Below are 144,179 nucleotides of genomic sequence, written 5' to 3'. Positions count from 1 at the left end.
GGCACCAAAGCCATTTCTGCTCAGAATCCCCCACACACACTAACCCATCTCTTAGTATCAACAAAATGTCTCTGCAGCTTGTAAGTTCTGAGAAGACTAAGAGAACATGAGTTCCCCCAAGCGGCGTATGGTTATTCACCCTCTAATACACAGACATCGATTTCCTTCACCCTTGTTGGCACACTTGCTTTAAAAGGATGCTGAACTTTGTTGCATGGACAAATACAGTATTATTTCTGAATTCATATGTGGACTGGCTGGACCAGACTCCCCTGAATCTCTTTCCCATTTTATACTCAGTATTTTTTTGATAGCTGGCACCTTAACAATAAGAAATACTATGGGTCAAAACACAATATGGGCCAGGAGCGGTGTCTCACGCCTGTAATCCCAGCACGTTGGGAGGCCGAGGTGGGCGGATCACGAGGTCAGGAGATCGAGACTATCCTGGCTAACACGGTGAAACCCTATCTCTACTAAAAATATAAAAAATTAGCCGGGCGTGGTGGTGGGCATCTGTAGTCCCAGCTACTTGGGAGGCTGAGGCAGGAGAATGGCGTGAACCCAGGAGGCGGAGCTTGTAGTAAGCCAAGATCGCACCACTGCACTCCAGCCTGGGCGACAGAGTGAGACTCCATTTCAAAAAAACAAAACAAAACAAAAAAACATAATATGATAACCTCTCATGCATCTGTAAACATGTTAACTTTCCCCCAGTAAGGGACCCCAAACCTCCTTAACTATTTTTGGGTGATGTTCATTCCTTTTCTAGTTGAGCTACACTGCCCTTTTGATATCCTGTAACTTAAATACTGAAATATAAGGTTAAATATTAACACTTTTTTTTTTTTTTGATGAGAGGTGGGTGAGGGATGGTGTCTTGCTCTGTCACCCAGGCTGGAGTGCAGTGGCGAAATCATAGCTCACTGAAGCTTTGACTTCCCAGGCTCAAGTGATCCTTCTGCATCGACCTCCATGAAAAAATCAGGAAGAAATCCCCATAACTGTAACAGACCTAGTTCCTGCAACTGGTCACATGGTCATAACTGATATTTACACCCGCCTTCTTCCCCGCCTCATTGCACATTGGTTGTGGCTCCTTCCCTGAGCCTAGATCTTCATTCCTAACCCACTGACAGTGGCCTTTTTAAATGAAGGGCATAGAATATGAGAAGGTTACAACAGGATCAGCTTGCTGTGAAAGCTGCTCCCTGCTTGAGCCCTACAACCCAAAAGACAGGATGCAGCTTGAAGTATCTGTGGCTGAGAGATGCTGTTTGGAGCTGCTGGTAGGGGTGGATCAGCATGGAACCTCAGGATTTGGGAGCAAAGCTGTGTCCTCCTCTGCAGAACACTACATATTCACCTTTTGAGAAGCCGGTTTGGGTTTGCTACAGGACCTAAGGGGAGACTGAATGCTTTACTCCAAGCTGCCAAGTTACCATGTGACCTGAGCCATCCATCATGAACCGGGCTTTGTGCTCACTTGCTCTTCAGAAATTGTGAAATATCAGAGCATGTGTCAACCTGCAAGGTCCCAGGCAATGTTGTCACATGGATTTCTGCAAAAGTTAGCAGACCTGAGTTACGGTCCTAACCAGTGCTGCCAGCTAGCTGGGTGACTTGAGTGCTAGCTTCCTCATCCGTAAAGTAAGGGCACTCGCATGCATGGAGAAAGGATCCAGCAGACCTGGCGTAGGGTGTCATGCCATCAACTGGAGTCTATTGGGCAGTAAATCTGCTCAGTAGGGGTGTCTCCAAAAAGATTTCACCATCAGATCAGTTTGCTAAGCCTGTTTATGCCTGTTGCTTTCTTGTGTGACTTCTCAGTGTTTCTAATATTCTAATGTGTATGTTGGTGGGGGTATTGAAAGGGAGTACCTGTGGGAAGAGTATGTGTATTGTTCCCCAAACTTATTATAAATATATATATATATATTATGTATAATATAAATGTAAAAATGTATAAAACCCCTTTTTATTACAGATACTTATTCATATCACCTGGAGGCAGGTTTTCATGGAATACAGATTAGGAAATTCTCATCAAGTACTCCATTAACATAATAAGCAGTGGTTAAAATTGGTAAGTTTAATGTCTGGGTTTATACATGAAATGTTTACAGAAAATAGATTTACGTTAAAAAGAGCCCAAGATGAAATTACATGTGTGTATTGATGATAGCTATGAAAAACGGTGTCTCATTATATCGAGGAGGAGAGAAAAATAACAGACGGGTAGTGTTTGAGAACTGTGTGATTGTTTTTCTATTTATTGAATCAATCAGTTTAATCGATTAAGTTATCAGAGGAAGTGTTAGACGGGATGGGTTTTCAGACTATGCCCCTGGTGGCCACGAACAAGGCCATGGTTAAGGAGAGAGTGACCAGGATTCTGAGGATCTACCCTCTGCTTTAACAAAGCAATTTGGCTTTTATCTGAAAGTGGAGACACAGGTTGAGGGGTCGGGAAGTCTGAGTTCAAATCCCATCTCCCACAGTCACTGGCACTACGACCTTGGGCCATTTCTCTGACCTCCTGTATCTTCCTCTGTAAAATGGAAGAAGAAAAGCTCTCTTGTAAGACTGTGGTCCAGATGAAATGCGATAATCCAGGTAAAGTACGAAGCACAATACCAGGCACAGAGTCATGTATTTAATAATAATACGTGAACTATTAACATTCTTCTAGGCTGGGCATGGTGACTCATGCCTGTAACCCCAGCACTTTGGGAGGATGAGGTGGGAGGACCACTTGAAGCCAGGAGTTCAAGACCAGCCTAGGCAATAAATCATGACCCTGTCTCTATAAAAATTAAAATATATATATATATGTGTGTGGTGGCACACACCTGCCTATAGAGGCTGAGGTGGGAGGATCTCTTGAGCCCAGGAGTTTGAGGCTGCTGTGAGCTCTGATGTTGCCACTGCACCCTGGCCTGGGTGGGTGACAGAGACAGAGACTCTGTCTCTTAAAAAAAAGAAGAAAATGTTTTTTTAAGTGTGTGAACAAGGCGTTTCACAGCTAAAAGGGCTTGAGAAACATAGGACTTGAACATGTGTGTGTGTGTTTCTTGAAAGGTCTTTTTCATCTCTAAGAGTATGAGATCCTGCTGTATGACAGACACATCCTGAGACAGACAATTCCCCCATCCCTACTGCCTCACTGTCACTTCTGGTCCGTTCCCCAAATGCAAAACAAACAAACAAAATCTCTTTGTTACATGGTAGTTCCCTGCTCCTTTTGCTAATTTTGGTTCTTCTTCTAAATATGAGAACCAGCAGAAAAGTCATAGAGGCTTGCAGTGTATCTTCATACAGAGACACACTTAACTCTTGATAAACAGACAAGGAGTAGCCGGACACGGTGGCTCACACCTGTAATCCCAGAACGTTGGGAGGCTAAGGAGGGAGGATCATGAAGTCAGGAGTTCGAGACCAGCTGACCAACATGGTGAAATCCTGTCTCTACTAAAAATACAAAAATCAGCTGGGCGTGGTGGTGGGTGCCTGTAATTCCAGCTACTCAGGGGGCTGAAGCAGGAAAATCACTTGAACCTGGGGAGGCAGAGGTTGCAGTGAGCCAAGATTGTGCCACTGCACTCCAGCCTGAGCGACAGAGCAAGACTCCATCTCAAAACAAACAAACAAAAAAACCAACAGAGCAGGGGAAAAGGCTAACTGGCTTGTGCTTTCAAAGCAAACGCTGAAATGTACATTTACTGTAAAGGGTCTTCATACTAGTAACCGATTAAAAATGGAGGCCACGTTTTTTTTTTTTTTTTAAATAGGAACATACTTCTTCCTTTGCCAAATAGTTGGGTTCATAACATGAACCAAATTTTTAGTGCTGGCTGGGCGTGGTGGCTCATGTCTGTAATCCAGCACTTTGAGAAGCTGAGGTGGGAGGACTGCTTGAGCCCAGGAGTTCAAGACAGCCTGGGCAATGACTGCTATTTTTGTAGTGAGTCTTCATTTCTACAGAAATAAAAATAAAATACTTAGCCAGGTATGGTGGCACAGGTCTGTTGTCCCAGCTATTTGGGAGGCTGAGATGGGAAGATTGCTTGAGTCTGGGAAGTTGTACTCCAGCCTGGGTAACAGAGTGAGATCCTGTCTCAAAAATTTTTTTTGTCTTTAGTGTTGAACAAATTGTATGTGAATCAACTGATGTGAACAAGGAATGCTTGCTGCTTGTCATGTGGGCAATTCTCCACCCCTCTCCACAACCCCAGTTTTTTTTTGTTTTTTTTTTTAGACAGAGTTTCGCTCCTTATTACCCAGGCTGGAGTGCAGTGGCATGATCTCGGCTCGCTGCAACCTCCACCTCCCAGGTTCAAACAATTCTTCTGTCTCAGCCTCCCAAGTAGCTGGGATTACAGGCACCTGCCACCACACCCGGCTAATTTTTGTATTTTTAGTAGAGACAGGGTTGGCCAGGCTGCTCTCAAACTCCTGACCTCAGGTGATTCGCCTGCCTCGGCCTCCCAAAGTGGTGAGATTAAAGCCACCGTGCCCGGCCAACCCCAGCTCTTTTCTCTGCAAACCCTGTGTAAACCATGCTGTGCACCCTGGGAGGCTGATCTCTAGGGACTGGTTTCTGGTTGGCCAATGGTAGGCACCAGTAGGAGGTTGAAGCTTGGAAAGAGATGGGTCTGGATATTTCTTCCTCCTGTGTCTTCCATGACTCGGCCTGGATTGGGCAGTGGCTGCAACCCTCTGTGGCTTCAGCCTCTGTGGGGTGGATCCTCTGCATAGAACTAACTCTTAACCAGATTCTGGTTACATCTTCTGGCCTGGGGGCCTGGGGGTAGTGATGGCTTCTCCACTTACTAGTCCCTGGGTGCCTGGGCATCCCTGGCTGCTTCCTTTAGTCCTGTCCACACTTCTGTAAATAGTTACTTATTAAAGTCTCTTTAAAAAGCCTAGCTGATGGCCAGGCGAGGTGTCTCTCACCTATACTCCCAGCACTTTGGGAGGCTGAGGCAAGCCAATTACTTGAGGTCAGGAGTTGGAGACCAGCCTGGGCAACATGGCAAAACCCTGTCTCTACTAAAAATACAAAAATTAGCTGGGCATGGTAGCACATGCCTGTAATCCCAGCTACTCGGGAGGCTGGGGCAGGAGAATCGCTTGAATCCGGGAGGCGGAGGTTGCAGTGAGCCGAGTTTGCACCACTGCACCTCCAGCCTGGGTAACAGAGCGAGACTCTGTCTCAAAAAAAAAAAAAAAAAGTCCTAGCTGATGATACTAACTATATGGCATTCTAGAAAAGGCAAAAAGATAGAGACAGTAAAATGATCAGTGACTGCCAGGGGTTTGAGGGAAGGAGGAATGAATAGGTGGAGCACAGGGGATTTTTAGGGCAGTGAAATGATTCTGTATGACATTATATTGGTGGATACATGGCATCATATATCTGTCAAAACCAATAGAATGTATAACACAAAGAGTTTCCCCTAATATAAACTATGGACTTTGATTGAAAATGATGTATTAATGTTGGTTCATTGATTGTAGCAAAGGTACTACTCTGCTTGATGGTGGTGGAGGCCATGTGTAGGGGGCAGGGGATATATGGGAACTCTCTGTACCTTCCACTCAATTTTGCTGTGCACCTCAAAATGCTCTAAAAAACAGTCTTTTTTTAAAAAGTTAGTTTTTAAAAAATCCCAGCTGAGTGTGCTTTTTCCGTGATTGATGTACACCTGTTGGACGCATGCTGAGCAACAATGGCATCATAATGATGATAAAGGAGAAGACATGAATCTAGCTAGCATAATCAAGACAAGATACAGAAGACAATGGGTCTAGCTAGTAAAAACAAGATCATCAATATCAACATCATATTACTGTGTCAAATAGTTTAGATTTGGCTGTGAGCTACAGAGACCCAAAATAAAGGTAGCTTAAACAGCAGCAGAGTGTTTCATGCTCACGTAAAATCCTCTATACTTGCCGGGCATGGTGGCTAACACCTATAATCTCAGCACTTTGGGAGGCTGAGGCGGGTGGATCACTTGAGGTCAGGAGTTCGAGACCAGCCTGGCCAACACGGTGAAACCCTGTCTCTGCTGAAAATACAAAAACATTAGCTGGGCATGCTGGCGTGTGCCTGTAATCCCAGATACTTGGGAGGCTGCGACAGGAGAATCGCTTGAGCCCGGGAGGCAGAGATTGCAGTGAGCAGAGATCACACCATTGCACTCCAGCCTGGGTGACAGAGTAAGACTCTGTCTCAAAAACAAAAACAAAACAAACCCTCTTTACTTTCATCTATAAAGTGGAGATGATTATTGCACTACCTTATCTGGTCATCGTGAGGATTAAATGAGCTAATGAATGAAAACTTAGTACAGTGCCTAGTATATTATGAATTTAACTTTTATTGCTGTTGTCATTATCATCCTTTCTCCTTACCTCCCACATTCACCTTGCACCACTCACTTTTTTGATTCTCTTATGCAGAAAAATAAGTGTTTAGAAAAAAGTGTTTAGTGATATGCTAATCCAGCTTTTGATTTATTAAAATGTTTATGGATCAGCTTCTTGGTAGCTGGTTTTGGAGGATGGAATCACTGGGCAACCAGTGAGAGATTAGTGGTGAGAAGCAGGTGGTAAAGCAGCAATTTAGGATTTAGATCAGTGAAGTGTCTCCCATGGGTGAACACTAAGATAGCTGCTTTGCAGGATCTAGCATTTCCTTAAGATTATTTTACAATATCTATTGTCTATTTTAAATGAAGAGAGCATTTAGCTTCTGCCAAGCTTAAACATGCCTACATCTTTAGTGGTGGTGATCATGCATCCAAAAGATGGCTGGAGCCTGGGGCGACCCATTGCTCTTGGTAAGTGCCAACCTGAAGGGTTGACATTGCTGAGATCTTTTCAGGACAGGATTCTATGGAATGAGTGACAGCACGTCAGTTGTCAGCAAGCACCAGCCGCTTCCCCAGTTCCACAGCACAACCTAAACCACCTCTGGGGAGCAGAAACAATGAAGTGACTGAGCTTAAGCCTGAAATGACTGAGAAAATCTAGAACAAAATGTTATTTTCTGCCAGGTGCAGTGGCTCACTGGAAGGCCAAGGTGAGTAGATCACTTGAGATTAGGAGTTCAAGACCAGCCTGGCCAACATGGTGAAACCCATCACTACTAAAAATACAAAAATTAGCCGGACGTGGTGGTGGCTGCCTATAATCCCAGCTACTTGGGAGACTGAGGCAGAAGAATTGTTTTTTCTGCCTCAGGGAGAAGGAGGTTGCAGGGAGGTGGAGGTTGCAGTGAGCCAAGATCGTGCCACTGCACTACAGCCTGGGCAACAGAGAGACTCTGTCTCAAAAAGAAAAAAAAAAATTATTTTCTGCCACACAGCGAACAAGGGCTCAATCAGAGATTAAGTTGACCTATGGAAAAAATAAAGAAAGGCTCGGTTATGGTCAAGGTGCCGTGGCTTATGCCTGTGATCCCAGCATTTTGGGAAACTGAGGCGGGAGGATCCTTTGAGCCCAGGAGTCAGAGACCAGCATGGGCAGCATAGAAGGCCCTGTCTCAAAAATAAATAAATAAATAAGTAAATAAATAAATAAATAAATTAATTAATTAATTAAAAATAAAAAGAAGAAAGCCCCACTTGAGGCTTGTGGACTACTGTGGCTGTGAGGATTTATACTCACCATGGAGTTAGGGTTTTTAGGAATAATCATAATATGAGCTGAAACTTGCTCAACTCTGCTGTGTGCCAAGCACTACGCTAAGTGCCTTCCATAAGGGATTCCATCTAATCCTCACTACAATCCTGGCAGGCAAGCACCATGACTCACATTTTACAGAGCAGGGAAATGAGGCTTACAGAAACAAAGCAATGCCCAAGTTCATGTAGGTATTGGATGAGGAGCTGGTTTCGCCTCCAAGATCTCCTTAGCCATACTTTCTCTTAAGTCTATCACTTTGAACGTATTTTGCCTTCTATGGTAGTTAATTTTAACATGCTGTACTTTTAACGACTTTATCATATTCATGAGAGCAGAAGCATGTGCAACTTATCTTTTAAAAATGTTTACTGAGGTCTAATTTAATACCATAAACATAAATATCAAATATAATGTAATCACCCAAATCAAGTATTTAGAACATTCTAGCACCAAAGAATTTTCCCCTGAGTTCCATCCCAGTCAAAATAGTGCCAAGAGGCCAGGCATGGTGGTTCATGCCTGTAATCCCAACATTTTGGGAGGCCAAGGTGGATACACTGCTTGAGATCAGGAGTTTGAGACCAGCCTGTTGGCAACATGGTGAAACTAACCCTATTTCTACCAAAAAATACAAAAATTAGCTTGACGTGGTGGCGTGTGACTGTGGTCCCAACTACTGGAGAAGCTGAGGTGGGAGAACTGCTTGAGCCCAGGAAGTCGAAGTTGCAGTGAGCTGCGATTGTGCCACTGCACTCCCACCTGGGTGACACAGTGAGACCCTGTCTCAGAAATAAAATAAAATAAGACTGAGAGCGGTGGCTCACGCCTATAATCCCAGCACTTTGGGAGGCCAAGGCAGACAGAACACAAGGTCAGGAGTTCAAGACCAGCCTGACCAACATGGTGAAATCCCCATCTCTACTAAAAATATAAAAATCAACCAGGCGTGGTGGCATGCGCCTGTAATCCCAGCTACTCAGGAGGCTGGGGCAGGAGAATCGCTTGAACCCAGGAGGCGGAGGTTGCAGAAAGCTGAGATCGCACCACTGCACTCCAGCCTGGGCAACAGAGTGAGACTATGTTTCAAAAATAAACGAATAAATAAATAAAATTAAAAAAGGAAAAAACAGTGTGTTGTACATGCATATGTGAGTAGAGATGTATGTGCAGGTATGTGTAGATGAAAATCTATACAGCAGTTTATAATAGCGCTCATCACTGTGCTTCAGAACTCTGTTTAATTGACTTCCCACCCAACAATGAGGCCCTTAGGAGCACAGCTGTTGTCTTATTCACTTGGTGTTTGTGTATATATATGTATAGTATGTATATGTATGTATGTGTGTATATATCTGTGTGTGTATATATATACTTGGTAGGAAATGTCTCATTGATGACTCAGAGCTTACAAAATATATACATACACCTATACAAAAAACACTTCTGCCCCCTCCCCCATGAGTGGCTCCCCAGGGAATAGGGGAGAGGGACATCAGGACAGTGCCTATTTTCTCAAAGATACTTCCTTCCTCTCCCCACATGTTCCCTGCTTCTAGTTCTAATTTGGGGGTCTCAGTGGCAGGCTCCTTGGAGAAGAAAGGAGTCCTCCCCAAGCTTCCACCCCATCTTGCATTGGGCTGCAGGTGTGGAGGGGCTCACTGAATTCTTCGGGACACACTCACCCCCAACCGCATTTCCCCATCCATCATCCATGCTGGAACCGCAAGTGCAGAAGTGGGTGGGGTGGGCCCAGCTGGTCTGGGACTGGCTCAGTGTGATGGTTACATTCCCTGGAGGACCCCCCAGGGCTAATGTCGCAGAGTGCTGGCCTGGACTCCTCCAGCCCCCATCCCCATTTTGTTTAAAAAGGAAAGAAAGGAAGAAAGAAAGTGGGGGAGGCCAGTGGGGAGGGGATAGACATGGGGGAGAAACAAAGGTGGCCAGCTGGAGAGGGGAGCTCCTGGGCTCTCCCTGGCTGCCCCAGCATGGGGCTGAGCCTCAGCTGGATTCAGGGTCTGAGGAGTTCCCTGAAGAGTAAGAGCTGGAGCTGCTGCCCATGGACTCATCTTCATCCTCATCATACTCCTCATTCTCATCCCCTTCCTTGCTGCTTGACTCAGAGGAGTTCCTGCCATCCTCAGAGGAGTCCCCATTCTCATAGCCAGGCGTGGTGGCATGTGCCTGTAGTCCAGGCTACTCGGGAGGCTGAGGTGGGAGGATCACTTGAGCCTGGGAGTTGAGGCTGCAGTGAGCCATGATCGCACCACTGCATTCCAGCCTGGGCGACAGACAGAAACCCTGTCTCAAAACAAAAAAAAAACCACATATACACAAAACACCTTCTCATGAGTGTACCACAGTTGCTGGTTGCGGGGAGGGGTGAGCTTCTTGGGGATGTCTGACTTCCTGACATTCTTGATCAAGTTGGAATGATCCTTCCTGAAATGGGCCACGTTTCACATGTTTTCCCCACCCTTGTCCTCATGGCCCTCATCCTCTTTATCATCCTCCTAGGACTCTGACTTGGACTGCAGGATCATTTGTCTGGACTCAGAGGAGTTCGAGTCCGCAGCTTGGTCACGCTCTTACATTTATCGGAGATGTGCTTTTTCTAGGCTGTGTGGTCCTGGGGACAGAGACCCTTAACCCAGGTGTCCAGGTGCACCTTGTACACTTTTGCTGCTCATTGACCAGCTTTTTGTAGTGCTCCTTCTGGCTCCGGGAGAGGGCTGCCAATTTCCATCCACCGTGCGCTCCATCTGTGGCAGGTGTTTCAGCTTCCTGGAAGAATTTCTGGTTCCGGTTCACGAGGCTTCTTGCTTCCTCCCTGGAATTTCATCATCTTGGAAGAGTCTGTAGCAGCTAGAAGTGTCCGCATCTCACTCAGCTCTCTCATCGCTTTTGGTCTTTGGCTGCCTTCTCAATTCATATCAGGTTCTCCTCCTTGTGATTCCAGGTCACCTCCATGAAAGCCGCTTTCGAGGCCTTCACCCGGTCGTTCTTGAAGCAGGCCAGGTAGTTGCTGATGATGCTCTGTTGCCAGATCTCCTGTGCTCTCTTGGGTGACTCAGGCGGCTTGCTGAGTTCCTGGCACTCCCTGCCCGGCTTGCTCTCTGGCCTTGTACTTGCCCTTCTCAGACAAGTCACTCCACCTTCGGGCCGGCATGCAGGCCAGCTTGCTCTCCAAGAACCCAGGCTGCTCCTCCTGCAGCTGCTGCCGCTTTTCCTGGGGGCAGATGAACATGGCCCACTGGGGGACAGAGACCCTTAACCCAGGGGTCCAGGTGCACCTTATATGCTTTTGCTGCTCATTGGCCAGCTTTTGTAGTGCTTCTTCTGACTCTGGGAGATGACTGCCAATTTCCATCCACCGAGAAGCCACGTGGGCTTCTCAGAGGCTTCCTTACCCTCTTCCTGGTCTGGCTTCTTGGAGCCCGGGCGGGCGGCTTCTTCTTGTTGATGTTCAGCACGCTCTCCTCCCACCGGACCTGCTGCTGCTCCTCCTGGGGCAGGCTCCTGAGAAAACGCAGCAGCTCCACCTCATAATCTTTTGTTTTCTGGTTGCACTTAGGCTTCCTTCTCCTTCTGGGAGAGCAGCTTCCACTGCTGGCCCCACAGCATATGGCGCGCTCCGTGCTGAGCAGGTCCTTCAAGTTGGCCATGAGCTCCACAGTACAGTGAGTAGCTGTTCTGCGGTGGTTTGGTGGGTCGCCCATCAAATTTGTCCTTGAGCTGGTGTTCAGCCTTGGTGAGGGTGGACTTGATGGGGCCCTCCTCAGAGATGTTTGGCTCAGGGCGCTCCTGGATATAGGTCTGCATGATCTCCTTGTACTATTTCCACTGCTCCTGGAGCCTCATGAATCCATTTCAGTCTTTTTTTTTTTGTCTGAGAGCTGAGAGCACTACTTCCCCAGAAAGTCCTTCACCTCCTTGTAGGGGCATCTGGCCACACTTTAAGATACACCTTCTTGGCCAGGCACAGTGGCTCATGCCTGTAAGCTCAGCACTTTAAGAGGCCAAGGTGGGTGGATTGCTTAAGCCCAGGATTCAAGACCAGCCTGAGCAACATAGTGAAATCCTGTCTCTACACAAAATGTTTAAAAATAGGCTGGGCATGGTGGTGTGTGCCTGTAGTCCCAGCTACTAGGGAGGCTGAGGTGGGAGGACCGCTTGAGCCTGAGAGGTTGAGGCTGCAGTGAGCCGTGATAGCCTCTCGAGTAGCTGGGACTACAGGCACCTACCACCATGCCTGGCTGATTTTTTTTTTTTTTTTTTTTTTTAGTAGAGTTGGGGGTTTCACCATGTTGGCCAGGCTGGGTGACAGAATGAGACCTTGTCTTAGAACAAAACCCAAAAACACACATACACTAAACTCTTTCTTCTGATGGGTGTACCACAGCTGCTGGGTCGGGGAGTTGAGCTTCTTGGGGATGTCTGGCTTCTTGGCATTATCGATTAAGTTGGGATGATCCTTCCTGAAATGGGCCAGGTTTCACTCAAACTCTGGTTCTGTCTTGGAAAGTCCTCCATGTATTTCATTTTCATCTTCTTGGGAAACTCCTTTTATTTCTTGGACAGAATCTTGGTGAAGTCCAGGTTACGTATCTCAGGGTGGAGTTTTGCACACTTGGCCTGCGTCTCCATAAGGAAGTGGAAATAAGAGATCAGAGACTTCTTTGGGAAGTCTGGGTGTTGTTTGAGTTTTTTGAGTTTAACCTTTTTAAGGATTTTTAACATGTTTCTGGCCTTGAGGATCAATTCTGTCAAAGTGCACAACTTCCTCACCTTGTTATAAATTTTCACTCATTTAGGCCAGGCACAGAGGCTCACGCTTGTAATCCCAGTACTTTGGAAGGCCAAGGTGGGAGGATGCTTAAGTCTGGGAGTTTGAGACCAGCCTGGCCAACACCCATTTCTCACTCCATCTCTACAAAAAAAATTTGTTTTAATTAGCCCTGTGTGATGACTCACACCTGTGGGTCCAGCTACTCCAGAAACTGAGGCAGGAAGATTGCATGAGCCCAGGAGTTTGAGGCTGCAATCAGCTATGATCTTATCAGTGTACTCCAGCCTGGGTGACAGAATGAGATCCTGTCTAGAAAACAAAACAAAGCCAAAAAGAAGAAGAAGGAGAAGAAGAAGAAAAAAGAAATCTCTACCTATTGAACTTGTCATGTCTCCAGAAATCTTTAAATGCTACTTTGTCCCCATATGTGATTAGGTGGTTTTGAACTTGTAACTGTTACTGGTTGGAAGGCTATTCTTCATGCATTCCAGCAAAGTCAGCATGTCTTCCTGGGACCGGTGGTCTTGGCCTTTGAAGGTGGCCATTTCCGGGTCAGTGGGGGATGGGCTCTCTGTTCATCCTCCAGTTGTCCAGCCACCTCCTTGGTTGTGCTGGCGGCAACCCAGGGTCAAAGTCACTTTGCCCTTTAGAAGACATACCAGTCCCTGCTCAGGCAGGCTGAGAGTTGAGGGGCTTTCTATCCCTCGCCACCTCCCAACGGGGAGGGAGGGACGCAGGTCCGCACAGGTCCGTCTCAGAGAGACCCAGCCAAGACCCTATTAGACTTAATGGATCTGTGGGTATGACAGTGTGCCCCTCCTCTTTTTCCTAACTCTTACCCCAGCTCCTGCAGTCCAGCTCAACAGCATGCACCCTCCCCTTCCCACACGAAAACTGCTCCCAACTCCTGCTGTATAATACTCAGTGAATGTTTGTAGAGTGAATGAATAAATCACTCATCGTTTTTACGTGTTTATTGCTTTTTTTTGAGACAAAATCTCCCTCTGTCACCCAGGCTGAAGTGCAGTGGCACCATCTTGGCTTGCTGCAACCTCCGCCTCCTGGGTTCAAGCAATTCTCCTGACTTAGCCTCTTGAGTAGCTGGGACTACAGGCACTTACCACCATGCCTGGCTGATTATTTTTTTTTAATTATTATTATTTTTTTTAGTAGAGATGGGGGTTTCACCATGTTGGCCAGGCTGGTCTCGAACTCCTGACCTCAAGTGACCCGCCCACCTCAGCCTCCCATAGTGCTGGGATTACAGGCATGAGCCACCAGGCCTGACCTATTGTCTATTTTTTATCTTTTGTGAAATGTTACTTCTGCCCTTTTAAAATTGGATTAGTTGTCTTTATTATTGAATTACTTGTATATCCTAGATATAAGTCCTTAGTCACGAGTATGTTTTGCAAATATTTTCTCCCAGTCTGTAGCTTGCCTGTGAATTTTCTTTTCTTTTGTTTCTTTTTTTTTTTTTTGAGACAGAGTCTCTCTCTGTTGCCCAGGTTGGAGTACAATGGCCCAGTCTTGGCTCACAGCAACCTCCACCTCCTGAGTTCAAGCGATTCTTGTGCCTCAGCCTCACCAGTAGCTGGAACCACAGGCATGTGCCACCACGCCTGGCTAACTTTTGTATTTTTTGTAGAGACAGGATTTCACCGTGTTGGCTAGGCTGGTCTTGAACTCCTGGCCTCAAGTGATCCACTTGCCTTGGCCTCCCAGAGTGCTGGGATTATAGGCGAAAGCCACCGTGCCCGGCCACCTGTGTATTTTCTTAATTGTCTTTTGATGAGCAGAAGTTTTTAATTTAAACAAATTTCAATGTATCAAATCTTTCTTTTGTGATTTTGCCTTCTGAACCTTAGAAACTCTTGCTTACCCTTGAGTCCTGAAGATATTCTTCCATATTTGCCTCCAAAAACTTTATGATTTTACCTTTTATTTACTAAAGGCATTGTTAGAGGTATACTGACAAATATTTTTATATTTATTTATCATTCACTTTTTAGGTTTTTTTGAGACAGAGTCTCGCTCTATTACTCAAGCTGGAGTGCTGTGGTGTGATCACAGCTCACTGTACAAAAAAATTTTTTTAAAGACATGTAAAATAAAAGAAATTGTTTATCTATCAATGAATCTGCTCTGTTCATCAGTGTGGATTATTGAGGGAAACTTTTATGAATGACTCAGTTTTGCTCACCTCCTATTATACCGAATCAAAGCTGATAAGGAAACTGGAAAGGTAAGATCATTTGAATTAAATTTTTTTTTTAAAATTTCATTTCCTTTTTATATATGTTTTAAGGCTAGTCAAGTGGAGCAATGGGAATGGAGAAGGAACAAAGATAGCTGTAACTGGTTGTGATTGATTAGTTGTAAACACCATTGCACTCAGATCAGCCTTGAATTTATTTGGACCAGTGGTCTCCAAGCTATCAGTAAAAAATGTTGAGTGCATGCTCCTCATATATGCATATTCATTTCTTTAGAAATTATATATGGACTACTTCACTCATTGTGAATATGGAATTTATTTTCTTTGCTTTTTTTTGTTTGCTTGTTTTTTGAGATAGGGTTTCTATTGCCCAGGCTGGAGTGCAGTGGCACGATCACAGCTCCCTGCAGCCTTGAACTTCTGGGTTCAGGTGATTCCCCCATCTCAGCCTCCCGAGTAGCTGGGGCTATAGGCACAGGCTGCCATGCCTGGCTAATTTTTGTATTTTTTGCAGAGATAGGACTTCGCCACATTGCCCAGGCTGGTCTCAAACTCCTGGGCTCAAGTGATCCTCCCACCTCAGCCTCCCAAAGCACTGGGATTACCAGGCTTGAGACACCACGCCTGACCTGGAATTTGTTTTTTAAATGCAATTTTAAAAGAATAAAATAAAGATAAAAATATTTAAAACTTATTTTAATTTATTGTTAAGGCTACACCAGTTATTTCTTCTTCTCTGTAGCTCGTGTGGAATTCATCCTTTGAGTAAGAGAAGAATCAGCTTTGTGATTCTCTTGTTGTCATCTTGTGCTTACATTCCCGGTTTATCTTCAATCAGCAGCTTTGCTGTGGGAATCTTCAGAGGTTCATTTTTCTTTACATGAAAATTGGTTTTATTAAAATTGAAGGATAGAATCTGTAAATCCACATACATGGGAACACAGTAAAGTATGACCAAAGCAGATATCCTAGCTGGGTTACCCCCACCCAAAGTGCAGGCCAGTGTAAGGTCCTCTTTGCAGATAGTTCATTTGGGAATACGGTCACAAGGAATAAAAATGCAGGTCAGGGGAGTGAAACACAGGATGGAAAACCCATACAAGAACCTGTTCCCAAGTTGCCCCTCCATGACTCCAGCTAAGGGTGATTAGTGCTCTATCTCACTGGGATATTTTGGGGAGCCTCACAGAGTTCATTTCAGAAATATGTGTCTGTAGGACAAAAAAGAAGCATTTATCCATCAGCTCCTGTGTCCCATTGGTCAAGAATGGCTTCATGGGCATAAACACTCCTGCTCTTCTTGTTTACTCAAAGGGGATTCCCAAGTCCCAGAGCAGAAGAGTGAGATGTACAGTGAGGCCCATATTAGTGCCAGCATGATACTGGTCCCACAGCAGTGGCTGGAGCTGACTCCCTACACTTAGTGGGCCAAGAAAATTTTGAAGAGGTGCTCAAGAAGTGTCCGACACAGCAGATGAACAACAGCAGCCACAACAACAACAAAAAGTGTGCATTTTCCAATCCTTAAGCATTGTGGAACTCTCTCTGAGTACCTCCTCTACCACACATGCTATATGGTCATTTGGGTACTGAGCAAGGGGAAAGCTTTATTTATTATTTTCCATGTTTTTCTTTTTTAAACTTCTTTTTACTAAATATAAATAAAAGTTATAATGACGTATTACCTTATTCCAGTGGAAATCATTCCATATCCATTGGGGGTTTAGACTACCAAGAAAAATATAATAGAGGAAGTAAGTTGCTTCTGTTGAAAAAAAAATTTAAGAAGTGCAATCCAAAGCCAAAAACATGAAGATTTTCTAGTGCTTGTTAATAATGTTTTAAAGCCCAATATTCGGAATGGTTTATGTCTTTGCATTACCTTGTTAGTATGGATGATGGGGTATTGGCAGAATAGAATCTAAACATTTATCATATACAGGAAATAATAGCTGCTATTCAAAAGTGTTTGTAAAAGGCAAAACAATCTAGATCTTGTAAGTTTGGGCATCAAGCCAGACCATCAGAGGGCAATTTTCTTGGATTGCTTTGGTCCCTGAAGGAGCCCTTTTATTAGATTATGATTTGGCATGATCCTCATGGCTTGCATTGAAGGAACCCGTAAGAAAGAGCTGAAGCTAACTCGCTGTTGCATTTTCTTTAGGGATGTTTTTGGAGCTATATACATGACATTAGCCAATACCCCTTGACTTTCTCCTGAGGACTGGTACACTGATATATAATTAGTTAAAATATACTTTAATCTTATATTCAATGGGCAAAGTTACTTTTTTTTTTTTTTGAGATGGAGTCTCGTTCTGTCACCCAGGCTGGAGTGCAGTGGCATGATCATGGCTCACTACAAACTCCACCTCCCGGGTTCCAGTGATTCTCCTGCCTCAGCCTCCTGAGTAGCTGGGATTACAGGCACCCACCACCATGCCTGGCTAATTTTTGTATTTTTAGTAGAGACAGGGTTTCACCATGTTGGTCATGCTGGCCTTGAACTCATAACCTCATGATTCGCCCGCCTCGGCCTCCCAAAGAACTGGGATTACAGACATGAGCCACTGCACCTGGCCAGTTATTCTTGAAAATAATTGTGTTTTCGATTTTCCTTTGTCCACTAGGAAGTTTAGTGTTTAGCTCGCCACCTACTTTTAATAAATGTGGAACACTGAAGAGCATGCATTTTAGTGTACTAATACTTTATTGGCTTTATCTTATTATTGGATCCTTATTTTCCTACTCCATTATATTTTTAAGTAAGAAAAAATCTGATGAAATTGTATGCATTCTTTAAAAGCAGCCTCAATTCTGTTTTGTAGTTAAACTAGGCATAATTTAAAAAATAAAAATACCATTTAGATGTCCTGAAATCCATATGAATAACACAAATCTAAGTGGTTGTGACATATTTTAAAAACTTAAAATCACTGGAAAATCTAGAGCCTACTAACATTTACATACAGTGATATTTTCTCTTTACTCTCAAACTTTTTTTTACATGTTGGAGCCAATTAAATAGCATTCCTTGATTCCCTTCCTAGTTCAAAACAATTGATCAATAAGATATGGGAGACAAACAAATGGAGATGAAAATGTCATCTCTGTCACTGATAAAAGGGACTGGAAACATGATTTCAGAACTGTGATCCAAAAGGCTTGGTAACACTCCACTGCCATTAATAGATTTTCCCACCAGGGTCTGGTATAGATGGATTTCAGGTCTTCCTAACAGAGCAGAGCCTACCTGGGCAGCTGATCACCCAGCAAAGAGCAGGCCCTAGTTCACCCTCTCTTTGGGTTTCCAGATTCTGAAGAACACATCCCAGTAGGGGCTGAGCTGCGCTGCTCACTTCTTCTCCCAAAGACACCAATTAGAGAAGTTACTCCTTTCCTAGGGTTGGGAGGAAAAGGATCTGAGGCAGGAATGACAGCCGAGTGGGGTGTTTAACGGTTGCTGTTAGTATGGTGGGCAGGACAGGTCTTGGTTGGACTGTTGTATGCATTGTAAACTCTTCAGCATCTCTGAATGGTGGGTCTGTCACCGAACCAAAATTGCCTCCACGTATTTCCAAATGTACCTCAGTGCCCTCACAGGGTTGAGAAACTTGCTTTAAGGAAGTTTCCTCATAGGAACAGGAAGTCTATGTCATATATGGGAAATGAGGGGGAAGGGGGTGACAGAGATGAAAGTTCCTTGCTAACAGTAATGTCTTTATTATTAACTTTCTGTGGGCTTTACATTTTTAAACAAATTCCTTAGAATGAGAGTGATGTAGCCGGGCACGGTGGCTTACGCCTATAATCCCTGTACTTTGGGAGGCCGAGGTGGATGGATCACTTGAGGCCAGGTGGTCGAGATTGGTCTGGCCAACATAGGGAAACCTCATTTCTCCAAAAAATAAAAAAATAATAATAATTAGCTGGACATAGTGGCACATGCCTGTAGTCCCAGCTACTCAGGAGGCTGAGGCATGAGAAGTACTCTAACCCAGGAGGGGGAGGTTGCTGTGAGCCGAGATTGTGCCACTGCACTCTAGCTTGGGTAACAAAGTCAAGTCTGTCTCAAAAAAAAAAAAAAAAAAAAAAAAGAGTCATGCAAGGTGGCCTCATTCTGGTCCTGCCTTGCATGCCCAACAAGAAAGGTCAGGGTGGCATGTAAGGAAGACAGTCAGCCACCAGATTCGCTTCAGTGGCTTCTAACGATTAGGATAGGTATTCCTTTACATGTGATCTCAGGGACTATCACATGGGAGCTGCAGTCATTTGAACCCTGACAAAGTTCGCAACAGCTAAAGCAGAGGAAAAGGGCACGCATAGAAAATGTCAAGGGGACGCTTGAAGGGCAGGGGGTGAGGGTGCCTCTAGACAAAAAATAAAGATAATATCTGCCCCATGTGTTCACAATTTTAGCCATACAGAAGGACTAAAAGGTTAACATTTCCAATTGCCATTTTCACTCTGAATCCGTCACTCCTAGAGATCAAACAATCACTAGGAGGCAATGGGACCGCACGACTGGGGAAATGTACCATGCTACCTCTAATTATATCTTTGAGATAACTTTGAGGTATCACCAATCTTAAAAGGAATCTCTGGCCATGTTTGCTGTGGATGACTTAAGGAAAACAGAGTAATAGAGTGAAATATAACAACCAAAGTTATGTTTTATAATTGACTTAGGGCTTTGGAGAGGGCAACACATCTGTCATTACTTTGCAAACACAAAGTGACTTACAAATAGAGCTGAAATCCCTGCTAATAATCACCTGCTGTTTATTTCCCTCTGACCATCTGCATTAGATCCACCTGTTGAAGGGAGCTCTTGTTTAAAACCTGTGTCCCACTGGATACCTAACTAACTAGAATCTCTAGGGGTGAATCCCTGAAACTTTCCATTCTAATAGTTCCCTCAGGTGACCTGTGTGCACATTGAAGATTGAGAGCCACTGTAATACAGGTAACTTTCTTCAAAGGGTGTACTGTGTGTGTATAGGACGTAGGTATACCCTGTGCCTGAAGGACTTTAGAACAGCCATTCTTAGAAGGGGTGGAGTCTACACCATTACCTAGAAAGCCAGAGTGGGATCAGGCTTTTATATCCAAGAACTTAAAGGACATGCTGGCAAGTGCTGTCAATTCCATCAGGGGACAGATTCCTACTGAGCCCACACAGGGGCAGTCCCTTTAAGGAGGGATTGGCCTCATGGGAGGATGTCTGTAGAGATGTCTGTGAAGGCTGGGTTCAAAGATTATAGAGTGGGCTGGGTGCAGTGGCTCATGCCTATAATCCCAGCACTTTGGGAAACTGAGGCAGGAAGATCACTTGGGCCAGGAGTTCAAGACCAGCCTGAGTGACATAGCAAGATTTTTGTCTCTAACAAAATTAAAAATTGGCTGGGCGCGGTGGTTAATCCCAGCACTTTGGGAGGCTGAGGCGGGCAGATCATGAGGTCAGGAGTTTGAGACCAGCCTGGCCAACATAGTGAAACCCTGTCTCTACTAAAAATACAAAAATTAGTTGGGTGTGGTGGCATGTGTCTGTAGTCCCAGCTACTCTGGAGGCTAAGGCAGGAGAATCGCTTGAACCCGGGAGGTGGAGGTTGCAGTGAGCTGAGACCATGCCATTGCACTCCAGCCTAGGTGACAGAGTGAGACTCCATTTCAAAAAAAAAAAAAGAAAAAAAAATTAAAAATTAAAAAATGAACCCAGTGTGGTAGCGCCTGTTTGTAGTCCTAGCTACTCAGGAGGCTGAGACAGGGGAGGATGGCTTAAGCCCAGGAATTTGAGGCTGCAGGGAGGTATGATTATGCACCTGCACTCCAGCCTGGGTGGCAGAGTGAGACCCTGTCTTTAAAAAAAGATGGTGGAGTATAGCGAAGAGCTCCTTGGGTCCAGCTTGCCATGAAAGGAAAGGAACAGACATGATCCCCCTTTCTTCCAAGGGCCTACCGTCTAGAGCAGGGAATTGGGCAAGCAAGCGCCCACTCCCACAGCCAGCAGCCCCACTTCATGGGCAAGCCGTGGCAGGGCTAGTATTTACCCATACACAAAGGTGTGGCTATATGGGTAGTCAACATACTTAAATACTTTTGTAATGATTGGTCAATAACCATTGCCTCAATCCTTCCTTTCCTAAGTGGCCCCTCTATCCTGGCTACTCACTTATTTCCCTCCTCCCTATATCCTATGATCCAGTGATGAAAGGTTAATGCCAGGCACAGTGGAGGTACCAGGACCCCACACCAGCACTATGGCTGGCTTGTCTTCTGATTGGTTGGCGCCTGTGCTATACTGATGGTTAAATAGTTTGGATCACACCTGTAGGAAGTGGGTGACTAATTTCTGGCAATGACACTGAGTAGAAGTTTGGAACATTAGAGCCCTAGTAAACCCTGGACCGGGGGACCAGCACCCTTCCTAGGGGAAGCCTAGCAGACATCCTTCCTGGATTCTGAGGTCCCCTCAGGATTCCTGACATACCAAGGTAGGGAGACTCTCCTGAGAGACAAACAACAGACTCCCTTCCAATCCTAAAATGTGGGGCTGTGAGCTGGTTCTAATTCAATTTCAAAAACAAAGACATAAAATTTCTACTAACCCAGGGATCATGAGGCAATTCATACTGGTTAAATCAGCATAAGGAATTATTATTTTTATTAAATTACTATGTATGCCGCAGAAAGGTTGTGTTGCTGAAAACAGGTCATCAGGAGCTGTTGTTTTCCTGGCCATTTGAAGTTCAGACTGCTAGGGTAGAAACTAAGGGTTTTTAAAATTTTTTTTTTTCTATTTTGTTCTCTGATATCACAAGTGTCTACAACACTATCTGGCACATAGTAGGCGCTCAATAAATGTTAGTTAAACAAAACTACAATTTCAAAGGATTCCAAGTTTGTTGTTTAATTTTAGCAGAGGCTAGAAGACATTAACAGGATATATTGAATTTGGCCAGGTGTGGTGGCTCAGACCTGTAAGCTCAACACTTTGGGAGACTGAGGTGGTGGATTGCTTGAGCTCAGGAGTTTGAGACCAGCCTGGGGAACATGGCAAAACTCCTTCTCTACAAAAAAAAAAATTAGCTGGGTGTGGTGGCACACACCTATAGTCCCAGTCGCAAGAGGATGGCTTGAGCCCAGGAGGCAGAAATTGCACTGAGGCAAGATGGCACCACTGTACTCCACCATGGGCAACAGAGCAAGACCTTGTCTCAAAAAAAAAAAAAAAAAAAAAAAATCAAGTTCATTTTCTACTTAGAAGCATCCAGAATCCCTGCCTCTTGTAATGACGGAAACCTCTGTCGGAACTTAAAAATTAGTGGTTTCAATTACCCGGGTGTAGTGACGCATGCCTATAATCCCAGCTACTCTGGAGGCTGAGGCAGAAGAATCGCTTGAACCCAGAAGGTGCAGGTTGCAGTGAGCCAAGATTGTACTATTGCACTCCAGCCGGGGCAACAAGAGTGAAACTCCGTCTCAAAAACAAACAAACAAACAAACAAACAAAAAAACTGTGGTTTCAATTTGCAACCTCTGCTATTGGAACGAACTGCAATTTACTAATTTATTAGGCAGTAGTACTCTAGAGATTTAACATATTATTCCAGGTTGGCAACTGAGCTCTGTGAGACAGCTTCTCATTAAAGGCTCACTAAGATGATGGGCTCTGAGCACACCTCATCTACAGCCAGGGAATGATCTCAAGAGATACAGACGGGGCAAAGGCCTTCAGACTTGATCTCCTGTTGTCAGATTTCTTCTCAGGATTTCACTTGTTTTTGCATTTTCTGTTTGCTTTTCTGAGCCTCTTTAGACAGTTCCTTAAACATCCATTCACAGCTGTCTATTTTTTCTCTTTTCTCTTTGAGCCCACAGTAACCAAACTCTCAAAGTAAAACATCCAGAGAGAGCTGACAGGTGGTTTGAAACCAGTGGATTTTAGTTGCATTAGGACAACCACATTAAATTAAAACGAACAAAAAGCATCTCTTTCAATGGTAATTCACCTGCACCTTAACTAGTAAATGCTAATTGTAATGTTAATAGTTGTAATTTCTTGAGCACCTACTATGTGCCAGCCTGGAACTTTACATACATAGATTAACTTTCATGTTGATAATAACAGGGAAACTACAGGGAGACTGAAATTTATAGAGATCATCTTGCTCAGTGGAATGAAACACAATCATAAATTGTTACATAAAGGTGTCTACATTATATTCAGTGCAAAATGGCAAGTTTCACAACAGTACATTATAGATAACTTCATTTTAGAAAATCGCATTAATTCAAAGTATAGATAAACACATACAGATGTACTCACATAATATATTTTTGTAAATGTATGAGAAAAATGTATAAAAGGCAATATCACCTCAGGAAGTTACCCACTTGCTCTAAGACTTGGGTTTTACATCTGTAGAGCAAGAGTATTAAAAGTATCCACCACAGGCCGGGAGTGGTGGCTCACACCTGTAATCCCAGCACTTTGGGAGGTCGAGGTGGGCAGATCACGATGTCAGGAGTTTGAGACCAGCCTGTCCAATACAGTGAAACTCCATCTTTGCTTTAAAAATGCAAAAATTTAGCTAGGTGTGTTGGTGTGCACCTATAGTCCCAGCTACTCAGGAGACTGAGGCAGGAGAATCGCTTGAACTCAGGATGTGGAGGTTGCAGTAAGCCAAGATCGTGCCACTGCACTCCAGCCTGGGTGACAGAGTGAAGCTCCATCTCGGGGGAAAAAAAAAGCATCTACCACAAAGAAAGGATAAAAGCATAGTGCCTGATACAAAAATGAGTACTTGATCCATTTTTTTGCTATTATTGTCATTTTTATGAAGAGCAATTCATTAAACTGTCAACAGTGATTACCTCTAGGGAGTGATGCTAGAGGTAAGGGAGGGGATGACAATTGGTATTGTCTGCATTATACGCATCTGGGCTCTTCCATGCATTTACAACAATCAGACACCACTTCCATTACATGTCATAAAAGGCGTTTTATTTAAAAATACCTCTTGAGGCCAGGGGCAGTGATTCACACCTGTAATCCCAGCACTTTAGGAGGCTGAGGTGGGAAGATTGCTTGAATCCAGGAGTTCAAGACCAGCCGGGGGAATATAGCAAGATCCTGTCTGTATTTACAAATAAAAATAAAAATACCTTTTGAGGCTGGGCATAGTGGCTCATGCATGTAATTCTAGTACTTTGGGAGGCTGAGGCAGGAGGATTGCTCGAGCCCAGTAGTTCACGACCAGCCTGGGCAACATAGTAAGACCCTGTCTCTACTAAAAATTTAAAAAGTAAAAATAAAAACCCTCTCATGAGAGGCCGAGGTGAGTGGTCAGGAGTTCAAGACCAGCCTGACCAACATAGTGAAACCCCATGTCTACTAAAAATACAAAATTAGCCAAGGATGGTGGTGCATGACTGTAATCCCAGCAACTTGGGAGGCTGAGGCAGGAGAATCGCTTGAACCCAGGAGGCTGAGGTTGCAGTGAGCCAAGATGGCGCCACTGCACTCCAGCCTGGGCAACAAGAGCGAGAGGGAAACTCCATCTCAACAAAACAAAACACCCTCTCCTATCAAAATTTATTTCCCCAAATGCCTTTATTTTCTCCCATAAGCAACCATTAAAATAAAATGAACGCGTTAAAAAAAAAAAAAAAATCTGTAAGATCTATTCCAGTGCCTGTATTCCATAGCTTATTTTTGGCTCCAGAGCAGCGTGAAGAACCCGATGTTATCAACAGCGTTTTATTTGGACGCTCTGAATCCGTTTTCCCCTAGCACATCGGCAGAGCAGACCGCCTGCCTCGGCCTTGTCAACGCCAAGGGTATTTTGGATGACTGTGTCTATCCTGAAAGCTTCCAGTCTGGCTTTGAACTTGACTTGGCAACCGATGAAAACCTCCGCGAACATCCCCAGACAACCCCGCTGCGCGTCAGAGCGCTGCTCCGGCGTCCTCCTGCCAGCAGAAGCCCCTGCAGTGCGCCCCGCGGCCACCAGCTGGAACCAAAAGGCGGCGCGCAGGCGCGAAGCCCACGGGGAGCCCGGGCTGGGGCGCGCGTCAGCTCCGCCCGACCTACCACCTTCCCTAGGCAGCGAGGGATGGGGGTGAGGGGAGTCACAGGCGTGCCCTCCGAAGCTGGGCTGGAGTTCACTTACAGCTCGCTTTTCTAGGCCTCTTTATTCTATTATCAAAGATTGCTCTAGGGGTTTCATAAAATCAAACTGAAGGTTGTCAAAGGAGAGGAGTCCAAATGTTGAGAAGACTGGAAACCAGCCATTCCTCCATTCATTGGGAGACATTTACAGACCTCCTGCCAGGGGTCAGTCTCGGGACACTGGGAATGCCGCCTTGAGTAAGACAATCCCTACCTTCAGAGGGCCTCTAGAGGGTTCTAGTTAATAATGATACATTAAGGCAGGGTTGGAATGGAAGCATTTTGTTCTGCTTTTGGCTGAAACACAGAGACAGATGTCACATGTCAGCAAGATGTGTGAGATCCTCATGCAGGGCTTGCAAAAGGGTTGGTTTTGAGATGCTGAGCCCTTCGCCCCCACTGAGGGTATGAAAAGGGTTGAAAGAGGAACATTACAGGAAAAGACAATATTTGGAAGGAGTTGATGATGAGTTGATCCTTTCCCCACCTTCCCCCCAGCAGTGAGGAGGGTGGGGGATGGGGAGGGGGGGTGCCAGTCTGTCATCTTAAACCCAGAAAAAGGGGCTATAAAGGAATCACTCACAGGGGCTGGGGACACAGTGGACTCCTGTCTGAGTAATCTAAAAGTTGCACGCCGAACACAGTGACTGCAATCCCAGCACTTAGAGAGACTGAGGCTGGAGAATCGCTTGAGGCCAGGAGTTGGAGACCAGCCTGCACAATACAGTGAGGCCTTGTCTCTACAAAAAAATTTTTAAAAGTAAAATTAGCCAGGCGTGGTGGTGCAGCCTGTAGTTCTAGCTACTCTAGAGGCTGAGGCAGGAGGGATTGCTCAAGTCCAAGAGCTCAATCACTGTAGCTGTACAGTGAGCTACAATCATGCCACTGAGTTAAACTGTCTCTAAAAAAATAAAAAGACAAAATAAAATGTGTGGTACCAGGGCTGGCTAACTGTTCCGACTAAGGAACAAGGAGACATTGCTATATCGGGGTCATCCTGTCCCCATGGTTTGTGGGGACAAAAGTTCCTGTTCCCAGGGATCCATATGTGGATGGCCTGCCAAAGAGAACTGAGGTGGAGCTGCCTTAGATCTTGTCCATGGAGACCTTCTGGTGGGGTGAGGAGAAGTCAGCAGAAATAAGATAAACTAGATACTCTGGGTTCTAAAGGAAATTCTCAAGCCACCAGCTGGAATAGAGAGATACTTGCCTGAATTCAGTGAATAACAGGTGAGATCTTTCCAATGCCCCACGAAAGAAAGAGCCAGCCATAAACATCTGCCAAGCCCAGCAAGCACCAGCATCTATCATGGCAGCGTTGGTCAACTCAACACTTTCCTGGCCCCCCTAACTACTCCCTAGCCTACGCCCCACTTCCTACCTCCACTAGATCTGATGCTTCATGGGCAGGGTGACCATATGCCCCAGTTTGCCCAGGACACTTTTTTTTTTTGAGATGGAGTCTCGCTCTGTCACCCAAGCTGGAGTGCAGTGATGTGATCTTGGCTCACTGCAACCTCCGCTTCCTGGGTCCAAGGGATTCTCCTGCCTCAGCCTCCCAAGTAGCTGGAAATACAGGCATGCGCCACCATAGCCGGCTAATTTTTTTTTTTTTGTATTTTTGTAGAGACAGAGTTTCACCATGTTGGCCAGAGTGGTCTTGAACTCCTGACCTCAAGTGATCCACCTGCCTCGGCCTCCCAAACTGCTGGGATTACTGGCGTAAGCCACCATACCCAGCCTGCCCAGGACACTTCTGATTTACGTCTGCAGTCCTGAGGTAATTAATAGCACCCCCTTTCAATCTCAAGAGAGTCCCGTTCTGGATGATAAATTACATGTTCATCCTCCACATGGAAGGCTAGGAGTAGCTGGTTAGGCAGGTGTAATGGGTTGAATCGTATCCCCACAAAATGATATGTTGAAATCCTAATATCTAGTACCCCAGATTGTAACCTTATTTGAAATAAGGTCTTTATAGGGTCTTTATAGAGTCTTAGCAAATGACAAGGAAGTCATTAGGGTGCACCCTAACCTAATATGATGTCGGAAAGGAGAAATTCAGACACAGAGACATGCACACAGGGAGGATTTCAGGTGAAGATGAAGACGGAGATTGGGTGATGCATGTACAAACCAAGAAACACCAAAGACTGCCAGCAAACTCCACAAGCTAAGGAAGAGGCGTGGAACAGATGCTTTCTCGCAGCCCTCAGAAGAAAACAAGGGTGCTGCCCTCCTGATCTTGGATGTCAAGCCTCTGCAATGGGGAGACAATACATTTCTGTTGCTTAAGCTGCCCAGATTGTGGTGCATTGTGACAGCAGCCCTAGCGAATGAATCCATCAGGAAACAGAAGCAGCCGAGCTTGCACTTTGTCCCTTCCCAAATGTCCAATCTGCAGCTGGCTCCAGCTGCGGGCTAAGGGAAGTATTTTACCTGAAATGCAATTTTTGGTTTTTTAAATGTCTTTTTAAAAATGATTTCAACTTTTATTTTAGATTCAAGGGGGTACATGTGCAGGTTTGTTACATGGCTACGTGCGTGATGCTGAGATTTGGGTTACAATTGATTCCATCACCCAAATGGTGAGCATAGCACTCAATAGTTAGGTTTTCAGCCCTTGCCTTCCTCCCTCCCGCTCTGGTAGTCCCCAGTGTCTATTGTTCCCATATTTATGTCCATGAGTACCCAGTTTAGCTCCCACTTATAAGTGAGAACACGTGGTGTTTGGTTTTCTGTTCCTGCACTAATTTGGTTAGGATAATGGCCTCCAGCTGCATCCATGTTGCTGCAAAGGATATGATGTGTCCTTTTTTATGGCTGCATTTTAATTTCTTTTTTTTTTAGATGAAGTTTCGCTCTTGTCACCCATGCTGGAGTGCAGTGGCACAATCTTGGCTCACTGCAACCTCCCCCTCCTGGGTTCAAGCGATTCTTCTGCCTCAGGCTCCCGAGTAGCTGGGACTACAGGCCCCTGCTGGCATGCCTGGATTTTTGTATTTTTAGTAGAGACCAGTTTTCACCATGTTGGCCAGGCTGGTCTCAAACTCCTGACCTCAGTTGATCCGCCCACCTCAGCCTCCCAAAGCGCTGGGATTACAGGCGTGACCTACCGCGTCCGGCCTGCATTTTAATTTCAGAAGACAAGACCATTTGTTACTGAACCTGAAATGTGTGTAGTGATTTAAAGTGACAGCAGGATGTTTTGGTACCTAAGAGTGACCAGGTGGACATCTGTTAGGAGTCAGTAGTTCTACACACACCCAGCATCCAGTGAGACAAGCCACCACACTGAAGGAGGGGATATCGGCAGAGTAATGGTGGACAGGCTCGGGCTGGGGCTACTGCCTCTGGCACTGCTCCTACACACAAAGATTCATTCAAATCATACAACTGTTAAAACATCTTCAAATAACTCCTCCCGGAATACATCAGTGGCCACAAATCCAGCTAATGCCACCACCAAGGTGGTTGGCAGTGCCTTGGAGTCAGCAGCCAGTTTCCTCCTAGTCTTGCTTTATCTCGCCCACCTCTAATGTTAGGAGATTCAGGCCAAGAAACATCTGTATGTCCCATCTTCTAAATCCATTTTAAATGGCATCTAGAAGTCTAACATGACAAAGAAAAAACAAGTTTTCGTCGAATCTACTAATCCCACACCTTATTGTATTGACATAAAAACTGTTGAGAGACCAGGAGTGGTGACTCACACCTGTAATCCTAACACTTTGGGAGGCCAAGGCGGGCAGATCACCTGAGGTCAGGAGTTTAAGACCAGCCTGGCCAACATGGCGAAACCCTGTCTCTACTTAAAATACAAAAATTAGCAGGACACGGTGGCGCATGCCTGTAATCCCAGCTACTTGGGAGGCTGAGGCAGGAGAATCACTTGAACCCAGGGGGTGGAGGTTGCAGTGAGCCGAGATGGTATCACTGCATTCCAGCCTGGGCAACAGAGTGAGACTCCATCTCAAAACAACAACAACAACAAAAACAACAACAACAAAAACCATAAATTTGATTGGCTTGAAGAATGTGTGAAGGGTTTGACAAGATGATGAATGCCAATAATATATCTGCTGGAGTTTTATGTACAAGATGTAGACAGGCAACATCCAAAAGTAGTTAAGACATGATTTCCTTGTATGTGGCTTAACAAATATGGACACTAAAACTCTGCCTAAAAAATAAGAATTGAGGCAAGGCGCAGTGGCTTATGCCTGTAATCCCAGCACCTTGGGAGGCCGAGGCAGGTGGATCACTTGAGGTCAACAGTTCAAGAACAGCCTGACCAACATGGTGAAACCCCGTCCTTACTAAAAAAAATACAAAATTAGGCCGGGCGCGGTGGCTCAAGCCTGTAATCCCAGCACTTTGGGAGGCCGAGACGGGCGGATCACGAGGTCAGGAGATCGAGACCATCCTGGCTAACACGGTGAAACCCCATCTCTACTAAAAATACAAGAAAATTAGCCGGGCGAGGTGGTGGGCGCCTGTAGTCCCAGCTACTCAGGAGGCTGAGGCAGGAGAATGGCATGAACCCGGGGGGGGGGGGGGGCGGAGCTTGCAGTGAGCCGAGATCGCGCCACTGCACTCCAGCCTGGGGCACAGAGCGAGACTCCGTCTCAAACAAAAAAAAACAAAAAAACAAAAAAAAAAACAAAATTAGCCGGGCGTGGTGGCATGTGCCTGTAATCTCAGCTACTCGGCAGGCTAAGGTAGGAGAATCACTTGAACCTAGGAGGCGGAGGTTGCAGTGAGCTGGGATCGCTCCATTGCACTCCAGCCTGGGCAACAAGAGAGAAACTCTGCCTCAAAAAGAAAGAAAAAATAGAAAGAAAGAATTGAGGCCAGGCATGGTGGCTCATGCCTGTAATCCCAGCACTTTGGGAGGCCGAGGTGGGCAGATCACTTGAGGCCAGGAGTTGGAGACCGGCCTGACCAACATAGTGAAATCCCCTCTCTACTAAAAACACAAAAATTAGCTGGGTGTGGTGGTGAATGTCTGTAATCCCAGCTACTGAGGAGGCTGAGGCAGGAGAATTGTTTGAACCTGGGAGGTGGAGGTTGCAGTGAGCTGAGATCATGCCACTCCACTCCATCCTGGGTGACAGAGACTCTGTTTCAAAAAAAAAAAAAAAAAAAAAAAAGAAAGGTGTTGATTTTGTCTTATCTGGAGATAAAGGATGGGATGTGGAATAGAGATTCAATTTCCATTTGGTTCATGAAACCTATAATGCCATAAAACAGGTAAAATGAAAAGCTTCCACGATTTTGTTTATATGTACATCAGAAGGAACTTCCAGGTATTACTGCAAGTCCTCAATGTATTGTTTTCACAGTACTCATTTAATGCTTTTATACCTAGATATTTTACGTTTTTAAGCGATCACTGTTCTCTTGGGAACTAAACACTTTTTTTCTCCAAGGTTTTGGATTTAGCATTGCATGTGACCTTTTATGTAGTAATTGATATGTGCCAGGGCAGTGATGGATTATCAATAGCATTTACCCCCAAGTTCAAGCATCGTGAGTAACTCTTGCTTATCCTCATAAAGTTAAATGGTAGGCATTTCCCATCATCTATTTTCGTTCAACAAGAGCACCCAATTCATTTAGCTAAACTGCATTCAAGGAGTAGAATTTTGTTGACCTCAAATAATTTCAAAATGCTGCTTTGTATTTCTGCATATGTTGAATACATTTTATAATTTTAAAAAATCATCTGTTTTGGCCAGGTGCAGTGGCTCATGCCTGTAATTCCAGCACTTCAGAGGCCAAGGTAGGTGGATCATCTGAGGTCAGGAGTTTGAGACCAGCCTGGCCAACATGGCGATACCCCATCTCTACTAAAAATAAAATAAAATAAAATAAAATGAAATAAAATAAAAACCAGGCATGGTGACGTGCACGTGTAATCCCAGCTACTCGGGAGGCTGAGGCAGAAGAATCACTTGAACTGGGGAGGCGGAGGTTGCGGTGAGCCGAGATAGCGCCATCACACTCCAGCCTGGGTGACAAGAACAAAACTCAATCTCAAAAAAAAAAAAAAAAAAATCTGTTTTGAAGATAAAATAACCAATCTTGACATTAAAGAGGCAAAAATGAAAGCCAGGTGTGGTGGCTCACGCCTGTAATTTCAGCACTTTGGGAGGCTGAGGCAGGCGGATCACTTGAGGTTAAGAGTTGGAGACCAGTCTGGCCAACATAGCAAAACCCCGTATCTACTAAAAATACAAAAATTAACTGGGCATGGTGGCGCATGCCTGTAATCCCAGCTACTCGGGAGGCTGAGGGAGGAGAATCACTTGAGCCTGGGAGGCCGAGGTTGCAGTGAGCTGAGATGGTGCCACTGCACTCCAGCCTGGGTGACAGAACAAGATTCCGTCTCAAAAAAAAAAAAAAAAAAAGAAAGAAAGAAAGAAAGAAAGAGAAAGAAAGAAGGCAAAAATGAAAAATGTGAAGGAGCCAAAACTGTAAATCAAGTATTTGGGAGGTGAAAACTAGAAGCTGTCTTGCATTAAATTCACAAAAAATTTAATATTCACTCTGTAAATATCTTTTAAAAATGGATCAGAACAGCCACATTTAAAACATATTTTTTTGTTATCAGGCAATATTTTTACAAAGAACCTGGTCCTAAGCCTAAAAGTGAGCTTGATTCTTCAGTAAATATTTTACAATTGCCTCTATACACAGAAATTTCTTAAAAAATAGACACTTCTGAAGTCTTGAGTGCATGGTCATACACAGAAGCTTAGACGTTGTGGTAACAAATATGGCCATGGTAGTATTGATAACCAATGTCATTTTTTCCCATCTCTAGAACCTACATGGAGACAAGATCGAACAGATCTGAAGCTACTGTGTATGTGAATGAATACTCCTTTTGCTTCCTACCAGAATGCTGCCAACCTAACAGAGAGGGGCTCTCCAAAGGAAAAAGGCATTTGGGAATAGAGCATCGGGATGGAAATATACATGCCAAAGTGAACTGTGTGTGTATTTAGAGAAGTAAAGGAAGAAAAGGGTTTTTAAAGGAAAGAAATGAAGAGGATTACATAATTGTTTTGAAAGAACCATCCTTGGCTACAAAGATCAATAACAAGGGTGATGCCAGTCTGAGGCTGGACAGGTAGTTACTGGGCAGATGTCCTTGCGGGAGTATTTTTTGTGTCAGGTTGACATGGCCTTTGTGTGAGGTTGTAGTTTTTGTAGAGTCTCTTTTATTATCAGGCATATAAGAATAAGAACCCTCTCTTCATGGTCTTTACTGGCTCTTTTTGTCAGTGTTTTCTTAACATTGCTCTGTCACCCAGGCTAGAGTGAAGTGGTGCAATCTCGGCTCACTGCAAGCTCCACCTCCCCGGTTCAACTGATTCTCCTGCTTCAGCCTCCTGAGTAGCTGAGACTACAGGCACCTGCCACCAAACCTGGCCAATTTTTGTATTTTTAGTAGAGACGAAGTTTCACTATACCAGGCTGGTCTCGAACTCCTGACCTCGTGATCCACCCACCTCGGCCTCCCAAAGTGCTAGGATTACAGGTGTGAGCCAGCATGCCTGGCCTTAATTTTTGTATTTTTAGTAGAGATGGGGTTTCACCATGTTGGCCAGGCTGGTCTTGAACTCCTGACCTCAAGCTATCCCCCTGCCTCAGCCTCCCAATGTTCTGGGATTACTGGCATGAGCCACTGTGCCCAGCCTCCAGATCTACTTTTTATCACCACTATGCTAGCAGTACTGAACCCTGTCAGTGATAACACATTCCTCTCTGCCGGGGATGCTGCTCCCACCACTCCCTACCTCTTTGGTACACCATTGCCACAGAGAGGGTTTAAAGGACATTGCAGGGGAAAATATAAAAAGATAAAAAAAAATTATTGTCTAATCTAGCAGTTTTCAACTGGTGGTTATTTTGCCCCACCCCACCATCCCCTCTCCCCCTCCTGGAGGTATCTAGCAATGTCTGGATATATTTTTATTTGTCCCATCTAGGAGTAGGATGGGGTGCTACCAGCACCTAGTGGATACAAGTCAGGGATATTGCTCAGCATCCTGCAGTGCACAGGATGGCTCCCAGCAACACACAATTGTCCGGCTCCAAATGCCAATAGTGCCAGGTCGAGAAAACCTGACCTTGATATTTTAATCACAGGACGCACACGAGGCACTCCTTAACTTTGGGTGAGAAGGGCCCAGGGTGGATTCCTAGGTCCTGTTGTTGTAGACTGTAAACTCTCAGAAGGAGCGGATTACATAGGTCGTTTTCTGGGTAGCACGCCTGTCAAGGGAACACAGAAAGGAAGCTTATGCATTAGGCATTAGAATCTCAGATGCGAGGGGAAAGAACGGCATCATTTAAACAGCCCCTTCTATGGGCAGAGCACTGTGCTGGGAGATTTTGTTATGTTGCTGCATTTGACTCTCCTGGTAACCCCGAGAGGTAGATATTGGTATTCCCGTTTTAGGCTCAGGGAGGTGAAGCAATATATCAAAGGTCAGAAGTGGGAGAATTGAGATGCAAACGCACACCTGCTTGATGTCAAAATGCATGCATGCTTTTACCCATCAAACTACACCACTGACAGTGGATGCAGCGGCTCATACCTGTAATCCCAGTAGTCTGGGAGGGTGAGGTGGGAGGATTGCTTGAGCCCAGGAGTTCGAGACAAGCCTGGGCAACATAGTGAGACCGTCCGTCTCTACAAAAAATAAACAAATCAGCATGTATGTACTAATTTTCGTATGTATGTATTAGTAGACATGGTGGCTCTCGCCTGTAGTCCCAGCTACTTGGGAGGCTGAGGTGGGAGATCTCTTGAACCTGGGAGGTGGAGGTTGCAGACAGCCAAGATCACACCACTGCACTCCAGCTTGGGTGACAAAGCGAGACCCTGTCTCAAAACAAACAAGCAAGCAAGCAAACAAACAAACCCTACACAACTGACCAATAATCAGATCCACCAAGCAACCATGAAGCTGCCCACTTGAAAAAAAAGTTTCTATCCTGTACTTCTGTGTTCCCTTTTTCTATCGTTCTCTGTATTTTCTTTCACTTTCCTAACTTTGTTTCTTTCATAGATAGACTTGTTTGTGTTTTGATTACTTAGATCTCTTTTAGACAGGATCCTTACCAGTGCACTTGACAGGAATGCAGATCCAACTAACTAGAGAGAGATTGATGGTATCATTTTTTTTTTTTTTGAGATGGAGTATCCCTCTGTCATCCAGACTGGAGTGCAGTTCCCCAATCTCGGCTCACTGCAAACTCTGCCCCCCGCAGGGTTCAGGCGATTCTCCTGCTCCGCCTCCCGAGTAGCTGGGATTATAGGCATGCGCCAACATGCTCGACTGATTTTTGTGTTTTCCGTGGAGACGGGGTTTCACCGTGTTGGCCAGGCTGATTTTGAACTCCTGTCCTCAAGCGATCCACCCACCTTGCCCTCCCAAAGTGCTGGGATTACAGGTGTGAGCCACTGCGCCCAGCCAATGGAGTCATTGAAATGAAAAATTCAGAACAGCTTCAGGTCCACATCAGTCAGGGCACTCCACCAAAATAACACAGAAACCTTTCTCCTCTGCTCAATAGTCACGTAGGTGTTTCTAGTTACAATGATGACCCTTGTCTTAGTGTTTATGCCACTTGATGTTCCTTTGTTTCCTATAAATATTCAAAACCATAGACTATCAAAATTGAAAGAGCATTATCTCAGAGATGTGTGGGTGCAGCCAGGCACAGTGGTTCACCCTATAATCCCAGTACTTTGAGAAACTGAGGCGGGAGGATCATTTGAGCCCAGGAGTTTAAGACCAGCCTGGGCAACATAGTGAGATCTTATCTCTACAAAAAAGGAGCCGGGTGTCATGGCACACGCCTGCAGTCCCAGCTGCTCAGGAAGCTGAGGTGGGAGGAATGCTTGAGCCTGGGAAGTCAAGGCTGCAGTGAGCTGTGGTCGTGCCACTGCACTCCAGCCTGGGTGACACAGCAAGACCCTGTCTGATTTTGAACTCCTGCCCTCAAGCGATTCACCCACCTCGTCATTAAAAAAATTAAATTAAATTAAAAATAACAGATGAGTAGGTGGAACACAGGGAATTTTTAGATGAAATGGTTCTTCATGACACTGTAATTGTTGATACATAACGTTATACATTTGTCCGAACCCATAGAATATACAATGCTGAGGCTGAACCCCATTGTAAACTATAGACTTTAGTTAATAATAAGGTAGAAATATTGGTTCCTCAGTTAAGACAAAGGTAAGTTGGGAAGCTGTGGGGGTGAGAGGAAGAGTACATTGGAACCATCTGTACTATCTGCTCAATTTTCTGTAAATCTGAAACTTCTCTAAAAAATATAAAGGCTATTTTATTTTATTTTATTTTTTTGAGACAGAGTCTTACTCTGTTGCCCAGGCTGGAGTGCAGTGGCACAATCTTGGCTCACTGCAACTTCTGCCTCCCAGATTCAAGGGATTCTCCTGCCTCAGCCTCCTGAGTAGCTGGGATTACAGGCACGTGCCACCACGCCCCGCTAATTTTTTGTGTTTTTAGTAGAGACAGGGTTTCACCATGTTAGCCAAGATGGTCTCAATCTCCTGACCTCGTGATCCGCCCACCTCGGCCTCCCAAAGTGCTGGGATTATAGGCGTGAGCCACCGCACCCAGCTAAGTCATAATCTTCTTAAGGACAGTAACCATTTCTACTTAAATTACTAAAATCATTTTAAATGAGTGAGCCAGCATGAGGAACCTGAAATCTCATCTCTCAGGCATTTGTTTGATTACCTTTGCATTTGTCTAAGGTGATCATTATTTTGACTCCAAAGAATGAAATGAGTGTGACACATTGCATAGATCCCATGGACCTGATTATCAACTAGTAGCATCTGAAAGTGACAGCACCTGCGCCTTATCCACAGGACATTTCTGCATTGGGCCAAGTCAATTAAAGAGCCAGAGTTTTTCATTAGCCATGGATGTCACTACAGGTGCTCCCCAAAATTTGCAGAATGTCAGTTCCATCTTTTTAAAGGAAGAGTTTTGGCCTTCAGGAAAAGGGAAGCAAGACTCAATTAGGACATTCTCTTTAGAAGGAACATCTTTCTCTCTTTCTTTCTTTCCTTCTTTCTTTTCTTTTCCTTTCCTCTTTAGAAGGAACATCTTTCTCTCTTTCTTTCCTTCTTTCTTCTCCTCTCCTCTCCTCTCCTGTCTTTTCTTTTCTTTTCTTTTCTTTTCTTTTATTTCTATTTTGAGACAGAGTCTCACTCAGTCACCCAGGCTGGAGTGCAGTGGTGCGATCTCAGCTCACTGCAACCTCCACCTCCCGGGTTCAAGTGATTCTCATGCCTCGGCCTCCCAAAGTGCTGGGATTACAGGCATGAGCCACCAGGCTCCACCTCTTCATTATTTAAAAATTGAGCTAGTCACCCCCATTTTAAGAATAACCAATCATAGGAGAATTCCCTAGGTGGAAAACAGATACTTAGTGCAAAGTAGGGTGGTGCGAAGAGTCCTGTGCAGGAAAGAAGAAAACCATGCTGCTGGAAGAAAAGCCATGTCTTGAATTAAAGAGTTCTTAGGTTGGGTGCAATGATTCACGCCTGTAATCTCAGCATTTTCGGAGACTGAGGTGGGCGGATCACCTGAAGTCAGGAATTCAAGACCAGCCTGGCCAACATGGTGAAACCCTGTCTCTACTAAAAAAACAAAACTTGGCCAGGCATGGTGGCACGTGCTTGTAATCTCAGCTACTCAAGAGGCTGAGGCAGGAGAATCATTTGAGCTCACGATGCAGAATTTGCAGTGAGCCAAGATCGCACCACTGCACTCCAGCCTGGGCGACAGGGCAAGACTTTGTCTCAAAAAAATTCTTGGCTTTGAAAACTAAATGGCTGTGTGACTTTCAGCAAGTCACTTCCTTTCTCTGGGCTTCAGTTTATTTATGAACTGAAGGGTTTGGATAAGATAAAATTTAAGAACCTTTTATCCCTAAAACTTTCCAATTGCATAGCAACCTGACTGAAATGAGATAAGAGGAAGGGATTCCTGCATGATAGAGATGAGAATTCTCTATTATAACCTTTACAGGCTGTGCATGGTGGCTCATGCCTGTAATTCTAGCACTTTGGGAGGCTTAGGTAGGTGGATTACCTGAGTTCAGGAGTTCGAGGTCAGCCTGTCTACATGTTGAAACTCCATTTCTACCAAAAATACAAAAATTAGCTTGGTGTTGTGGCATGTACATATAATCCCAGCTATTCAGGGGCTAAAGCAGGAAAATCGCTTGAACCCAGAAGGTAGAGGCTGCAGTGAGCCGAGATTGCGCCACTGTACTTCAGCCTGGGTGACAGAGAAAGACTCTGTCTCAAAAAAGAAAAATAAAAGATAAATAGCCTTTATAGATCAGGCATGGTGGTTCATGCCTGTAATACTAGCACTTTGGGAGGCTGAGGTGTGCGGATCACCTGGAGGTCAGGAGTTCAAGATCAGCTTGGGCAACATGGTGAAACCCCGTCTCTACAAAAAACACAACAATTAGCCAGGCATGGTGGTGCACGCCTACAATCCCAGCTACTTGGGAGGCTGAGGCAGGAGAATTGCTTGAACGTGGGAGGTGGAGGTTGCAGCGAGCCAAGATCATGCCACTGCACTCCAGCCTGGGTAACAGAGTGAGTCTCTGTCGCAAAATCAATCAATAAATAAATGAAGATTATGACTTAAACTCACATCTCTAACTGTAATATATCCCTTCTCTGTCCTCAGCTCTTCGATAAATAAAACTAGAATGGTCTTGAGGGATTCATTTAGGTGTGATGCCATAAAATTCTACCTTTCTTACACAACAGCCACAAAGCAAATACATGAGTCAATCTTATCTCTCGCCCTTGTCCTTCCCCATCCACATTCCCAGGGCTCTGGGATTCCTGACCTTATAAAGGATGCATGAATGGGTCCATGTGTCTCAGCACGTGATCCTCAGTTCCCATTCCTGTAACTGAAATCTAGGCAAAGTTCAAAGGGAATAGCCACCCACATGACTTTGTACACTACTCCAGTGACTTCAGCAGAAAATACTTCCTCAGTTAAAACATCTGATAAGGGTGGTAACCTTACCCGTATTTTACAGATGAGAAACTAAGCCCCTGAATTGTTGATCATATATCCTAACTCACTATGTTCCAGAAATAATGACTAGTATTTAGAGAATGTTAATACTGTGCTAGGCTGGTTTTTTGTTTGTTTGTTTGTTTGTTTTTTTAGATGGAGTCTTGGCTGGGCGCGGTGGCTCACGCCTGTAATCCCAGCACTTTGGGAGGCTGAGGAGGGTGGATTATTTGAGGTCAGGAGTTCGAGACCAGCCTGGTCAACATGGCGAAACCCTGTCTCTACTAAAAACATAAAAATTAGCCGGACATGCGGATGAGTACCAGTAATCCCAGCTACTCGGGAGGCTGAGGCAGGAGAATCGCTTGAACCCGGGAGGTTGAGGTTGCAATGAGCCAACATTGCACCACTGCACTCCAGCCTGGACAATAGAGTGAGATTCACCCTCAAAAAAAAAAAAAAAAAAAAAAGATGGCGTCTCACTTGGTCATCCAGGCTGTAGTGCAGTGTTGCAATGTTGGCTCACTACAACCTCAACCTCCCAGGTTCAAGTGATTCTCCTGCCTTAATCTCCCAAGGTAGCTAGGACTACAGGCATGTGCCACCATGCCCGGCTACTAATTTTTGTATTTTTAGTAGAGATGAGGTTTCACCATGTTGGCCAGGCTGGTCTTGAACTCCTGACCTAAAGTGATCCACCTACCTGGGCCTCCAAAAGTGCTGAGATTACAGGCATGAGTCACCAAGCCCGGCCCGTGCTAGGCTACGTTCTAAGAGCTTGATGTGAACTCATTTGTTTACTCTTCACAATAATCCTATGAGGCAGATAACAATGTTTTCTCCTTTATAGTAAATGGAGGCACAAAGAGGTTAAGCAACTTGCACAGTTCATACAGCTGCTAGGTAGAAAAACTGGTATAAAGCTGGGCGTGGTGGCTCATGACTGTAATCCCAGCACTTCGGGAGGCTGAGGCAGGCAGATTACTTGAGGCCAGTAGTTCAAGGCCAGCCTGGCCAACATAGCAAAACCCGGTCTCTACTAAAAATACAAAAAATTAACCAGATATGGTGGTACGTGCCTGTAGTCCCAGCTACTTTGGAGGCTGAGGCATGAGAATTGCTTGAACCAGGGAGGCAGAGGTTGTAGTGAGCTTTGATTATGCTACTGAACTATAGTTGGGAGACAAGAGCAAGACTCTGTCTCCAAAAAAAAAGAAGAAGAAAGAAAGAAAGAAAAGAAAAGCTGGTATAAAAATCAGTCATTTTAACTATGTAGACCATATATATTCAGGATAACTCTATCACCCTGCTTTTTTTTTGCTTTATTTAATGTAATTTTTAAAAAACTGCTGGCATGGCTGGAATTACAATTTTAGTTTATATACTTGTCATTCTAACAGTATGTTAGGTATTATCAGTGATGGGGTGGTAAACGTCTAACAATCAACTCTCTAGGGGACAGGAAATACTGATTTGAAGTGTTTGCCAGTTTCTGTGGTGTAAATATTTCCACTATGGCCAATTTCAAGCTACCAGTGTGACATCAGTGAACACAAAGTTGAGATGTTCAGTAGCTCTCCATTACATGACGTTTCCATTATACAGATGCACTACCCATAAATGCTACAGGAACATAGATAATAGCAAGCTACAGCAAAATAACTAGGAAATGACGAGTTTTTAGTATTTATTGCCTGTATAAACTTATTTATTTTAGAGACTGGTCTCCCTATGTTGCCCAGGCTGGTCTTGAACCCCTGGCTCAAGCAATCCTCCCACCTTGGCCTCCCAAAGTGCTGAGATTACAGGTGTGAGCCACTGCTCCTGGCTGCCTTTATTTTTATTTTTTATTTTATTTTATTTTATTTATTTATTTATTTATTTATTATTTTTTTGAGACAAAGTCTCACTCTGTCACTCAGGCTGGAATGCAGTGGCACAATCTCAGCCCACTGCAACCTTCGCCTCCCGGGGTCAAGCAATTCTCCTGCCTCAGCCTCCTGAGAAGCTGAGATTACAGGCGCCCAGCACCACACCCTGCCAATTTTTGTGTTTTTAGTAGAGACGGGGTTTCACCATGTTGGTCAGACTGGTCTCCAACTCCTGACCTCAGGTGATCTGCCCGCCTCGGCCTCCCAAAGTGCTGGGATTACAAGTGAGAGCCAGTGTGCCCAGCCTATTTTTATTTATTATTATTATTATTATTTTTTGAGACAGAGTTTTGTTCTTGTCGCCCAAGCTGGAGTGCAATGGCAGTGGTCTTGGCTCACTGCAACCTCCACCTCCCGGGTTCAAGTGATTCTCCTGCCTCAGCCTCCTGAGTAGCTGGAATTACATGCACTGGCCCCCATGCCCAGCTAATTTTTGTACTTTTAGTAGAGATGGGGTTTCGCCATGTTGTCCAGGCTAATCTTGAACTCCTGACCTCAGGTGATCCGCCCGCCTCCACCTTCCAAAGTGCTGGGAATACAGGTGTGAGCCACCGTGCCTGGCTTGCCTTTATTTTTAATAAAATGTATTTAACTGTATGTTGAGTGAGTAAAGGGAGCTATTGAGTAATGCTTACATGTTCTCATTTTTGTAAATAAGAGAAACTCTCCCTGGGCACAGTGGTAGGTCCCAGTAACTTGGGAGGCTTAGGTAGGATAATCCCTTGAGTCCAGGAGTTTTAGTGCAGTTTAGGCAATATAGCCTAATATAGATCCCGTCTTTAAAAAAAGTCATAAATAAATAAGGGCCAGGCGCGGTGGCTCACGCCTATAATCCCAGCACTTTGGGAGGCCAAGGTGGGCAGGTCACGAGGTCAGGAGTTCAAGACGAGCCTGGCCAACATGGTGAAACTCCGTCTCTACTAAAAATACAAAAATTAGCTGGGCGTGGTGGTGGGTGCCTGTAATCCCGGGTACTCAGGAGGCTGAGGCATAAGAATTGCTTGAACCCTGGAGGCAGGAGTTACAGTGAGCTGAGATCATGTCACTGCACTCCAGCCTGGGTGACAGAGTGAGACTTTGTCTAAAAAAAAAAAAAAAAAATCATAAAGAAATAGAAGCCTGGGCAACATAGCAAGACCCTCTCCTTACACAAAATTAAGAAATTAGCTGGGTATGGTAGTGCACACCTGTGGTCCCAGCTACTCAGGAGGCTGAGAGGGGAGGATGACACGGGCCCAGGAGGTCAAGGCTGCAGTGAGCCGTGATGATGCCTCTGAACTCCAGCACAGGGTGACAAAGGAAGACCCTGTCACAAAAAAAAAAAAAAAAAAGAAGAAAAAAAACCCCCCAAAACCTCTTTACTCTTTTGTATTTGTTTGCTAGGGCTGCTGTAATGAAGGACCACTAATTGGGTGCCTTAAAACCACAGAAACTTATTGTCTCACAGTTCTGCGGGTTAGCAGTCTAAAATCACAGTGCCCCAGAGCCATGCTCTTTCTGAAGCTCTGGGGGAAAATCCTTCCTCTCCTCTTCTGGCTTCTGGTGGTTTGCTGGCAATCCTCAGTGTTCTCTGACTTGCAGCTCTAACAACTCAATCTCTGCCTTGGTCGTCCATGGTATTCTCTCTCATGTGTCGGTATTTCTTCTCCTCTTCTTAAAAGGATGCCAATCATAGTGGATGGAGGAAGCACCCTATTTTAGTATGAGATGATCTCATCTTAATTAATTACATCTATAGTGACCCTGTTTCAAACAAGGTCACATGCTGAAATACTGGGAGTTAGGATTTCAATATCTCCCCTCCTCTTCCCACCCCTCCCCTCCCCTCCTTCCTTCCTCCCTCCTCCCTCCCTCCCTCCCTCCTTCCTTCCTCTCTCCCTCCCTCCCACCCGCCCTTGCCCTCGCCCTCTCTCTCCTGACCTCTGGTGATCCACTTGTCTTGGCCTCCCAAAGTGCTGGGATCATAGGCATGAGCCACCACGTGCCCGTCTTTCCCTTCTCCCTCCCCCTCCTCCTCACCCTCCCTTTCCTCTTCCCTTTCCCCTTCCCTTCCCTTTCTATTTTTTAATTAGAGACAGGGTCTCACTTTGCTGCTCTGGCTGGTCTTGAAGTCTTGAGTGCAAGCAATCTCCCACCTCAGTCTCCCAAATCCTGCGAGGATTACAGGCATGAGCCACCACATCCGGCCTTCAATATGTCTTTTTTTCAGGAGGGAGGGGACACAATTCAACCCCTAAAACCCCCTTACAGTCAGTTTGCCACAGTTGTGCCATCGTGAGTTGCTGTTGCTTCTTTTTTCTTTCTAAATAATCAATAGACACATAAAAACGAACTAAAAATATCAGTTGGATCACTCTCCTGGCTTCCCATCACACTGAGAGTAAAATCCAAGGTAGGACTACCATGCCAACTTTCAATCTGCTCCCTTCCTCCTTCTCCATCCACATCTGTTCCAACACCCCGCTTCACTAATCTGTGCCAGCCACGCCGACTGTCTTTCTCTGCCCAGAGCATTCTGCACTCCTCCCAAACTGGATCTTTGCTGTTCCTTCTGCCTGGAATGTGCTTCCACCAGATGTCTGCCCGGATCTCTTTCTCACTTCCTCTAAGTCTTTCCACCCAGGGCCACCTGATCCGAAGTAGAACAGTCCTGTCCTGTTCCTTCTCTTGTTCGGCTTCCTTTACTACATGCTATTATGTCTCAGATTTATTTGTTTATTTTATTTTTTTGAGACAGGGCCTTACTTTGTTACCCAGGCTGGAGCACAGTCATGGCTCACTGAAGCCTCTGATTCCTCGGCTCAGGTGATCCTCCTGCCTCAGCTTCCCAAGAAGCTGGGACTACAGGCATGCGCACCACACCTGGCTAAGTTTTTCAGTTTTTTTGTAGAGACAGGGTCTCATTATCTTGTCCAAGCTGGTCTTGAACTCCTGGGTTCAGGTGATCTCCCTGCCTCAGCCTCCCAAAGGGCTGGGATTATAGGAGTGAGCCGCCAGGCCTCATTTCTTAATTTGTTTATTATAGTATATGTCTCCCCCACTGGATTGTAGGCTCCATGAGGGAAGGAATTTTTTTTTCATTTTAAAGTCTTAAATATATGTTAAAGTAAATTATATTGTGGCCAGGCATGGTGGCTCATGCCTGTAATCCCAGCACTTTGGGAGGCCAAGGCAGGCTGATCACTTGAGGCCAGGAGTTCGAGACCAGCCTGGCCAACATGGTGAAACCCCATCTCTACTAAAAATACAAAAATTAGCTGGGTGTGGCGGCATGTGCCTATACTTCCAGCTACTCAGTGGACTGAGGGAGGAGAATCGCTTGAACCTGGGAGGCAGAGGTTGCAGTGAGCTGAGATCGCACCACTGCACTCCAGCCTGGGCGACAGAGCAAGATTCTATCTCGAAAAAACAAAAAGTAAATTATATTTTGAACAGACAACCTATTTACATGTTTGAAAAGTCAAAGTTTGCCTCTAGGGGCATGTTATAGAATAACTAAAATAGGCCAGGCACAGTGGCTCACACCTGTATTCCCAGCCCTTTGGGAGGCCCAGGTGGGCGGATCACTTGAGGTCAGGAGTTGGAGACCAGACTGGCCAACATGGTGAAACCCCGTCTCTACTAAAAATACAAAAAAATTAGCCAGACGTGATGGCATACGCCTGTAATCCCAGCTACTTGGGAGGCTGAGGCAAGAGAATTGCTTGAACCCGGGAGGTGGAAGTTGCAGTGAGCTGAGATTGTGCCACTGCACTCCAATCTGGGCAACAGAATGAGACTCTGTTTCCAAAAACAAATAAAAATAAAATAAAATAGGACAAATAAATAAATAAAAGAAAAAGAGAAAAATCAAAGTGGTATAAAAGTTATCTGGACAAGTCTCATTTCCATTTCTGCCACCAGACATCCAGTTTTTCCTACCCCCACAGGAAATCATTTTTATTAGTTTCCCAGTATGTCTTTATGCAGATACCATACACATATGCTTATATATGTATAATCATATGCGTTATTATTTTCTCATCTTACATTCCAAATATCATTATGTACACAGTCTGAACCCTGACTTTTTTTGTTTTTTTTTTTTGAGAGTCTATTTTTTTTTTGGAGAAGGAGTGTCGCTCTGTCACCCAGGCTGGAGTGCAGTGGCGAAATCTCAGCTTGCTACAAGCTCCGCCTCTCGGGTTCATGATATTCTCCTGCCTCAGCCTCCCGAGTAGCTGGGACTACAGGCTCCCGACACCACGCCCAGCTAATTTTTTGTATGTTTAGTAGAGATGGGTTTTCACCGTGTTAGTCAGGATGGTCTCGATCTCCTGACCTTGTGATCCACCAGCCTCGGCCTCCCAAAGTGCTGGGATTACAGGCATGAGCCACTGCGCCTGGCCTTGAGACAGTCTTAATCTGTCACCCAGGCTGGAATGCAGTGGTGCGACCTCAGCCCATTGCAACATCTGCCTCCTGAGTTCAAGGGATTCTCCTGCCTCAGCCTCATGAATAGCTGGGATTATAGGCATGCACCACCACGCTTGGCTAATTTTTGTAATTTTAGTACAGATGGGGTTTTGCCATGTTGGCCGGGGTGGTCTCAAATTCCCAGCCTCAAGTGATCTGCCCTCCCAAAGTGCTGGGACTACAGGTGTGAGCCACTGTGCCCAGCCATGAACCTTGATTTTTTTGTCTCTTGAAAATATTTCCTGATCATCATTCCTTATCAGTTTACAGATAACTTTCTTCTTCTTATATATATATATATATTTTTACAGCTGCATAGTATTCCTTTCTGGGGACACATCCTGGTTAATCAGTTCCCTATTGATAGACACTCATTGCTTCCCATTGTAAACTAAAAATAAAATCCTGGGCTGGGCCCGGTGGGTCACGCCTGTAATCCCAGTACTTTGGGAGGCTAAGGTGGGTGGATCATGAGGTCAAAAGATTGATACCATCCTGGCCAACATGGTGAAACCCCATCTCTACTAAAAATACAAAAATTAGCCTGGCTTGGTGGCGTGCCTGTAGTCCCAGCTACTCGGGAGGCTGAGGGAGGAGAATTGCTTGAACCCGGGAGCCTGAGGTTGCAGTGAGCTGAGATTGCGCCACTGCACTCCAGCCTGGCAACAGAGGGAGACTCATCTCAAAAGAAAAAAAAAAAAAAAAATTCCTGGGCTGGGTGTGGGCATGGTGGCTCAAGCCTGTAATCCCAACACTTTGAGAGACTGAAGCAGGAGGATCACTTGAGCCTAAGAATTCAAGGCTGCAATGAGCTATGATCTGCCATTGCACTCCAACCTGGGCAACTGTGCTTAACTCTGTCTCGAAATCAAATAAACAAAAAAACTGAGCTCCCTCAAGTGACTACACAGACCCTTCCTGGACAAAGAGATCCTAGGAAAATCTTAGAAACTGAGTTCCTTCCCTCGACAAGATGGGAAGTCAGTCACACCTGGTTATACCTCCTCCTTTATGTGGTTTAGAAACAACAAATGACCAACATTAACGTTAAAATAGAGATCATAAGACTGACAGAACGGACTCTGTGACAATTAGATAGCAAATTATAAACAGGACCTAAGGCCATACTAGGCAAGGGTTAAATGACTAACTGCAAGGTTTTTCTTTTTCTCTACCAGCTAAACCAGCACTGGCCTGGAAATAAACACAATTAAAGCAGTTACAACTCTCTTCCAGATGCAGGCTAATTGATCTGTTCCACAAGCCTAACTGTGGCTTTGATTAGACAAGAGACTGACTTCTGTAACTTTCTCCTGTTAAGAGACAGCTTACTATGCATCCATGCATTGGTTCTGGCTGGCTTTTTGTTTTTTTTTGTTTTGTTTTTTTGAGATGGAGTCTTGCTCTGTCACCTAGGATGGCTGGGGCATGATCTCGGTCACTGCAACCTCCGCCTCCCGGATTCAAGCGATTCTCCTGCCTCAGTCTCCGGCATAGCTGGGATTACAGGCGCATGCCACCATGTCTGGCTAATTTTTGTATTTTTAGTAGAGACGGGGTTTCACCATGTTGGTCAGGCTGGTCTTGAACTTCTGACCTGAGGTGACCTGCCCGCCTTGGCCTCCCAATGCGTTGGGATTACAGGCATGAGCCGCTGCACCTGGCCTGGGCTAATTTTTTGTATCTTTAGTAGAGACGGGGTTTCACCATGTTGGCCAGGCTGGTCTCAAATTCCTGACCTCGTGATCCACCTGCCTCAGCCTCCCAAAGTGTTGGGATTACAGGCTGTGAGCCACCACGCCCAGCTCAGTTCTGGCTGGTTTTACAGAGGCCAAGCAGTTGAATGCCTTTCTGGTCCCTGATTCACTTTCTGTTTGGAGGGCCTGATTATAATACATTTACTTTATTTATTTATTAATTTTTTTTTTTGAGACAGGGTCTCACTCTATCACCCAGGCTGAAGTGCAGTGGCATGATCTCGGCTCACTGCAACCTTGCCTTCTGGGTTCACACAATTCTCCCACCTCAGCTTCCCAAGCAGCTGAGACTACAGGTGCACACCACCACGTTCGGCTAATTTTGTATTTTTAGTAGAGATGGGGCTTCACCATGTTGGTCAGGCTGGTCTCAAACTCCTGACCTCAGGTGATCTGCCCGCCTTGGCCTCCCAAAGTGCTGGGATTACAGGCATGAGCCACCACACCCTGCCTGATTATAATACATTTAAATATTAAGTCGCCACCCTTAAATGAACAAGGTCATATGAACCATACAGATTTGTTCACTATGTGTGTGTCAAGACCACCACCTTCATACATATTAATAGCTCCTTCCATAAGTGAAATATGTTTACTTGGCCAACCCTTCAATATAAATTCTTGTTGCACCCTTCCCTCTCTCAAAGTGCTTACTTTTTTTTTTTTTTTTAGCCTGAGGCTGCACTTCCTGCCTACAGGTTATAATCCCCTTCTTAAGAAATAAAGCTCTCCTTTCTAAATTTATAAACTCTGTGATTTTTAAGTTAACACTATTTTTGCTACTACCAGAAATGTAGGACAGGAAGTTTTATTCCACGCTAACTCTTCCAGAGTCTTGAAGTCTTCCTGCAGAGTAGATTGCTGATGAACGATTATAGAAAAAAAATGAATGAATGAATTAACGAATGAATAAGTGGATGAATGACGAAAGAACCAACAGTGAATGAATGGAGAGAAAGCCTCAAGGGGGCCCGCGGGTACGCTGTGCTGCGGGGCATGCCCACCAGGTGGCGCTGCAAGCGGCGGGGGGGCCTGGTCAGACGGGCCGCGCCGCTCTTGCCGTGGGTGCAGACGGCGGCGCCGGGACGGGCGTGGGGGGTAGGGCGAGTCATATGACCCGCTTAGCTTCCTGGCTCTGGCCGCTGCTGCCCGCCGGTGTGCGCCCGTGTCGCGCCGGGGCACCGAGGAGCCGTTGGGGGGTCTGGGCGGAGGCCCGCTAGTGTGGAAGTCGTCGACGCCGCTGCTCGTCCGTCCTCCCGTCCGTCCTCGATCCCGGCCGCCATCATGCTGGCGCTCATCTCCCGCCTGCTGGACTGGTTCCGTTCGCTCTTCTGGAAGGAGGAGATGGAGCTGACGCTCGTGGGGCTGCAGTACTCGGGCAAGACCACCTTCGTCAATGTCATCGCGGTGAGTGCCCGCCCACTCTCTCGCCCGGGGCTCCGCAGCCCGGAGTCCGGCCCGGCGCCTCTAGAAGGCCTGAGTCTAGAAGGCCCTCGGCGCGATGGGACTGATGGCGGGGGGGCGTGCGAAGCTGGGCCTGTCACCTCCCGAGGGCCAGAATTTGGAATTTCCCGCGTGTTGGCGGCGCGGGGAGTAGCACTGAGATCGGCAGCGGAAGGGTTAAGTCTATGTAGACATTTTCCAAGGGCTGTGTCCTCAACGCCGCGGGGGCTCGGAAAGAGTTAAATTGGGCTTGTCACATTTTTTTAAAGCACTTGGGGATTGGGGTTTCCATTGGGTTTGCCCAGTAGGGGCAGCCAAAGAGTTAAGTCCAGTCTGTCACTTTCCCAAAGGGTGGGATTTGGCAAATCCGTCAGCCCTATGAGAAAGCGTAAGCATTAAGATCCTCTCTTAAGTTGCCACTTTGGACCAATAGCCCCATTGTGAAAGCAGGAGACCAGTGTGGGCGCCTTCCTGAATTTTGTGGGCAGCTCGCCCCATCTAATTCAGTTACTTGTTTTCACCCGTCACCCAGGCGCGGAGGTCAAGCTGATTGCTGAGCTCCAGCTAGCCCACAATACATAGTATTTATGAAGCTAAAAGTTAATTGTTTTAAAAGAGTAGATAAGATGGATCTGCAGTCAGCATAAAGTTAACTACCCTGCGAAAAAGGGGTTGGTCTTTCAATGGTGTTTTTCACTTGAAGAGAAAAGAAGGTACTGGGCAGGTACACAGCTTAGCAGGCGCAGGGAATGGGTGGAAGGAAAATTGCACGGAGGACTTACATAGAATGTGGTGTTTGTTCATCAATGATTGAGTAGAAAGATGATTATTTCGTTTTGCTTGTTTGGTGGGTTGGGAAAGAAATAGGAGCGAAAAATTTCTCCTTGATCTTTATTTAGAGCCCAAGAGTTGCTGTGACTCAGTTTTAGCTGGTAGTGGCTTGTACACGCCAGGGAAGTTTTAGAACTGTTCTGAAGAGAGATGGCAGCAGTTCTTCCACCTTTTCAATGACTGTTGAAATCCTGAAGACTAGCTGTCCGACTGGTTAGGTTACACAAGAATAATTCAAACACAGCTTTCATGTTTGAGAAAATAGGTAACTTGTGATTCTTAGTCCTTGCGGTAATAAAGCAACAGGAGTGAGTAAGTCTTGGAGAAAAAGAGATTAGCAGAAACCCCAACGTCCTTTGAAGAATGGTGTGTATAAGGAAGCTTTACCTGCTTGTTGTTCGGCTCCTTTTCTAATATTATTATTATTACTTTTTTTTTTTTTTTGAGACGGAGTTTCGCATTGTCCCCCAGGCTGGAGTGCAGTGGCGAGATCTCAGCTCACTGCAACCTCCACCTCCCACGTTCAAGCGATTTTCCTGCCTCCACCTCCTGAGTAGCTGGGATTACAGACGTCCTCCACCACGGCCGGCTAATTACTTTTAGTAGAGACGGGTTTTGCTGTGTTGCTCAGACTGGTCTCAAACTCCTGACCTCATGTGATCCGCCCGACTTGGACTCTTAAATTGCTGGGATTACAGGCGTGAGCCACTGTGCCTGGCCGCCTATTGTAATATTATGATTTTTTGAGCTTCCGCAGGAATAGAAGGGTGGAATGTGTATCTAATACCACTATTTTTTTTTTTTTCTGATAGGGACAAGATCTTCCTATGTTGCCCAGGCCAGCCTTGAGCTCCTGGGCTCAATTGAGCCTCCTGCCTTGGCCTCCTAAAGTGCTGGGATTACAGGCATGAGCCACTGTTCCTGGCCTAATACCACTAAAATTAATGAGGAAAAATGAACTTCAGGTTACATATTTATATTAGAATTTTTTTCTTTTCTTTTTTTTTTTTTTGAAGACAGGATCTTCGCCCAGACTGGAGTGCAGTGGTGCAGTCGTAGCTCACTGCAGCCTCCAGCTCCTGGGCTCATGTGATCCTCCCTGCCTCAGCCTCCCAAGTAGCTGGGACTACAGGCACGTGCCACTACCGTGGCTGGCTATTTATTTATTTATTTATTTTTTAATTTTTTTTTATAGAGATGGGCTCTTGCTATGTTGCCAGGGCTGGTCTTGAACTCCTGGCCTCAAGCAGTCTTCCTGCCTTGGCCTTCCAGCGTACTGGGATTATAGGCTTGAAGCATCACATCCTGCTAGAACTTTTATATAATGTGGAAAAGATGAGGCGTAAGTTTGAGTGAAGTTGAGCTCAGTTAACTAAATTTTCTCATGTCCCCTTGAGCTGAGAATTGGAGTCATCTTGTAAATCTTGTTCTTTTGACAACACTGAATTAATGTATCATGTAGATAGGTGTATTAATACAGCCAGTTGTATTTGTTGCAGTTAGGTCGTTATGCATGGGAAGTCTGAAAAGTTGAGCAAATCTTTGAGAAACTTCTTGCTGATTTTCATGCTTCTGTTTTCAGTAGACAGTGTAGCTTAATGAGCATGACCTTTGAAGTCAGACAACCCTGGATTTGAAATCTGGCTCTGCCACTTAGTAGCCTTATATCCTCTTTGAGTCCTTACTTTCCCATCTATGAAATGGAGGTAATGATATATTTCTTACAGAGTTACTCTAGGGATTAAATGACATGAAAAATGTTAAGTAGCTAGCACTCATGTTGGCCCACAGAAGGGGATAGGTAAATGGTAACTGTTGTTGTTATTTGTAATTGGGTGTACCCATTGAATGCAGGAACAATGGCTTGAAAAATACTGAGAAGGGACTCAGGTAGTATCATTTTCTACTTTGAATCACTATCTATACAGATGTGGGCTGCAGTAGTGGATTTATGGATTGTGGAAAGTGATCGCATCATGTGTTCCCCCGCCCCCCCATTAGATTATTATGCTTAACAACAACAAAACTAATGCAAAGCTGTTGAAGTCAAAGTGAACCAGTGGCTCCACTATTATCTCTTTTAATATGGAGTCCTGCTCTGTTGCCCAGGCTGGAGTGCAGTGGCGTGATCTTGGCTGACTGCAGCCTCTGCCTCCTGGGTTCAGGCTATTCTTGTGCCTCAGCCTACCGAGTAGCTGGGACTACAGGTGACTGCCACCACACCCAGCTAATTTTTGTATTTTTAGTAGAGATGGGGTTTCACCATGTTGGGCAGGCTGTTCTTGAACTCCTGGTCTCAAGTAATGTGCCTGCCTTGGTCTCCCAAAGTGCTGGGATTACAGGTGTGAGCCACTGTGCCTGGCCCACTGTTATCATTAGACTATCCTTTTAAAAACTGTAATGGTGTGAGTAGCTTCAGTTAAGAAAAAGAAAGTCACAAAGATAAGGTGATGGATGTGTTAATTAGCCTGATTTAGTCATTCCACATGGTAAACATGTATCAGAACATCTTGTATTCCATAAATGTATACAGTTATGATTTGTCAATTAAAAGTAATACTAATTTAGAAAAGAAAAAAAAAGTCTGAGCTGTAATTCACTGATGCTTTTAAGATGCTGAAAAGAGGACCTCAGTAAATTTCATACTTTTTAACCTCAAGGCTCTAACCTAACCCCTGATTCTTATGGAGTATATTGAGGATGTAGTGATTAAAATCCAAGTTAGTGATTAAAGATGATTTTACAGATTTTTAGGTAGAAACAATGTGTCCAAAATAGTAAGCTTAGCCTTTTAAGAAATCAGCTGCATTTTTTGTATTGTATATAAAATGTTTGCTTTATAGAATCAGAAATACAGATGTATTGAGTACTACATGTCACTCTAGAAAGTTGACCATTTATTCATTCAAATTTAAGAAGCAACTTCTCAGGTATGAAAAGCTTCAGCTGAAGCCAGTTTTCTTTTTGTAAAAATCAACATTTTGTAAACAAATTAAAAGGTCACTACATGTGCCTTAAACATTAAGGAAGATTTAATAGATGTCATTTAACTTACTCAAAAGGTTCATGAAGCTGAATTACTACTATATGTAGGGTTTGGTTTAAGTCTAAAAGATAATGCTGTTTAGTTACAGAATGCTCAGACTTAAAATGCTTTTCCGTAGGATTTTAAAACTGAAATGATACCTCATTTAATCCAATTTTATGTAGAGACACTTGATATATGTAGTATTCTCTTTTGTTTTGGACGTTATAAAAAAGTAACACCCTAGTTTTTAATTTTCTGATTAGTGTCAGGGAATGAAGTATTTTCCATTGCTAACTGTTCTGGCAGTTATTGCACAATAAGTCATGTGCCTACATGTGTAATGTATGTTGAGTAATCGTTATTTTTAACTGGGGCTCTTAGACATGTTATAGTTATTAAAAAAATAGGATTTACCAAAATAATACGGGATAAATCTTATGGACATTACGTATTTTTTAAATGGAAGTATAAAAATTTGTTTACACGTTTGCGCGTTGTTGATATCTGAGGTTAATCCAAGGAAAAGTTTATTACTGCTGAGAATTAGGAAAAGAAGATATTTGGGAAGACTGTGGAAATATGAACCTAGAATCATTTTTAAAAGAGTTTGTAGAAACCCTAATTAAGTAGTCTAATTTAACCTTCAGTTTTTAGATGTGGCTAGCAGATCCAGTGAGGTTAAGTGGAATTCCTAAGGCAACAAAGCTAATTAGTAGCAGAGATAGAATTAGAATCTGGGACCAGTGTACTTTCTACTTTTCCAACCTCTTTAGATCCAGCTGAGGTTAGAACCATAGAACTGTGAATTGGGAGATCTTAATCCATTAAACATCTTTTTTGTATTTAATTTAAAAAATCAGCTGCACTTTTTGTATTGTATATAAAATGTTTGCTTTATAGAATCAGAAATACAGACGTAATGAGCACTATGTGTCACTGTAGAAAGTAGAGAGTTTTAAATCCAGGCATCTTAAGCATATTGACTAACATTTGAGGACTGTATATTTATCTATGAACATGAATTAGGAGAAGGAATGATAATCTGTGGAAAGTAAGAGTGGAATATTATGTTTGGATATTTAAATAACTGGCTCGCAGACATTGTTGAGTTGTTGAAGTACCTTTAATATCTTTAAAAAGCAGAGGGCCGGGCGCAGTGACTCATGCCTGTAATCCCAGCACTTTAGGAGGCCAAGACGGGCAGATCATGAGGTCAGGAGTTTGAGACCCGCCCGACCAACATGGTGAAACCCTGTCTCTACTAAAAATGCAAAAATTAGCTTGGCATTACTCAGGAGGCTGAGGCAAGAGAATCGCTTGAACCTGGGAGGCGGAGGTTGCGTTGAGCCGAATTTGGGCAACTGCACTCCAACCTGGGCCACAGAGTGAAAATCTGTCTCAAAAAAAGAAAAACCAAAAGCAGAAATGATTTTGTATTTGATTGTATTGCTTATTATTTAATTTCTTGGGAGGTAAGAATGGCAAAAACCATTTTTAAAGAAAATGGGCTGTGGTTCAAGTCTAGATGTTTTACACATCTGAAACTTACTGGAGAAGCTAGTCTTCTAATAAGGTGGTTTTCAAATATAGATTCCAAGTTGTGGAAAATGAGGCATGTTACAAAGGAACATCTCTACCTTCCATAAAGTACTCTACCCTTCATCCCCTCTCCAGTTATTTGTTTTTCCTTGCAGACCAAGAATCTTGAAAGCCAAATGTTCTCATTAAGAAGCTGTTAGAGTGCAATGATGCATTCTAAATGACTGTCTTAGATATTTCATAAGTTAATGGATTTTTTAAGTTTTTCAAAGATATAGTAAGTAGATGGTTACTGAACATGGATACAAAATACAATGAACCTATACAAAAGTTACTCAAATATTATTTAAAAATTTTTTTCTGAAAATTTTGTGTTACCAAAACAATACAGGCTCATTAGTGGAGATAAGAAAAGAATAGTATAAAGTAGAAGAAGCCACTTATTTCTACCATCCAAGATTAACTACTATAAACATTAAAAGCATTTCGTTTTTATATTTTTAATATGTCTATCCAGATGTCTTTTAAAAAGTTCTGAGATAATATTACTTATAATGCTTTATATTCTGGTTTAATTGTTACAGTGTATGCATTTTTCTATCTAAAACATTTTTCATGTCTTCATAGTTTATTCCATTGTGGTATGTCTTGTGGATATACCCTATTTGGTAATTCCCTCATTGGACATTTGAGCGATTTCCTATGTTTTCCTGTTGTACTCAATTTGATCTGCATTTCCTGAGGATGCATTCCAGAGTTGGTGTTTTTGGGTCAAAAATGCATATTATGTCATATGGCCAAATTGCTTTCCAGAAAGCGTGTACTCCCACTGAGAAGGTCGAAACAGTTTTTTTTTTTTTTTTTTTTAAGACAGAGTCTCGCTCTTGCTGCCCAGGCTGGAGTGCAGTGACACGGTCTTGGCACGCTGCAACCTCCACCTCCTGGGTTCAAGCGATTCTCCTGCCTCAGCTTCCCGAGTAGTTGGGATTACAGGCTTTTGCCACCTCACCCGGCTAATTCTGAACAGATTTCATGTATAAAGTTGGACTTTGGTTAAGCACTTTGTCCTCTGGTATTTTTTAGGACATACATAGTTTTGTTGATGAAGTAAAGCAGTATTTAAAAATTATCCTATTAGATACTGCTCTGTTTGTGTTTAATGCATTTTAAGAAGTTGCTTTTTATATTTCAGCAACTGCCAAGACTGATAACTATAGAGAACATAATTCTTTCTGAGACAAGTTCTTCCTCTGTTGCCCATGCTGGAGTGTAGTGGCATGATCATGGCTTATTGCAGCCTCCACCTGCTGGGCTCTGGCTCAAGAGATCCTCCCACCTTAGCCTCCCAAGTAGTAGGGACCACAGGCGTATGTCACTATGCCTGGCTAATTTTTTTAAAAAAGATTTTTGCTGCTGGGTGTGGTGACTCACGCCTGTAATCTCAGCATTTAGGGAGTTAGAGGCAGGAGGATTGCTTGAGGCCAGGAGTTTAAGACCAGCCTGGGCAACATAGTGAGGCCACATTTTCCACGTTGTCTCTCTCTCTCTCTTTTTTTTTTTTTTTTTCCAGGCGGAGTCTTGCTCTGTCGCCCAGGCTGTAGTATAGTGGCATGATCTTGGCTCACTGTGACCTCTGCCTCCTGGGTTCAAGTGATTCTCCTGCCTCAGCCTCCCAAGTAGCTGGGACTACAGGCACGTGCCACCACACCCAGCTAGTTTTTGTATTTTTAGTAGAGACAGGGTTTCACCATGTTGGCAAGGCTGGCCTTGAACTCCTGACTTCAGGTGATCTGCCTGCCTGAGCCTCCCAAAGTATTTTTATTATTATTATTATTATTATTATTATTATTATTTTTTGAGACAGAGTCTGCTCTGTCACCCAGGCTGGAGTGCAGTGGTGCAATCTTGGCTCACTGCAGCCTCCACCTCCCAGGTTCAAGCAATTCTCCTGCCTCAGCCTCCCAAGTAGCTGGGACTACAGACGCCTGCCAACACGCCCAGCTAATTTTTTGTATTTTTAGTGGAGACGGGGTTTCACCGTGTTAGCCAGGATGGTCTCGATCTCCTGACCTCGTGAGCCACCTGCCTCGGCCTCGCAAAGTGCTGGGATTACAGGCGTGAGCCACCGCACCTGGCCCTATTTTTTTTTTTTTTAGTAGAGACTGGATCTTACTATGTTGCCCAGGCTGGTCCCGGAACTCCTGAGCTCAAGAGATTCTCCTGCCTCAGCCTCCCAAAGTGCTGAGATTACAGGCAGGAGCCACCATGCTTGCCCCTGACCATAGTTCTTTTTTGTTGACCTTCCCAGGGAAGCCATGTATATATAAATATAGCTTATCCCCTTTAGTTATCATGCTACTGTTTTAAAAGTATTGGTAAATTGCATATTCCATAACCCTGATATGTTTCAATATAATCCTTACCTAATCTTGGACCTATTATAGTGGGATGCTGCTTGCTTGTGTTTTTTTTTTTTTTTTTGGGGGGGGGGGGCAGGTGAGGGGATGGAATCTTGCTCTGTTGCCCAGGCTGAAGGGCAGTGGTGTGATCTCAGCTGACTGTAACTTCTGCCTTCTGGGTTCAGGTGATTCTCCTGCCTCAGCCTCTCCCCAGTAGCTGGGATTACAGGCGTGCGCCACCACGCCTGGCTAATTTTTTGTATTTTTAATAGAGATGGGGTTTCGCTATGTTGGCCGGGCGAGTCTCAAACTTCTGACCTCAAGTGATCTGCCTGCCTCAGCCCAGGCATGAGCCACCATACCCAGCCTATGAACCTATATTCTTTCTTCAGTATGCAAAATGTAGCATAGTGTTAAGAATGAGGTTGCTTAAAATCTAGATTAGATACGTTGCCTGCCTTTTCTTCACTCTTTTTTTTTTCTTCTTTTTTTTTTTTGAGACGGAGTCTCTCACTCTGTCATCCACACTGGGAATGCAGTGGCACGGGGGTTCAAGTGATTCTCCTGCCTCAGCCTCCCGAGTAGCTAGGACTACAGGTACCCGCCACTACACCCAGCTAATTTTTGTATTTTTAGTAGAGACGAGGTTTCACCATGTGGGCCAGGCTGGTCTCAAACTCCTGTGATCCGCCCGCCTCAGCCTCCCAAAGTGCTGGGATTACAGGTGTGAGCCTCCGTGCCTGGCCACTGTTTTCTTGAAAGCTCATTTTGTCCAGAGAATGTTTTAATGCCAATACATGGGCTTCATCATTTGTAAATAGTTCTTATCAGAGGAAAATCTAGGAAAAGAAAGGAAACCTACATTTCTCACCTTCATAATTTAGGTATTTTGTTTCTAGCTTTGGGCTTTCTTATTTCTATCTTATTTCAAAGAAAAAAATTTAAAAATTTTTTTTTTTTTTTTTTTTTTTTTGAGACAGAGTCTCACTCTGTCACCCAGGCTGGAGTGCAATGGCGCAAACTCGGCTCACTACAACCTCTGCCTCCCAAGTTCAAGCGATTCTTCTGCCTCAGCCTCCTGAGTAGCTGGGACTACAGGCACGTGCCACCATGCCTAGATAATTTTTGTATTTTTAGTACAGATGCGGGGGGTTTCACCATGTTGGCCACACTGGTCTTGAACCCCTGACCTCAGGTGATCCACCCACCTCGGCCTCCCAAAGTGCAGGGATTACAGGCATGAGCCACTGCACCCGGCCCCTCTCATTATTTTTAACCATCAGAAATTATCTTGTTCTCTTGTTTCTAATATTCTTTGCCCCTTTTCACAGAGGCAAGGCTTTATCATATTTTACAATGCTGTACGCCAGTGCTAAGAACAGTCCCTGCCACATGACAAGCTCTTTAAATACTGAATAAATGAATGAATGAATAATAATAGCGAAGTGTATCTACTCTATGCATGCTTAAACTGTGTGCAAGGCATTGTGATAGATAACTTATAAATGTACTAGACAAGGTCATTTATGGTAGGGTTTGTGCCATGTATAGGATAGGAATATTAAGTGCCTTAAGATTGATACAAAATGCTTTTGGAATTCTCCCCTGACCCCACCCCATTAAGACATTGGAGGAGTTTTCTTTAGTAAGGCTGTTTGCTAAGTTTTGATTGGACAGTGGCAGGAGTGGCTTTTGAGCTGGGTTGTTAGGAGTAGAGGAATTTCATTTATTCAACAGATATGTCAAGCAGTGTTTTGGGCAGCATGAATATAATGGGGAGCAAAGCAGACAGTGTTCTTGCCCTTTTGGAATTTCCGGTATCATGTAGGGAAAAAAAGACATTCAAGCAGGAACAGTGGGAAAAGCAAAGGCACAGCTGAGGGAAATAAATTTTTTTTGTTGGATTAGGCATAACCTTAGTGAAGGAAAAAGAAACAAAGACTGGAAAAGTAGATTCAGTCAGCTCCCACAGGGCCTTGACTGAGTATGACATTAGGCATGGAGAGCCACTGAAAGTTTTTATTCAGAGGAATGAGATAAGACCTGTGTTTCCAAAGGATTAATTTAGCAGCAATAGAGACCATCCACAAGGAAATTGGTTACAAGGTTATTACAGAGGTCTGGTTGAGAGACATTGAGGGAGGCAGCTGGGGAGGAGGGGAAAGGCACACATTATTATGGAAGTAGGATGAGTACAAATTAGCAATTAAGTCAGATGTACAGGACAAAGGGGAATTTGCAAAGACCCTTTTAAGGATTTGATAGAATGGTGGGGAATATGGTTGTGCCATCAGCAAACAGCACTTATAGGGTGGAGAAGAAAGAATGGGTTTAGAAGAAAAAGGGATTATTTGAGTATAAATTGTATTATAGGCTGGGCATGGTGGCTCATGTCAGTAACCCCAGCACTTTGGGAGGCTAAGAAGGGTGTGGATCGTTTGAGCCCAGGAATTCAAGGCCCGCTTGGGCAACATAGTGAAACTCTGATCTCTACAAAAAATAAAAAAATAAAAAAAATTAGCTGGATGTGCTGCTGCGTGCCTGTGGTCCTAGCTACTGGGGAGGCTGAGATAGTAAGGGGATGGCTTGAGTCCAGGAGGCTGCAGTGAGCCATGATAGTGCCACTGCATTCCAGCCTGGGTGACAGAGTGAGACCAGGTCTCCCCTGAGCTGCATACCACCCCCCACCCCCTGGAAAAAAAAGTATTGCATAATTATGATATAAAGGGATTGCTGGTTGGAAATGACAGGCTATGAATGCTATATTTAAGTTCAGTAGTACAAAAACTGAGAATTAATATTTCATCCTACTTCTAATTTTGTCTTCAGGAGTAGTAAGAGATATAGGAAGTAGTTGAGATCCATTCCTAGTTTCTCTTCAAAAAAGTGAGTTGTGGGATCTTTTATTTCTACTGATTGCTGTCACTTACCCGTACCCTGCTGATTACTCATTTTGCCCATGTTTCGGACACAAGGACTAGGCAGAATGTTCTCCACTCCTCAGAATTGCTGTTGGGCTATCTTGATTTATTTGTGGTACTTATGTACATTAATCTGTGGCCAGAATGCAGGCTGTCCAGAAGAGGTCTTTAATAGCTGGGATGAACGCTGTATATTCAGCATGGCTCAGATTCATTTGCAGGCTGGGAAACCTTTGCTATCTAATTCAAAGAGTAATTTTTCTATTTCTGGAAAGTGCCTGGCTTAGGTTTGTAAAGTGACTTTCCACTGAAGAGAAAATTTTCTAGGTGTAATTTGTGTGCTTTAAACCCAAAGGATATTTGATTTCTTGAGATTTAAGTTGGGATTTTTCTTTGGTGCCAGGTAAACATGTAGATAGTGTTAGAGTATCATTTTTCTTCTACTCAGATTACATTACTGATCGTTTTACTGTGTGGTTGAAAAGACAAAGTGTGATCCTTGGCCCTCATAGCCCAGTTAGGTTCTTTGATACCTGCTTAGAGACTCAGAGCAGTCTAATAATGGATTTATAGCACTCACAGATAGCAGTTCATTTGGAACATTACCATAAAACAAGTTAGGAAATGGCTGTTCCACCTTCACTATGTCATTCTTTCTGTTGAAATGGAGTCTCGCTCTGTCTCCCAGGCAAGAGTGCAGTGGCGCGATCTCAGCTCACTGCAGCCTCCGCTTCTGTCTCCCAGGTTCATGTGATCTCGTGCCTTCACCTCCCAGAGTAGCTGGGACTGCTGGCACGCACCACCACGCCTGACTAACCTTTGTATTTTTGGTAGAGACGGGGTTTTGCTATGTTGGCCAGCTGGTCTCTAACTCTTGACCTCAGGTGATCTGCCCACCTCAGCCTCCCAAAGTGTTGGGATTACAGCCATGAGCCACCGCGCCTGGCCTACTATGTTGTTCTTTAGGCTAGTTAACATAGAGTTAGTTCCTAGACATCCTATTTTATGTAATCATCGTTTCCTCCCATTTCCAATACAAAGAGCATTCAGTAAAAATTATTTCATTTAATTAATGAAACACACCTGATCTTTTTTTTTTTTTTTTTTTTTTTTGAGACAGTCTCACTCTGTTGCCCAGACTGGAGTGCAGTGCTGCAGTCTTGGCTCACTGCAGCCTCTGCCTTCTGGGTTCAAGTAATTCTTTGCCTCAGCCTCCCTAAGTGCTGAGATTGCAGGCATGAGCCACTGTGCCTGGCTCACTTAATTATTACTATTATTATTATTTTTTTCGAGACGAGGTTTCACTGTATCACCCAGGCCGGAGTGCAGTGGTGCAGTCTCAGCTCACTGCAGCCTCCACCTCCCAGATTCAAACGATTCTCCTGCCTCAGCCTCCCAAGTAGCTGAAATTACAGGTGCACGCCACCAAGCTCAGCTAATTTTTGTATTTTTAGTAGAGATGGAGTTTCACCATATTGTCCAGGCTGGTCTCAAACTCCTGACCTTGTGATCCGCCCACTTTGGCCTCCCAAAGTGCTAGGATTACAGGCGTGAGCCACTGCGCCCGGCCTATTATTATTATTTTGAGACAGGGTCTTGCTTTGTTGCCCAGGCTGGAGTGCAGTGGCGCGATCTTGGCTCACTGCATCCTCTGCCTCCCAGGTTCAGGCGATTCTCCTGTCTCAGCCTCTGGATTAGCTGGGATTACAGGCACATGCTGCCCTGCGTGGCTAATTTTTTTGTAGTTTAGTAGAGACAGGGTTTCACCGTGTTGCCCAGGCTTGTCTCGAACTCCTGAGCTCAGGCAATTCACCCGCCTTGGCCTTCCAAAGTGCTGGGATTACAGGCATGAGCCATCACATCTGGCCTATTATTATTATTATTATATATATATTTTTGAGATGGGGTCTTGTTCTGTTGCACAGACTGGAGTGCAGTGGCATGATCTTGGCTCACTGGGACCTCTGCCTCCTGGGTTCAAGTGAACTTGATTATTTTATACAATGTTTTCACTTAAGGCATTATATTATTCTTTTGACCCCCTTGTTTTAAGTAGACATTTATTGATTTATATAAGATAAAGATTAAGTGACACAGTTAATTGTCATTTGGGTCTGAAATTCATTTCCAATTCAGCCTGAAGTGTCCTATTCCATAAAATAGATGAGTTATGAGGAATCTGGGTTCCATTTTTACAAATCCTTTAGGATCTTGCTTTGACTCCTGATAAATCTAATTCTTCCGCCTCCTGTAACTGAAATTAGTTTGGAAATTGGGCATGACCTTGTGGTGTTCCATGTGCATTTTTTTTTTTTTGCTTTCTTTGGCTCTTTGTGCCAGATGTTTTAAGTCTGCTGTACTGGCTGTTTAGTACTACCCTATGTTTTCTTTCCTAGGAACATTTATAAATTGTAGTATTTATTCTGGCAGGGTTTGGAAAGAGGATTTAAATTAGCTAGTGAAAATTACAGCAGAATGGCTGTGGGCAGAAGGATAGAGGAAGTAGGCCTTTGAAGTAAATATTAGACTGTGGTAATGATGGAGAACGAGATGCCCAAGATACCAATTGATTTTCTTTGCCTATGATACCTGTCCGTTGCTACTCCTTTCCCCCTAGATGGCACTGTCTTACTCATCGTTCAGGTCCCAGGTCCGTATAACTTTGCCCTAACTCTTCTCACAGCACTTGATCACAATTATATTTATTTGTGCAAATTATCTGTTCATTGGTCTCTACCTTCAGACTACAGCCTCCCTTTCAGTATTTATGGCCTTTAAATGAAGCAGTGTGCCTACTACTCTGTCATTGTTGACTTAAATAGAGTAAAGCAGTATAGGGTAATGTTTAAGTATGTGAGATCAGGCAGGCCTAAATTTAAATTCTGGATATGCCAGAATTCTATGACCTCCTCAAAGCTTCAGTTTCCTCATTGGTGATTTGGGCATGAGAATAGTTGCCCCATGAGCTCATGGTGAGGTAAGACAGTCAGCACAGTGACTGGCATAGAATGAGTACTCCTTAGGTGGTAGGTTGATGTGATGTTCTGGGGTTAGGGCAGGATCGTGCTCTACTGGATGCTAGATGAAGTGGAACCCCCTCACCTTTCAGGTGAGCACTGAGTAGGAATTCAATTTCAGAAGGTAATGAAAGGTTCCTGAGTTTCAGAGAAGAAGTGTACTGGGCACAAGGGACCAGTTTTTAATTCTCTCTCTTTTTTTTTTTTTTTTTTTTGAGATAGACTCTCACTCTGTCACCCAGACTGGAGTGCAGTGGTGCGATCTTGGCGCACTGCAACCTCTACTTCTTGGGTTCAAGCAATTCTCCTGCCTCAGCTTCCCAACTAGCCGGGACTACAGGCATGCACCACCAGACCTGGATAATTTTTATATTTTTAGTAGAGACAGGGTTTCACCATGTCGGTCAGGCTGGTCTCCAACTCCTGATCTCAAATGATCCACCCGCCTTGGCCTCTCACAAAGTGCTGGAATTACAGGCGTGAGCCACCATGCCCAGCCCTTTTTTTAATTTTTAAAAACTTTTTATTTTTTGTGGTGACAGGATGTCACTATGTTGCCTAGGCTGGTTCAAACTCCTGGCCTCAAGTGATCCTCCCACCTCAACCTCCCAAAGTGCTGGGATTACAGGCATGAACCACTGTGCCTAGCCTGGTTTCTGATTCTGATTCTTCTTCACTTTAAATCTCCTTTCTTTGCTTATTATTGTGATTTTTTAATGGTTTCTGATTCTTGAAGGTTTTGTGTCATTCTGAGAGAGAAACTAAAATGACAGTTTGTTGTTGTTGTTGTTGTTGTTTTTGCCATAACCCATCCTAGATGTGCTAGGATGTTAGGGGCACTTGGTGAAAAATTTGCTGGTTTATTTGGGTTTTTCTTCTGCTGATAAGTTTGGTTGTAGTTAATAGTTTTGGCTTGGTGGAAGAGATAGTGATTGCTCTAAGTTTTTTTTTTTTTTTTTTTTTTTTTTTTTTTTTTACTGGAGTAGAAGACTAGCAGAGCATCTATTTACAACCTCTCAATTTATCATGGAGTTTGTATTTTGTTGTTCAGCAGTCTAACATTGGCTTCAAGCTTAATGACTCTCATTCGTTTGCCAGCAAATAACTGCCAAATGCCTGAGGCATTACACTAAAGTGGAAAATCACTTTTAGGGCTTTTAAGTTTAAACTTAGGTTCAAATTCCAGTTTTGCCACTATTTAGCTGTGTGTATGTGACCTTGTGACCTTGACGTCAAGTTTTCTTTTCTGTAATACGAGGGCAGAGTAAAATGAGTAATGTTGAGCCATTATCATTATTATTTTTAAATAGTGTAAGCCAGTTACATATAGCCTAGCTAATAATAAGGATGTATTGTTGATGCAGTCATCACATGTGATTGAAAAACATTCTTGTCACTCCAGCTTCTTACTGCGCTTACTGCACCTGCCAAACTCCCCACCCTGATGATAGTAAGTGGAATTTTAGGCAGCTGCTGAATAAATAATGATTTTACTATCTAGAAGGCACTGCAGTTTGGAACCTGAGAAGTGCGCAGTGACTCAGTATTTTATGACTGTCCATCATTTTAAGAGTTGAGTTTCACCGTGAAACAATGTCAAAAGCACTGACTGGGCTAATGGAATGGCTTTACAGTGCTTACTGTTTCTTCAGTAATACCCAGAGAGAGCTGCAGTGTGGAAGAGCCATTGAAGGAATGTATTCAGCCCATGGCATTCTCGGCAGCCACACCACTGTACTGCCAGGATCACCTGAGAAGGGTGGAAGCAGAGATGTCTCTACTGATATATAAGCAAACAGCTAAAAGATTCCATACACTGTGGTTTAAAATGATTTTAAGGTATTATTAATAATATTTTAAAAAGTAAAGTGTTACTGAATTTTTTACAGTGGAGGGGAACACAAGACAATCCATATGATACTATTAGTTCGGGAGGTGAAGTTGCAAAATTGTGAGGCGGAATGTTAGAAGTAGGCACTAAAGGACTAAGAAGGTAAAATCTTGGCTTTAATGTATCCAATGACAGGTGCCATGGTTTGCTTCCTCTAGAGTCTAACAGGCAAAACAGTGTTTGTAAACATTTTCTTGCCTCTGCTATGCTTTGGCTAGCAGTCTTTAAAGATAGTCTTTAAAGGGAGGATTACCTATTTATCTTATGATATACCTGTGGAATAGAATTTTAGGGGCTTCATTTATCTTCCAGGTAGAAAAGAGCTGATAAGGGGTTATGGAGATGTTGTCACCTGGCATTATACGCTATAATCCTTGGTCACATTTATAAGTTTTTTTACTCTTAATACAAAGGATCTGATTGTCATTAGGAGCCTTGCAGACAAGTGTTTCTGGGTAACTTCTCAGTAACATCTTTGACATTTGTTTAGTTGCAGACCTAAATGGCCACTGATGGACGCTGCAGTTTCAGTAAGCAGTGAAGTTTATTTCCCTGGAAGTAGAATGATGCAGACCCAGAATATTGTAGAGTGGTTGTCATCAGCTGTATTTCTTCATGGCTGAGAAGAACTCCTGTGTAATTTCCCTTAGAGAAATGGAGCTGAACGGGAAGCAGAAGCAGTTAATGGATGATATTGGATCTGGGAATTCTAAATGATTCAGTTCAATTCCTGCAGGGTGTGCTGTCTGAAAGAAATTAGGGTGGTATGCAGTGCAAGGCTTGCAGGGCTCCTGGGTCTTTCTGTTATATTCTTTCAGAGCTAGCAATGGTCAGGATAGCTTCTCACTACACAGGATGTGATTCGTTTTTGTTCCTCACTTTGGGGAGCATGTGTGGCAGTGTTTAAAAATAATGCTCTCCTGTTGGTTCATAGGGAACAAAGCCTTGTGATATGGTTTGGCTGTGTCCTCACCCAAATCTCATCTTGAATTATAGCTCCCATAATTCCCACATGTTGTGGGAGGGGCCCGGTGGGAGAGAACTGAATCATGGGGATGATTTTCCCCATACTGTTTTTGAGGTAGTGAATAAGTCTCACAAGATCTGATGGTTTCGTGGTAAGGGGAAACCCCTTTCGCTTGGCTCTCATTTCTCTCTGGCCCGTCACCATTAAGAAGCCCCTTTACTCTTTCTTCATCTTGTGCCATGATTGTGAGGCCTCCCCAGCCCTGTGGAACTGTGAGTCAATTAAACCTCTTTCTTTTATAAAGTACCAGTCTCGGGTATGTCTTTATTAGCAGCATGAGAATAGACTAATATACCTTCTTGGTTTTTTTTTTTTTTTTGGAAAAATTTCAACACATTAGTCTTTAATTCTCTAGTGAATGTTGGAGCAGGTTTCCAGATTGCTTAAAACTGAACTAGGGGTACAGTCCATAGGGAAAATATGCCCTGAGGGACCGTATGTGTGCAGCCGTATGTGTGGAGCTGTGATTTGTTGTAATCTGAAAATTCTAGGCTATAATAATGGTTCCTGGGGCTCAAAGAAACCATGACAGGTTACCACCAATAACATTCTGGTGGGATGTTGGTTCATGCCTGTGAGAAACACACATTTACCCATCCAAACCCAAAGACTGGACTCGGAGACATGAAGAACAGCGGAAGCGAGACTTTTAATGACGGTCTTGCAAGATCTGGTGTTTGATAGGCGGTCATACCGGGGACAGTTACAACATTTAATTTATTTCCTAGCATGCAAGTCCCTCCCCCTGTTCCTCACTAGTTGAGTACTGTGGGGTTACAGTCTTCCTGGACATTGCCTAAAGTTTTATTATCCCCCTTATAAGGTTATACCCTGGTCCCTTTACCCACTTCAGTTTCGATTTCCCAATAATGAAACTTTCTCCTGTTTTAGGGGCTGACCCCTCCCCTACATTCTGTTCGCTTATCATAACCTTCTAGGTGCATGAGCTGTGCGGTTTGTTACATCTACAGGCTGACTTACAGTACTTAGATTTATTATGCCTTGAAAATGGACCACTTAAAATGTTTTCTCACAAATTTCCTTCTTTTCCTTCCTTTTCTATTTACTTCCTTTGGTCTCATTTTCATTTAAACCGTTTTGGTCCTCAAATTGCTTTAGAAGTCGTTTACTTTCTTCCTTATATGAGAGTGAGTTTATTTTGGTTTCTAATAGTAGCAGGTTATTTTGCTGGTAACTTATTGGCATTTGTTTATTAATAGCTGTTTTAATTAATCTCTGTGCTAGTCCCCTCACACACAAGATAATACTACATCCCACTGCTAAGACTCCTGCTACAATTATGCGAGATGTAAGGATTGAAGCCACCATGCCTTTCCGTTTTCCAAACCAACCTTTTAGCCAACCCGTAAATGGGTTATTCATTCCAGCATTTTCTGCCTGTTCGTTGGCTAGAGTTGTCAGTCCTTGTAAAGCTTTTGTGATGGTCCCATCTGGGGCAGTATTGTTGGGAATGAAAGTATAACGTTTCCCACCCAGCATAACACATACACCCCCTTTTTCTGGTATTATGTCCAGGGCAAGCCTGTTTATCCAGGCCATTCGGCTGGTGGCGTCTAACTGGCTAGCCACCCCTTTGAGGGCATCCTGAGTATAATTGATGAATCTCTATTGATTATAATAGATGTAGTTAATTCAGTTCACATTGTTATTAATAGCTGACCACAGAAGAGTGCTAACTGAAACCCAGCAACTATTTGGTTTTGGGCCTTAAATTTATTTAGCACCCCCCTAGTGACTCCTATTGAGTCAACACATATATTGGGATTAAAAGAGTTTGTCATATCTCTCTGCTGTCAGTGGCCATGTGTGTTTTCGGGTATCTTATGGAATGCCAGGGAGAAGGGAATGGCCACTTGGACTACAGCACAAGTCCCAGTCCAGTTGGATGGTAACAAGTTGCGGAGGTTCCTTTTCCCACAATACCACCAGAGGTTAGCCTGGGGTATATGGAGAGCTGAGTGATTGCCATTGCCTGACTTACCAGTGATGTTTAGGATGTGGGTACAAATTGAGAGTTTTCCCATGGGCTTATTGAACTCTGCCCCCTATCTAGAGAGGCAAGAGGAGTGGTTCATATTCCCTGGAGAGAATGAGGGGATTGCTTTGGGATCTGACCTCTGCAATGTGGGACAGAGCAGTGACAGACTCTTACAAACCTTATTTTCCCATGCATCTTTGTCCTGGTATAGAGCCAGCATGTAATCCATTTCTTCAGGATCGGTATCTCATCCTAGGGGAAATGGAACCACCCATGCCTGAGGTCCTCCCGCAGCACACGCATAGCAGTCACTCTTGTTGAGGGCTTGTACCGAAAATTTGATACGTCTGACGCAGGCATTTACATCCCTGTACCCTGTCTCAATTTCTAAAGTTTGCCTTAAATCCTTTACTTCAATTTATTTTTACCCTTTTAGGGTTATTATTTGGCAGACTAAAGTGTTTATTAGGGTCTGGAGTTGGGGTAGTTCTAGGCAAATGGGACATTGAGTTTTTGATTAGTTTGAGAACAAATCACCCTACGGGGTCTTTCCCTGTGATGTCTGCCCCTAACGTATATACCTGAGATGCTACTTTTGGTTCTTGGCCTAGAACGGCTGGATTGCTAATGGTGATGAGTATAGGATTGCATTCTAAATTTTGGCAGTCATTTGGCAAGGAGCCATTGGACAGATGTAGTTTATTCTTTAAGTGTCTTCAGCTTGGAGTTACCCACCCCGTGTTTACTGTCCAACCCTGAATTGTGTGGTTCACCATACATCATCCCAGCTGGGGCGTGGTAATGCCCTACTGTAATCTGTATCTGGTTCAGGGCAAAGATATTTATTCACCTGCGAGAGAGATCTCTGATTTTCAAAATTCCCACAAGGTGAGACCTGGCAGCCATCAAATCTTATAATCTGGGGTGCTACCATCTTGGTTACATAGATTACAAACCTGATTGGGTAGGGAGGAATCCCCTGCCAGTTTCCATTTTGACCTTCTGCTCTTTGTGTAGTAGACCATCTCAGCTATATTAATTTCCAGAAATGGGGCCAGCCTATGTTTTCTTTTTAGATTTTTCTCAGAGTTAACTTTAAGGGTTCCTCCGGTGACCTGTGCACTTTCCACTGGTCTTTTCCCTCCCTTCCGAGGTCTCTTTTACCAGTCCTTTGACTTGAGTTCAGTGGGTCCACCCCTGTTCAGCTGTTCGCATGGCCATCTCAGTGGTTAGGAGCACTTCTTCATAGGGACCTTCTCAGCTTGGGTGGAACTTGTCTTCTTTCCAAGTCTTAATCAGCACCATGTCACCAGGGTGGAAGTGGTGAACTGTGAACTCAAGAGGCAGAGTTTGAGTCAGAAGTCCTTTTAACCTAAGGGATGACAGGGTAGAGGATATGACCAGTATGTAATTTCTTAAGAATTGATCCTTGGTTTCCAAAGTAGGAAGATCTGTAGCTCTGCCCAAATATGGGAGCCCATACAATAACTTATAGGGGGACAATCCCAAGTCTTTTATTGGGGCTGTCCTAATTCTGAGGAGTGCTGTTGGGAGACATTTCGTTCAAGGCATTTTGGTTTCTAATATTAGTTTGGTGATAATGCTTTTTGAGAGTTTGATTCATTCTTTCTACCTTTCCAGAGGAAGGGGGATACCAAGGAGTGTGATAATCCCATCTAATTTGTAAACCTTCCATAATTCCCCTTAACACCCTTGAGGTAAAGTGGCTCCCATTGTCTGAATTAATATTTTCCACTAGGCCAAATCTAGGTACATTCTGTTCTAATTTTATTGTGACTACATTCCCGGCAGTGGCTGTTGGGAGTGGAAAGACTTCCAGGACCTAGCCAGAAAGGTGATCTATGATCACCAGTAAATACTTTTAGTTTTCCTACTTTGGGCATTTCTGTGAAATTTACTTGAATGCTTTTAAATGGTCTTAGTCTGGGAGGTCTTCCTCCTGTGGCCTGTTTACTAATCACCTTTTTGTGTATCCTTTGACAAGTTACACAGCTTCCATGTACTTGTTTAGGGAAAGTATAACTCCCTATACACTCATCATTCTTATGTATTGTATTAAACAGAGCCTGGGGTTCCCAATGACTCCCTTTGTGTAATATAGACGTTAGTTCTCTCATCAGGGGTTTACTAATTTCTCTCCCATCAGGAAGTACCCATTTCCCATTTTCAGTTTGTGTGACCCCTATCCTAATTCTTCCTTCTCCTCTCTGGTAAACTGGGGCCTTAATACTACCTTAGGGATGTCTGGGATCAGGCTAAATAGTCTAATTTCTTCCTCCAGGGAGGCTTGCATAGCAGCTTTATCTGCAAGCCTGTTTCCTACGGCTTCTATGGTGTTACCTTTCTGATGACCATTTATGTGAACTGTGGCAACCTCTGCTGGAAGCCGGAGGCTTTCTAAAACCTGTTTGACCAGTTCCCCATGTGCCAGTTCTTTCCCCCTACTATTTATTAGGCCCTGCACTGTCCAGATTTTTCCAAAAGTGTGTACCACCTCATAGGCATATTTAGAATTAGTAAATATAGTACTTTCTTGGCCTTCAAGGAGCTTTAGAGCCTGGTTAAAAGCATATAATTCACAGGTTTGGGCCAACCAACCATTAGGTAATCTACCTTTCTCAGATAAGGAGTGTTTATTTCTATCAGTGACAGCATAACCATTATGTCTCTTGCCATCTATCACTCGGGAAGACCCATCCACAAACAGCCTTATCCCATCATGTTGTGGAGCTTCGCTAAGGGCAGGTTTAGCTTTGGTTTGATACTCAGTGATACCTAAGCAGTTATGATCTGATGACTCTTTGTTCTCCTCTCCTTTGTACAAGAAACTGGCTGGATTCAGGCAAGTATTTGTTGTTATGACCAAATCTTTTTTTTCTAGTAGTATGACTTCATATTTTAGAATCTGAGAATCCAGTAGCCATCTTTTTGATTTAATATATTCCTGACCTGGCTTACTATTAGGGCCCCACCAAAGGATAGCTTTCGACTCTCCTCAACCAGCAGGGCTGTGGCAGCTACTGCTTGCATACATTTGGGCCACCCCCAAGAGAGACAGGATCAAGAAGCTTGGAGACAAAAGCAACATGTTGCCTCTTCCCTCCCCAGGTTTGAGTGAGCACCGCTAGGGGCATGCCCTGGTCTACTGTTACAAACAGATGGAGTGATTTCTCTAAAGATGGGAGGACTAGGGCCAGGGCTGTAGTGAGGGCCTGCTTTAGCTCTTTCACTGCCTGAATTTCTTCTGGGGACCATTGCAAGGAATCAGGTTCCTCCTCTAGTAGTTTCAGATACAGAATCTTTGTCTTTTGAGCCTATGAGTTAATCCATAACCTACAGTAGCCAGTTAAACCTAAAAATTTTCAGAGTTCTCTCTGTCTTAGGAAAAGGTAGACCCTCTATTCCTGATATTCTCTCTGGGTTTATTCTGCTCTTTCCTTCACTAATCAGGTGTCCTAAATATTTAATTTCTTTTTCTACAGAATGCAATTTGTTTTTAGAGACTTGTAATCCCCTGTCTCCTAGGAAATTATTATAGTGATTTCTGATACCTTGGCCCTCCTCTCCCCAGAAATTAAAAGATCATGAACATATTGTAACAACTGGGTTCCCCTGAAAGGTTGGAATTCCTCCAGGACTTTTTCTAAGACTTGACCAAATAAGTTTGGGGCTTCCTTGAAGCCTTCTTGCAGCACAGTACAGTGGTATTGTTGTTTTCTCCCAGTTACAGGGTTTTCCTGTTCAAAGGCAAAGAGGTCCCTACTCCTAAAGTCTAGGGGACATGCCCAGAATGCATCTTTTACATCCACCACACTGAACCACTTATGTTCATAGGACGTCTTACGAAGGACGGTGTAGTTACCACAGGGTGGCAGGTCTGGACAATTTGATTTATAGTCCGTAGATTTTGCACCAATCTGTACGACCCATGAGGCTTTTTGATTGGGAGAATTGGAGTATTGTATGGTGACATGCAGGATTCTAATAGTCCATCTTTAATTAATCCCTCTATTACTGGTTGGAGCCTTTTTCCCTCTTCAGCAGAAATGGGATATTGTTTTCTGCAAACTACTTCTCCTGGTTGTTTTAGTTTAATCTGTAAGGGTGTGATTTTTAACCCTCCCCTGTTGCCTTTTTCTAACTGACACATGGGGATTATTTTGTCTTTCTTCCTCCTCTGTTAGGAGGCCCATTATTACTTTTATTTGTCCTGCCTGTATTCCTAATTCTAAACCCAATCTCACAATCAGGTCTCCACCCAGGAGATTAGTTCCTGCTTTGGGAACATATAAGAGTGACCCCTGAATTTGTTCTGGTCCCAATCTAATTAACATTTTCTTGAATGCTGGAACCTGAGATCTCTCCCCTTTAATCCCTGATACTGTCAATTTTTCGTTAGTTCTGTACCCCTTGGTTGGTGAATTATGGAGGGGTAGGCCGCCCTAGTATCAACCAAAAATGTGCCTTCTTTTTCCTCAGGTCCCACCTTCAAATTTATCAAGGGTTCCTAGTGGGACCTACTCAGAAGGAACCCCTGACCCCACTAGTTTTCATTAATGGTCATAAGGGGGATTTTTTTTTTTTTTTTTTTAAATTTATACTTTAAGTTCTAGGGTACATGTGCACAACGTGCAGGTTTGTTACATAGGTATATATGTGCCATGTTGGTGTCAGCATTAACTCATCATTTACATTAGGTATATCTCCTAATGCTATGCCTCCCCCAACCCCATGACAGGCCCCGATGTTCCCCACCCTGTGCCCAGGTGCTCTCATTGTTCAGTTCCCACCTATGAGTGGGAACACGTGGTGTTTAGTTTTCTGTCCTTGCGATAGTTTGCTCAAAATGATGGTTTCCAGCTTCATCCACGTCCCTACAAAGGACATGAACTCATCATTTTTTATGGCTGCATAGTATTCCATGGTGTATATATGCCACATTTCCTTAATCCAGTCTATCATTGATGGACATTTGGATTGGTGCCAAGTCTTTGCTGTTGTGGTTTTTTTTTTTCTATTCATTCTCTCTTAAAATGCCCTGGCTTTCCACATTTGTACATCCACTCATAGTCTTAGGAATTTTTTCCTGCATTTCCCTTCTTTCTCTGTATCAGAACGTATCATTCCCTTCTCTCCTTCGAGGGAGATTTTGATTTAACGTTTTTCTGACTGCCTCTTCCACAGTGGAAACCATGATTTTTGCTTTTTGTTTCTGCTTCTTTTCCTCTCTCCTTACAGAGACCTTCTGAGCTTCCCTGAATAATTCCTTAATCGGTTTTTTATTCTATCCATCAATCTTGTCTAATTTTTTTGTAATGTCAGGCCAGCTCTATGTTACAAAGTTAACCTTCAAAAGGCCTTGCCCTACCGGGTTCTCCAGATCTAATTTTCTCACGTGATTTTTGAGCCTCTGCAGGAATGCGGAGGGAGTTTTCTCTTTTTCTTGTTGAATCTCGAGTGCCTTTGAGACATTTTGTGTCCTAGGAGTGGACTCTCTGATCCCTTTAATTATTCTCTGAGGTCCTGCATTTGGGCTTGGTCCCTGGGATTATTATTATCCCATTTGGGATCCACATTTGGAAATTTTTGTTCAGCTGGCAAGACTTTTTGCCCAGGAGGATGTTGCCTCTCCCAGATGGTCATGGCTGCTCTCCTAATCATTCCCCTTTTTTCTCCTGTGAATAGGCTATTCATGATAGACATCATTTCAGCCCAGGTATAAAAGCTGGGTCCTACAAATTGGTCCAGCTGGTCTACTAAACTGAGGGGATCTTGTTGGAGTGATTTCATTTCCTTCTTGAAATTCCTAACTTCAGTACTTGTAAGAGGAGCATTTACAAAGCCAATCTCTCCCAGTCCCATGGGAACTTCCCTAAGAGGGAACATTGCTAGATTCCTGCTGTGTGGAAGGGATAGGGAAGTTCTCAGTATCCCTCTGACACTGTTCTAATTATTTTCTTAAATTTGGATAAGCAGCACTATTCACAATAGCAAAGACTTGGAATCAACCCAAATGTCCATCAGTGACAGATTGGATTAAGAAAATGTGGCACATATACACCATGGAATACTATGCAGCCATAAAAAAGGATGAGTTTGCGTCCTTTGTAGGGACATGGATGCAGCTGGAAACCATCATTCTTAGCAAACTATCACAAGAACAGAAAACCAAACACCGCATGTTCTCACTCATAGGTGGGAACTGAACAATGAGATCACTTGGACTCAGGAAGGGGAACATCACACACCGGGGCCTATCATGGGGAGGGGGGAGGGGGGAGGGATTGCATTGGGAGTTATACCTGATGTAAATGACGAGTTGATGGGTGCAGCAGACCAACATGGCACAAGTATACATATGTAACAAACCTGCATGTTATGCACATGTACCCTACAACTTAAAGTATAATAATAATAAATAAATTAAAAAAAAAAAAAAATTTGGATAAGGATTTAAAGGAGGAGTTGGTTTGGCTCTCCTGTGGTCTCCAGGTCTGTCTTCCGCTAACCCTCCTGCTGTCCCTTGATCTTGCTGTCCACTATTTTGTGAGATGTATGGAGGGGGTGTGCATGATAGGGGGTCCCAGGGCCTTTCACTGGGTGAGGGCTTTTTATTAGGTTCTTTTTCTTCTTCTTTGAGGGGGAACATGGGGGCTAATTTTTTGACCCATGTGTCATGGGAGGAACCCAGTGGGAGGTGATTAAATTATGGGGCGGATCTTTCCCACGCTGTTCTCCTGATAGTATCTGATGGTTTTAAAAATGGGAGTTTCTCCACACAAGCTCTCTCTTTGCCTGCTCCCATCCATGTATGATGTGACTTGCTCCTGCTTGCCTTCCACCATGATTGTGAGGCTTCCCCAGCCACGTGGAACTGTTAAGTCCATTAAACCTCTTTCTTTTGTAAATTACCCAGTCTCGGATATGTTTTTATCAGCAGTGCGAAAATGTACTAATACGTACACCTACATAAATTGAAAACTACACCAATGTGGAATTTTACCTTTTCTTTGAAAAAAATTTTTTTTCCTTTCAGCCATCAAACATTTTGAAGTATTTAAGGGGAGAAGAGTTTATTATATTTACCCAGGTATTTACCATTTCTTTTGATTTCTCTTCATTTTTAAAGTCCCAGCTTTCCCTCTGGTAGTTTCTCTTATGCTTGGAGAGCTTCCTTTAACATTTCTTTTGGAGCACATCTGCTGGCTACAGATTCTTCTAGTTTTCCTTCATCTGAGAATGTCTTTATGACCTTAATTCCTAAATAATATTTTTGCTGAATATAGAATTTCAGACTGGTAGTCTTTTTTTTTTCCTCCAGCACTTCAGAAGAGGCTTTGATTGTTTCTGATGGGAAAGTTGTAGTCATTTAAATTGTTATTCTCTAATGTCATGCATCATTTTTCTTTGGCTGCTTTCAAGATATTTTCTTGTCTTTGGTTACAGCAGTTTAATTGTGATATATCTGGATATGGATTTCTTTCTGCTTACTCTGCTTAGTGTTTGTTGTTCTTCTTGACTGTAATTTTGTCTTTGGAAATTTTGGAAAATTTCAGTCATTTTTTTCAAGTATTTATTCCTGAGTTACTCTGTCTCTTATTCCAGGACTTTGACATGATTGTTAGTCCTTTTTATATTGTCCCACAGATCCTGTTCATTTCACAGTTTTGTTCATTTTTTTTTTTTATTTTATTTTATTGTGGTAAAATACCTTTTTTTTTTTTTTGAGACACGGTCTCACTGTATTGCCCGGGCTGGAGTGCAGTGGTGCGATCTTGGCTCAATGCAACCTCTGCCTTCCAGGTTCAAGTGATTCTTGTGCCTCAGCCTCCCGAGTAGCTGGGACTATAGGCAGCCGCTACCATGCCCAGCTAATTTTTGTGTTTTTTTGGTAGAGATGGGGTTTCACTATGTTGGCCAGGTTGTGTCTTCAACATTTTTAAGTGTTCAGTGATGTTAAGTACCTTCATATTGAATGCAACTATTACTGCTATCCGTTTCCAGGAACTCTTTTTATCTTGTAGAACTGAAACTCTGTACCCATTAAACAGTAACTCCTCACTCACCCCAACACCACCCTAGCAACCACTATTCTACATTCTGTCTGTGATTAGTCTTGCTGTTTTGCCCAGGCTGCAGTGGCACAGTCTTGGCTCTCTGCCTCCCGGGTTCATGCGATTCTCCTGTCCCAGCCTTCTGAGTAGCTGAGATTACAGGGACATGCCACCATGCCCAGTGGATTTGTGTGTGTGTGTGTGTGTGTGTGTGTGTGTTTAAGTAGACACGTGTTTTCACCATGTTGGCCAGGCTGGTCTCAAACTCCCGACCTCAAGTGATCCACCCACTTCAGCCTCCCAAAGTGCTGGGATTACAAGGCATGGGCTACTGCACTTAGCCCAAGTTACTATCCTTGCATTTCAACTTGCAGAATTCCCTTTATCGTATCTTACAGATTAGGTCTGGTAGTAATTTCCTCAGCTTTTATCTGGGAATATCTTAATTTTTCTCCAACTTTTGAAGGACATTTTAGCTGAAAATAGGATTCTTGGTTAACAGTTTTGGTTTTTTCATTTAGCACTTTGAATATATTAGCTCATTGCCTTCTGAATTCTGAAGTTTCTGATAAGAAATCTGCTACTATTCTTGATTATTTATATTTGATGAGTTGCCTCTGTCTTGCTGCTTTCAAGATTATATCTGTCTTTATCTTTTAATAGCTTGTTTATAATTTGTCTTGGTGTAGATCTCTTCAAGTTCATCCTACTTGGAGTTTGATGAGCTTCTTGGATGTTTATGTTCATGTCTTTCACCAAATTTGGGAAGTTTTGGATCATTATTTCTTCAAATTATGTCTCTGCCTCCTATTATCTGTCGTCTTTTAGGATTTCCACAGTATACATGTTGGCTTTCTTGATGGTATCCCATAGGTCCCTTGGGCTTTCTTCACTTTTCTTCATTTTTTTTCCCTTTCTCTGACTCAGACTGAATAATTCCATTTGTCCTATCCTCACATCTGTTGATTTCCCATGCCCCCCACCCCCACCTGGTCAAATCAGCCTTTGTGTTCTTCTAGTGAATTTTTCATTTGAGTTATTGTACTCTTTAAACACTTTCTCTTTGGCTTCTTTTTCAGTTTTCTACTCCTTTATTGGTATTTCTATTTTGTTTGTACATAGTTTTCTTGCATTTTTCTCTGTTTTTGTTGTTGTTGAGTACCTTTAAGATAATTGTTTTCTTTGTGTGTGTTTTGTTCTTGTTTTTGAGACAGGGTCTTGCTCTGTCACCTAGGCTGGAGTGCAGTGGCGCGATGTCAGCTCACTGCAACCTCTGCCTCCTAGGTTCAAGAGATTCTTGAGCCTCAGCACCCCGAGTAGCTGAGACTACAGGTGCACACCAGCATGCCCATCTAATTTTTGTATTTTTGTTAGAGATGGGGTTTCACTATGTTAGCCAGGCTGATCTCAAACTTCTGACCTCAAGTGATCTGCCTGCCTCGGCCTCCCAAAGTGCTGGGATTATAGGTGTCAGCTACCGCACTTGGCCTAAGATAATTGTTTACTGGTCTTCTTCAGGGTCAGTTTCTGTTGGTTAATATTTTTTCCTTTGAATGGACCATACTTCCCTATCTCTTTTACGCTTTGTGATTTTTTTTGTTGAAAACTGGAAATTTGAATCTAATAATGTGGTAACCCTGGAAATTAGACTCTCCCCCTTCCCCAGAGTTTACTGCCTTTTTTTTTTCATTGATCATTTGTTTGTTTGGTTTTTGTTGAGATGGCATCTCACTCTGTCACCCAGGTTGGAGTGCAGTGGCACGATCTCGTCTCACTGCAACCTCTGCCTCCCAAGTTCAAGCGATTCTCTTGCCTCCGCTTCCAAGTAGGTGGGATTACAGGCACACGCCACCATGCCCAGTGAATTTTTGTATTTTCAGTAGAGATGGGGTTTTGCCGTGTTGGCCATGCTGGTCTCCAACTCCTGACCTCAAGTGATCCACCCGCTTTGGCCTCCCAAAGTGCTGGTATTATAGGCCTGAGCCACCATGCCTGGCCTCAAATAGGAATTCAAGCATTTGCCACCATGCCCAGCTAATTTTTGTGTTTTTAATGGAGATGGGGTTTCACCAATTTGGCCAGCTGGTCTTGAAATCCTGACCTCAAGTGATCCCTGTCCCCCTTCCCCGCCCCCAGCCTCCCAAAATGCTAGGATTACAGGCATGAGCCAGCTACTGTGCCCAGCCATGGTTCTTCATATGTTCAGTTACTTTGGATACTTTTGTATTCTTCTTTTATTCTTCTTCATTTTTCAGTTGTTTTGTATACTTTGAGTATTGCGAGACTCTAGATTTTGTTTAAATCCTGTGGAGAGTATTGATTTGTTATTTTGTTTTGTTACAGCTGGCAGTTAACTCAGTTCAGGCCACAAGATCCAACCCACCTTCTATGGGCTTTGGTTCTAATATGATGTTAGTTTTCAAAGCCTTGCTATGCTATTTGGGTCATTTCTGTCTATGTGCTACCCAGGGGTCAACCAGGAACTTGGGTGATGGTCTACCTTATAGTTTAGTTCTCAAAGCCTTTGATGTACTGTTTGGGATGAGATCCATATGTCACAGCTTGGGGATGAGCCCAGGAGTTCATACACAACTTTTGTCAGATGTGTTACTCTAGTTCCTTCCCTTCTGAGTGTCCTTGATACTGTCTTTCTCTCCCATCTCCCACTTCCTGGTCCTCTGCCTGGAAAGCTTGAGGCTCATGCCTTTCCCTCAGTTGAATTTGTCTCAGGGGCTACAAGGTAGGAGAAGGAATCACAAAACAAAACAAAACAAAAAACCCAAAGCAACACAAGTTCTTTCTCCATAGCACTCTACTCCCTCCCCTCCCCAAAGCACTTTATTTAGACCACAGTTTTCTGGTCAGAGAGGATTTTCTTCTTCGTAGGTACAGCTGGTCCATAGCTGCTTTAGGTGTGCCACAGCTTCCAGGCTTGGTTTTGTCTGGGTGCGATGGCAAGAGAGAGGGTGGAAATAATGAATTTCTCCCACTCTACTGTATTCCTCACACTCCCAACCTTCTTGCCCCCCATATACACACACACACCTTACACCAGAAAGAGAAGTCTCCTCTTGGAGCTTTTATCTCTTCATGACTGGTACACATTTCTAGCAATTGGGCTGCCTTTGTATCCAGACTGGAAGATTGGGAGAAAACAGACAAAAGTAGGAAAGAGCACCAGGTTGATTGTGCTTCAAGTTCTAGTTCCATTGTCAAATCTGTCTGCTACCATTTACTTTTCAGAGTCCTCAGATAGCTTTTTTTTTAAATGTATTTTGAGATGGAATCTTGCTCCGTCGCCCAGGCTGGAGTGCAGTAGAGTGATCTCAGCTCATTGCAACCTTTGCCTCCCGGATTCAAATGATTCTCCTGCCTCAGCCTCCTAAATAGCTAGGATCACAGGTGCTTACCACTTCGCCACCACCCCTGGCTCATTTCTATATTTTTAGTAGAGATGGGGTTTCACTATGTTGGCCAGAGCTGGTCTCAAACTTACGACCTCAGATAATCTTCCCACCTCGGCCTCCCAAAGTGCTGGGATTACAGGTGTGAGCCACCACGCCCAGCCTGGGGCATGCATTCTGTCCAGGGTTTTAGTTGTATTCAGTGGAAGGAGCAGGTAATGGTTTTCAGTGGAAGGAACAGGTAATGTCACATCTCATGGACCCTGCATGATGGTAGCAAACATTGAATGCTTTTCCTGTACCAAGCATTGCTGTATGTGTTTTAATTCATTTTACTTGTAAATAGCTCTGTGAGGTAGAGACTATGGTTGTCTCCATTTTATATTTGGGCAAAGAAAGGCATTACAAAGTTAAGGAATGTGTAAGAAGGGCACATCGATAGGCAAAAGGTAATGTCAGAGTTGTTACCTAGTGTGACTGTTTCCAGAGTCCCAATTACAACCACCAGAATAACACTGCCTGTGTATCATTGTGTTTTAACATTTATTACCTGAAAAAATGAACAAGGTCTCTTAGGGTAATTCTAGAGCCACTGAAACTCTTTATGTTATACTGAAATAGTTATTTATCAGCTATGTGACTACTATTTTAGCAGGCTTTATAAATGACATTTAAAATTTTATTAGTCCTTGGGTTCTGTCTTACTTTAATAGGTCTTGATAAAGATTAGGCTTTAAAAATTTTAATGAATATGAAATTCATTCTGTTGTTTATGGCTTATAAATTTGTAGTATATGCTGAAGTCTTCCTCCACAGCAAGGCATGGTGGCTTATGCCTGTAAGCCCAGCACTTTGGGAGGCCAAGGCTAGAAGATCATTTGAACGCAGAAGTTCGAGACCAGCTTGGGCAACATGGCGAAACCCTGCCTGGAGGCATGCACCACCACGCCTGGCTCATTTTTGAATTTTGTATTTTGTACCAAAAATACAAAATTTGAGCCAGGCGTGGTGGTGTGTGCCTGTAGTCCCAGTTACATGGGAGACTGAGGAGGGAGGATCACCCGAACACAGGCGGTTGAGGATACAGTGAGCCATGATCACATTAGTGTACTCCAGCCTGGGTGACAGAGTGACTCTGTCTCCAAAAAAAAAAAAAAAAAAAAAAAGCTAGGTGCGGTGGGATTACAGGCTGAGATCATGCCTGTAATCCCAGCACTTTGGGAGGCTGAGGCGGGTGGATCACCTGAGGTCGGAAGTTCGAGACAAGCCTGACCAATATGGAGAAACCCCATCTCTACTAAAAATAAAAAATTAGCCCGGTGTGGTGGTGCATGCCTGTAATCCCAGCTACTTGGGAGATTGAGGCAGGAGAATCGCTTGAACCTGGGAGGCGGAGTTTGGGGTGAGCTGAGATCATGCCATTGTACTCTAGCCTGGGCAAGAAGAGCAAAACTCTGTCTCAAAAAAAAAGAGAAAAGGAGAAAAGACTGAAGGACTTTTGTTACATGCATTTCTTACTAAGTTAGAAATCTAGAAATCTCCATTAAGAAACCTAGAAATATAAACTGTTTTACAATTTTTTTTTTTTTGAACAAGCAGCATTTGTACCCATAGAAGGGCATATAGTGACAAGTCTTTTTCTCGTTTTAGTTCCCCAAATACGCAGTTTTCCCCAGAAAGAAGAAAAGGAACTTCTAAATAAAGTTATTTTCTAAATTTTAAAAAGTTTTTATGTTAGAAATGCAAACATTCAAAAAGTAGTGCAAATGTTTAGAGACCAACCAGTACAATAGTATCAAGGCCTGAAAATGTGACTGGTATACTAATAACCTCAACACTAGTGCTTCCTACTTTAGAACCCTACGCAACCTGCATGCAAACAGTAATCTTTTTATAAAAAGATGCAGGTGTTTATTAAGGATTATGGTGGACCTTTGATTTTCACGGGAAATATATCCAGATAACTTTAGTGACTTCACAAGTTGAAAAATAATGTTATTTGCTTGAGCTCTCTAGCACTAAGATTTCTTTTAGTGTCTATTTTTATATTGCTGTTGGCTCATCAATGTTTCTGAATATTTGAGTGAAACTGCTGGGTGGTTCACAATGGATACTCACTAGCAAACTAATCACAGACAAGCAAGTTGAATTTCTATTCAGCAGTTTTTTGGATATAGATTTAGTGGCACCATTATTAGAATGCTGTTAAAGGTATAGTGATCATATGAAATAATCTTTAGAGACCTTTTAAAATGACTATTTTTCGGGAATAGAGGTTAGCAAGAATGAGTTTTCAGGCTCCTAAATAAAATTGTGGTTTGGAGAACATTTTAATCCTCGAGAGTTGTTTTTGTAAAGGAAATTGCTGCGAAGTAGCTCCCTTTCTATTAGCAGGCAGTAGAGTTAGTTGTTTCAAGTGAGTTAGAATTGGAACGACAGCATGTAGTTAGTGGTTGGAGAGTTCCTATGCCATTATGCTTTATAGAAAGTTATCTAGATGTGATATGACCAGTTGATCCCCTGTAATAAAAACAATTAAAACATTTTCTAGAGAATTTTTATCCGCTATATTCGATTTTCGTAGCATAATGCTGAAGAAAATGTAATGAGTTTTTCACCAAGTTTCGTTGTTCCCATTCAAAAAGAACTATTTAAAAATCCATGTTGCTTAGGTGTATTTGTATAAATGTGTTATTGGTATATGTTCCAAAATTATGGGAAACTGCTGTAATTCTGATATGACTTTAGTGTATGTTGTTAATAATTTTAATTGTTACATAAAATCATTCTATGGCACAGAGGTAACCAAAAAAAAAAATAAATAAATAAATTCCGTGTTGCTACTATTTGGGATGTTATGTATCCTGACAGGATAAATAAAACTTGCCATTAGTTTTTTGTTTTTTGTGTTTTTTTTTTTGGAACAGGATCTGGCTTTGTCCCCGGTATCTGTAGAGTGCAGTGGCACCATCTCAGCTCACTCCAACCTCTGCCTTCCAGGCTCAAACCATCCTCCCACCTCAGCCTTCCAAGTAGCTGGGACTGCAGGCACACCCCACCACACCTGGCAAAGTTTTGTATTTTTTGTAGAGACGGGGTCTTGCTTTGTTGCCCGGACTAGTTTCAAGCGATCCACCCACTTCGGCCTCCCAAAGTGCTGGGATTACAGGCTTGAGGCACTGCACTGGCCTTTACCACTAGTTATCTTGAAAAAATAATTCAGTCCCTGTCCCCTAAGGCAAATCTGATTGCTTGCCAAATTACCATAAACTCAGCAACATCAAAAAAAGACAAAACAAAAACCCAGCAATATTAACACTGAAACTTGGGAGTCTTGCCTTCAGGTGTGGTCCTCAGTCCAAAGTGTATCAAGAGCCCCACTGACATCAGAGAGGCAATGTTTGAGTGGTTTGCAAAAAACAGTACAGCAGTTAAGAGTTAAATATTTCATCTTAAGGGTTTGAGTGGGTCTGTTTGCCTCATAGGTGAGGCAAAGGCCTCATCTAAAGGCCAGCTGTTCAGGGAGCAGGAAAGAAGCAAAGAAGCAAAGCCAGCAGTAAACACTTGAGGTTTGAGCTAATATAGGCACTTAGGAGAAGTCGCAGTAGGGAGAAAGGAGACAATACCTTTGCATTCTGATTAAGAGGGTTTAGAGTTCTCTGTATCTAATATAATCAAAAGTGACATAGATAGGACTGAAATTTAGATTTCTTGACTCGTTTTCAAGTAACACAGTGGGTAGGCACTCTACAGAAACATTCCTATTGTTAAGTGTTAATTTAAGTTAGTCCTTTTAAGCCCTTAGACATTTAGGGGCTTAAATGTCACTACTTCAAGAAAGGCCTTCTTGGATACTCAATCACCTCATACAGTTTCCTCTGTTTTGCATGGCATATATTTATTAGGTGATATTTGTATATTTGTTTCCTAGTTTCTCTTCTTTTTATTGTTGAATTACTGACTGATGACTAAGTGAGGACATAGAGGCAGAGACAAAGTAGCTTTAAGAGTTTTTATAAGACCACAGGAAAAAGTGAACAGCAATAGGTATTTATAAATCAGTATAGCATAGATTTGTTATCTGTGTGTGCTGTCAAGGTACACAAAACTCAGCTGTGTGAATAGGCTGCTATTGGACTGGATCATTTGTGTAGCAGTCTTTTACAATTGGCCTGCCTGCCTTAGAACGAGGAGAGCCAGAGTTCATAAATGCATAGTATGAGAGCTATAGCCACTTCTTCACTGTACAGATGCCACAGATTAAAAAGAATGTCACTCAATGAACTCAGGTTGGAGCCACAGTCAGTCCATTTGGATTAGTAAACTAGATGAAACGTTGGCATCCAGGCCACAGTCTACACAGGGTGCCTGTTCTTAGCAGGAATCTAAGGTTGCCTTTATCTTTCTGGCTAGTGTTTTTGGAAGAGTTAGAAGATTTGTTTGAGTCTTTATTGTTGTACATTGTCAGTTTTGAAATGATAATCTTGGAATGTTATGACTTTGCAGAAGGTTTTATTTGATTTGCTTCAGAGAAATAATTTCTGAGTTTGGTTTATCTGGGATGTTGGCCCATGGGGAGAATTTGGGCCATCAGGTAAAGGAAGCCTTAATTAATTATATCCCTAAGGAATTTTGAAGTATGAGTTTAAAATTTTTGCATGCTACTTCTTAATTCACTGTGATAATTACAGAAGAGCACTTTCTTTAGAAACAAACAAAAATAAACCTATTGAAGTTTTGAGAAACTTTATTCTTTAGTAATAAGACTTAACTGCTCAAATGAATCTTTTATTTGTATTGTAGATTCAGAGGAACAGGGGCAGGTCTGTTCCATGGGTATATCGTGTGATGCTGAGGTTTGGGCTTCTACTGATCTTGTCACCCAAATAGTAAGCATAGTACCCAATAGATAGTTTTTCAGTCCTTGCCCTCTCCCCACTTTTCGGAGTCTCCCATGTTGGGCCTATCGTTATGTCTGTGTGTACTCAGTGTTTAGCTCCCACTTTCTTCCTTTTTTTTTTTTTTTTTGAGATGGAGTCATGCTGTGTTGCCCAGGGTGGAGTGCAGTGGCATGATAGCAGCTCACCTGCAACCTCCGTCTCCCTGGTTGAAGTGATTCTCCTGCCTCAGCCTCCGAAGTAGCTGGGACTACAGGTGTGTGCCACCACACCTAGCTAATTTTTGATTTTTAGTAGAGACAAGGTTTTGCCATGTTGGCCAGACTGGTCTCGAACTCCTGACCTCAGGTGATCCACCCGCCTCAGCCTCAGAAAGTGCTGTGATTACAGGTTTGAGCCACCACACCTGACCAGCTCCCAGTTACAAGTTAAGAACATGCAGTTTTTGGTTTTCTGCTTCTGTATTAGTATTGCTGAGTCTTTTAACCTGTACTTTTAAACTAAAATCCTTTGAGAAGGAGTTATGTCTGTGGTTGGAAGTAAATCCAAATTTGCATATAAAACAAATCAAATTATTGATCTTTGGGAAATTATTTAAGGAAAGATTGTCCACAGTGTTCTGAAATTGGGAAAAAATGAACATTGTATATATGATTCTTGAAATGTTACTGTAGTGAATGATTATAAACATGTTTTCTAGCACCTTAAAAAGACAGTGCTGCTGGGTGCCATGGCTCATGCCTGTAACCCCAGCATTTTGGGAGGCCGAGGTGGGTGGATTACCTGAGGTCAGGAGTTCGAGATCAGCCTGACCAACAGGGCAAAACCCTGTCTGTACTAAAAATACAAAAATTAGTTGGGCATGGTGGCACGCGCGTGTAATCCCAGCAACTCGGGAGGCTGAGGCAGGAGAATTGCTTGAACCCAGGAGGCAGAGGTTGCAGTGAGCTGAGATTATGCCATTGCACTCCGGCCTGGGTGACAGGAGCAAAACTCCGTCTTGGGAGAAAAAAAAGAGAGTACTGTAAAGGGAATCTCATGTTTGAATATGATGTTTGTGTTTGCAATAACTACTGTAAAGAAGAGAAAGATAAAGAACAGAATATGATTATACTTTGTCCCTCAGTATATGAGAGGGATTGGTTCTAGGACCCCCTCTGTTTACCAAAATCTGTATGTATTCAAGTCCTGCAGTCGGCCCTGCACATATGAAAAGTTGCTCCACACCCCCCATATATTAGGTGTTTGAATCCATGAATACTGTATTTTTGATCTGCATGTGGTTGGAAAAAATCCATGTGTAAGTGGACCTATATGCACTTCAAACCTATGTAGTTCAAGGGTTAACTTTAGTTATAACTCTTCTACTTTTTCCTGAACTAATTGTGAGAATTCTTTATGATTGATTCTGTTCATGAATTTTACTATTATTTATTATTGTAGTAGGTAATAAGTGGTAGTGGCATGACTAATTTATCTTCTATTTCCAGATGCACTTGATACAATAAAGAATAAGGTAGTATTTGATTATTTCTATTTAAAATTTATTTTATTTGGAAACCATTTAAAATTTATAGAAAAGTTGCAGAAATAAATGCATTGCAAACAGCACTCATACCCCTTTCCAGGATCAAACTGTGGTTAACATTTTACCTCATTTGCTTTCTGATTATCACCTTACAGCCTTCAATTTTTTGAAACATTGGAGGGTGAGGCCCTTGTTTTCTAAGTATGTAGTTTGTAAGATTAGGGATATTCTTTTACATGAGTATAGTTAAGTTACCAACTTTAGTACATTTAAAAGTTGATACATCATAGATTTTATCTATTCCATTTTTGTCAGTTGACCCAATAATAATATCATTTGTAGCCATTTTTGTCCTTCAGTACAGGATCCAACTAGGATCATGTACCACTTTTAATTGTCATGTTTCTTTAGCCTCCATTAATCTGAAACATTTCTACAGCTTTTCTTTTTCTGGCATTGACATTTTTGAAAAATTCACACATGACCCTTCTTTTAAATAGAGTGTTCCTCATTTTGGGTTTGTCTGATGATTAGATTCTGTTATATATACTCAGCTGAAATACTACATAGGGGATATTGTGTCCTTCTAATGGTATTGTGTCTATAGGCACATGATGTTAATCTGAGCATTGAGATATTAATTGTGATCACACAAAGTGTTGCCTGATTTTTCCATTGTATAATTACTAGTTTTTCCCATCTTGCAACTAATGATCAGTTTGTGGGGGATATACTTTCAGACTGTGAAACTTCTTGCTCTTCATCAAAATTTCCCCCTAGATGAGTATCTTATTACCTTCCTTTTAAGTGTTTTCCCAGCAAAAAAAAAAAAAAAGAAAAATTGGTTGTAATTCTTTTTCTTACTAAATTGAAATACAAAATTCTACTTACTACAGAAATATAGAAAGCATAATAATTTGAAAAATGAGTATTGGTAATTATAGTGACTTCATGTATGAATTAAAAGTTCTTAGAAGGAAAAATGACTAATTTGAGTATTTAGTTGGTCATATCCTCTCACTTGCCCAGTGTGTGAATTTTGGAATTAAACAATTGAGTCCTGGTGTGTTTTGTTTTAAAAAGAAAAGACCACTCTGCTTAGCATGTGAAAAGTAGCTTCTTCTGTACTGTACCAAAAGAAAAAAATTAGTATGAGGCTTTGTCATGTTCCATATGTCATTCTGTCTTCATAAAGTGGCTTGATAACCACACCCTTAAAAAATGATTCTTAGAGAAAAAAACTGTGAGATGTTTGTTAAAGTAGGTGTTTTTCTATTTGTCTTTTTAAGTTTATTGTATTGGATTGAACCGCTGCTATAGATGGACAGGTCAAGCAAAGAGAAACTTCATTTCCCATGTTGTTGTTAATAGCTTGCTTTCTGCATGTCTTCATTTAAAAGAGCAATTGTAAAATCTAACCTAATCCATTTAGTACTACTCTACTTTGAAAGCATTAAAACATATGAAGAGGATTTCACTGTGTTCTTTCCAGTGTCAGATATCACTGTTTACAAGCAGTCAGTGCACAGTACATCTCTGGTATATTAACCTGTTTACAAAGAATAGTTGCATCCACGCCTCACCCATTTCTATTGTCTTAAGGTATCCTTTTTTTTTTTTTTTTTGAGACGGAGTCTCGCTCTGTCACCAAGCTGGAGTGCAGTGGCGTGATCTCGGCTCACTGCAACCTCCACTTCCTGGATTCAAGCAATTCTCCTGCCTCAGCCTCCCGAGTAGCTGGGACTACAGGCACGCGCCACCACGCCCAGCTAATTTCTGTATTTTTTTGTACAGACAGGGTTTCACCATGTTGGCCCAAATGGTCTCGATCTCTTGACCTCATGATCCGCCCGCCTTGGCCTCGCAAAGTGCTGGGATTACAGGCGTGAGCTACCACGCCTGGCTGGTATCTTTTGTTTTTTTTTTTTGGTAATGCTCTGTGGCCCAGGCTGGAGTGCAGTGGTGTGATCTCAGCTCACTGCAACCTCCGCCTCCTGGGTTCAAGCGATTGCCTCAGCTTCCAGAGTACCTGGGACTACAGGCATGCTCCACCATGCCCAGCTAACTTTTTATATTTTAGTACAGGTGAGGTTTCACCACGTTGCCCAGGCTGGTCTTGAACTCCTGAGCTCAGGCAGTCCACCTGCCTTGGCCTCCCAAAGTGCTGGGATTACAGGCGTGAGACACTACGCCCGGCTGTCTTAAGGTATCTTTAGTAAAGTGTCTTTTCACTATTAGAGGTTCACCACCTCATGTCTTCAGTCTTCCTGCTGTTAATTTTGATTGCTCTCTGTACGGTTTTCACCATTTTCCATTTGTCTAATTTCTGAGATCTCTAGTAGAAAATTTAGGTGAGTGCTGCAAAGTGGAGTTGGCACTGATAGAACTTTCTGGGACAAGGTCTGCTTTAGCCTTTGGTATGCTAATGAATTTGGGAAGAGCCACATTTTTCTGCTGTTGTAGCATTCATCCCCTTGCTTACCTGTATTTTAAATGAACAGCCTATGAATAGAACATAAAACCATAAATGTTAGGTCTGGAAGTGACTTTGGAGATACTCTTCCAATGTCGTTTTTCTAGATAAGGAAGCTGAATCCCAACGTCACATGACTTGCATCTGGTTAGTAAGTAGCATAATTGGTAATAAGATGCCCTGACTTTGAGAATAGTCTTCTTTTCACCATCTTATTTTGCTTCAGATTCATTTTGTTCAACCAAATTCCAGGTACACTACCTTGCAAGTTTGTCTTATAGGAGGGTAAGCATTGTGACAGTGACAGCTCCATCTACCATCACAAAATCACAGCGAGTGCCACGTGTGATCATGGCATTTAAGAAGGCAGGCATGAAAGCATGCACTGGTCCCTCTTATCCATGGTTTTGCTTTCCAGTTTCAGTACATATGATCAACCTCTGAAATAATGACTCCAAAGCAGAAGAGTACTGTGCCTAATTTATAAATTAAGCTTTATCATAGGTATGTATGTATTGGAAAAAACATAGTGTACATAGGGTTAGGTTCTATCTGTAATGTCAGGCATCCACTGGGGTTCTTGGAATGTATCCCCCAAGGATAAGGAGGGACTACGTATTTTTATGTCTCTACTCTTCCCCCCAAGTCAGATTAACTCATAACTATCCAGATCTTAAGAACAATATGACTTTAGGCAAGTGACTTAATCTGACATTGCCTTGTTTTTCTCATCTGAGAAATGATGATTAGTATTATGTGTTTGTTAAATTTGTTAAAATAAGTAGAATGATACACCACTAAGTAGTATTTTCTAAACATCTGTTTCCCAAACCTGTAGTCTTAATTAAGCAGCTTCTTGACAGCTCAGACATAAATTCTCAGGTATCTATTGCCCAACTGCCGACTGAGTGGTTATAGTTGTTCAACGCAAGCTTCGAAAAGTGATGATTAAGATTGGACACTAGGAAAGAAGTAGAAAATATTTCCAGGTCCGTAAAGTAATTATTGCACAAAATTCATGCATCAAAGTTAAGCACTTTATTGGCAGAAGAGTTCTTCATGGCCTATGGTTTTTTGTTTGTTTGTTTTTTTGAAACATGCTCTCACTCTGTTGTCTAGGCCGTAGTACAGTGGCACAATCTTGGCTTAAAGTCATATTGTTCTTAAGATCTCAACCTCCACCTCCCAGGCTCAAGCAATCCTCCCACCTCAGCTTCCCTAGTAGCTGGGACTACAGGTACATATAACCATGCCCAGCTAATTTTTGTGTTTTTTGTAGAGAGAAGGTTTTGCCATGTCACTCAGGCTAGTCTTGAACTCCTGGGCCGCAGCAACCTGCCTGTCTCAGCCTCCCAAAGTGCTGGAATTAGAAGCTTGAGCCACTATGCCCGGCCCTAATAACTCTTACTTTGTTCAACAAATAGTTATTGAATATCTTGCTGTACTCAAGATTTTTTGGAGTAAAAGCTCAAGGACTTGATTAGCTGATTTTCAGTTTTTGCATGTTAGCAGTAGCAACTGAATTACAGGAAAGTTGTTAGCGTCGGCTGAGGTAAAGAAAAGAGATAAATGAACCCCTGAGAAAGCTCAGGGGTACTCCAGTATAATGGCAGCCCCTACATTATTTCATTACAAAGGGGTGCTGTAGTTGATGTTCATAATCATAAAATTTTACCTCCAAAACGGAGGGCCCTTGAGTGTTGTCTAATTTAGTTTTCTTGTTTTGCAATAGATAAAATGACCCTGAAACATTGAGAACACATTAAATCATGTTCTATAGATTGTGGGAAGTTAGCCAAGTGTGTATTGCCTTTTAGAAAGCTTTCTATGCAAGCTAATTATAAAGTTTGGTACCTAAAAAGTTTAGCTACTATTTCTTGCCTTTTCATTAAGTAAAACACCTAAAGATATGAAATAAATGAGCATTATCTCACGTAGATCTCTCCTTAGAGATTAAAGCCTATCACAATAAATATAATTACAATGAAAATATTTAAGAAAAATATAATCATGATTTAGCCATGTGACCTTGGGACTCTACTACCTGTTCTATAAAATGGTAATGATAATTGTCCTTCCCTATATCATGACTAGTTTTTAAAAAATTTTGGTAAAATACGCAAAACACAATGTATCATCTTAATCATTTTCAATTGTGCAATTCAGTAGTGTTAAGTACATTCACATTGTGTAACCATCCCACTGTCCACTTCTAGAAATTTTTTATCTTTTCAAACTGAAATTCCATACCCATTAAGCAAATAAGTATCTTCTGTCTTTATGAACTTGAGTACTTTAGGTACCTCATAAATTGAAATACAGTGTATGTGTGTGTGTGTGTGTATGAGAGAGAGAGAGAGAGAGAGACTTCTGGCTCATTTCACTTAGCAAAATGTCTTCATTTCTTTTGAGTGTATATTCAGAAGTTGAATTGCTGGATCATATGATAATTCTATTTTTAGGTTTTGAGGAACTGCTGTACCATTTTTCATATTAGCTGTACCATTTTATCTTCCTGCCAGCAGTATACAAGAGTTCCTATTTCTCTGCATTCTTTCCAGTGCTGACTTTCTGTGTGTTTTTTTTTTTTCTTAATAGTAGCCATCCTACTGGATGTTAGGTGGTATCTCTTTGTGGGTTTGATTTGCATTTCCCTAATGATTAATGAGTTGAACATCTTTTCATGACTTTATTGGCCATTTATCTTTTATCATGGCTTAGTTTTGATACAACGAGTTTTGATATAATGACTAGATTTTCACGTATAATCACATACATGAAAGTCCAGATAATTATAATTATAATGTCTTATATAAGTGAAATTAGTGATTACAGTTGTGTTAACATTTTTTTCTGATATTAATAAAACTGCACTGAACGGTTAAAAGAGGCAGAATTCGAGTTCTGTAGAGGAAGTTGTTTGTACAGTTGGAATTCATTGTGCTCAAGACTTAAGACAATTTTGGAATACATGTGTATGTGGCTAGCATGAGGCCATAGCAAACAATTGCCCGGTGTTAAGGCCATGAAAATAGTCCTGTTTGTTTAACCAGTCCCTTGTTGAGGTGTTTGTTAATCCTGGGTTGTTAGCCTAAAATTTAATAGTAAACTCAACTGAGAAATAAACTGAGAAATTTGCTAACGTAACTAAAATATAAATGCATATCAGTATTAATTGTGACTCATTAAGATGTACTTCACAAGAGCAGTCAAAATAGAGAATATGGCAAGAATATGGTAAGGCATAAGAGAATTGTGATACTTTACTGAAGAATATAAAAGATTGGGATGACTAACTGGTCAAATATGTGCCTGAATGAAAAGACCTGATAGTAGTTACATATTGAGTTAAGTGTGATTTTTCTCAAATTAATATATTTAGTGTAATTCCAGTCAGTATTTTAACAAAATTATTAATCTCTGAAGTTTATTTGGAATGTGGGTGATGAATATAACACCAAAAAATCTCAAATTTTTAATCAGCTGTATAGAATAATACCTAGTATAAATTATAGTAATAAATCTAGTGTTTATTCAGGAATAAACAGAGTAATGGAAAATAATTGAGGACCCAGATACAGAACTGTCTGTCTGTGGTGTTTGACATATCACTTATTATTTATTTATTTGGAGATAGAGTCTCACTCTGTTGCCCAGGCTGGCAGTGGCACAATCTCGGCTCACTGCAACATCTACCTCTCAGGTTCAAGTGATTCTCCTGCCACAGCCTCCCAAGTAGCTGGGATTACAGGTGCATGCCACCACACCTGGCTAATTTTTTTTGCATTTTTGGTAGAGGCAAGGTTTCAGCATGTTGGCCAGGCTGGCCTTGAACTCCTGACCTCAAGTGATCCACCCGCCTTGGCCCCCCAAAGTACTGGGATTACAGGTGTGCGCCATCACACCCGGCCTGATGTATAATTTTTAATTAGTTGGTAAAGGACAGACCTTTTTTTTTTTTTTTAAGATGGAATGTCACACTGTCACCCAGGCTGGAGTGCACTGGTGTGATCTCAGCTTACTACAACCTCTGCCTCCTGGGTTCAGGCGATTCTCCTGCCTCAGCCTCCCGAGTAGCTGGGATTACATGCACCTGCCATCATCCCTGGCTGATTTTTGTATTTTAGTAGAGACGGGTTTCATCATGTTGGCCAGGCCAGTCTTGAACTCCTGACCTCAGGTGATCCACCCACCTTGGCCTCCCAAAGTGCTGGGGGTACAGGCATGAGCCACGCCCAGCCAAAGACAGATTTTTTAATTAGTGGTGGGATGATTGTTGGTTATCTATTTGGAAAAAGAGACTTTCCTTTAGTACTGTGTATCGTCATACTCCAGTTGGATACATGTTTTAAATTTGAAAAAGTCACATAGTATTAGAAGAATTTAATTTTGATTTCATGACATTGAGATTAGAAACCAAAAAGAGAACAAAATTGATTACATAAAAGGAAAAACTTCTGTATGGCAAAATATTTTATAAGCCTTATTAAAAGACAGACTTGGAAATGCTATTTAGCAGTGAATTTTTATAGTTATTGTCAGAATAATTTAAATGCTGAAAGTTTGATATCTGATTTCATCTATTTTGTGTGTGAAAATGTACATCAGGTGAACACATTTATAAATTTTCATATGGATTTGTAATATAAAAAATTTTTTAACATAAGGAAATATGTGAAAAATTACATTAGTTTCAAAAATATCTTTTTTAGATGGGAGAATTTATCTTTGTTGGGACAAAAATAATGCATCTCTTCAAGAATTATGGCCATAAGGAACATATTCTTAAAGTGGATGGTTACCAATGGTAAAATAATATTTACTAAAATGGGTACAAATGCAATGTTGATATTAGAAGTTTATGCAGTGTCATTATAAATGTTGATTAGTCTAACTTCAAATGTTTTATTTTGTTCAGTCAGGTCAATTCAGTGAAGATATGATACCCACAGTGGGCTTCAACATGAGGAAGGTAACTAAAGGTAACGTCACAATAAAGGTATGTTATTTCTTGCCATATGCAATTTAAATTGTTAGCATAAACACCTAGAAATTATTCTGTTTAATCTCTGTGTTTTTACTGAAAATTTGCAGTTTTTCAGTAATGAATGTGCATGTTTCAAAAGAATAGTTTTTGTTGTTGTTGTTGTTCTTTTTTTTTTTTTTGAAGCAGAGTTTTGCTCTTTCACCCAGGCTGGAGTGCAGTAGTACAATCTTCACTCACTGCAACCTCCGCCTCCCGGGTTCAAGTGATTCTCCTGCCTCAGCCTCCAGAATAGCTAAGATTACAGACTTGTGCCACCACGCCCAGCTAATTTTTTGTATTTTTAGTAGAGACAGGGTTTCACCATGTCTATTAGGCTCGTCTCAACTCCTAACCTCAAATGGTCTGCCTGCCACAGCCTCTCCAAAGTGCTGGGATTACAGTCGTGAGCCACCACGCCTGGCCAAGAATAGATTTTTAATCTATTTTGTTTTTCAAAAATAAAATCTATGGCCTGAGGCTTAATGTCCATTTTGCCCAATTATTGTGGTTCACAGAAGCTGTTCACTTTCTCTGTGGCTCATCTAATGAAGTTCCAGATTCCGTCATGTGCATGTTTCTTTATGCTTGTTACCAGTTCTGTAATTAAATTGGAAACCTCTTGAAGATAAATGCCATGATTTGAGACTTTGATGTAACCCAGTGTCTAGTGTGATGCCCTGTGGAGTAGACACAATAATAAAATGATTATGGATGGTGGCTTTCATATGGATAAAATAATTTTTATTTTTTTGAGATGGAGTTTCACTCTTGTTGCCCAGGCTGGAGTGCAATGGTGTGATCTCAGCTCACTGCAATCTCCACTTCCTGGGTTCAAGTGGTTCTCTTGCCTCAGCCCCCGAGTAGCTGGGATTACAGGCACCTGCCACCACACCTGGCTAATTTTTTGTATTTTTAGTAGAGATGAGGTTTCACCGTGTTGGCTGGGCTGGTCTCGAACCCTGACCTCAAGTGATCCACCTGCCTCGGCCTCCCAAAGTGCTGGAATTACAGGCGTGAGCCACCGCGCCCAACCAAAATAATTTTATATAAGAAAAACACCTATGTGGAAATGTTGGCTACTTATTTACAGGATAATTTAAAAAGGTTAGGCATTAATGTAGAACAAATCAGACAATTAAGCTTTAATAGATTCTGAATTGCTGTTTTCTGTCTTGGCATTCAAATCTGGATGGTGCATGGTCCTGTAACTTTTAAATTGTTATAAAGACATGTTTTCAGTAATAGAAGTATATTAGTTAACAGGCAAACTGTTGCACATAAACCAAATCTTTGCTCAAGCAAACTTTTAGATGTACTGTAAATGTATTAAATATGGACTTCAAGTTTAGAAGTGGCCCCAAGAATTCCCATATTAAGAGCTTGTTTGAAGTCAAGTTTTTCAGGAGCACTTTGCCTCTAATGTTGTAGAAATAAGTGTATCTTTCTGATCTTTTTCATTTTCTGTTACTTCCTCTTTCAATCATTTATTGAAAATATCTTTATTAAGAATTGCCTTGTTTTGGTTTAAAGATATGGGACATAGGAGGACAACCCCGATTTCGAAGCATGTGGGAGCGGTATTGCAGAGGAGTCAATGCTATTGTGTAAGTGGTTTTTTTTGTTTGTTTGTTTGCTTTTAAATCAATTTAGGCATCAAAGAAGAAAGTTTATTTTAGTATTTCTGGAGGCTCAATTTTTATCTTGAAAATGAAAGTCTTTCTTAGCTAATATCCTAGTGCAAGTCCATTAACATGAGATTTAAAAAAATCATAGAATAAGATCTTTATGTTTTTTGTTTATGGAGCCAAGAGCTAAGGGGTATACATGTTTTACTATCATGTATTAGTCTCTAAAAACAGTCTAGTTAAAAAGTATTAAAGAGTGCTGAGCCTTTCTTTAGGACATAGTTTATTTTGGTTAACAATTTCAATAATGTAAATCTTACGAAAATTAAAAATCAGTAATACCAGTTGTCGTCATCAAGTCATATGGAGAAGGTATGTTGAGATCACTTCATTTTTTTAAGTTACATGATAGATGCTGCAGATCGTGAAAAGATAGAAGCTTCCCGAAATGAGCTACATAATCTTCTAGATAAACCACAGTTACAAGGAATTCCAGTAAGTACGGAATACTTGTTATTTTACATTGTAATTATATAATGATATTCATTATGGTAATTATACAATGATATTAATTATGTTTGAAATCAGTAACATCTTCTTTTTTAAAATCTGGAAGACTTGTTTACCGTGTATCTGCCATCTACTGGGCATTGTGGTAAATATGAATCTCGTAACCAGATATCTACTAAACTACTGTGCATCAGGAGCAGTGCTTAGGCCCAGAGATAGAGTGATGAACAGAAATCAGTAGAAACATACTCCTTGCCGTCATGGACCTTATGGTTTAGTGGGAAAGGTAGATACTCTGAATAATGCAGCTTTAAGTGCTAGGAAGAAAAGTGCAAGGGGCTATGAGAGTTGTAATTTAGAGGGGAGATTTGATCTAGTTTGCAGGAAGAAGGAGGGATTCACGAGGAAGTAATGCTTGAGCTGAGATCTGAGGGATACATACGAATGTGAGGTATATGACAGCTGGAGGAGAAGAGAGTTCCAGGTAAAGGTCTTTGGGTGGGAGGAAGTGGGAAACTGAGAAGAGGCCAGTCTCTAGAATACATTTAGGAATTTGCATTTGGATTAGGAATGCTCAACCAGTAAGTATATAATGCAAATCCAAAAAAAATTCCAAAATTCGAAACACTTCTGGTCCCAGGTATTTTGGATAAGGCATACTAAACCTGTATTAAGAATAGCAGAATGTGGCTGGGCGCGGTGGCTCACGCTTGTAATCCCAGCACTTTGGGAGGCCGAGATGGGCGGGTCATGAGGTCAGGAGATCGAGACCATCCTGGCTAACACTGTGAAACCCCGTCTCTACCACAAAAAATTAGCCAGGCGTGGTGGCAGGTGCCTGTAGTCTCAGCTACTCGGGAGGCTGAGGCAGGAGAATGACATGAACCTGGGAGGTGGAGCTTGTAGTGAGCCGAGATCACGCCACTGCACTCTGGCTTGGATGACAGAGCGAGACTCCGTCTCAAAATAATAATAATAAAAAAAAGAATAGCAGAATGCATAGCATAGACTCAGAATATTTTAAATAGAAGTTGGCAGCCACACACTGAATTAAGGGCACTTCCATTGTAGGAGTTAAGCGAATACCAGTATGAGCAATGAAATGAATGAGATAGGCCACCACAAAATGCCTTAATATTGTGGAATGTGTTAACATCTTAATTTTATGTCTTCACCTATCAAGATGATAAACTTCTGTGACTTTTTCTTACATAAAAGTGTGCTCTTAATATCTTTTCTTTTTAAAGGTGCTAGTGCTTGGAAACAAGAGAGATCTTCCTAATGCCTTGGATGAGAAACAGCTAATTGAAAAAATGTATGTCTTGAATATGCTATTTTAATAATTTGCTTCTAAATTACCATATTTTGCCCACTTGTTATGTTATTCCTAATGATCATAGCCATATTTTTTAGATAGATAAATTTTAGCCTATCAGAGAAGTGAATCCTAACATTTTAGGATTGCTACAATGATTTCTTCAGTATAGTAATAAAAGTAATGAGTAAAATTGAACAAAGTGATAAGTATGACAGCTGTTCTAAGCACAAACTTATCCTCTTCTCCTCATAGGAATCTGTCTGCTATTCAGGATAGAGAAATTTGCTGCTATTCAATTTCTTGCAAAGAAAAGGATAATATAGGTAAGAAATGACTGGTAATTTTGGAAGAAATGGGTATCATTGGAAGGAATGTCTGTGCTTCTTACAGCTTATTATCTCGATTTCTCATTAAGTGACTTCCTTTACAGAATACTGTTGCTTTTGCTTGAGAAAAAAGAATAGATGTTATACCTTTTGACAACAAATATAGTGAATCTTCACTTTACATTATTGATGGCTTCTTGGAAATTGCAGTTTTATCTCTCTCTCTCTCTCATATAAATATATATAAAATATATCTAATATCTAATATCTAATATATGTAATATTATATATATATTTATATATAAAATATACTATATATAACATATATTTTATATATATATTTTTTTGAGACAGTCTCACTCCTTCACCCTGGCTGGAGTACAGTGGCGTGATCTCGGCTTACTGCAACCTCTGCCTCCCGGGTTCAAGTGATTCTTGTGCCTCAGCCTCCTGAGTAGCTGGGAGTACAGACGTGCACCACCACACCCAGCTAATTTTTGTATTTTCAATAGCAACAGGGTTTCACCATGTTGCCCAGGCTGGTCTTGAACTCCTGACCTCAAATGATCCACCTGCCTCAGCCTCCCAAAGTGTTGGGATTACAGGTGTGAGCCCGGCCTATATGTTGTCAAACTGTTGAACAGCAAAACATTTTTTAAAAAGAGGAAATTGTACTTTTAAGTGAAATGACATACAGTAGGCCCTCATTTTGTTCAGTGTTACAATGTTAATGAGAAAAAAAATAGTTTTGTTATACACCGTTTCACTTAAAGTGGCAGTTTCCAAGAACCTGTCAATGATGTTAAGTGAGGACTTAATGTATAACATCCTGAATCTTCTTTGTGCTATTTAAAGAAGAAAATGCAATAAAGTCTTGAGGCTAAGATTATGTGATACCAATTTATTGTATTAATTTTTGCAGAGCTAGTGTCCAGCTGTGCTTTATAACAAAATGGCATTTATGGAATAAGACTTTACAAAAATCAGTTTACAGCCACTACAACAATTTTTCAGTTATTGAACCGGTATATTACTGCAGTATGTTAGCACTCTATTGGAATTATAAGCCCAAAATACCTTTCATTTACTCAGTGCCCATATTAATTTCTTAGAACTGCCATAACAAAGTACCACAAACGAGATGGCTTGGAACAGCAGAAACTTAAGTCATTCAAAATTCTGGAGGCTGGAAGTCCAAAATCAAGTTGTCAGCAGGGTCGTGTTCTCTCTGAAAGCTGTAGAAGATCCCCCCTTGCCTCTCTCTAACTTGTGGTGGTTGCCAGCAATCCTTGGCATTCCTTCACTTGTAGATGTACCACTCCAGCCTCTGCCTCACATTCATGCTTCTCCCCTGTAGTTGTCTCTGTCAGTGTATTATCTTTTCCTAAGGACAGAAGTCACTGGATTACGGCCTACCTTAATTCAGTATGACATTATCTTAACTAATAACTTGCAGAGACTCTATTTCTAGTAAAAGTCACGTTCCGAGGTTCTGGATGGACATGACTTTTTAGGGGGACACTAAACATTCTAGCATAGTATCCTTACAGAATAGGTATGTATGGCTCAACTTCAGTTTCTTAACCAATTTGGTGTGAGATGATTTGATACATGAATGTATTGGAATAAAATGTAATAAATAGTACCAAAATAGTATATTTACAAAGTTTATGCTGATATTTTTTCTTTAGCTTTTGTATTCCAGTCTGTCCTTCCCTAACTCACCTTCCACCCCTCCTGCAAACATGGCTTTATTTATTTTTTATTTTTTATTTTTTTTAAGATGTAGTCTTACTCTGTTGCTGTGGCTGGAGTACAGTGGCAAGATTTTAGCTGACAGCAACCTCCACTTCCTGGGTTCAAGTGATTCTTGTGCCTCAGCCTCCTGAGTAGCTAGGATTACAGGTGCCCACTACCACGCCTGGCTAATTTTTGTATTTTTAGTAGACACAGGGTTTCACCATGTTGACCAGGCTGGTCTTGAACTCCTGACCTCACGTGATGCACCTGCCTTGGCCTCCCAGAGTGCCTGGATTATAGGCATGAGCCACCATGCCCAGCCACAAACATGCTTTATTCAGCTTAAAGTGTGGATAGTTGTTCTGACTGATTTTGGGCTTCCTTTAAAGACCATCCAGGGTGGTCTCAGCCCTAGTAACAGCTGATATACACAAATTTTCCTTTATAAATGGATAGAATAATTCACTTGTTACATTGGGAGCGTTTATTTGAGAACAGACTTGTCAAGCACTTGTGGTTACTTTTAAAAGTTTTTTCTCTAAGTGGCGGGGAAAACCCTTTTTAAAATTTAAGATATGCTCCATGAGAGCATTTATTTCTACGTCAGTGGTTCTCAATGGGGAGCATTTTCCCCAGGATACTTTTGACAATGTCTGGAGACATTTTTGGTTGTCACAACTAGGAGGGTGATGCTGGCATCTAGTGGGTAGAGACCAGAGATGTAGGTAAACATACTATAGCGTCCACAGCAAAGAATTATCCAACATAAAATGTCAGTAGTGGCAAGGTTGAGAAATCCTGTCACACTAACCGTAATTTTTAGTCCATTGTGCTGTTTTGTAAATCCATTACTCCCTATATGTTTTCTGTTTTTCCATTGTTACAAACTAGTTGGATGCTTTCCTGAAAAAAAAAATATGGGCTCATGTATGGAAGTGCAGTAGAGCTGTGAGGACTTCTTTTGCTATTTGAGGCTGATCTTAGTAGTTTGTTAAATAGCTCAGTAGTAATTTTAGAACTCCTGAGTCACTTAAAATGTTATCAAGCCCAAGGAAACCGATCCAGTCTAATAAGATCTAGTCTAGTAAGATTCGAAATAAGTATTTTATAAATTGGTTCATCTGATTATCTTATTTCTTTTGTCTTTTTCCCTATTCATAAAGATCTATTTGTCTTTAGGATATGAACTTCTATCAGTATCCACAGAGGCTTCGTATAGTTCTTTAGTGAATTTCTTTTTTTTTTTTTTTTTTTGAGATGGAGTTTCACTCTTGTGACCCAGCTGGAGTGCAATGGCGTGATCTTGGCTCACTGCAGCCTCCGCCTCCTGGGTTCAAGTGATTCTCCTGCCTCAGCCTCCCGAGTAGCTTGGATTACAGGCACCTGCCACCATGCTCGGCTAATTTTTGTATTTTTAGTAGAGACCGGGTTTCACCATGTTGGCCAGGCTGGTCTTGAACTGCTGACCTCAGGTGATCCACCCACCTTGGCCTCCCAAAGTGCTGGGATTACAGGTGTGAGCCACCGTGCCCAGCCGTGGATTTCTTAAATATTTAAATTTGGTTATTTCACTTCAGATTTACCTTTCTCCCATTCAGTTCAAATGAGTGTGGCTTTGCTCTTATTGTGCACTGTTGTCCCCATTTTAAGGTGCAGAGGTGCTTCTTCAGTAGTTGAGTGAAATCACTGTTTCCACAGTGGTGAACAGGCCACGTTTGTTCATAGCTCAGCCCTGTGTTGTTTCGTTAATGCATATTAGCTGGGAAACTGGTAGTGAATTTACCCTCATCTTTCAGGCTTGGAGAATTGAGTGGTGCTTCTAATAGACTCTCATGTACCCTTTTGAAGAAATGAGGACAAGAATTATCCAACCCCAGATGTTGAAAGGGCATGATGTGAATCCTGCACTAGCCTTGGCAGTGACAGCCTTCTCTCCCATCCCTCTGCTTTAGTCACGTTGTATCACTCAGAATCCATCCAGAGCTCCACAATGTTTCATGCCTTTTAAAATTCTTTGCCTTTTTTTTTTAACCTGGAATTTTGTGGGGTGGCCCCCAAGCCCCAATAATTACTGCATCTTTTCTGTGTATTATACTTAAAAGCTCCTTGAGGCCAGACAGGGGTTCTTCCTTTTTTTTTTTTTTTTTGCCTTCCTGGCAATTTGCAATCGTATGGGCAACGCATAAAAGATGGCACCAGCCATCCTATACACAACTTAATTTTTAAATCAGAAAACCCTTCAGTCTCTGATAATTCCTCATATTCTCTTTAAGTTCAGGTAATGGAGTATGGGAATACAGATGGCAGAAAAGCAGAAGAGGTCAGGCATAGTATGTGCCTTGAATTAGCAGCATTTTAAATATTGTCTTGTTTGATGTTTAGTTTTTTAACTTTAATGTCTTCGCTTTTCCCCTCTATCTTTAGATATCACACTTCAGTGGCTTATTCAGCATTCAAAATCTAGAAGAAGCTGAAGCATCTCCTGAAGTCTTCCAGTCTTTCTTGGCTATAATCCTAGAATTATTGTCCGTTCCTCTGAAGTAATTCCCAGAATACGGTCCTTCCTAAACCCAAGAAATTGCCTTTTTCAGAGTTTATTTCTCATGTGCACTGCTGAAGATGAGTATCCCTAATCCTTCATAAAGAATCAGCTAGAGTTGTCATGATAAAGTCAGCACACACAAAAAGGCTCCTTACACATACCTGTCTTAAACCATGTGTAGAGCTTTTTAAAACAAAACAAAACAAACCCCCATACACTTTTGACCATCTTAAATCAAGAAAATTGCATATTTCCATTCTGGTCTTTCTGGGCCAGATTTTTATATTGGTTTTCAGTAAATGTCTATCTATAATATTTCATTATAGAGTCCAGTAGCTTAGTACTGACACTGACTTGATACAGCATGAAGTTTCTAGTGCCACACACAGTATTTAGAAAACCTTTAAGCGTGAATGACTTATGTGGGATATATATAAACATAATGTTTATTTTATCTCACAAATGCATGTGAAATGTATAATTACATCCTAGGAATCCAAAATGGTCTGCAGAGAGTGAGCGGAGGCACCAGATCAATGTTGGTTCTTTACACTGGTGAGATTCTACCTGATGAATATTAAAGATATTCTACTTTCTGAGAACTCTTTATCACCAGATGGCAGTTGGGATATGGGAGGAACTGAAGCATCCTGTTTTGTATCTGTCCAGATCATTATTTCTGTCGCTTGTTTTTTCTTCCCGGTTCAGGATACTTTTTTAAGGGATTGAGAATTGAAGATTTTCCAAAAGCTTTCATGAATTTAGAGCATTCCACCCAATATAATAAAACCTGTTAAGAATGTCAGACTTTGTTCAAACATCTGTTTGTTCTATCTCCAGTCATTAAATCAGTGCTGCTGCATGACACTCTAACTCCTGACTTTTTATATCCAGTCATAAAGTTGACTTTCAGCACAACAGATACTTATAAACAAATAAAAACTTTTTATTTTTCTCTCTTATTGATGTAAGGTTTGGCACTCTTTTGACTGGTGCCATTAGACATCTTGATTATTGTGACAACTCTAGACCTGCCTGCTCTATCTAATGTAATCATGCTCGGCGTCTGCAGGTTGTTTAATAATCAGTCACACAGAGAACTGAGGAACTGATGCTGTTTGTTTGCTTCTATGATACAGAGATGTCTAAAAACTTCAAATGGACATGTTTTGTAGTTTAGCAACTTCCGTATACATAAAGGGACATATTAATACTGGTTCATTTGTAAATTATTATTCATATAGACCACTGTAGTAGATATAACTCTATGGTACACCTGCTTATGTGTTGCCTCACACTGTGTGTGATTTTGTTTCTTTTGTTAAGCAGCACTTACGTAGACTGCATTTCCAAATGTGTTGAGCACTCAGAGTGTAGTCAACAGTACGTTCTTTTAATGAATACCAGTTTTAATTTATAGACTGCCATGGCCTTAAATATATTCTGTACAATATACTGCACTGTGTTGCACAGACACTACTTGCTTTTCTCCATTCATATTTTTATGAGTAGAATCTGGGCTTTTAAATTTCTCTTCTTATTCTTTGAAGCATGTTGCATACTTCCCTGGTGAGATGGATGGTTCTGTAAATGAAGGGATATTTAAACTTGCTACTGTTGTTCAACACCATTCATGGTCAGTCTGAACCATTACAAAGAATGTGGCAACTTGCTTGTGCCTAAAAGGAGGAATTGGAACTAGAATGTGTGACTTTGTGGGGACTGCATAGGTTTATTAATTGACCTATAGCTAAACCTTAATGTGTTTGTGTGTCTATACATTGCTTTAAGCATTTCAAGACATCCAGACGCTATTACCAACATTTTCCTGTGCATTAACTTCTGCATGTGAAAACTTTTAACAGTTACTGAACTATGTAAATATGTGAATTTTTTTTATTTAGGTGGATGCATTTTTTGTCTGTTTACTGCTCTTCTCAGCTTTATTCAATAAACTTGCATTTTAAGGGTTGTATTGGCAATTTTAACTTAAAATGTGCATCATGATGGAAGGTGCAGACTTTTTTGGAAGGTGATAGTAAGTTTCCAAGAGGAGGGTCTATAGACCATTTGTCAGAAATCAGCTCAGCCCTCAAAGAATTGGGTCTGTGGGCTAGTTAAAATAGAAATAAACTTTTAAAATATCCACAGAATTGATATTGTGATTTTTTGGGGGCGAGGGAAATGCTACTACTTGTCAACGGTTACAATACACCAAATTTAGGACTTTAAGTGGCAAGCGCTAGTAAAACATTTTATGATCCAGTTTTAAAAAATCAAACCAAGACCCTGCTAAGCAAATGAAGTTGCAAGACATGCCTATTTACTGACTTCAGTTCAGAATGAAAATATTTTAAGTACCAAACATGCTGGTTTTCCCACAAAGGCACATTTTTAGCATAAAGCTTTTTGCTAGTTTGGTATCATCTGCCCATAAAATATGTCAATACTTATCAAAGCTATTGGAGAAATAATTTTGTATATGTTTATTTATTTAGAAAAGTTCAATTAGCATTTTCTCCATATCCATACTATAATTCTGTATAGCCAACCCTTAGTGGCTAATTGGATGTATGATTTAGCATTTCTTTCCCTACCCACGTTTATGGTTTTTTTTTTTTTTTTTTTTAAACTAAATTAGCGGAGCCATGTAGTCAAGCATCAAGTTTCATCCACTTCTTACCATTCTCCTACCAAAGGAGGAGTGTGTGAGAATTGGGGATGAGGATGGGGGAACACTGAGGGTACACATGTAGCTTAATTCTAAATGTGTGTCTGCTTTAAAAAACTTCTAAACTTCTAAAGTTGGTCTTTGATTCTTAAAGTTGGTCAAGTAAATTGGGTGTTTGAGGAACTAATTGCTTTGTCTGTTCTCTCCACGTAAGATTGAGTTACACTGATATCCTGTTGATTTGGTAATTCCAGCTGTTCCAGGGGTCAGGTGGGTTCAGAACTGGAGTGGAAGCTTAAACATAATGTAGCAGGCATTGTGCTGTAACATCCAGTTGGCCAAATGCTTTACTCTAAAAATGTGCCACAGTAGGGAAAGCACAATGTTTGATGTTTAAAATGTTTTCGTTATGTTACAAACTTTTAAGGTTATGCCCTCAACTATGTGCATAGCAGTGAAGAGACTTGAAAAGGAAGACAGTAAAGCCTTACAGACTTCCCTTAAGTTTGCTGCTCTACAAGTATGCAGCCTGCTGCAGGTGTTTCCTGTTGGTTAGTAAATAACCTCCACACATTTGCTGTTTAAAATTCAGCTATTAATAAAAATGTGTACTTTTGTCATTGCTCCTCTTGGGTGTTCTTAGGGAAACCAAAGCAGGTCATTGTCATCAAAAATCTAAGCCACAGCAGTAGTCATTTATTATTCCATTCTGTTAACCAGCCTCTTTTCAATAAGATAATTCTATTTTGAAATCCCAAGACATCTGGCATTTAGGTAATGCAGATTTCCCAATAGGAATTGGGGCCGGGGAGGTGGGTGGATAATTTAGCCTCATTTTACTGAGGCTTACAGTAGGGATGTAGGGAAAGAGTTTTTAGCTTACGATGCTAATATAGCTTAATTCTGTGGAGAGTACTGGGTTGGCATTTGGGAGAATGGGTTCTTGGCCATTAACGTGTGACTGGTGAGTTGCAGAACTCCCTAGTGGCTCCTTAAGTTTTCCCATTTATAAAATGAAGAGGAGAGGATTTCTAACCATAACTTCTGCCACTGACGGGCTGATTCTAGCAGCCTAGAGATTTGCTTGGTGGCTAGAAAGAGAAGAGATACAAAAACACCCATTTGTCCTAGTGAATATGTTAATATTACATGTTCCTTCAATGGAAGGTAATCCAAAAATACAGAAATATTTACATGTTATAACTTTAAATTTTAGCACAAGAGCTGGAGATTGCAGACATTTTACAGAATGATACAGTAAATTTATTTTGTTTAAAGGAAATTCTGTAAATATATAGCTTATATTTTGAAGGGCATTTACAAATTTTAGAACATTTTCCCCAGACTGCAGAAAATATTTGGTATGCATTCTGGAAAAGTATGTACTTACTACCAATTTGAGGGTAAGTGGTTTAGAGCTAAAGTTTAACCCTTTATAACTGCTGTGTTGCTAGGTTTTTTTTTTTTTTTTTTTGAGACAAAGTCTCGCTCTGTTGCCCAGGCTGGAGTGCAGTGGCACAATCTTGGCTCACTGCAACCTCTGCCTCCTGGGTTCATGCCATTCTCCTGCCTCAGCCTCCCGAGTAGCTGGGACTACAGGTGCCTGTCACCACGCCAGGCTAATTTTTTGTATTTTTAGTAGAGACGGGGTTTCACCATGTTAGCCAGGATGGTCTTGATCTCCTGACCTTGTGATCCACCTGCCTCAGCCTCCCAGAGTGCTGGGATTACAGGCGTGAGCCACCATGCCCGGCCAGCTAAGTTCTGCTAGAATTTATCTAGAGCTTTGGAGAAACTTGGAATGGTTAGAAACTACTACTCTTCAAAGGAAAGGGGCTGGAGAACCAACAAAACCATTGTGTCCCTTTTTGGACATGGGAAGTAGAACATGAACCACTTGCTAATTATAGCATCTCCCTTAACCAATTCTTATCTACAACTGTGGCCTACCCTCAGTGTTGTACAATGTGTATCACACAATGTGCTATCTTGTTTCTGTGGCTTAAGAGAATTCACCATTTCTACCTACTGCTACCTAATACATGAATTAGATAACTCTTCCATTTGTATATTTTATTCTGTAAGAAAAATTCAAATTGCTGTTATTTGTCACATTATTAGCTAATTTATGAAAGCGCTAGCCCTCTCATTCAAAGAAGGGTTAAGGATTTATAGAATTCCTACATTCTCTGGAAGCATCAGTAACCTAAAGGCTAGAGCATGGTATGGGCATGTGCATGATGAATATTTTTGATGTATAGTTGATATATTTGTTTCAGTGGTTTGGTATTAGAACTGCTAGAAGGGAATCTCAGTATATTTTTTTTCTTTTTTGAGATAGTCTCGCTGTGTCATCAGACTGGAGTTCAGTGGCACGATCTCGACTCACTGCAACCTCTGCCTCCTGGGTTCAAGCAATTCTCCTGCCTCAGCCTCCCAAGTAGCTGGGACTATAGGCACGAGCCACCATGCCAAGCTGATTTTTGTATTTTTAGGAGAGATGGGGTTTCACCATGTTGGCCAGGCTGGTCTTGAACTCTGACCTCAAGTGATCTACCTGGCTCGGCCTCCCAAAGTGCTGGGATTACAGGTGTGAGCCACTGCGCCCGGCGACTTGTGCTAATGTTAAACAAAAATTATGGGGGGTCGTTTTTTGTGGATTAAGTTTCTGCACTAGGTTCTAGCAGACCAAAGTAGTTACATATATTAAATGCCACACAGTAAAATGGAAACTTTACAGAAATCAGTTTTTCCTGAAAACAGAAAATCCCACTCTGTCTGAATCGGAATAATAAGGAAGTCCCTTCTGCTTTAACCCTTAAAGAAAAGTAACCCGATGTTAACCAATCAGTTATTTTTCATTGTTTTGTTTCCTTACTCTCACAAAACCCACTGTTCTGCTGTTTGTCATTGGGAGCTTTCATTCTATTTTGTAGAATGGAGGCTGGCCCATTCATAAGTTAGGAATAAACGCCAGTTAGATCTGTAAGTAAATTTGTTGTAATTTTTTCTGACACTAGGAATTGCCAAATAGCCCTTCACAGGGGAAGTACTAGTTTTTGTTTTTACCAATCCCTGTCCCCTATGCCTTTTTAAAAAAGAGATGAAGTCTCACTGTTTACCCAGGTAATTAATTGCATTGCCTATTTACAGCCATGATCATAGCAAACGCAGCTTCAAGCTACTGGCTCAAGGGATCTTCCTGCCTCAGCCTCTGGAGTACCCTGTATTTTGTTCACAGAGCATGTTGACAGACTTGGATTTCTGCCCATCAAATAAGTTTGAACTATAATTATACACTTTTTTTTTTTTTAAGGCCATCAGCTTTGCAAAACCCCTGCTTTTTTTTTTTTTTTTTTTTTTTTTTGAGACGGAGTCTCGCTCTGTCGCCCAGGCTGGAGTGCAGTGGCCAGATCTCAGCTCACAGCAAGCTCCGCCTCCCGGGTTTACGCCATTCTCCTGCCTCAGCCTCCCGAGTAGCTGGGACTACAGGCGCCCGCCACCTCGCACGGCTAGTTTTTTGTATTTTTTAGTAGAGACGGGGTTTCACCGTGTTAGCCAGGATGGTCTCGATCTCCTGACCTCGTGATCCGCCCGTCTCGGCCTCCCAAAGTGCTGGGATTACAGGCTTGAGCCACCGTGCCCGGCCAAAACCCCTGCTTTTGAAATATCTTTTTTTTTTTTTTTTTGAGATGCAGTCTCACTCTGTTGCCCAGGATGGAGTGTGGTGGTGCTATCTGAGCTCACTGCAGCCTCTGCCTCCTGGGTTCAAGTGATTCTCGTGCCTCAGCCTCCTGAGTATCTGGGATTACAGGCGCCCACCACTACACCTGGCTAATTGTTTTATTTTTAGTAGAGATGGGGTTTCATCATTGTAGCAAGGCTGGTCTCGAACTCCTGACCTTAAGTGATCTGTCTAACTTGGCCTCCCAAAGTTCTATGATTACAGGCGTGAGCCACCGTGCCCAGCCAGGTGCTAGTTTTAAAAGGTTCAGAGTTGAAAAGTATTAACAATAGGGCTCACTGTATAGCACGGTGTAAGTACTATACACACACACACACACACACACGTATGATGTAATTCACAACTGTGATAAACATTGTCCTCATCACTCACCCATTTTATGGATGAGAAAACAAGTCCAGAAAAGTAACTTCCCAAGGTCACTCGTAGGGCGGAGCTACTATTTGAACACCTGACTTCTGAATGTGAGTTCTTAGTCGTCATCTCTTTGGCATTCCCCAGAGTAAAGGAAAAAGTGCCTCCTTATCAGTCCCTGATGCTCTTGTGAGATTACTGGAAAACCTGTCACAAATCAAACTGTATCTTAAAGAGTTGATTTTTAAGGTGGAGTTTTCTGATTAGGTATGGGTGTTGTCCCAATATCAGTTGTATTTACCTTAAGGGGAGTCCTAATCGAAAGGACTAGCACAAAATAACCCATTTCTTTCATTTCAGTTTCATTCCAGAAGGAAACATTTTCTGAACCTAGATCCTAATGCCTAGGCTATGCCTTGCAGGGCACTAATGACAAAATTGTTGCCTTTGGATGGCTTGGAAAGAGCCGAGGGACCTGTCTGCTCAAGGGCCAGCTATTTGAAGTGCAAATTGCCCTAAAGTGTAGTAACTCTCTTTCTGCCTAGAGTCAACAGGCTCTGAGAATTGAGCCCCCAACCTGATTTCTTCCGTTATGGCTTGTGGAATAAGCCTTAGAATGTTTTCTATGAAGATTAAATGAGCACACATGTCAAAGTGTTTTGAAAACCATCAGGTTTACCATGAAAAGCATCTTTCAGGAGTTGGATGGTTTTCTCTGGTTATTAAAATATTTATTTTTATAAGAGTTTTTCTCTAACATCAAGACAGGAGCTGTCCTCAATGTGGCCTGCAGTTAACCAGATTAAGTTTAAGTTAAAATTTGCAATAAAGTAGCCCTGGAAGGAAACATACAACATGCAACTGAATATTCACATTCAGTTTGCAAGTTCCGGGAAGGCAGAAGTTCAGGATCAAGGGCTGGAGCTGGGCTGCCAGCACAGTCCCCAGGCATCCTTCACTGAGGGGAAAAAGCAGAAGCTATGTAGTCTAAAGATCCTGACTCAAGTTGTCTTCGTAATCTTTTTGCTGCTTGGGCTGCTCTCGATGTCTCAATGTTGGGAAAGAACAAGGCTCAGCCAATAGTAAGGACCTTCCTATGTGCCAGCTACCATGTGCTGTAATCAAGTGTTTTCTTAGTTCCCCTTACACCTGCTCTGTATTTCAAAAAGTCCTCTACCCTGAAAATGTGCTGAGAGTGCCACATGACAACTTACCTTCTTATGCACTCCCTTGGTCGGCCATTCAGCCAATATCTGATTTGGGGGTCTAGTCAGGTCTTGCTTCCCAAGCTTTTCAGAAACCCTGATGAAACAGGCATAGGGTCTAAACTTAGAGCAAACCTTACAGCCAACTCCAAGTGCAGCAAGCAAAATAAATAAAACGTCTAAACCGTTGAATCTTTATGTGAAGCCATAGCTCTTTAGAGCTAACATTTGCAACCTTCTTAATTATAGGAAGTAGATATAGAGGAGTAAAGTGATTACTGGGAATCTACCCCACACCTCAAAGGTTAGGTCGTTAATTGCGGGTGCACAGGAGAGATGGTGGGATGGGAGGGACAAGAGAAGACATATTTAGATACATCTGGTTAATAATTTGGTGGTGGTGGGAGCCTTGATTCCCACCCCCAACCCGCACCCCCCTTTTAAAAAAATCCTATTGCCGAGACAAAAGCAATATAACATAATTTAGTATTTCCTGAAACTGCCGGTTTCTAAGAACTGCCCAAGAGTACCTACACGCACATTCCCGAGACCACTGGAGTTGGATAGGTCTAGGGAGGGATCTGGGGATATGCGTTTTACAAGCATCAAGAGCGATTTTTAAAAATTGGGTGTTTAAATCAAAAGATTTATGATCTTTATGTGGCCTGCAGTTAACTGTTTTGTGCACTCCTTGAGCTAAAAGGTAGTATCCCACCCCCTCCATAAACAGACACCTAAGTTATAAAACTTCTGCCCTCGATATGCAAAAATAGTTCCTTTTATACAGAAATGATCCTTTCCTTCTTTTCAGTATGTATCTTTTAACTGTCATCACTCCTAACCTAGACCTAGAGTGGTTTTTTTCCGGTCCCAGCTCTGCCGGACACACGCTCTGCCCAGAGAGAGACCCGATCTACCCAAGGCCAGGCGGCCTAGGGCCACGTCTGTGTCTAGCGTCCGGCGGACGCTGCCGTGCCGCTCTCCCATTGGCTGGAAGTTCCCTCGCCTGGGCCGGCGCGGCTCCTGCTCGCCACGCCAGCCCGTCGGGCTACCGACCGCCCAGGGGGGCGGGGCTTGGAGGGACGGGGCGGGGCCCGGGTGAGGGGCGGGGCCTCGGGGCGTCGCGGACGTCCCGGCGGCCTACGGCGTGGGAGGGAGTCCTGGGCCGCGCCCCGCGAGGCCGGGCCCTGGCCGGGCCAATCCCGGGCCACCGGGCGAGCGAATGCTGGGCCTGGCGGGCCCGCCCGAGAGCCTGGGGGTTGGGGACAATGGGCTAGTTCCTGGTGCGTCACTGGGGAGTTCCTTAAAGGGGAAGTGAGCCGGGCTACGGGGCGAGCGCGGGGTGCGGTGGTCGGCGGGGAGGCCCCCGCGCTTTAAAATAATGCCCGCCGCGCCCGCGCGACCATGCAATGGCGAGCGCTTGTCCTGGGGCTGGTGCTCCTCCGGCTTGGCCTCCATGGAGTATTGTGGCTCGTCTTCGGGCTGGGGCCCAGCATGGGCTTCTACCAGCGCTTTCCGCTCAGCTTCGGCTTCCAGCGTCTGAGGAGCCCCGACGGCCCCGCGTCGCCCGCCTCGGGGCCCGTGGGCCGGCCTGGGGGGCTATCCGGACCGTCGTGGCTGCAGCCGCCGGGGACCGGGGCGACGCAGAGCCCGCGCAAGGTTCCGCGGCGTCCTGAGCCGGGGGTGTGCGGCCCAGCCCACTGGGGCTACGTGCTGGGCGGCCGGGACCGCGGCCCGGACGAGTACGAGAAGCGCTACAGCGGCGCCTTCCCTCCGCAGCTGCGTGCCCAGATGCGCGACCTGGCACGGGGGATGTTCGTCTTTGGCTACGACAACTACATGGCGCACGCCTTCCCTCAGGACGAGCTCAACCCCATCCACTGCCGCGGCCGTGGGCCCGACCGCGGGGACCCGTGAGTAGCCCCCGCCGCCCGGGGCCGCGCACCCAAGCGCTTCCTTCCGCCCTCCGCTCCGGGGTGCAGCCGTCTGTCCTCCGGGGCCCCCGAGGGCGCCAGGGCCGTTATGGTCCTGGGCAGCGTCCCCGCGCCGTGTCCCGCCTGAGTCCCTGTGAAGACACCCGAGCTTGAGGGTGCGGGGTGGGCCGGTGGCCTTCCTCTCCTGATTCTCCCGCAATCTCCAAACTTCAGAACTGCTGTCCAGCTCAGTGTCTTACACATGAGGAAACTGAGGTCCAGGACCAGAAGGGACAGTGGCAGTGCCAAGGGCTGGCTTGGAGGGCTTTCCACTTCCATCTTGAGCCCCTCCTCCGGATGAACATAAACTCTAGATGAAATCTCCATGCTCCCTGTGTAGACGCAGCTTCAGAACAAGTCTTTACCCCGTACCCCCACCTCCATCAGATTGCCACACCCACGTCCTTTCTGTGTAAAAAGCCAAGAGTTGACTTCTCCAAAGCCGTCCATTGAGTTTGAGGCAGAACGGGGTTACAGCCTCTCCTTCACAGGGGCTGCTTCTTACGCTGAGGATAGGTGGTGGGGAGGGAAGCTATGTGGCCCACATTTGGGGTCCAGATACTTGAGGTGAAATTTATTGGATGCTGAATTGACTGTCAACGTCATTACCCTGTGCGATCTGTCCTATAAATCCCCCCCTCTGGTGGCATGGTTGTCAGGGAAGGTCAGCCAGCCCTGCCTGTCCACCAGCCTTGTTTGCAAAGGCTGAGCTCCAAGGTTCACCGCTGTTGACATCAAAGTCCAAGAGGGCAGTACACCCAGCTAAGGACCTCTTACCTGTAGGGAAGGAGTGTGCATTGCCATAGACCCTGTTAGTCCAAATAGGTGACTCCCCTCCCCTAGATGGGAGTGGAGGAGTTGGTTTGCTCAGTGTCTTGGCACCGTCTGGGGCAAGCGTTTTCCTTCACCTGGAGGAAAGCAGTGGAGTCCAGTCCTTAGGTTCTGATAAGGAAGCCTATAGACTAAACGGACTTGGGTTTTTTAAATGATGTGGTTATTTACACATTTATATTTTAAATTGCAGTTTGAGAGCATGATTTCTGCCGAAGCAAGGGGACATCCCAGGCAAAGGACTGAGCCTTTTCATAATTCTAGGGAACTGATGAGTTTTTCTTGCTTAACCATAGCGTTTATATGTATAAGTGTATATTCTATCTCAATTTTTTTTGAGAAAAAATATTAAATTTTGAAAAAAAGTTTTTGGCCTTTCCAGATTTTTTGTTTTTTGAGACGGAGTCTCGCTCTGTCGCCCAGGCAGGAGTGCAGTAGCGTGATCTCTGCTCACTGCAACCTCCGCCTCCCGGGTTAAAGTGATTCTCCTACTTCAGCCTCCTGAGTAGCTGGGACTACAGGCTCGTGCCACCATGCCCCGGCTAATTTTTTGTATTTTTAGTAGAGACGGGATTTCGCCGTATTAGCCAGGATGGTCTCGACCTCCTGACCTCGTGATGCACCCGCCTGGGTCTCCCAAATTGCGGGAATTACAAGCCTGAGCCACCGTGCCCGGCCATGACCTTTCCAGATTTTAAGCAATGAATGATTTGGCTCACTTAACTAGAGGGGACTTTATACCTATAAATGTATTTTCTTTCTGTCTCAGTTTTTTTGGGGGTGGGGAATAAACTTCACTAAATTGTGGGGTTTTTTTTTGTTTTTTTTTGGTCAGCCTACATCATGCTTTAATGTTTTTTCTTTTTAAATCAACATCATTAAATTTTGAAAAACATCATAAAATTCCACCAGTTATTTTAAATTTGTCTTTGCCACTAGTTCCTGCCCATATGTCTACCCATGTTGTACATAGGCAATCATAGTATGTGTACATATTTTGAATCTTAATTTGTGCTTTTCCACTAGTGCTTTTGGTATTACAAGAAGGGAGAGAGCACTTTCAATAAGTACCTTTATTCTTGCTCACAGACTGTTTCTCAGATTACCTTTTATCGGGTGGAGTCAAGTTGAAAACAGTTTAACGGGGAATTGTGATAACACTTTCATTTGAGAATATGATGGTTTGGAGAGTGAGTTGATGACATTTTAATGTTTTTCTTAACCTTAAGAGTGCTTCTGGAGAACCTTAAGAGTCCCTTCCCAGCAAGTGAGGTGGTGGTTGATTTAACTTGCTGGTCTTCATGGTATCATGTGTGCCGTTGGCTTTTATTTCAGAATGAAAGGCTGCTGATGAGTGTTTTGGTTTGGTTATGCATTGGTTTGGTTATGTGTAAGTTAAGGTCAGGTTGCTTTGAGACAGATGTGTTATTGGAAAGAGGGTGTTAGAAGTATTGAGGAGGTGGGGATGGCATTAGGGAAGGGTTGTGCCCTGAGCTGGGTAGACCTGTTGGTTGGTAAACCTTTGTTGTCTTTGAGGAGGCCATAGAAACCTTGCGCAGACTCCTCACACTTGCCTCTTACAGAGAATGGAAAAGTTAATTTTTTGTACTCTCCTTCCTTTAATTTAACTCCTCTCAGGCTTTGCTATTTTTGTTTTAATATTTAAAATAATTTTATTTTTAATTTTTGTGGATACATAGTTAGGTGTATATATTTATAGGGTACATGAGAGATTTTGGCACAGGCATGCAATTCGTAATAACCACATCGTGGAAAATTGGGTATCCAACCCCTCAAGCATTTTTCCTTTGTGTTAGAAACAATCCAATTATACTCTTTTAGTTATTTTAAAATGTACGATTATTGACTGTAGTCCTCCTGTTATGCTATTGAATACTAGGCCTTGAGGAAAGTTTAGAACCAGAATATTGTCATGCTTGCTTTGAAACAGGAGGGTACTTCACATCCCCAAACTAAATAATCTGTGATAAAAACTTTCATATTTTTTGTTTGTTTGTTTAATTGACAGGGTCTTGTTCTGTCACCCAAGCTGAAGTGCAGTGGCACAATCATAGCTCACTGCACCCTTGAACTCCTAGGCTCAAGCAGTCCTTCTGCCTCAGCCTCCTGAGTAGCTGGGACTACAGCTGTGCCCCACCATGCTTGGCTAATTTTTAAAAAAAATTTTTCTGTAGAAATGGGGTCCCACTTTGTTGCCCAGGATGGTCTCGAACGCCTGGCCTCAAGCGGTCTTCCCACCTTGGCCTCCCAAAGTGCTGAGATTATAGGTGTGAGCCACCAAGCCCAGCCAAAAATCTTCCAGATTTAAAAAAAATCAAATGTATTCTAACGATTCATTTAACAAGAGTGAATTTGCCATTAGAGTATTATGTAAAAAGTACACATAGAAAATATCGGTGCTAAACACTCTTACCTTTTCTCTGTAGTCATGTGTGCTCCAAGCTTTCTTGCCTCAAGTACATGTGACTTGTTCTTGGGGAGGTGTCAGGTAAGGGGTTAACATGAAGTAAATAAAACCTGAACACTCTAAAAAGAGCAAATCTTTCTGTCTACAGAAAGCTATACAAAGTCAGTTCTTCTCACATCCTCAATTTGGGTTGGAGGATCCAAACTTAAAGTTTCTTTGAGTAAATGTGGACATTATATTTTTGTAATCCTGTGAATGGTAAACTATAGTTCTGGCTTTTGGGCATGTGACCATTCTCAATTTCTTCTCAACTGTATTGCTATTAAAACAACAAAAGAAATCTCAAATTAAGCCAAACAAATATTGGCCCCTCAAATGCTTAGGTACTCCTAGCTCAAGATGGCCTCCTCTGCATTCCTCTTTCTTTGGAAAATCCTGCCCTCTTTCAGAGTCAGGCTCGTCTTATTTCCGTGACGCCGTCTAACTGAAGATGATTCTCCTTTATTTACTCAGTTCTCCTTTTGATTCCTTTCCTTTGAGCTGCGATTCCACATTTTAACCTTGTTTGAGAATTGAGTACTGTTGTGCGTTCACCTTCATTTCCCTTTGTCTTGTCTCTCCAGATTATCAATCCCTTGAACGCAGGGACTCTTTCTTATGTTATTTCTGTGCCTACACCACACCAGGTAGATTTCTGAACAGCTGTTACAGGCTAAGTATATGTGGGAATTTTTAAAAACACATATGTTTGATTTTGTTAGCTGACATAATCAGAAATTTTCTGTCAAAGGCCATGGTTTTCTCCATCTTTTCTGTTTTGAGGTGAACTTTAAAAATTCACAGTGGGGTGAATGCCATGAACATTTGTACCTGGTGAAGTAAGTGGAGCATTTAGTTGTGCGGTTCAGCCAGCTGGTTACAAGGAAAGGTATTGAGTTCTTGGCTTGATGCACTTAAAGATACCAGCTGAGGTTGGACATTGACAAGAATATCTACGAAGAACAAATCCAGAGTCTTACCTGCATAGTGGGCTGGCATAAATGGAGTCATAATAATTTCATGCTGTTAGGCTAGGAGAGTTTTATGGTGTTTATTTTTTTTTCTTTCATCCTCACTTCTACTTCCCTCTTATTTTGGCACATTTTGAAAGAGGATGTAGCAATTATTTGGTAAGAAAGAATTAAAAGTGTTCTAATGAATACCCCAGATCTTGGAGAGGATTTGTCTGACTACTCAGTGGAGAGAAGGAACCCCACAGTTACTGCAAATAATTTTTTTTTTTTTTTTTTTTTTTTTTTACTGTGGCAACTCAATTTTTAGTGACTGGGCATTGTAAAAGAAATATTTTAAAACAGGGTCTATTTTAGTTACAGATTAGAAGGCAAAGCACGATAAAACATGGAAAGGAGTTCAGTGCTCACAGTGAGTACCTTCCTTCCATGGGCCTGTGCAGGTGGAGAGAGTGACACATGCCACAGATCCGGGTGTGAGTCAGGAGAGGGGAGTTACATGTGGTTCTCCTGATTACCATCTAGCTTGGATGCTGCATGATGAGGGAGCTACTTTCTGATGAGGCGGGCTATTAAAGCCCACTCTGTTTCTAAGCAGCAGAGCAACATAGTGAAATATTTACACGCAGCAGAACATTCTTGAGTTGGCAGAATTGGGCATGAGGATCTCCCTGTCTCCTTTGAGCCCCTCCTGCAACCCTTGCACTTTTTGTATCTTTTTTTTGGCTGTCACTTGCCCTTGAGAGGCGTATTTGAATCCACAGCTCTCGCTTTGAGGGGACCTTTTGCTATTGCATAAGTTTATTTCCAGAGAATCAACAAATAGAAGAAACAGGTGCAATTTTCCAGCCAAGCAGTTTTCTGACTTTCCAGCTTGTAGGAAATGAGATAACCCTAGTTCCTAGACTATAGCCCCCATATATATCTTGTTTCAAAAAAAAGTATCTAAAATTTTACTATAAATTCTTTGCTTTGGATTAGGTGGCATAACAGCATAAAACAAGGCAACTGGAGGGTTCAAATAAAATCAGACGTTGGAGCTGTTATGCCTCTTTCACATAAGCCCCATTTCCCCGCAGCTGAGGTATAGGCCTTTCAGGGAGCACAGCAAGCCATCACAACACAGAGGTGCTGTACCCCAGAAGCTTCTCTCACTGGAAAGTGAGATAAGGACCCATTAGGGTGATCCAAGGAGCAGATAAAGTACTCTGGGATATGATGGAAGACTGCAGATATCAATGAATCTTGCTGGAAAGAAAACTGGAGCTTTTTTGCTTTGGTTGCTAATAAAATCTTTAAACGGTTGTCTTATGTCTTCTCTGACTATCATTTTTTCCAAGCTTCTGCACTTATTTTCTGGGTTTTTGGGAATGGGACAAATAAATAAATGAAGTCCCCAGAATTTCTCAAACTGTCCTTTATTTTACTAGTTCTTCATCCCTATTCTCCCAGATGTATTAGTTTTTTTGTTGTTGTTGACTTTTTTTTTTTTTTAATGTTATAAAGAAATACAGCGCCTGAGGAGCTGCACCCTCGTTGTCATCCTGAAGTTGGTTTCTTAAGGTTGTTTCAGAATGGAAAATTGCTGTAGATTATGGGGGTGAGAGCTGTGTGGCAGAAACGTTTCTGTAGCTCCAGTTAAGAAGGGAGAAAGGCCTCAATTCCTGCTTTGGTTCATGTTAAATGATATCTCAGAATTAATGGAAATAATGGAGACCCTTTGGATGAGTTATTAATGAAGAAATGGTGTAAAGAAGTTAATTTATACCCCCAACCATAGGGCAGATGAGTAATATTGACACTGTCAATGAATGTATTTACTTTGTGTGTAATAGACTGTGGTGTCGAATTTCTTTATTAAAGTGTTACAGGTGAGTCGTATGACAAGGGCTCTCCTTTAGTTCCTAATGATTATGAAAAGAGAGCTTTTTAAAGTTGGACAGGACCAAAGAGATTGTATATGGTGATAAACCTGAATCTGAGAGAGGAGATAACTCACCTCCTGACTTCCCATGAACATTCTTTCCACTCGGGTACGAGTGTGTCTCCGCAGTTCTGTAACTCGATTCTACTTATGGAGACTATAGAAAGTGTTGCTTTTGGAGTAGAAAGACCTTTGCCGTATTAATTCACCCATAATTAGTTCCTGAATAAATAAGAGTTGCTGGCAATTATAGTTTCTGATGGGTGTTTAGTTTTATTGTCTTCTCTTTCGAAATAACGTCTTTTTGTTTAATTTTAATTTTCTTTTTCAGTTCAAATCTGAACATCAATGATGTACTAGGGAACTACTCATTGACTCTTGTTGATGCATTGGATACACTTGCAGTAAGTGTTCACCTTTTTAAAAAAAGTTAATTAAGATAAGATGTTTTGGAGTGGATTATCCCTAGTTCCCTCCAGCAATGGGAATTCCAAGGAGCCTGATAAGTCAAAATGTATCATTAGCTTTGATAACTGTTATTTATTTTAATGACCTTAATGGGGAGGACAAGAAATGTGTTGAAGGTTAAATGAGGGGAAATGTGATTCCATTAAAAAAAGGAGAAGAAATGTATGATTGATTTTAGGGAACCTATTTTTTTTAAACCAGTTTCTATCTTATTCCCTAAAAGAACCCATAGAGAAGCTCATTAATATTGATAATTACAGTAGTTGCTATTCCAGGAGTAAAAGAGAGAAGATCTCAGGGTCGGCAGGTACCCTGAAATATCATCTACCTACTGGCTCCCCCAACAGCAAGTTGGAGTCATAGTGCCAGTCCTTATGTGGGGCTCCCTAGAAACCCTTCTCTTTTATTTGCTACTTCCTGTTTTGTGGACACTCCATGCCTGAGCTGCCAATGTGGGTGCTGACATTACCTCCTCATCCTGTGGTTTTGCTCATTGACTCTGGAGAACTGGAGACCTCTGAGCAGATATGAAGAAGCACCTTGAAAGCAGTGTGGCACTTGGTGTGTGGTGCCATGTCTGTGTGCTTCATCTGCTTCACCTTTTGCCATTAAAGCAGTTTCCAGGGGACTGTATTCCAGCATAGTGTTGTTTTAAAACCTTCTTAGTAAAGGTGATTTTACAACCTCTTTGCTTTCCTTCATTGTCCAGCAAGTCTTTACCATGAGAAATTTCTTATTGCAGTCTAGCCCAAATCTTGTACTTAATAATTTATTCTTGTTTCTTTTAACATTCCATAGAAGAGTCTAAAGCTGTCTGTTAGGAGTTAGAATTGGGGCCCCGCACAGTGGCTCATGCCTGTAATCCCGGCACCCAGGTCAGGAGTTTGAGACCAGCCTGACCAACATGGTGAAACCCCTTCTCTACTAAAAGTACAAAAATCAGCTGCGCGTGGTGGCGGGTGCCTGTAATCCCAGCTCTTCAAGAGGCTGAGGCAGGAGAAATGCTTGAACCCAGGAGGCAGAGGTTGCAGTGAGCTGAGATTGTGCCACTGCACTCCAGCCTGGGCAACAGAGTGAGACTGCATCTCTGGAGACACACACACACACACACACACACACACACACACGCACGAATTGAGTAATGTGCTAGCCAAGTTTGCATTATGATTTTCTAGTAGCTTGCTAGTAGTAGAATTACCAGAACTTGGAAAGAGCTTGAGAGATCATTCTACATCCTCATTTTATAATTAAGTAGTAGAAATAGGACTAGGCCCTTGATCTAATAGGAAATCTGGGGATACTGATTTAGTATAATTTAACTTGCAAAGCAACTTAGTTTCCCAATATCTCCTTCTGAAGTTATTGCTGCTCTGTTTCAGTCATTTACCATCACTGATCAAAATGTGCCCAGACAAGTATGTTCGACCTTAGAGCTAGTTTGTTGATGATACCAGAGGCTGACTCAGCCTACAAGTGTTGCTTAAAGGAAACGTCCTAAGACTCATGAAAGCTTACTCCTTCTCCCTGAGAGCTTTGTCTTCTTCTTCTTTTTTTTTTTTTTTGCAACAGTCTTGCTGTGTTGCCAGGCTGGAGTGCAGTGGTGTGATCCTGGCTCACTGCAGCCTTCACCTCCTGGGTTCAAGTGATTTGCCTGCCTCAGCCTCCTGAGTTGCTGGCTTTCTTTTTTTTTGCCCCATTTTGTTTTTTTATCCCCCTACCGTGCCTACTATTCTGTTGTTCACCATAGTCTCCCCCACACTTAGTGGTGTCTGGTGCATAGTAGCAGTGCAAATGTTTGTTCAAAAAATGAATTCTAACTAATGAAGCATTTCCCAACACAGATTCTAAAGATATTTACTCCCTGAAAGAAGAGTTCTGTTTCCAAATGGACTTGAGAAATTCTGTATGTCTGGTCCCACTGTTAGAGAGCCACAGTGCCCATCAGCATTTTAAAGACTCTGAGAAGTCCTACAGTCAAATAAACAAACCCATTTAGCTCCTCTGTCCCATTCAGCCTTTTCAAACATGAGTGAGTGAGTTCAGAACGTAGTTACTCAGGGTTCTCTAGCTATCTGACCATAATGGTAAACTACAATAAGAGTTGTTGACTTCCTTCACCATCCTCACTTGATTTGAGCTCATGTCAGCACCTGCAGCTTCACCAGATATTGTTGCTGGTAAACGTCTGTAAGAAAACAGACCCATCTCTGTGGTTTTCGTTGTAGAATATCCGGCCTTTAGTGCTTCAGGCTTATTTTTCAGGTGTTACTTCTGTTGAGGTTTTCCTTTTCTTTTGCTAACATTTAAACAGACTTTAACAGATGTGCTAGGGAAACATTGTGAAGATAGCAGTCCCCTGACCATTGGATGCAACTTGCAGCATTATTGCATCATCTTCTAAAAAGAAAGAACTGAAAGCTAGAAATGTCTGTACTTACTCTGTAGGTTACAGCAAAATAACGATGAGGTGGAAAAAATGTAGCAGACCAATAAATATTAGGAAATAGTATTTGTTATTATATAATATATAATAATATACAGTAATACATACTTGAAAGTAGTAATGTCTGATGAAGAAAGAAGTAGCGTCTCAGTTAATTTAGAAAGTTTATTTTGCCAAGGTTAAGGACACACCCATGACACAACCTCAGGAGGTCCTGATGACATCACCCATGGTAGTTGAGCACAGCTTGGTTTTATACATTTTAGGGAGACATGAGACATCAATCAATATGTGTAAGATATACATTGGTTCAGTCCAGAAAAGTGGGACAACTTGAAGTGCTCGAGGTGGGGTGAGTGGGCACTGCTAAGTCATGGGCAGATAAAAGACAAATGGTTACATTTTCATGAATTTTTCTTTTTTTTTGAGACAGAGGCTTGCTCTGTTGCCCAGGCTGGAGTGCAGTGGTGAGATCTCGCTCACTGCACCCTCCGCCTTCCCAGGGGTTCAAGCAGTTCTTGTGCCTTAGCCTCCCGAGTAGCTGGGATTACAAGTGTGTGCCACCACACCTGGCTAATTTTTTGTATTTTTAGTAGAGATGAGGTTTTGCCATGTTGGCCAGGCTGGTTTTGAACTCTTGACCTCAAGTGATCCACTTGCCTTGGCCTCCCTGAGTACCGGGCTTACAGACCTGAGCCATGGTGTCCAGCTGGTTGCATTTCTTTTGATTCTCTGATTAGCCTTTCACTGAATACAGAATTTACCTGTGACAAAGGTAGAGGAATAGTCACTTATGCCTTTGCCTGGCTTAGTGAATCTGCAGTTTTACATAAACAGTAGGGCAGAGGAAGCAATCAGATACGCATTTTTTTCAGGTGAGCAGAGGGATGACTGAGTTCTGTCCTTTGTTCTTACCTGTGAAGATAAACTGTCAATTTACATTGCCAGGGTGAAATTCAGCAGAATTGTTTTAGAGTGAAGATCTTGAGGCCCACAAGGAATTTCCTTCTAGATAAATTGTAAGGGATATATATATAGCTTTTTTTTTTTTTTTTTTAAATCTATGTAGCTATATTATTTAGGAATAAAATGGGAGTCAGGTTTGCCTGATGCAGTTCCCAGCTTGACTTTTCCCTTTGGCTTAGTGATTTTGGGATCCTAGCAATTTATTTTTCTTTCACAGTATGTCTTTATGATGTCATTATAGTGTCAGGATTTCATAAAATTTTGAGTGGAATGAAATAATTTTGATTCAGGTTAATCTAGAAAGTTTGATGCCCAACTGTGCTTCATATAGGAGAGAGTAGCTTAGTGTGACATCGTGTCTACACACCCAAAATAAGAATCATAATTCTAAATCACTTTTTAAAAAGGACATAGAGCTGAGTATTCATATATTTTGTTTCCTTTAAATCAGTCACTGGTTTTATCCTGTGCTCCAAAAGATATTACCCTGTTTCTCAAAGTGTTTAGACATCTGGATAACAAACAAGTTCGTTCAATTTTCCAGATGTTTTGGTCTCCTGGGAGCCAAGCACCCAAGCCGCTGATTTATTTGAGGAGCAGAGACAAAGACATATTTTTGTTTCTTCAGTTTTCTGATTTGTTTGTGTACCTGCCAGAAGTTTTAGAAACCACAGTGCCTGGCATGTTCAATAAGATCATAGTGAAGTTTGCTGGAGAGTGGAGTTGGGAAGATGAGGAGTGCCAATGATTTTACAAGGAATTATTTTCAGTTTTGTCCTTTGGAGATAGGGCTCTTGAGTTGGAGGAAATGGGCCTGCCATGTGCTGGTAATATATTCTAAGAAATAACTGCTTTTCTATCTCTTGTGTTTCTACTTCTATGGTAGCAAAACCACATACAGACGTTTAGGTGACATGACTAGGCTGCTGTGATGATACAGCCTCAGTTTCATTTCAAGTTGCTGTAATAACCTGTGTTCCTGTTTTTAAAGGTAATGGGAAATTCATCCGAGTTCCAGAAAGCAGTCAAGTTAGTGATCAACACAGTTTCATTTGACAAAGATTCCACCGTCCAAGTCTTTGAGGCCACAATAAGGTAAAATAGTGAGTATTCATAAAATGAATTGGAGACTTCTTTTTATGTGTTTAAAGAGAAAAATACCTGTGAGGCTCTTTTCACCCCAAGATCCAGGCAGGGAGTCCATAGGGGCTTTATGGGTACAGTGTGCATTTTTCATGTTCATATCATATTTATCAAAACTGGAACAATTATTTCAAAGTAATCACATCCCGGACTGAAGGGAAAGACACATTTATATTTTGTTTTGTTTTTATAGATTAAACTCTTTTTTTTTGAAATGGAGTCTGCTGCCTAGGCTGGAGGGCAGTGGTGCAATCTTGGCTCACTGCAGTCTCCACCTCCCAGGTTCAAGGTATTCTCGTGTCTTAGCTGCCCGAGTAGCTGAGATTACAGGCACACACCACACCTAAGTTTTGTATTTTTAGTAGAGACTAGATTTCACCATGTTGAGCAGGCCGGTCTCGAACTCCTGACCTCAAGTGATCCGTCTGCCTTGGCCTCCCAAAGTGCTGGGATAACAGGCGTGAGCCACCATGTCTGGGCACATTTATTTTTAACGGGGGTGTAAAATAGGTGTCTGTCTAGTACAGAATTTCATGATTTCCCTTTATAGTCTGATTTCATTTCCTTCTTTCACCGTGTCCTAGGACAACCCCTACATATTTCTGAAGGAAATGAGAGTTTCCCATCTTACCACCCACAGAAAATCACTGCTTAGCATTTTAGTATATTTCCTTGTTAGGTATATTTCTCACTTCTATTTCTCTCTCTCTCTCTTTTTCTCTCTCTCTTTGTTTAATGGATTGGGATCATGCTCTATACCTAGTATATGATATATTGTTTTCTTTGATGTATTGTGCTTATTTTCCTGTTTACATTTTTTGAAAATTGTATTAACTGCGTAACATTCCAGTTCACAGATGTAATACTTATTTAAAATTAAATTTGTGAAAACCTTTGTTCTGACATACGTCACAGTCTACTTCAGATCTTTAGAATGGGACTTTATGGGTCTACAAGGACTTAGGTATAAGCTGGTAGCCTGCTGCCTCTTAGTAGGTCATTTTTTCCTCCTCCTCTTCACCTTGCCTCTTTACCAGATGTTAGGGTGTTAGGGAAGCTGCTTGGCAGCCACAACAGCAAAAATTACTTAGTATTTGTTGTCTTACCTTTCTGTTTTTTTTTTTATTTGAATTAAATTACATCTTTTTTTTTTTTTTTCATTTTAGAGCAGGGTCTTGCTCTGTTGCCCAGGCTGGAGTGCAGTGGTGCTATCACAACTCACTGCAGCTTTGAACTCCTGGGCTCAAGCGATCCTCCAACCTCAGCCTCCCAAGTAGCTGGGACTACAGGCAAATGTCACCATGCCCAGCTTCTGTTTTTTTATGAGTGTTTTCCCCAAGTGAAATAAATCAAGAGTAATAATACTAATAAGTAATATTTATTCTGAGAACAATGAGTATACCTTTTTTTTTTTTTTTTTTTAAAGAGACAGGGTCCTGCTTTGTTACCAGGCTAAAGTGTAGTGGCATGATCATAGCAGCCTTCAACTTCTAGGTTCAAGAGATCGTTCTGCCTCAGCCTCCCAAGTAGCTGGGACTACTGGTGTGTGCCACTACACCTGGCTAAGTTTTTTTTATTTTTAATAGAAACAGGGTCTTGCTTTGTTGCCCAGGCTAGTCTTGAACTCCTGGCCTCAAGAGATACATCTCCCTTGGCAAAGTGCCGGGACTACAGGCGTGAGCCACCACACCCAGCCAACTCCCTTTTCTTAATGCCCTAAGATTTAGATTACCAAAATTGTTAATATTTTAAATAGTATTGTTTTTGGTAGTCTCGGATAAATGATTCCCTTTCTTTCTTTTAGTAATATGGTTAACAAAAATCAATCGTGTATTATTAGAGCTAGAAAGGAATTCAAGAGGCCATTAAGTCAGGTCTCTCTGATGTCAGGCAGTTCTGAGTCTGTGGATATGAACATACTTCTATCTTTCTGAATTGGATTATGTGCATTTACAAGCAACATGATTGTATTATCTTTTTGTTCTTCCTGTCATTAGGGTCCTGGGAAGCCTCCTTTCTGCTCACAGAATAATAACTGACTCCAAGCAGCCCTTTGGTGACATGACAATTAAGGATTATGATAATGAGTTGTTATACATGGCCCATGACCTGGCGGTGCGGCTCCTCCCTGCTTTTGAAAACACCAAGACAGGGATCCCGTATCCTCGGGTGGGTAGACTGGTTTGACCCTTTGTGTTTGACAATTCACTATCTTCCTGAATTAAAATTTTTTGTTTATTAATTTATTTGGGAGAAGTAATGGGATGGAGGTAGATGAGAAAAGCAGTGTCCTTAGAAGAATTTGGCCTTAAATATGATGTAAATATTTTAAAGTTCATTCAGCATTTACTGAGCATCCACTGTATGAAAGGCAGACAGTGATGTATCTGACTTAGTCCTTTCCCTTAAAGAGTTGATGTTCTGTGAAGTTCAGTATTCTTAAGTTCATTTACATGTGTGATTTGTATTCTCTGCTACAAAGCAGTGTGGGGCGTTTGTCTTCATCTCTGATTTGGGTCTATTTTCCCAGAGATCCTCACGTGGGTATTGTGGGAGCTCAGTGAGTGAGCTTTTCATTGCTTCACGTGGATCTGTCAACTAAGGGCTGCACAGACCAGCAAGTTAGCTGCTGATTTAAATGCCAGGATCTGGAATTAGATTATATATTTGTGACATCTGATTTGCCAAGCCCAGAATTCCTCTGGTAATTGAGTCAGCCTTTTAGGTAACTGGCTGAGAACTGCCAGAGGAAAGAGCCTTCATGATGAAACTGGCTGTCATATTCTGGTAGTGCCTCCTTTCTCTCCTGGTTTGAGGTTTGTTTAGGTGCTGAGCAGGAGTGAGTTCATAGTGGCTTATTTAAAATTTAGAAGAAACTCTATAGTTTGTCTTTATCTCTAACCCTAAAGCCTGGTGCTTGTGTTACCATGAAGAAAACCTGCTGGAAAGAGAAGGTTTAGTGAAGTGTTATAGCCATTCCCTGAAGACTGGCCCTTATTAATAAAGCAAGGCTCTGCTGTTCTTATTTTCTTGTTTGTGTCTTTTACATTTAATTCCCATATTCACCTCAGATGTATCTTGGAAGGCAGAGGGCTGACTCACCGTGGTAAGCTTGCTTTATTAGCTGAGTGTAGTCTCTGAGACCTGGCTTTTCAGCCCTGCAGATTCCTTGAGTTTTGTCACAGTCTTTGTCTCTTCCCATCCTCAGGTGAATCTAAAGACAGGAGTTCCTCCTGACACCAATAATGAGACATGCACAGCGGGAGCCGGTTCCCTCCTGGTGGAATTCGGGATTCTGAGTCGACTGCTGGGGGACTCCACATTTGAGTGGGTGGCCAGGCGAGCAGTGAAAGCCCTTTGGAACCTCCGGAGCAATGATACGGGATTACTAGGTGTGGCACCTTTACTCGCCATTGGGACTGCACACTGCTTGGTCCCCTTGCCTTTCATATTCTCTGGGCTCTGACCCTTTTTCACTCTTTAACTCAATTGACAACTCAGAAAGAATTGTGTCAGCTGTATCTAATTTCTTTATGTGACCGTTTGCAGAGAGGCTACATGGTCTGATGGAAAAGAATAAAGTTTTTGTGTTTGAGGGCTTCCTTCTGATTTGGATCCCCTGGCATATTCCACTTGAAAATTATTGTTAATGGAAATGCCATAAAAAGAACTGCCTCTGAGGCAGATTTTATTGCTTCAATATAAGGTTCTAAATATAGTAATTTAGAGTTACTGATGGAGCAGCTTTTTTCTTTTAAAAAATCTGGGCCTGTGGTAGTAGATTGAAACTCCAGATTAAACCTGTATGAGGTGGGTTTTTTTCCCTTGAGAATGTTTGATCAAGATGTTACTTAAAAATTATTATGAAAAATTTCAGAGTATAGTAGAGAGAAAGTATGATGAATAATAACCCCTATGTATGCATCATTTATCTTCACTAATTATCAGTATTTTACTAACTCAAGGTGTTATTTTATTTATTTATTTTGAGATAGGGTCTCACTGTGTCACCCAGGCTGGAGTTCACTGGTGTGATCTTGGCTCACTGCGGCCTCCACCTGCCGGGTTCAGTGATCCTCCTGCCTCAGCCTCCCAAGTAGCTGAGATGACTGGTGTGTGCCACCATGCCCAGCTAATTTTTTGTTTTATGTAGAGATAGGGTCTCACTATGTTGCCTGAGTAGTCTCAAACTCCTGAGCTCAAGCGATTCTCCCACCTTGGCTTCACAAAGTACTGGAATTACAGGTGTAAGCCACTGTGCCCGGCCTGGGTGTTATTTTAACTCCTGTAACTGTCTTAAGTTCTGAAATTTATGTATACATTTGTTGTATTTAACAACAGCAATAGAAATAAAGAAGTCACTCAAATTGTCAACCTATCACCAATAGGTGACCAGTGTCACTTCAGATTGTCAACTTTTTAGGTTTCCATAGACCCTTTCAGCCTGGCATGTGTAACTTTTGTATATTTTTCATTATAATATAAACAAATATTTTGATTCTGCCTGAATATGGCAGATCATTTGTTTCCAAGTTGGTGCCTTGCTTTCATAATTACCACTTTTGTTGTTGTTTTTATTATTAAAAAAAATTTATCCTTTCCCTTTTCTTTTCTTTTTTTTTTTGTCTTTTGAGACAGGGTCTCCCTCTGTCACCCAGGCTGGATGGCAGTGGCACCATCTCTGCTCACTGCAACCTCTGCCTCTCAGGCTCAAGTGATCCATGGGCTCAAGTGAATCCCCCATCTCAGCCTCCTGAGTAGCTGGCACTACAGGCACCCCCCTTCGCACCCAACTAATTTTTTGTATTTTTGGTAGAGACAGAGTTTCACCATGTTGCCCAGACTGGTCTCGAACTCCTGAACTCAAGCGATCCACCTGCCTCGACCTCCCAGAGTGCTGGGATTATAAGTGTAAGCCATCATGCCTGGCTACTTTTTCTTTTTAAAATCATCTTTTTTTGGATAAATTCCCGGGAATGGCAGTACTGGGTTAAAACGTCTGTGAAAAACTCTTGAGTTTTGAAATGCATCATCAGTCTGGAAAAGCAAAATGACAAACCTATTTTTATTTTGCATTAAATGTTTATCCCCATGTTTGTGTCAGTAAACGCTATATATTTAGAAGGATGTCTGGGCTAACTTAGTGATAAGACTGACAAAAATGTTAGGTCCAAGCAGCCACTCCTCCTGTATGCGAAGGATAAAGGTGCTGAGGAGCAGTGTGGTTGGAGTAGGAGGCGTGTCCCTATCCATGTCCTCCCTGATGAGACAGTTGGGACCTCAAGTACCTTGTTTATTTTTGCAGGCAATGTTGTGAACATTCAGACTGGCCATTGGGTTGGAAAGCAGAGTGGCCTGGGTGCCGGGCTGGACTCCTTCTATGAATACCTCTTGAAATCTTACATTCTCTTTGGTGAAAAAGAAGACCTAGAAATGTTTAATGCTGCATATCAGAGTATTCAGAACTACTTAAGAAGAGGGTATGTCTCCCTAACATCTCCTCTGTTGCCTTGTAAAGCAAATAGAATGCATTCTGAAGTGTTTGTATTTTTTTAACATACAATCACAGGGTCTTTTATCTCTGCCCTCACCTTACCACCTCTCCTGGTTTGTCAGTCATCTGGGGGCAAAGAGCTGTGTTAGCTTTCTGTCGCTGCATAGCATAGTACCCCAGAACCTAGTGGCTTAAAACAACAAGCATCATCTCATGAAGTTTCTTAGGGACAGTAATCCAGGAGCAGCTGAGCCAGTCACTCTGGCCCAGGATCTCTCCTGAGGTTGTTGTCAAGCTGGTGGCCAGGGCCACAGCCATGCCAAGACCTGATGGTGCTGGGAGATCCCTTCCAGGCTCACTTTGGTTGCTGGCAGGCTTCAGTTCCTCATTGACTGTTGGCTGGAGGGGTCAGTTCTTTGCCAAGGGGCCTCTTTGTACGTAGCTCATGGCCACTGGCTTCCCCCAGAATGAGTGATTGAGAGAAAAAGAGAGAAAGAAGCCAAAATGGCAGCCACAGTGCTCTCATGACTAATCTGGGAATGATATACCAATACTTCTGCCAGACCATTAGTCACCCAGATCAACCCTGATACATACAGTGTGGGAGGGGGCTGTGCAAGGGTGTGACTCACAGGAATAGAGGTTCTCGGGGGCTGGCTTAGAGACTTGTTGCTACTACAGGGGCTGACACATCCCAGTGTTTAACTGTGGCTTTAATTGCAGATAGATCTGCAATGCAGGACAATTATTTGCAGGACAGTGTTTTGGTTCTATTACTTTCCAAAGAATTGTGAGGATTGGTCTTTATACTTGGTGATAGAAAGGACAATTACCACATTTTTTTCTCTCTCCGAGTTTGTTTAAAACAATGTTATTCACTATTTTTTGTTATGCATCCAGGATGACAGGAGAGAGCGAGCCATTTGAAGCTACAATGGCTTCTACCTAGTGTCACTCTCTTATCCCAGGTCTGTCTGTCTTTTTTTTTTTTTTGAGTCAGAGTCTTGCTGTCACCCAGGCTGGAGTGCAGTGGTACGATCTTGGCTTACTGCAACCTCTGCCTCCTAGGTTCAAGCGATTCTTCTGCCTCAGCCTCCTGGGTAGCTGGGACTATAGGCACGTGCCACCATGCCTTGCTGATTTTTGTATTTTTAGTAGAGATGGGATTTCACCATGTTGGTCAGGCTAGTCTCAAACTCCTGACCTTGTGATCTGCCTGCCTCAGCCTCCCAGAGTGCTGGGATTACAGGTGTGAACCACCACACCTGGCCCCCAGATCTTTCTTTGTATGTATTTCTATGTTAAGTGTCCAGTTTTAGTGCAAGTGATAGCTACTGAGCTTCCAGCTTGGTAGGATTTTCTTGGGTCCATTTCTACATTGCTGTTGTAGGAACCACTTGTATGTGCTGTGTTTAAGTAAGGGGCCTTTTGGGTGGAATTTATTTATTTTTGCTTCTCAAAGCCACAAACTAAATTGAGCAGTAATCCCCAAGGGTCTTGCTCTGATGCATTTCTCCAGGCCCATGCTATAGGGCATCACTAGAGAAGAGACTCTTTGTACCAAAAGAACCAAGTTTTTCTGCTCAGGTGAAATCCAGCATAGGTCCATGCTATATACTGAATTCTCTTATGTGGCAGGGCTCTTAAACGCAAAGCTCAAAGTGCTTTCTGCAGAATACTGTGAAATCCTGACATATTATAATGGCTGCATTAGGAACTTTGATCCTGTGGTAAATATTATCTTCTGCTAGAGTCTAATGTAGATAGTTAAAGGCAGTCTGTCTTCAAAGGTTTAAGGAATGAGTTAGGAGAAAAAATTAATGTTAATTCCATTTAAATGAAACTACCAGCGGCTGCTGGAGAGGTAGAGATCTGTCAGTGAGCTTTCTTTTCACCAGTGAATGTGCTGCTTGGGTTTGTAGGCGGGAAGCCTGCAATGAAGGAGAAGGAGACCCCCCACTCTATGTCAACGTGAACATGTTCAGTGGGCAGCTGATGAACACCTGGATTGACTCTCTGCAGGCCTTTTTCCCTGGACTGCAGGTATTTTGCAATCAGATTTCCTAAGAATAACCAGTCACCAGAAAGGGCTTCTCCCTTCCTTTCTTTCTTTTCTAATACCCTGAGCATTCTCTGTCTCCTTTGGATTTGGGAGGTCACTAACACTATATGTCTTCATCTCTCTGTTTGTGAAATTAGTCTCCAGAATATTGAACAGAGCCATTCCACACAATTGCAAAACCATGCTTGAGAAGTGACTGTGTATGATTTTTGTTTTTGTTTGTTTGTTTTTGTTTTGAGATGAAGTCTTGCTCTGTTGCCCAGGCTGGAGTGCAGTGGCACAATCTCGGCTCACTGCAACCTCCGCTTCCCGGGTTCAAGAGATTCTCCTGCCTCAGCCTCCAGAGTAGCTGGGATTACAGGCGCCCGCCACCACACCCGACTAGTTTTTTGTACTTTTAGTAGAGATGGGGTTTTACCATGTTGTCCAGGCTGGTCTCAAACTCCAGGCCTTAGGTGATCTGCCCACCTTAGCCTCCCAAATTGCTGGGATTACTGGCATGAGGCACTGCGCTGGGCTGTGTGTGAGTTTTGGATAATTATCGCTCAGTTGTTTATTCCTTGTTCATTAGTACACGTAATCTGTTTTTCTGTTTGCAGTTCACGTCAATTTGGCATTAGTGACCAGATAGGGAGGGCATTTATTTGTCTGGGTTGTCACTTTTGGGTTGGTTTTGTCTTTAACTGTATGTGTAGGTCAAGTAAGAACTCGGGGGTAGAGGAGAGCCCAGGCAGGCCCTTTGTGGCATGTCTTGTCACTCTAGGAATGGTATCTCAGCCTGATGACCTGTGTCCTCTCCTTAGGTGCTGATAGGAGATGTGGAAGATGCTATCTGCCTTCATGCCTTCTACTATGCCATATGGAAACGATATGGTGCCCTTCCTGAGAGATATAACTGGCAGCTGCAGGCCCCTGATGTTCTCTTCTACCCACTGAGACCAGAGTTAGTGGAATCCACATATCTCCTCTACCAGGTACTGGAGTTTTTTTTTTTTTTTTCTCTCTTTCACTGCCTCCCCTGACCCCAGCAGTTCGTTGTTAATGAACATTTGCTGAATGATTTAGGGTTATGTTGTTTCATAGTGACTCTGATCGAGTTACCCCCTATCTGTAGTCTTGTTAGTGTTCAGTGTTATTTGTGACTTCACAGGACAGAGAAGGCATTTGCAGTGAAATATGTTTTTAACCTCATATTCTACAAAGCTGAATCGTGTTTTTACCGTAGGACTGATATCTCACATCCTTAAATATTCATGAGGAAGATTTTGTACTAAGGTGTTTTCCAAATGTATTTGACCAGAAGACCCGTTTTTAGGATACAATTCTGCACCAGTGTACTGTGGAGCCCTGGTCTGTGTAACAACTATTCAGATAAAAAGAAAATTCATTTTCTTGGTTGTAAAGGAAATCATCTGGGATTCATCTGGATGCCTGTTTTTGTTTATATATGTATATAAACTAGTGTTCATCCTTTGTGAAATTACTTCAGTGGCAGAGGGAATGTGACTTTAACTGTGAAATGTCTTCTTCCTGACAGTTGAAGCCAGATATGTATACTTCTGTGCATGCCGTATGTATGTACACGCAGAGTCCTCCTTCATTCACATGCACAGCAGCACAAGTGGTTAACTCACCAAGAAACTGGCCTTGGTGAAATTCAGTAGGCCTGTAACAGATGCCCACCATGGACCAGCCCTAGCAAGCAGAGCCTGAGTTTTAGAAACTCTGGTAGTGGGGCTAACACTAAGGTTTGAATTTATTTATTCAACAATTTTTTTTTATACCGAATCCTTGCCATTTGCTTCAGATGAAAAAAGGGGAAAGAAATCCTATGAAACTGGTAGTAGTCCTCATGCCTAAAAAGGGACCTCCTGAGTTTTAGATAACCTCTCAAAAAAGGAAAAAGATGATAGACACCTGTTTGGCCTTTCTGAGCCCAGTAGAGCAAGGCTGTACACGGGGGATGGTGTGCCGATTACTGGCTGATTTCTCCTCTTAAGCTTAGTCCTGTAGCCTGTGAGCTTACTCCTCTTTGTTTCTTTCACTGCTTCTTTCGTGTTTTCAGCTTCTCCTTCACGTTGACAGAGATGTCTTGCACCCTACAGCTTTACCCTCTGAAGCCACACCCTGTGCACTTTTAATCTGGAGACTGCTAACCTTGTTGTTTTCTTTGTTGCTTCAATCTGGTGCTAGGCATGAATTAAAGATCCCCAATTTTTAAACTGTTTGTTGGATAAAGGCTTATCTTCCCAGAGAAGTTTTTTTCTCTAGTAAAACCATCTAAGAGCATGTGTGAGAAGAGTAGGCAACTGAGGACTGATTTCTCAGGGTGACTAGAGAGGAGAGGGTGGCGGCCTCCTTTTACACTTTGGAAAGTCTTGTTGCCATCAGCCTTTCCTCATGGTGCCATAACTGGAATGGTGGCAAGGTCCTGTTTCCTGTGCCTGTGTCTTAAGTTTCTGGAGAGTTCCGAGGCAAGATAGAAACTGGATTTGTTCTCAGATATGGTGCTGTCAGGGTGGGCATTGTTTTATTTCTAATCATGATGGGAACCAAAGTAGAGTATTGTTCTACCCTGGAACAGATGGTCTTACCCCTGGCTAAAGTTAAACAAGTCACAGGTACACTTTGATGTGAACTGATGGAATACCTTAGTCCTCTAACCGTTGTGACCCTGAAAGGTAAATGACCTGGGCCCTGTTTCTTCCTTTGGCTGGCGACTCGTCTCCATGGGGAAACCCCACAGTCACCCCGCAGTCACCATGATGTTTGTCGATGGCACGTCTTCCAAGCCCATGCTGGATCACATTCTCTCGTGTTCTCTCTAGGCAACCAAGAATCCCTTCTACCTCCATGTAGGAATGGATATTCTGCAGAGTCTGGAAAAGTACACAAAAGTCAAGTCAGTTTTCTAAGTTCCTTCCTTTTTCTGTCAGCCACTTTTATTTCAAATTGTTTTGGGGAAATATCCTAGTTTGCATTTTAATTTATAGAACCAGGTCATTAATGTTACATTTACAGGGAAATTGCTTACCTTTTGGTGTAGTAGAACCTTTCCATTGTAGTGAGACCTGCCCTTTTTTTTCCGTGAGGTTCTAGCAGTTTATGGGTGTTCATTCTAACTTCTTTCCTCTCGTTACACAATAACACATACACTAAAATGTTTAGGGAGTACAGAAAATATAAAGCAGTAGAATATTATCACTGTAATCTCCACATACAGAGAAAACTGTAGTCAGTATTGAAATGTATGTACTTATAATCTTTTAAATATATTTTTATATATGATGTGTGTATATATGTATATATAAGAAACATACTGTGTTTCAATTTTGTGACATGCTTTTTTTTTTAACCTGCTATTATCATGTTTTTTTTTTTTTAAAGTGCTATCTTAAATAATAAGTCAATACTCAAATAATAAGTCAATTCTCAATAATAAGTCAATTCTACAAGTATTAGGACTAGACATTTAAATTAGTCCTTTTAAATTTGTTGCCAGTCATTTTCTTGATGCCCTGTTATGCTTCTGGCCAGCCCCCTGCCACCACCCCCACACCCTGTAACTCACCTGATAATTTAGCAGCCAAAAGCACTTGCTAAGTAAATTTGCAAACAATCCAGGCTATAAAAAAGGAGAGCCCTACAGTGTAAACATAGTTTCATATGGTGCTGGATGACTGGTTGATTATTCTGATAAGAGAATGTTTCTGCTTCTTAAGTGAATCAGCAGGTGGGAAGGAAGAGAGGCAGGACTGACCTGACAATTGTTTTGTAGGTGTGGGTACGCCACGCTGCATCACGTCATTGACAAGTCCACAGAAGACCGGATGGAGAGCTTCTTTCTCAGTGAGACCTGTAAATACTTGTATCTGGTATGTGTGTTGCAAGATGAACCCAGGAATATTTAGTATTGCTTAGAGCGAGCATTCGCATAGTCTTCTATCTGACAGATGCTTACTGGGCACAGCTACATGCTGGACATTGTGCATTCCCAGGATGCAAATGCTGTCAGAACCAAAGGATATTACTATCTTCTTTCATGGTTTCCAACCTTGTTGAAAAGTCATTTGTCAAGTAAACCGAGAATTGAACTTATGATTACAAACTTATGACGTTAACAGGGCGAGTTTTAGAGTAAAAGGAAGGTGACCCTGTAGGGTGTGCTAGGTGGGAAATGCTGGTAATGATTGATACAGAACCAGCGTTAGTGTGGTGGTAGGGGGAAGATGCCTCTGAGGAAGAGAGCTGTGTTCATAATGGCTTCTCACTTTTCTTGATGTGTGTGATCTTGGCCAAGACCTGCAGCTCAGCCTTGTCTCTGTCCATATACACATCCTCAGGCACGTGATTGTGTGTGTGTGTGTGTGTGTGTGTGTGTGTGTAGAGACAGAATTTCTGGACCTGGATGAAACCTTTGGTATTACCTAATGTTCATATGTTCATTATTTCCCTCACAAGAACTACAGCCTACACAGAGGTAAGGCAACTTGTCCGTAGTATGGGGGTGGCTGTGGCAGAGCTGAAATGTGAACTGTGGTCCTGACTCCCTGTCTGGTGATCTTTCCACCTCACCGCTCTTCCTCCTGCATACAGTTGCTCTCGTGCTCTCCTGCCACTTTCCTCAGTATGACCACATAGAAACGAGGGCAGGATTTCCAGGTTAGAAGATAGGATGGCAACTGAGAACTTGGGCAGAGGGTCAGAGATAGAAGCAGCTGTGATAAATTGCATTTATCTAGTTCCGTGGTTCCTAGGCCTGGGGCTAGCTGGGTCCAGATCACCCTGGGGCCCTTGCTAAGATTACAGCCATATTGAGTCAGAATCTTTAGAACAAGCGTTCTCAGAAATCTGTCATTTTGACAAGTGCCTTCAGTGGTTTCACGTGAGCCAGGTTTTGGAGCTGCTGGTCTAATCCATTAAGATGATACTCTTCTGTGTCTGGTGTCTTTTCACAGACGACTGCAGAGGTATGTCCACCAGCAGCGCATGTGGTCTGTCCAGTGGGAAGACAGCTGTCCTGCTGTCGATTCTTGTCTGTGCAGTGGTTCTTGCTGTCCATGCAGGTGGCTCAGGTCTGCTAAATCAGGCTGGTCAGAGCCTAGCTGCGTATTTCCATCCAGCAGCCAGTGGTGTCAGAAGGACGTTAACAGGGCGAGTTTTAGAGTAAAAGAAAGGTGACCCTGTAGGGTGTGCTAGGTGAAAGAACCTAGAGTCTAGGGAGAGGAAAACCTGTGGTCTGCCCTGTTCTTCTCTTGTTACTGTGTAAACATTCACAAGCTGCACTGAATCTCATTTTTCCTCATCTTGAAATAGTTTAGGTGACCAATACAGTTTCAAAGAATTTCTAGGTATTCATTCATTCAACATTCACAGAACACTTGCCTTCTCCTGCACTGTTGCATCCCATATTGGGTTAGATGTTCTTTCTAGATGCTCTTTTGTTCCATGTCACATGCACCATTGAGGGAAAGGACTGTGCCTTGTGGCCATTGCGTCTTCAGAGCCCAACCCTTGTTGTGCAAGAAATGAACTGAATGTTGGCAGATGTGTTGGGCTCTGTGCTAGGCCCAGGCGATATGGTGATGGATAAAACTTGGCTCCTCCCTGCCAGCATTTACAGTTCAGGGACTAGGTGTCTGTGAGGCTGGGTGTAGTTCTAGAATTCCAGCAGGAGAACTCTTAGGTAGCACATAGCAATCATCCAGCAAACTTTTATAGACTACCTGTGCTTGGGCCTTAGCCTTGGAATTTCTGAGTCTCTGTGTCGGGGCGGGATATGTGTAGGGAAGAGGCAGGTCTAGGTATCTGAGTTTAGATGAAGCAGGTGATTCTGCCTTGCAGCCTGGGTTGGGCACCACAGTTGTCAGTCAATTCCTTTTCACCCAGTTGTCACTGAGAAGCATGAGGTCCAAGCAAATTCTACTCCCTGAGTAGCTGAGACACTCCCCCATGATTCAGTTCCAAGTGTGCTACAATTATTGGTTGTATCTTTTTTTCCCTTCCCTCTAGCTGTTTGATGAAGACAATCCAGTACACAAGTCTGGAACCAGATACATGTTCACAACAGAGGGACACATTGTATCTGTGGATGAGCATCTTCGGGAATTGCCATGGAAGGAATTCTTCTCTGAAGAGGGAGGGCAGGACCAAGGGGGAAAGTCTGTGCACAGGCCGAAACCTCACGAGTTAAAAGTCATCAACTCCAGCTCCAACGTGAGTTGCTTTTTCCAGGGGTGATTTGCATATATAGGAAGAGAAAATACTATGAATTCCTTAGTTGTTCAGACTTCCTGATGGAAAATTGATGGCGTACGCAGATTGGGAGATTTGAAAACACCTCCTCAAGACACCATTTACATAGATGTTGTCAGAGTGTAGGGAAACCACAGGAGCAGCGCAGGCATCATCACTGCTGGCTGCAGGTGCCAGTGGAGAGAGTGGCCACAGGTTCCTGGAAGAGGGGAGTCTTATGGGAGGAGCAGCCACTCAGCAGGAGCCACCGCTCAGATCTGACTTTTGTGGCCTTGCCTGGAGGGAGCCGGCAGAGTCAACATGTGACCCCTCCCTGCTCCCCCAGTTGCCTGCTGGAGCATCTTCTTGGCTGCCTGGGGCAGAAGCTGGAGGCCAAGGGAGCCTATTGATATGATCCATCAGTGGACCTGGAGGGGCAAATGGAAGACATTCAGCAAAATCATCTACCAGCAGCAGAAGAGAAAAAAGTGGTGATAGTCACGATGGTCCTAATGAAGATGCTCTTCGAAGTGCAGCAAACACCCACATTCATTTGAAGTAGGGCTTTACTCCACATGCCTAGATTGTCCTGAGAAGCAGCAGAAAAAATTTGAAAATGGAAGTCCTTGCATCCCTAGTGAAAGTATCAGGTAGTTGTATTGATTTGAATCAAATAGGATGGTTTGGAAGTGAGGATAGGGAAATGTAGATCAGTCGAAATTTCAAATCTCGTTATCCCCCAGGGCCGCGGTGGTCAGGAGTTCAGCAGCCTCCCCACAGATGGGTTGCCTTGGCATTGGGGCGCCCTCTCATTGCAGACTGTGCTTCAGTGCTTTTCCATTAATGCCCCAGTAAAGGTCTTCGCCATCAGTCTGTGAAGTAAATCGATAGGCCAGAGTGTAGATAACCACCTCCACCCCCATTTCCATCAGTCATGGAGCGCTGATTGAGTGGACAAAGCATAATCGGGAGGAAGGGGAAGGAGAGTGAGGGGAAAGTTAGTAACAGCCAGCACTTGCAAATACGTACCAGGGTTAACCTTTGCACCACTCTGAACGCTGACGTACGTTAACCTGTTTACTTCTCCAACAGCCCTGTGAGGGGCGGGTACTTTTAACGTCTCCATTTTACAGATGAAGAAAGGGAGGCACAGAGAGGTTCAGGTCCCACAGTGGAGCCAGGATTTGGACCCAGGCAGTGTCTTCTCTTTTAGGAAGGAGACATCTCTGACCTGCCACACTCGCTAATAGATCTGATCCCATGATTCCAGGCACCAGGGATTCAGGCCCTCAGAAGGGCTCCCAGTTCTGGATAGGGGCATGGCCTAGTGGGGAATCCAGTTCCATCCTAGGTGTATGTCCGTAGTGCTGTTGAAACACAGAGGGCAGGGACTAATCTCCAGAGAAAATCAAGGCGGGATTCCCTGAGGAGGTCACTTGCTGGAGATCCTTGAAGGATGAGAAGGGGTATCCCAGAAAGGATGTTCAGGCAGAAGCTGTAGCACCTGCAAAAGCACAGAGATGTGGGCTTGGGGGGCAGTCGGGACCAATGGAAGGACCTGCCAGTCTTAATCTTGCCGGGGATGAGGAGCAGGGCGTAGTTAGTTCAACTACAGGGCATGGAGAAAATGTTTCTTTGGAGATGAAGTGGATAATGGATGTATTCAGACAACTGCTTCCAGGGATATCACAGTTGGTTAGTTCTCAAGATGTGCATCTCCTTTGAGGAAAAAAAGTGGTGCGGAGGTCTTTAATTAAAAAAAAAATAGTAGTCTTAAGCATTTAGAGTTTAGTTGTGAATGAGAAAAACATAGCTCAGAAAAACACATTGTTTTCAAATAGCAGAAATGTTTTCTGAAATTCTGGGTGTACTAAGGACCCCAGGGATGTGGCTTTCAGTCCTGGCCACTAAGTAGTTGCTATGATGCCTTTTAGCCTCCCCGGATCTGCCATTTCTTTATCTATAAAGTGAGTGAGGATATTAAATTATGTCAGTGGTCTTCACCTGAGGGTGATTTTGCTGCTCAAGGGACATTGGAACAGTGTCTGGAGACGTTTTTGATTTTCACAACTGAGGCATAGGAGTTGCCACTGGCACCTACTGGGAGAGGCAAGGGGTGCTGCTGACCATCCTACAGTGTACAGGCGGCTTCCACAACAGTTACCTACTTCCAAACGTCAGTAGTTCCCAGACTGAGAAACCCTGGATTAAGTCATCCAGTCACATTTTCTGAGAGATCAACGTATGAGTTTTTAATTTTCCCTCGTTTTTGTCTTTCTAGTGCAATCGTGTACCTGATGAGAGGAGGTACTCCCTGCCCTTAAAGAGCATCTACATGCGACAGATTGACCAGATGGTTGGCTTGATTTGATCTGCTCTCTGTGAGGCCTCATCTTGAACCAGACCTTAACAACCGAACCCAGACCATGCCAAAGTCCAGTCTGAAATGGAAGGGGACAGAAGTCTCGCTGTCTGTGATGGTGTAGGAATTTCTGTGCAGCACCTCACCACATCTGGTTAATCCTTGCACACTTCAGTGTTTCTCTCTTGTTCAATAAAATGCCCTATTAAGGATATAATTTGAAGTGAGAAGGTACATGGAATTGGCCTCTTATGACATGTTGATGTTATGAGCACAATAGATTGGGCATTCTTTGGATTGATGTTCATAGCTTTATACTTTAGAACCTCAGTCTCTTTACTTTGCTGGCACCTGCTATACTGGAGTATTGCTATGTCTTAAAAAATTTTTTTTTATTACTTTTATTTTTTTGAGACAGGGTCTTGATATTTTTTTGAGACAGGGTTACCTGGGCTCAAGTGATCCTTCTGCCTCAATCTCCCGAGTAGCTGGGATTACAGGTGAGCACCACTGTACCTGGCTAGCTACTTCTTTATTAGAGGATTGAGAATGAAATTTCTGCAAAAGGGTCTGTGGTTCATTTGGTATCCCTATTTAATTGCATTGAAAATGTCATCCTTTCTGTTATTAGATAATTGGGCTCTTCCCCTGATATCCAACCATGATTTTGGATCACATGGGAGAAAAAATCATCCAGTAGTTCATGTATGCCTCAAGTAATCTTTACAGTGTTACAAATTATTTGCTTAAGAACAATGGTCTTAACCAGAATTCTTAACAGAGTCTCTTAAATTATTATGTTATGGTCTAAGAAGTTAACTGACAGATCTTTTGGATGGTATTTTGCATTTTGAATATGAACTTACCTGAGGAAATCCCATAGTTCCAGAATCAGGTGCTTTTTAGGAAGAGAACAATACCTAAGGTTGTCTGAGCTTCCATCTTTCTCATATTTCCTAAGCAAGGATTCTCAGTTCTGACCATATTTGGGTTAAAGTTCTGTTTTGTTTTTGTTTCCTATGTCTAGTGCCAATTAGCTAAATCAGGGAGAAAGAAATGATCACATGACTTTGTAGCATCCTTGAGCCATTTCTCTGTGTAATACAGGCTTTAGATTAGTGCCTTATATTGGTTTTGGTTTGGGCCACTGGATGTCACAGCTACTGATACGGTTTCTGGAGGCCTGTTTAGCCACATGGTGAGACCATGGTGAAAGGGGGATGGAAATTGCTTGGCCAGTCTTTGCCTTTCAACCTGTAAAAGTAAGCATGTAGACGGAGGAAGTTGTGCTAAAATGCCTTCTTTTTTTGTTTTATTTTCTTAGCCAGAACATCTCTCTTTGATCCCACACTGATACACACCTGCTACTCTTACACAGTGCAGCAGTGTTGATGCTTAGTCTGGCTTCCATGAAGCGTCATGGGTAGAAACACATTCTATTAAAAAGGGTAGGAAATCCCTAAAACTTCCAGCCTCACATACCACGGTTCTCACCTATCACTGTTTGCCCACCTCTAAGGATTTCATGTGCATCTTTTCAAAGCTAGAAATAAACACTGTCTATGTTGCATTTGTATCAAAAGGGAGAAATCTTATTCCTTCTTAAAATTTTTAAGTGTTATGGTTTTAAAAATATATAGTTCAGTTCTTTGAGATTTTTGAAAAGGATTTTCAGTAATAAACATGCCATCTCTATCTTTTAAACATTTATTACATCAGTTGTTTTAAAATAGAAAACATAAAATGCTTCTATTTTACCTTTTTTCATTTCAGAAGCATTACTCTGTTTATCAACAATGTCCCATCTACTGAATGGAAAACTTTGAGAATAGTATATATATTTTAAATGTTTTCACTGACTCATTAAAAATGTTAAATAAACACACGCACGCATGCATGCACATACACGAGCATACTTGTACCTGTGTCTCTGGGCAAACAGAGGTAGGACTGTTAGTGACCCATTTGGGAATATAGAGGATCTCAGAGAAGGAGGTGAGTTCTTCGTGCCTGTGATTTCTCTTGGCGCTCCCCTCCTCTCCCGCTCTGGCTTCTGTGGTGGCAGTGGTGGGTAAGCACTCCAGTGTTCTCTTAATGAGGCATTTTGCCTATCACTCGAGCAAGCCCAGATGTTCCTTCCTCCTCATGCTCCTGGAATAGGGAATAGGGATCTCATGCTTTCAGAGTACAGAGTGCTGCAGGTACTTCTCAGGGGCCACAGGCTGTCAGGAAACGTGTTTTATGTTAAGTCCCAAACCCTCTTGACTTCTGGGTACTGGAATTAATACCAGTAGGTGAGACTGAGGGTGAGTGAGTTAGTACATATTCATCCTGGTTGTTGAGCTTCCAGACTACCCAGTCCGAAGTTTGATGCTATGTAGTCAGTGGTTTGTGCGGCTGGATGCCAGAAGGTTCTTTGAGCCAGTTTCAAAGGTTACTTGTTTTCTTTTTGAAAGTCAGAATGTTAACAACTGTGATATATCCTGCCGGGCTTTTGCAGTTTCTTCTGTTCTATGTTCTGAAATACTGGGTAGAGAATGGATGAGGAGGAGATTACCAGAGAAGTTGCTTTGCTTAGTGCTTTGCCCCAGGAATGCCTCAAATCTGAGTGGACTTCATCCTTTGTGGCAGCTCTGAGCCTGGCCCATCTTCCTGTTCCCACGTGTAGCTAGTGTCTAGTGTCAGCTTTGCTCAGTGTGGTGGAAGCATTTTGCAGAACTGTTGTAGAAAGCTGCCTTATAGTTGGCTTGATGAAACGTAATTCTCTCACAACAAACTTTCAAATCATTATAGGGGAGGCTTAGCTACTTTAGTTGATGTGACCGAGGAATCCCTTCTGGAAGAATAGGTGGCAAGGAAGGGTTTGCTAGCTCTCCATTTGCACTGGCCATTGTGAAAAACCAGCTTCTGTATTGAAATCTTCTGTTCATTTAAAAAAATTTTTTTTCTGCAGCGCTTGTGCCAGAACTTATTCATTGTAACTGAATCCTCAGGGCTTTTCTTGTTTTAGATCATGGACTGTGCACGTGACACTTAAATAATTTTCTACGTATTTAAAGAAAAATGCACCAGGATGATATCTGTGCACATGACTATTAGAGGAGCGTCTGTAGGAAGTATCTGGTTTGGTCAGCGCAGTTGTGCAATCTGAGGGCCTTGTTACTCCTCCTCTTCCCTCTTCTCCCCACCAAAGGAAGATATCCCTCTTAATGATTTCTTAGTTCAGTTTACTGAATGATTGCCACCTGTAATTCCTCTTTGGATTGTGTAGACTCAACATGAGACATTCTTTTCTGCTTTTGGAGGGCACCAGAGGCCTTTCTCTTTGAAAAATTTCTTTTCTGTCTGTTGACAAAAACAAAAATCTTTTTTCAAATTTAGTGCTGGTGTAAAGATAGGGCTGAGTGATTACCTTAGCCACAGGGTGGCTGAGCAGGAACTTTAGAAGAAACTTCTGAGCTTTCCTGTCCATTCCCAGCATCCAGCTCCTATTCTAGTGCCTCTTCCCTGCAGGGCAGGGACACCTTGGGAAAGCGAGGAGGTGGGGCGGGTTGGGCCGTGTGTCCCAGGTTTCGCAGGGGTCGGAGTTATGCTCCCGCTTGAATCCGGACGTGAATCTGGTAAAAATGTCAAGTACCTGTGGAAATCCCTGATTCTATACCCTCTTCCTTCTTTCTTCAAGGCAGAGGAATAGTATTTTTAAAGGTTATTTTGTTTTAGTTTTAAATAGCAGAACACAAGCTGCATTTTTATTTATTTTGCATAAGAAAGGTAAATCTTTTTACAAAAAAAGTATAGAGTTGGAAACTCGGGGAAAACTTACTGAAATACACAAATGCTTCTCTCTCTGTAATGTGCAATATGCTTTGCAACTTAGATGATATTTTATGTTTAATCTGTAAATAAGAAATGTATTTAAATTAAAAGGGATCTTTTTGTAAAAGGACCAAATGTTCTTTTATAAATGTAATAAGGAATATCTTGCTCTTTAAAATTTATTAGAATTTTTATGAGTAATTTTTATTAAAAGATTTCTTTTTTTGAGCTGTCATCTTGTTTCTCTTTTACATTCTCATGTAGACACATTACATGCAAGACAAACAGGGGAGAAAAATCTCTAAAGGAACTGCCCATCTAGATGAATAAAACCTTGCTTTTTATAGCTAAGCCCTAAGTAATACCTCCCCCGATGGAATTCCACTACATTTTTGTATGTCACACTCTTCCATTAAATGCCCTTCCCATGCGGGTCATAACTGCTTTTCATGACCTTTGTCCCAGCCCTGGCCTTCCCCTCTGCATTAGCCTCCTTTCTCTTGGCCACTGAGTCATTGTCTATTCTTACTGCCAATTAGCTGAGTATATCTGGGATCTAAAACCAGTTCTCTGTGTTACCGTAAGCAAGGTGCTTCATTTCTCCTCACCTCTGAGAGCAGTGGCACTTGATGGCCTGTGTGGGTACAGTGGCACTTCACGGCCTGTGTAGCAAGCATGTGGGTTGAGGGTTCTGGAGGGCTGGCCTCCCTCCCTGTGTTGCCACCAGAGACCATGGTGGGATCTTGAGGAAGAGACCTGCTCCTGCTCTGTAACATCTGTCTCCTAGCTTTGGTCACAATCAATTCTGATGGGCTTTTTTTTTTTTGAGATGGAGTTTCACTCTGTCACCCAGGCTGGAGTGCAGTGGCGCGATCTTGGCTTACGGCAACCTCTGCCTCCTGGGGTTCAACTGATTCTCCTGCCTCAGCCTCCCTGAGTAGCTGGGACTACAGGCACATGTCATGACGCCAGGCTTATTTTTGTATTTTTAGTAGAGATGGGGTTTCACCATGTTGGCCAGGCTGGTCTCAAACTCCTCACCTCAGGTGATCCTCCTGTCTTGGCCTCCCAAAGTGCTGGGGTTATAGGCGTGAGCCACCAGGCCTGATGGGCCTTTTTAAAGGCCACGAAGCATGACAGGGCAAAGGAGAGACTCTCAAGGCTGGAAGCACCTTGCTCATATTGAGCTCTACTATTGTGAGGGGTGGTGGGGTTGTGTTTGTGAAGTCTCGTGGGTTTGTGATCTTGACAAGACCAAGCAAGCCCAGTGGGCCAAAGGACCAGATCAAGAGCCACAGGGCTCTTGCCTTCCTGCCTTCTCGCTCCAGGCTGCCTCAGTAGTGCGAGCACCAGGCCCTTGCCATCTGTGGAGCAAGAAGTCCTGTGTGAACGGTGCAGTCAGTGTCAGGTGGAGTATGGGGACTCTGGGCCACACCGTGCTGGGTACAATCCCACCTCTACCCCTAACTTAGTTGTGTGCCTTGGGCAAATTACAGACTTGCTGGCCTCAGTTTTCCTATCTAGTAAATGGTTTGATAATAATAGCCCATACTCATAGGATAGTTGTGAGGACTGGGTGGTTTAATATGTGTAAGGCATTTAATGTGTTTCCTATAATTATGGTCCAGTTGGATTTGACATCCAGGATCAGACCTAGGACTTAAACAGGAATGCTGGAGGAAGAGTAAGAACATGGACTGGCTGTGGGGAGGCTGGACTGGTCTGGCTTTGTCCTGGATGTGTGGCTTGGGTCAAGGCACTCACCTTCACACAGTTTCCTCGCTTTTAAAATCAGAGATGATAGCACATAAACTCCTAGGGTTCCCGTGATGGCAAAGGGAATTAGAAGCTACATTTGTCAGCGTGTGAGGTGGCAGCTGCTAAAATGTTTACAGGTTATATCTCTCTGTCCCTTAACTTTTTTTTTTTTCCTTCTTAAAGTTTAATCAAGGAAGTATGCTAATGTCTCCCTAACTCAGAAACCCAGACCAGGTGGTGCAGAGTGGTTGGGTGTGGTGGTACCTGTGCCCCAGTACACCCGGTCTTTGTGCTTAAGTGTCTGGCACAGTCTGCTAGTCACTGGCCTATAGAATGAATAGTCCCTCCCCACTCTGGCTGTGTGTGTGTGTGTGTGTGTGTGTTTATGTGCTTGTGTGCACTCATGTGCATGTGTGTATGGTTTAAAAGCCTGTTACATTCAGACCTCACCCAAGTCCTGAGCAGTGAATTCTATGATTCCATTTCTCCAGCTGAGGACACTGGAAAGTAAACAATCTTGCTTCCCGTCACAGCTGAACCAACTGGAAGCAACAGCCTCAGGCTCTCTTTTAGGTGCTGGCAACCTTAAATAACGAAATTCAGAAAATATGATTAAGTATATTAGATATATGATTAAGAGTCTATTAGAGCCCAAAGCTGGGAATAACCATCTAGGGAACACAGACTCTAGAAAAATGGGGTCAGTGCTCCCAAGTTAGAAGTTAAGGTCTTGCTTACATAGGTAGAAAACAAAGTTATCTGGTAGGATTAAAACATACTCCACACAAGGATGGTTTACGAGTTACAACAGTTTAATTTGTTACAGTTTGGTTTCTTTTCTGTACAGCTTGTTTTCATTTCCTTTCCAATTTAAGAGTCCATTTAACATTCCTTCCATTCCTAACATTAAGGCAGTGTGATAGTCATGAAGGCTTTGTTTGAGAAAGGTAAGAGGGAAGTTAATCTATAGTGAAGATCAACAGTGAAGAGGGAAGGGGTCTTCCCTGGTGCCCTTTAGTCACTTTTCACAAAACAATGGAGGTAAGGAAGAAGGCTAATCTATAGTCAGAAAAATAAAGGTTACGGCTGCCTGAACTCGGGTCCCATAATCACATTTCCTTAAGGCTCGAAATATTTAAAAGTTCCATCCAACAGCTTGAATTTTGAATTACTTATTTTCATGGTGCCATTGTGAATGGTTTGGTTCTAGCCTTCATATGAAGAGAAGGGATGTCACTGTCTGTCCCCAGAGGGAGTAGCTCAACGTTTGGTCAGAGACCCAAGTAGCCCCTCCCCGGGGCTGGAGGGAAGAGGCTGGGACTGGGCTGCCCACCTGCTTCTGGCTTCCCAAGAGCCCAACACCGGGCTCTCCGCAGCTGCAAGCAATGAAGACCTCAGAAGGCACACTGTGAATGCCCTTTCTCCACCATTCAGGACATTCTCTCTGCCTGTGTCGGGGAGTGGAAAGAAGGCTACTTCTGGGGACCTACACTGCCCCATACCACAGAGAGCTCCTCTTTAAAGAGCTTGGTTCTCAAACATCCACCTTTCCAAGGTAGAGTCTCTCATCGTGGGGTGCTTTGAAGAAGCTCTGCTCCACGGCT

General features: G+C 42.7%; 2 protein-coding genes across 5 annotated transcripts; both read left to right on the top strand.

Annotated features, from left to right (window-relative positions):
• The first annotated feature begins 46,925 nt into the window (after positions 1–46,925).
• ARL8B (ADP ribosylation factor like GTPase 8B) lies at positions 46,926–101,660 on the top strand. Of its 2 annotated transcripts, none has more exons than XM_021934224.2 (7): positions 46,926–47,535; positions 91,520–91,600; positions 93,158–93,231; positions 93,654–93,747; positions 95,010–95,077; positions 95,333–95,403; positions 99,420–99,564. In XM_021934224.2, the coding sequence occupies exons 1-7, from the start codon at positions 47,413–47,415 to the stop codon at positions 99,503–99,505; spliced, it is 597 nt and encodes a 198-aa protein (XP_021789916.1). In that variant the 5' UTR covers positions 46,926–47,412; the 3' UTR covers positions 99,506–99,564. The 2 variants fall into 2 exon arrangements, with proteins under 2 accessions (XP_021789916.1, XP_003894204.1); XM_003894155.5 differs by lacking the exon at positions 99,420–99,564 and adding an exon at positions 99,571–101,660 and having other exon boundaries at positions 47,192–47,535.
• Positions 101,661–108,832: 7,172 nt separating this feature from the next.
• EDEM1 (ER degradation enhancing alpha-mannosidase like protein 1) lies at positions 108,833–141,045 on the top strand. 3 transcript variants are annotated; one of them, XM_003894154.5, is made up of 12 exons: positions 108,833–109,576; positions 116,161–116,233; positions 120,698–120,801; positions 122,847–123,018; positions 124,058–124,241; positions 126,155–126,329; positions 128,266–128,386; positions 129,209–129,379; positions 131,234–131,307; positions 132,184–132,280; positions 134,418–134,621; positions 136,921–141,045. In XM_003894154.5, the coding sequence occupies exons 1-12, from the start codon at positions 109,068–109,070 to the stop codon at positions 137,008–137,010; spliced, it is 1,974 nt and encodes a 657-aa protein (XP_003894203.1). In that variant the 5' UTR covers positions 108,833–109,067; the 3' UTR covers positions 137,011–141,045. The 3 variants fall into 3 exon arrangements, with proteins under 3 accessions (XP_003894203.1, XP_021789914.1, XP_021789915.1); XM_021934222.2 differs by lacking the exon at positions 136,921–141,045 and having other exon boundaries at positions 132,184–132,254; positions 134,418–134,536; XM_021934223.2 differs by lacking the exons at positions 131,234–131,307; positions 132,184–132,280; positions 134,418–134,621; positions 136,921–141,045 and adding an exon at positions 129,943–130,303.
• The last annotated feature ends 3,134 nt before the right edge of the window (positions 141,046–144,179 follow it).

The sequence above is a fragment of the Papio anubis genome, chromosome 2 (genome assembly GCF_008728515.1).
Source record: "Papio anubis isolate 15944 chromosome 2, Panubis1.0, whole genome shotgun sequence".
NCBI classification, from domain to species: Eukaryota; Metazoa; Chordata; class Mammalia; order Primates; family Cercopithecidae; genus Papio; species Papio anubis.
The sequence above is the reverse complement of the archived record's forward strand: the minus strand, read 5'-3'. Positions and strand labels throughout refer to the sequence as shown.

Excerpts from the sequence above, each read along its gene's own strand:
- ARL8B (XM_021934224.2), top strand. The coding sequence starts at position 47,413 with ATGCTGGCGCTCATCTCCCGCCTGCTGGACTGGTTCCGTTCGCTCTTC. Across the intron at positions 47,536-91,519 it reads CCTTCGTCAATGTCATCGCG|TCAGGTCAATTCAGTGAAGA; the intron begins GTGAGTGCCCGC and ends TATTTTGTTCAG. Across the intron at positions 95,078-95,332 it reads AAACAGCTAATTGAAAAAAT|GAATCTGTCTGCTATTCAGG; the intron begins GTATGTCTTGAA and ends TTCTCCTCATAG.
- EDEM1 (XM_003894154.5), top strand. The coding sequence starts at position 109,068 with ATGCAATGGCGAGCGCTTGTCCTGGGGCTGGTGCTCCTCCGGCTTGGC. Across the intron at positions 124,242-126,154 it reads CAATGATACGGGATTACTAG|GCAATGTTGTGAACATTCAG; the intron begins GTGTGGCACCTT and ends TTATTTTTGCAG. Across the intron at positions 129,380-131,233 it reads CCACATATCTCCTCTACCAG|GCAACCAAGAATCCCTTCTA; the intron begins GTACTGGAGTTT and ends TGTTCTCTCTAG.